At 40.3% G+C, this 121,896-nt stretch overlaps 1 protein-coding gene and 1 non-coding gene across 3 annotated transcripts; one reads left to right on the top strand and one right to left on the bottom strand.

Moving 5' to 3' along the window:
• Window positions 1-11,894: 11,894 nt before the first annotated feature.
• On the top strand, window positions 11,895-12,001 carry LOC129507421 (U6 spliceosomal RNA). Its single transcript, XR_008663992.1, has one exon. It is a non-coding gene; the product is annotated as a U6 spliceosomal RNA (small nuclear RNA).
• Window positions 12,002-16,889: 4,888 nt separating this feature from the next.
• ACP3 (acid phosphatase 3) lies at window positions 16,890-59,524 on the bottom strand. Of its 2 annotated transcripts, none has more exons than XM_055321536.1 (11): window positions 59,310-59,524; window positions 51,665-51,760; window positions 47,679-47,765; window positions 46,340-46,492; window positions 41,424-41,522; window positions 40,943-41,035; window positions 38,801-38,933; window positions 34,832-34,914; window positions 32,692-32,795; window positions 29,474-29,643; window positions 16,890-18,652 (listed from the first exon to the last, which is right to left on the bottom strand). In XM_055321536.1, exons 1-11 carry the CDS (start codon window positions 59,427-59,429, stop codon window positions 18,534-18,536), a joined length of 1,257 nt encoding a protein of 418 aa, XP_055177511.1. In that variant the 5' UTR covers window positions 59,430-59,524; the 3' UTR covers window positions 16,890-18,533. The 2 variants fall into 2 exon arrangements, with proteins under 2 accessions (XP_055177511.1, XP_055177512.1); XM_055321537.1 differs by lacking the exon at window positions 16,890-18,652 and adding an exon at window positions 27,760-28,603.
• Between the last annotated feature and the right edge of the window lie 62,372 nt (window positions 59,525-121,896).

The following is a 121,896-nucleotide window of genomic DNA, read 5'->3' as shown; positions in this document are numbered from 1 at the left end:
ATGAGTAGAAGTGATATTTTGAGATATTTATAACCCAATGTGCTATAAAAATATATGTGATTTCTGTTGGTAACAAAATCACGAGTGTTGCTGTAAGTACTGTAATTTGTGCTTATATTCAAAATGGACAAAAAATTCTAAAGTTTAGTAAGAGACTAGGGAAAATAAAAATATAGTTTTCTTCCTCTAAGTTCAAAGACCACATGAATTTTTTTAAACAAATAACATACATTTATTATCTAACGGTTTCTGCAGTTTAGGAATTTGAGAGTGGTTTAATTGGATAGTTCTGGCTTAGGTTCTCTCATGATACTGGAGTTGAGATGTAGGCTGGGGCTGCAGTCAACCAAAGGCTTGACAGCAACTGAGAACCCACCTCCCAAATGGCTCACTCAATGGCTGGTGAGTTGATGCTGGTTGTTGGAAGGAAGTCTCAGCTGCTTTCCATGTGGGCTCTCCAAAGGCCCCTGAATACCTTTACAACATGGTGGCTGGCTCCTCCAGACTGGGAAATCCAAGAGAGAGAAAAGTAGAAGCACCATGGTTTTTTATGACTTAGCCCTATAAGTCATACACTATTATTTCCCCCATATTCCATTTGTCATACAGACCAACCCTGATGAAATGTGTGAGAGAATGGGCATAAATACTAGGAGGTGAGGATCACTGGGGGCCATCTTAGAGGCTACTACAAGTTATAACCAGTATTTGCATCATATTTTGTGTTCAGCTTCCCCCCAACCCCCAGTTTATACATATTTCTATTAACAGAGCTTACACACTTCTTGTTTTTAGGAACTACATGTTATTCCAATGATATTAACTCTTTTTTGAGGTTTTATTTAATTTACTTTTTAAAAATTTATAACTAAAAAGTGTTTAAATTTAAATTTGATTAACATACAGTGTATTATTAGTTTCAGAGGTAGAGGCTAGTGATTCATCAGTCTTATGTAACACCCAGTGCTCATTACATCTTGTGCCATCCTTAATGCCCATTATCCAATTACCCCATCCCCCCAATCCCTTCCCCTCCAGCAATCCTCAATTTGTTTCCTATGATTAGAAGTCTTTTATGGTTTGTCTCTCTCTCTAATTTTGTCTTATTTTTCCCTCTTTTTCCCTATGATCCTCTATTATGTTTCTTAAATTCCACATATGGATGAGATTATATGGTAATTATCTTTCTCTGACAGACTTATATCATTTAGCATAATACCCTCTAGTACTATCCATGTCATTGCAAATGGCAAGATTTTATTTTTTTGATGGCTGAGTAGTATTCCATTGTATATATCTACCACATCTTCTTTATCCATTCATCTGTCAGTGGGCATCTGGGCTCTTTCCATGCTTTGGCTATTGTGGACACTGCTGCTATAAACATTGGGGTGCAGGTGCCCTTCAGATCACTACATTAGTTTCCTTGGGGTAAATACCCAGGAGTGCAATTGCTGGGTTATAAAATAGAGGGTAGCTCTATTTTCAACTTTTTGAGGAGCCTTCACGCTATTTTCCAGAGTGGCTGCACCAGCTTGCATTCCCACCAACAATGCAAGACGGTTCCCCTTTCTTGGCATCTCACCAATATCTGTCATCTCCTGATTTGTTAATTTTAGCCATTCTGACTGGTTGTGAGGTCGTATCTCAATGTGGTTTTGATTTCTATTTCCCTGATGCTGAATGAAGTTGAGCGTTTCTCATGTGCCTATTGGCCATTTGTAGTTTTTCTTTGGAGAACTATCTATGTCTTCTGGCCTTTTCTTGATTGGATTATTTGTCTTTTGGGTGTTGAGTTTGATAAGTTCTTTATAATAGGTTTTGGATACTAGCCCTCTATCTGATAAGACATTTGCAAATATCTTCTTCCACTCTGTCCGCTGTCTTTTGGAGACCTCCTGAATTTTATGCAGGGACTCTTATTTATGAATCTCTAACTTAGAGTAAAAGCTCTTTGAGGTTTGGCAGACTGTGTGCTCCTGAGATGGTGGCAGCAGTTTTCCTGCCCCTACATGCTCTTTCAGCATACGACATTGACACTCTCCCATCAAGAGGTTTCTCCACTCCCTTGAATCCTCTTGTGACAACTTTGACCAAGAGAATGTGTGAGAAGTGACGCTATAACCATCTGAGTACAGGCCTTAACTGATCTGTCAGCCTCTATTTTATTCCTCATAGAAGCAAGAAACCATGTAAAAAGTATAATTAACCTAGACCACCACGCTGTGAAAAACCTAACTGAGCCCTGTGAAGAGACAGTGGAGCATGAAATGGCAAGTGGAGAGAGGGTGAAGAAGCCTTCTTGGAAGTGGATCCTTTAGTCTTAGCCACCCTACTTGATGCCATGTTGATCAGAGGTGAGTTGCTCCTCTGAACTATTCCAAAATCCCTGACCTATAAAATTGTGGGCAAAATAAAATACCTGGGGATCCCTGGGTGGCGCAGCGGTTTGGCGCCTGCCTTTGGCCCAGGGTGCGATCCTGGAGACCCGGGATCGAATCCCGCATCGGGCTCCCGGTGCATGGAGCCTGCTTCTCCCTCTGCTTGTGTCTCTGCCTCTCTCTCTCTCTCTGTGACTATCATAAATAAATAAAAAAAAAATTAAAAACAAAATAAAATACCTGTTTCAAGCCACTGAAATTTGGGGAAATTTGTTAGAGAGTAACAGATAGAATGGAGGACCATGACCATGTTTCACATGTCTTTTGAATCCTTCACATTAATTAGCATATTGATATGCAGAAAAAAAGGGACTCAGGAATTATTATTGACATATGGAGGTTTGCATAGCATTTGGCTGTCATTAAAGAACTACAGGGAGTAATATCATGAAATCAAAGTATTTTGTCCAATAAATGCCCTATGATTCTTTTTTTTTTATTTAAAGATTTATTTATTTAGGGATGCCTGGGTTGCTCAGCAGTTGAGCATCAGCCTTCGGCTCAGGGCATAATACTGGAGTCCCGAGATTGAGTCCTGCATCAGGCTCCCTCTGCAGAGCCTGCTTCTCCCTCTGCACATGTCTTTGCCTCTCTCCGTGTCTCTAATGAATAAATAAATTTTAAAAATCTAAAAAATATATTTATTTATTTTAGAAGGAGTGAAGAGGGGGAGAGAGCATGCAAGCAAGTGCATGAGTTGGGGGAGGGGCAGAAGGAGAGAATCTTCAAATAATCTCCCCTCTGAGAAAGGAGCCCATCACGAGGCTCTGGGGCTCAATCTCAGAACCCACTCTTGGTTCTACTGGGTGGAAACCAAGACTCCAACGCTTAAGTGACTAGGCCACCCAGGTGACCCTGGCCTATGATTCCTAAGATAACCAGCCTGGTTTTCAAGATCTCAGATTAGCCCCAGGATGCTTCCCAAATGCTGACTCCTGGATTGGTTCCCAAAGATTTTCAGAGGTTACACTCTTTCCCTGGAGAGAGTATAAGAGGATTAGAGAAGATAATGGAAATGAAAGTTAAAATAGTGTAGTTGTGCTGGAAGCAATCTCTGTACATATGAACACTTGGACTGGGTCTGGAGACAGACTCAGAGGAGTGCTATTGCATCATGGTTGTGAGCACAGGCTCTGAAGTCAACCTGTCATAACTGAAATCTGGCTCCACCACAGGACCTGCTATGAGACTAGGGCATGTGACTTAATCTGTGCCTTAATTTACACATTTGTAAACTAGGAATAAAATAGTACCCCCCCATAGAAGTATAATGAGATTTAGATGAGTTTACATTTGAAACATTGTTTGGCACACATAGTTCCCACTGAAGTCCAAATGGATCTCTCTTTTTTTTTTCCCCAGAACTTCTTTTTTTTTTTTTCCTAAAGATTTATTTATTTGAGAGAGAGAGAGCAAGTGAGCACATGAGCCGGTGGGGAGAGGTAGAGGGAGAGAGAATCTCAAGCAGACTCCATGTTGAGCACAGAACCCAATGGGGGCTTGATCCCAGGACCCTGAGATCATGACCTGAGCCGAAATCAAGAGTTGGTGGCTTAGTTGACTGAGCCATCCAGGTGCTCCCAAATAGATCTCTCTTGAAATACTCTCAGTGACTTCTGAATTATTTAAGTGATTCTTAAAATATATATGTGCCACATGCACACATATATATAGATACATATGCATATGCATAGTGTGCATATCAACTTTGTATGATTATAGTAGTTTATATTTGGCTTAATGCATATAGAATGTTTATAGCTAGCATTTCTGGGTTCACACAAAGGATGGTATAATATTTTAAAAGAGGTTAATTAAAAGATACATTAGGCTGTAAATGCTATATCTAATGCCCAAATAGTGAAGATGAAGCTAAAATGCTTGAAGTTGGCATGCAGGAGTTGCAAATCCAACAGTTTACAATGGAAAGAGGAATACAGAAATGGAGTCACTTAGGGATGCCTGGATGGCTCAATGGGTTAAGCTTCTGACTCTTGATTTTGGCTCAGGTTATGATCTCAGGGTTGTGAGATTGAGCCCCAAGTTAGGCTCCGAGCTGAACGTGGTGGAGCCTACTTAAAATCTCTCTCCCTCTCCCTCTGCCCCTCCCCTTTCAAAAAAAAAAAAAGAAAGAAAGAAAAAAAGAAAAGAAAAAGGAAAAAAAATGGAGTCACTTATTCATAGTCACTCAACCAGCATCCAGTGCCAGCAATTCTTTGCATTAATTTATTTTATGTTTGACCACTCAAAAAATGGGCAACATATTTAGAATCTATATCTGCCTTCCAAAAGGATAATGTATGTTTAATGGGGCAAGCAGTAACATTTTCATTTCAGCATGTTTCCCTGAAAAGGATCACTAATTATGGTCTACAAAACACTGGTCTACAAAACTACTGTGTTAATTTGGTAAATGTAAATTCTCATTCGGTTGACTAACTTTATTGTCATGTGCTCTGGTTTTCTGGGATCTTTCTTTCTTTCTTTCTTTATTTATTTATTTATTTATTTATTTATTTCTTCTTTCTTTCTTTGTCAAGGTTTAACACTCCTTGAGAAGCTTATAATGGACTTTCAATACTAATCAGCTCTTCAGTTGTGATGATATGATTTGACACTTATTTTGCAGCACAAAAGTGAGGGGGAGATCTGACAACTCAGAGTTCTCAGCACTAATATTTTGTTAAGTAGAGCTAAGGGAGAGCTGAGTTATTAACAAATACCTGATTATCAACATATTAGATTGTTAACTTGAATATCTTAGCCCCAAAATGTCAATCATAAAATTGTGAAAATATCAAATTTTGTTTCCATATCCTGTTGCATCTACATAAAAACCACTTTAAGGTTATGTCTATGTAATTGTAGCAGGTCCCAGTTAATTAAGGAATTACATATTTTGTGAATAGAGAGCTACTTCCTAAATATTTCAGGGATTTTGAAATGGCCAGATAGGAATGTTATTATCCTAAATAAAGTTTAAAAATTAAAAAAAAAAATCACCTAATTTAATTTCATTAGGAGACATCAAGTTTGAAATTTTCAAAGTAAAACGACATTCTACTTGAAGGGGACTCACATATCATCTTAGTGGTCATTTTCTTTAGGCATTAACATCACATAAGTGAGACATTTTGGATAGCAACAACAACAACAAAATAAAATAAGAATGTGATGTGATTTTCTGAGAATCTTACCTGAGGACTTTTCCCCAAAGGAAGATAGTGTGGTTTAGCAGTTTAAAAGCACGCTGTCTAGAAGAAGACATCTTGGGCTCAGACGCCATCCTTGGCACATTCCAGCTTTGTGACTGTAGGCAGATTACTTAGCCTCAGTCTCCTCATCTGTAAAATGGCCATGATATTACTATTTGTATCTACCTCACAGGACTAGCACATAGTAAGTGCCATATGAGTCTTTGTTAAATGAATGTACGAAATTTCTTTGTTGAACACAGTAATGTTTCATCAATTGCTTTAGTGAAACTAGGGTGTTCTGAGTTTACAAATTCCTATCCATACAGGTACTTTTTGACATTTTAACAAGGAGTAACTTCTCAGGAATTTCATATATATATAATATATATATGTAAAATGTTTGATTATGAAAATAACAGCTTCTTAATGTCTTATGTTTGGAAACGTCATTGCATTAAAAACATTTTAAATGCTTTTCTCATCTCCATTTGTCTCTGTCACCCTTTAAAAAAACCAAGGAAGGTAATTTTGTACATGATAAATGATCTGAACTGAATGTCACCCTCAAGAAGCAAGGAAGATGATCTGTGTGGAAAGGAAAAAGAAATTAAAGTGACTGTTTTAGTAACTTCATAGCTACTCCATCCAGGATTTACATGCTACGAGAAAGAACCATTCATGATTTTCTGTTGACTTACTGGAGAGAGAATGCAAACGTGACCTGGAAAAGCTGCTTCATTGTCTGATCATTGGGATGACTACATCCTGCTTGAAATCACCTACTTACTGATGGGCCTTCATTCATCAACAGTCTGTTCAATTTTGGAGACATTGTCATATCTGTTTCATTGAGGTCATTGAAGCCTGGGCACAGAGGAGGTAATTTATTTCTATGAGAAAGAAGTTAACTTACAGTGAGACATTAAAGAAAGAAAGATATCTACCACTTATCCACCTATATTCAATATTAGTCTACTTGAAATTACTTTATCATTAACAAGATAACAAATTTTAAGAAAACCAATCATTTGTTTGGTTTTTGTTTGTTTGCAGCATCTACCTTTACAATGAATTGGTAATAACTTAAGCTGGCTTTGCTGTGGAATCTTTGTTCATGTTTTAATGACTTTTTTTAAAAAAGATTTTATTTATTTATTCATGAGAGAGAGAGAGCGAGAACGAGAGAGAGAGAGGCAGAGACATAGGCAGAGGGAGAAGCAGGCTCCATGTAGGGAGCCCGATGTGGGACTTGATCCTGGGACTCCAGGATCACACCATGAGCTGAAGGCAGACGCTTAACGGCTGAGCCACCAAGGTGTCCCTAATAACTTTTATTTTCTAAGCATTCTATAACAGTTGACCTTGTGCTAAAATCTAGGTGCTTTGATTTTTCCAGAGAATATTAAGAACATTATATTTTCTCAGAAATAAATCTCCACCCAAAGTAATATTTTTATTAAGATCTCAAGTTTCCTTATTCTTCCATCAAATGAAACTTTTCATCATTTTAATAATAGGTGTCACTTCAAGATGTGGTTTAAGAAGATTGGGGAAAAAACCCTGCTTTCAAGATTATATAGAGAACTAACGAAAAATGACATCTCATGGTTATGTCTTTGTACTTTATAAAACTCAAAATCATAATGCTTTCTTTTTTTTTTAATTTTTATTTATTTATGATAGTCACACAGTGAGAGAGAGAGAGGCAGAGACATAGGCAGAGGGAGAAGCAGGTTCCATGCACCGGGAGCCTGACGTGGGATTCGATCCCGGGTCTCCAGGATCGCGCCCTGGGCCAAAGGCAAGCGCCAAACCGCTGCGCCACCCAGGGATCCCAAAATCATAATGCTTTCAACTAAGAATGATAAATCCCTGTCTTTTCATTCAATATTTTATTTAACAAACACTTACATGGTGTTTACCATGTGCCAGGCATTGTTCCTTGCACTTTACAAGTATTAACCTGTTTATTCCTTTAACAATGCTCTAAGGTAGGTACTATAATTACTCCCATTTACAGATGAGGAAACTGAGGCATGGGAATGTTAAATAACCTGCCCAGGATCATATGGCTAGTAAGTGGCAGAGCACAGATTTGAATCCATGCTAATTTGGCTCCACTACCTTATTCTCTTTTGTTGCCCATGTTTAATAATAATATTGAATAAAATTCCTCTAGAGTCACTTCACTAAAAATATAACTTTTTTCCTTTTTAAATTTTATTATTATTATTATTATTTTTAGAGAGGGGTGGGGGCAAAGAGTGAGAGAAAAAATCTTAAGCAGGCTCCATACCTAGCACAGAACCCAATGCCGGCCTTGATATCATGACCCTGAGATCACAACCCCAGACAAAATCAAGACTTGGCTGCCCAACCAACTGAGCCACTCAGGCACCCCACCCCAAGAATAGTAACTCCTAACACAGAAGTACTTGCCAAAATGTTTATTTTTTAAAATTTTTTTAAAAGATTTTTTATTTATTTATTCAGAGAGAGAGAGAGAGAGAGAGGCAGAGACACAGGCAGAGGGAAAAGCAGGCTCCCTGCAGGGAGCCTGATGTGGGACTGGGTCCTGGGACTGCAGGATCACATCCTAGGTCAAAGGCAGATGCTCAACTGCGGAGCCATTCAGGCATCCCCAAAATTTTGGTTTAAAAGACCTGGCTCCTCTTCTATAAAATTTTAAAATAATTTGATTATAGGTAGATTAGACATAGATGTGAAAAGACACTGCCAACAAGAGGAAAAAAGGAAAAAAATATACTTTTAAAGGTTGAAGGAGAGACATACACATTTTATTTTCCCCTATCCATCTTATTGTCTGATTTACTTTGTACAACATAAATAGGGAAGATGTAAAAAAATGGAACAAGTAGTTTTAGTTGTGACACAACAACAGAGTTACATATTAAAGTTTGGCTTTAGGGGCACTTAGGTGGCTCAGTCGGTAAAATATCTGCTCTCAGTTTAGGTCATGAACTCAGGATCCAGGGATTGAGCCCCATGTTGGACTCTGGGCTCAGCAGAGAATCTGCTTCTTCCTCTGCCCCTCCTCCCTCATATTCTCTCTTGCTCTCAAATAAAGAAAGAAAAATCTTTTAAAAATAATTAAAAAAAATAAAGTTTGGCTTTAAATTTTCTTTGGTATGTTACTTGCTTACCTTTGGTAAGGTTTCAGTTTTTTTCAGGGAAGTTGTTTCATATATTTTATTGCACTGTAAGTTTATTTTTCTTATGTTTGGGCCTGGAAAATATGATCACTGTAACATACTTCGAATCATTTAGGAAAAAAATTAGTTATTTTTGGAACCACAAATTGTGAATGGCTGACTTTTTTTGAGGGGCTATCTCTGTTCTCAAAACCACAATTTTAATAGGCCTTTAGGTCTTTAGTTTTCTCTATTCTTCAAGTGAGACTTACTAAAACTGCATTTCAAAATGTGAGTTTGTTTCTGACTTCTTCTATGATTCTTTTATTGAAAATACATTTTAAAAAGATGACCCGAGCCAAAGGCAGATGCTTAGCTGCCTGAGCCACCCAGGTGCCCTGAAAATGCATTTTCAATGTCCACTTAATTAAGGCAAGTTTCAACCTCTGAGTTACTTTACAGACTCCTGATGAAGTAGATAAACCTGAGGTAGCAGATGAGCGTTCTGCTCAACCTGAGGGTTACTGCATACTTTAGAGTAGGATTTCTCAAAACAAGGTTAGGAACTGTCTACAGCAGAATCAGGTGTGCTACCTCTAAAAAAGGAGATTTCCAGGTTTCCTAAATCAGAATTTCTGAGATTGAGGATTGGGAATCTGCATCTTTAACCAGCATCCTTATAGATTTTTTAAAAAATATTTTTAAGTAAAAATATCAGCTACCCAGGTGCCCCAATTATAACTTTTATATGCACTAGGAAACCAAAAATTTCAATTGACTCACTTTAATGCAGTATTTGCTTTAATACAGTAAGTGGAACTGAACCCCAATATCTCTGAGATATGCCCTGTATATGAATTTGACTGGTTAAGACTTAGAATTAGGCAGATACCTTGTATCCCCCGCCCAACAGCTTGCTCCCATGAGTCCATACCTCTCCAGACACTTGACTTCTTCCAGGTCTGGCCCCTGCTACCTGGTGGCTCACACAGGCACTGTATGCACCTGGGCAGCCTGCCTTGGGAACCCCGAGCCCTCCTGGCCTGTGGAGTCCAACCAGTCCGGAAGCTCTGCCTGGCCTCTAAGGGTGGAGGGAGCACAGCAGCCCAAGTTCTTTCTGAGGAGACAATTTAGACTGCTCACAGGCAGTCCTCATTGGACTGGCTGCCTGAGAGGGTCCATACTAATGAATCAAGGCTCCCAGGTGTCTCTTAGTGAAGGTACCCTGGTAGCCCTCCAGGCCCCATACTGGCAAGGCAGTCCAGATTCCTCCAGTTTTAACTTCAGGGAGAATATGTGCATTTCTGTAGGTTAAGGCTGGAATTAGGAAGATGCCAGATACCTGAAACAGCCTTCTCTTTTGACCCAGCCTACCTCTACACCTGCCCCACTCCAGTTCAGTTACTCTGAACTGCCTGGTGTGCCCATGCGCAAACCACACCTTACCAGCTGGCTTTAGTCTGCAGGGGGCGCTTCAGGTCTGTTCCAGAATGAGCCTACCGGGAGGAGGGAGGCCAACTCACCCCCAAATCCTTCTGAATCTGCAGCTTTAAACTGGCAACAGTCAGCCCCAATTTGGACTAGCTGATTGATGGGGTATCGGCTTCTCCAGCCATCAAGGACATCCTGCACACCACCAACCTGGCAAGTTAGTCCAGATTTCTCCAGCTCTGCCTTTGGAAGAATATGCGCATTTGTGTAGGTTATGGCTTGGATTAGGCAAATGCTTGTACTCCCAAGAACTCCCTCCTGTGACCCTGCATACCCCTATAGATGCCCTGTTCCAGAGCCCTGTCTCCAAAGATGTGTGCAGCCCATGAATGAGGCACACATCTTGTCAGCCCCCAAGGTCAGCCAGGGCACTCCAGGCCTTTGGAGTTTTTAATCAGTCCTGAACCACCTGTACTACTCCCCTGGTGTGGAGGGAACTTACTCCCCAAAACTCTGAGGCAGCAGATTTAAGCTGGTGATGTCAGTCCCCATTTGGAATGGTTGCCTTTTGGAGTCCTGGGTTTACCAGCCATCAAAGCTCTCAGGCTTCTCATATTGGAGGATACCGTGGTGGCCCACCAGGCCACTTCTTGGCAAGGCAGTCCAGACCTTTACAGCTATCTTTAGGGGAATATGAATGTTTTGTGCAAAATTAACTGGAAGGATGAGAAAACCATATGGTTTAAAAACAGGCATATGGGGAACCTGGGTGACTCGGTTAAGCATCTGTCTTCCGCTCAGGTCATGATCCCTGGGTCCTGGGATGGAGCCACGCATTAGGCTTCCTGCCCAGTGGGGAGTCTGTTTCTTCCTCTCCCTCTGCCTCTCCCTCTGCTTGTGCTCTCTCTCTATTGCTGTTTCTCAAATAATAAATAATTAAAAAAATAAAACCAGACATGTACTGAAGGGCAAAATTTGATGACAGCACTATAAAGGAAGGACCAAGTCCTTGAGACATTATGAAGGAAAAATAATATAGGCTAGTAAAAACAGAAAAACCCAGTTAAAGAAATTATTTATCCATGAGCTTTATAAAGGCAGGGTCTATAAATAATTCAGTACTGTATTCCCTATGTCAAATAATGGCACAATGGTAATTAACCTTTCCTTGAGCTAAGATACCCTTTGAAAAATATGGGAGAAACTAGTGACCCTACTTCATTCTAAGAGCAGGCACTTAGCAAATGTTGGTGAGACTAAATTGTATACATAACATTATGTCTTTTTTCCTTTTTTCTTTACTGAATGGCTTGGCTAACTTTCTTAACTTTGATGGACACGCTTATAGACCCTTTTGCAAGAAAAACAAACTCAGGGTTTCCTGTTCAGGGAAAAAAAGACCCATTGCACTTAATTTCCTTTCCTCCCAATGTTTTCCTGCAGTAACACAAAAGATGTTAAAAATAAGAATGAGGGGCACCTGGGTGGCTCAGGTCTGCTCAAGTGTCTGCCTTTGGCTCAGATCACGTGACCTAGGATCCTAGGATTAAGCCCTGCTGATTAGGGAGCCCGCTTCTCCCTCTCCCTCTGCCTCTCCTCCTGCTTGTGCAGTCTCACTCTCTTTCTCTCTCAAATAAATAAATAAAATATTTCTTTAAAAAAGGAATGAAATCATGCTCGCTTCGGCAGCACATATACTAAAATTGGAACGATACAGAGAAGATTAGCATGGCCCCTGCACAAGGATGATACGTAAAAAAGGAATGAAATCATAACAGTGCTGCAGAGAGTGACAGTGGCAGGTCAGGTATTTTGAAAAATTCTTCAAAGATAAGCAGATAAGATTGAACTGATGAAGAAGTCAAAAACAGGGAAATTGTAGTCATACCCACAAGAGATGAATGTGGTTCTTTCTGAGGGAGCCACAGAGGAGGCTGGATCTTTGCTCATCACATAGAGCATTAGGGAACTGTGGAGGACTTGTCAGGATACCTACATAAAAAATGCATTCTCCATCAGCTGCACATCCTACTCCTTCCTCCATATATGGAGTGGCTGCCTCCCAGATAAAATCTTGGAGGAATGCTGTTTGTGGAAAGAGGGTGCTCATTTGGGAGGCCTCCTCGTGTGGCTGCTGTGCCCTGAGGGAGAAACAATAAATGTTGAGATAACTCAGGACTTATCACAGACATGGAGGGAAAACTTTTTAAAGTTAAGGTCATTCCACCCAGGAGATGTATACTCAGAAATAGTCACCCAGCCAAAAGTAAAGACTCTTTACTTATTTATTTTTTTGATATGTCTGTTGGCTGACATGCCACTTTCCTGCCCACAAACACTACTTGGGCGCCTGATGCTGTAACTATCATCCTTACACAGAAATTGAAACCAGGCTTTCTCATTAGAATGACAGCATTCACTTCTGACAATCATTACATTCCTGTCAGACTTTTACCGATACAAACTATAAACTCTGGGAAAAATATAAAATACAACTAATTACAGTATTTGGGAGCAATCAAAAGCAGGCAGATTCTGGGGGAGATTCAGCATTTGGAAAAAGGGAATAGCTGTTAGCTTTTTTTGTTATTGTTTGTTTGTTTGAACAACCTTTAACCTGAGTGTAGGCTAAAGTCTGTGCCATGCAAGGGCAGAGCATGGGGATAGATGGTTAAAATGCAGGAGAACAAAACAAAACATAGTCTTACCAGAGGACAGAGTTTGGGGGCATCCATAGCTCTTAAAAGTGAAAGGGAAATGCCCCCAAAGTGAAAGCCAGAAAGGAGTAATCCCAAGATATTTGTATAAACTCTCCCCAGACTCTATGGCTGACCCCCATAGCTTAACTAATCATATAGAGGGAAGACTCCAAGTAGCCTAATTTAGGTTAAAATAATTGAAGTGATATTTGAGCTGCTGTCCATTGTAGGGGAGACAGTCTGCAGTTTGATTTTAGCTAATTTAACTGACCGCGTAAGAAAAAAAAAATGTTTGTAGAGGAACATGATAGAATCCAGAGTCTCTACAACATATCTACAATGTCTGAGACACAATCCAAAGTTACTCTATATTCAACGAAACAGGAAAACATAACCCATACTTGGGGACAATCAATTAAGACTGACTCAGAGATGATGAAGACGTTGCAATTAGCAAACAAAATTAGAATTCTTTTATTAAGTTTAAAAAAATTTAGGTAGTTAACATACAGTGCAATATTGGTTTCTGGAGTAGAATTCAGTGATTCTGAATTCAACACCCAGGGCTCATCATAATACCTATCACCCATCTAGCCTATCCCCCTCCATCAACCCTGTTTGTTCTTAATTGTTAAGGGTCTCTTATCGCTTGTTTCCCTCTCTCCCTTTTCTCTTTGCCCCCTTCCCATATGTTTATCTATTTTCTTTCTTAAATCCCACATATGAGTGAGATCATATGGTTTGTCTTTCTCTGACTGACTTACTTCACTTAGCATAATACACTCTAACTCCATCTATGTTGTTACAAATGGCAAGATTTCATCCTTTTTGATGTCTAAGTAATATTCCAAGTGAAAGAGACTTTTAATGTAGTTATTCAAGAGGATATTTGTTGGGAAAACAGATATATATGACTAATAGGGAAATCAAGACCAGTCATCCCTACTAATCCACAGACTTCTTCACTTGTGGATTATGATTCATGAAAATCTGAGAAAAAGAGGATGAAAGAGAAAGTCCAAGGTTAATAAATTCAAACATCTGAGCCCAGAGAAAACAGAAATAATTTACGGAGCAGAAGAGAACTTGAAATAATTCCAAGTCAGATTCTTAAAGTTTCATCATAAAATAGGAAGTGGCCATTGTAAAAAAAAGGAAAAATCAATGAATAGGAAACTATTCCTAGAAGAAAAAAAAAAAGAATAATAGATGTGCTGAAGACTAAATTAGTGTTCTGGAAAATAAAATTTCCTAGAATGTAGAGAAATAAAATTAAAAGGTAGAAAAAATGTAATAAAAGTTGAAGGATAGACCCAGGAAATTCAAGTTCAAGAATACGGTTTTCTTTAGTCAAAGACATGTGTAAGCCACATATAATTAGAAAACAAATATCCACACCTACATACATCCTAGTGAAATTTCAGAACTTCATGGATAAAAAGAATATCTTAAAAAGATTTAGAAAAAAAAAAGAAAATAAAAATTTTTTTTTCAGAATAAAAGAACAATTACATTGGATGAGAATGATACCAATCAGACTTCTTATCAGCAGTCCTGTATGTTAAAAGACAACAAAATACTGCATTCACATTCTGGGGCAAAATGATTTTCAACCTGAAAATGTATACCTTGCTGATTGATAGGTAAATGGAGGTCAAAACATACATTGTTGGACATGTCAGAATCAGAAAGCTTAGTGTTCAAGTAGCCTTTAAAAAATTCCTTCAAGAAAATGAAAAAAATACTACAAGAAAGAAGACACCATGTCTTATAATTGTGTGTGAAATTTCAGAAAATCTAAGTGTAAGTATAGCTCATAAAATTCATGCTAGTCTCTAGAAGAACTAAAAGCAGATATTGTTGACAGGATTGCCCCTGATGAATGGAAGTGGGTAGAAAGGCCTTTTACCTTGTATTTTATACCCTTCTGTATTACCTGAATTTATTTTTGTTTTAAATACAATTATTTGTAACAAAGAATTTAATAAAAAATTCAGGGATGTTTGGGTGGCTCAGTCAGTTAAGAATCTGCCTTTGGCTCAGGTCATGATCCCAGGGTCCTGGGATGGAGCCCTGCATCAGCTTCCCTGCTTGGTGGGGAGCCTACTTCTCCCTTCCCCACTCCACTTGCTTGTGCTTTCTCTGTCAAATAAATAAATAAAATCTTTTTAAAAAATGTAATAAAAATTTAAAAGGCATCCATCCCCCAATCTAGCAGTACTTATATTCTAATTGTGTTGTTAGATTCCTTCTTTAGACATTTTAAAGAAGAACTAGTTCATTTAGTATAGTTTGGTTTTGGAAAAAGTCTAGGGTGCTGCTGTTAAGACATATCTGCAAATAAAACATTTCAGAAAAATCCTTGATCAATTCAGCACATACACAAAAACAGTAAGATACAGACATATAAGAAAGATGACTTTCATTTCTTCACTTGAAAGTGAACCTTACAAATTAAAAACAAAACAAAATGGGATCTCTGGGTGGCTCAACGGTTTAGCGCCTGCCTTCAGCCCAGGGCGTGATCCTGGAGTCATGGGATCGAGTCCCACATCAGGCTCCCTGTGTGGAGCCTGCTTCTGCTTCTCTCTCTCTCTGTGTGTCTCTCATGGATAAAATAAATTTAAAAAAATCTTAAAAAAAAAAAACCTTTAGAAATAAAACAAAACAACAAACCAAAACATTCTTTCTGCTTCAAGAAGTTTGTCATCTCGTTGTAATTGCCCATTATGGTAGCCGCCAGTCACATATGGTTGCTGGAATTTGACATGTAACTAGTCCAAATTGAGATGTGCTGTAGGGGTAAATACACATTAGATTTCAAGTATTTACTCTGAAAAACCCTGAAAAATATCTCATTAATAATGTTAAGAATATTAATTACATGTTGAAGTGACTTTTTTTAGTGTACTGGGTCAAAAAAATTTTATTAGAATTAATTTTATGTTTATTTTTACCTTTATATAATGTACTATTAGAATTTTTAAATCCCTTATGTGGTCCTCATTTGTGGCTTGCATTATGTTTCTATTAGACAGTCCTGAACTAAAGCACCAAAATGTAGTACACAACCATTAGTACTCAAATGAATTTTTTATAGCGTTTTGAAGGAGAAAACTATCATTTTGGCTTTCACTTATCAAAAAACTTCCCTGGCGATGAAGGAAGGATCAATGCTAGCAATACTAGAACGAAACAGAATGAGAATAGGAAGTTGGGAGAATAGGGAACATCACTGACTTCAAGGAGAAGAAATGCCTAATATAGAAGAGGTTTGTTGGGCCTCCCAGGTGGCTCAGCGGTTTAGCACCACCTTCGGCCCAGGGTGTGGTCCTGGAGACCCAGCATTGAGTCCCACGTAGGGCTCCCTTCATGGAGCCTGCTTCTCCCTCTGCCTGTGTCTCTGCCTCTGTGTCTCTCATGAATAAATAAATACAATCTTTAAAAAAAAAAAAGGTTTGTTAGTTGAATGACTTCCAAAAAATGTTTGCCTCCAAAGCTTGTACTCTACTATTACCGTAAGTTATTCTTTTTATATTCATATTCTCTTAATACTTTCTTTACACAATGCCATTCTAGTTGGGGATTCCCTATCTACAACTTTGTTAGAATTTTCTACATATGTACTGATCATATTTTTTGTTAGGGCATTTTCCTACATTGATGTGGTAATTACTACATTATTCTCATCCTGTTCAAAGACATCTACAGTGATTCAAATGTGGGGAATACATTTCAGAGCAGAAGTTATCTCAATCCAGCAGTTATCTTTCAAACAATATTTGTCTTCATGTCAACTGAGCTTCCCTGACCCACCTGAAAAGGTCACTTTTATCAGTAGAGATAATTTGCATATTTTTCTTTTGAAGTTGGATGATTAGCTTATTTCCTGAGGAATGTTACAGTGCATTTGTGTTCTCTGCTTTATCATTATAGATCACTTATCACTTGTGATTTTTCACTCTGTCATGAACTATGAAAAACAATTACAGTGTTTATTAACTGAGTAGCTCTGTGGAAGGTAAAAGAAACTACTAAGGTGGGAGTCAGAGCTTTCTTTACAATAATTAAGAAATGGTAGAAGGAAGAGAAATGGGGGATATTAAAAAAAAATCCAGAAACAATAGAAAGTAGCAGTCCTTTTAGCCATTGACAGTATTAAAAGATAATATTAGGGAAAGGTTGTGAAAGCTTTTACTTTTACATTCTATCAACTGTATAAGGGCTGTTGTTGGGGCCAAACACATTAATAATCACATTAGGGATGTGCAATTTAGCAGTTAGGCCAGCGATAAGCAAATAGTAGGTGTTCTATCAATGCTTGTTAAATAAGTGAGAAAATCCATGACTTATGGTTCTATTTCCTACTTCTATTTTCAAATCTCATCACTTATCAGCATAAGATGTTCTGGTCTCATTACTAATATGGCTGGCTACTTTAGGAAGATAGTAATTTGTCCTTTGTTCTTACTTGCTATAGATGTTTTTTTCCCTTTCCCAACTTGAGGATGAAACCAGATCTTGCATTTCTTTCCTTGCCTACGTGCCTTTTATGTTATGGGAGGCAGTAGCAGTTGCTAGGCAAGAGAACACAAGTCCCTTCTTTTTTTTTTTTTTTTTTTTTTGGTAATAGCCTTGGCTCGGTAAGAATTATGTAGAAAGTGGTAGAGGTAAGTGCTTGAAGTTTAACAAGAGAAAGCTGTGGAGTCCAAAGGGAGAGGAAGATTCCTGAGACTAAGAGATGGGTCATGAAGAGTTTCCATCAAAGTAAATCTCTTACTTTTAAAATGAAATAAAGAAACTGGAACTATAAAAATATCTAGGTCTGATGATGGTAGAGGTTAAAAAAAAACAAAAAACAAAAAACGAAACATGGCTGCATGGGTTCTCTAGTTATTCCCCATTATAGAAGTTGTGGGGAAAATGACCTGAGCTATAATTGCAGTGGTTGATATTACATTTTCTGAGAATGAAAGAAACTGTGTCAACACAGTTTCAACACAGTTCTGTATATGTATGTGTGTTAGCATACATACACATACAGAAATCTGTTAGCTACCAAACACTGTGTAGGACGTTCTTTTCAGGAATGTGTACGTGTTTGTATTACACCTACTTAAAGGCTAAAGAAATAATTTATTTATACCTTCTAATTAGGTCTTACTTCTTAACAATCATCCTACATGATACTACTTCTAGTTTAATTGTCCTCATTATCCAGTCTTCTTTAATCCATGTCTCTGTCACACACTGTAACCTTTTGCTCTTTGCAGGCAAAAGGCTGATTGGAGTTTGATTTCTTCTTTCTTTCTGAACATCCATGCCAGAGAATACAACTATCCTTTGTGAAAGAGCCTCTTTCGAGCCAAATGAGAAGCCTGCACTACAACGAGGAGTCAGGAGATCAGGAGACCTGACCAAGTAACCTGGGGTTCATTCATCAGTCCCTGGGTCACTGTAAGTTCAGACCCTGCTCCAGACAGGCTAAAAGAGAAGGGAGTGGATGGGGTGATGTCCACACGGTGAAAGCCTGTCTTTTGAATGAGGCATCACTGAGAGATACTGCATCACAGGAGGTCAGTCGGATGTGTCCACCCTCCTTCAGCCATCTGTTCAGATGTTCCGATAAGGGTCTCTCTGCCAGCAGGGCCCGTGGCGGAGGAGGGTAAACAGCAGCACCACAAGGACACCAGACACCAGGCAAAAGGCAACAGCAAGGACGACTCTTAGAACTGTGGAAAAATTGCAAGAGCATTAATGTAAAATTAATGGATTAGGAAAGTATAAAGATTGTAAAATTAATAGATGAGGAAAATAGGAAGATCATGCATCATCAGTGCCTTAATTGTAAACTTTCAGTGACATTTCTGAAGGAACCTTGAAATCAGCATAGTGTATTGATAAGATTACTAGACTAGAGTCAGGAGATGACCTAGGTTCTGGTTCTGGCATGACATTTGACCTTTGGGCCTCAGCTCCACTATAAAGGGAGAGTAACTGAAATCTTTCTTTCTTTTTAAAAAAGATTTATTTATTTAGGGGTGCCTGGGTGGCTCCGTTGATTGGGCACCTGCCTTTGGCTTGGGTCATGATCTCAGGGGTCCTGGGATCTGGCCCCCTGTTGGGCTACCTGCTCAGCAGGGAGTCTGCTTCTCCCTTTCCCTCTGCCTCTTCGCTCATGCTCTCTCTCTCAGATAAATGAATGAAATCTTAAAAAATCTTAAAATGAATGAAATCTTACTTATTTACTTGAGAGAGACAGACAAAGAGACTACAAGCAGGGGGAGGAGCAGAGGGAGAGGGAAAAGCAGATTCCTTACTGAGCAGGGAGCCTGACGCAGGGCTGGATCCCAGGAACCTGAGACCATGACCGGAGCCAAATTTAGATGCTTAAGCTACTGAGCCCCCAGGCACTCCACTTTTTTTTTTTTTTTGACTGAAGTATTTCTAAGGTCCTTTCCCAACATTAACTTCATGCATTTTTATACAATTAAAATGATCGATTGTTTATGGTCTCAAGGTCAAAGGAAAAACCATCATTAATTGGGTCTAAAAGAAATTGAATATCATCTTTTAGTTTCTGGATTTGATTTCTAGTAAATATCTTTTAGATAGGAAACTTTGAGCACATGTCAACAATGGTAAGCATTTTTAGGATAACTGTGTACTACTGCCAATCTGTACCTTTATTTGCACATATCCCTTTGATAGCTGACCAATCATGGGGAGATATATGGGGTTATTTTTTATGAGATGCTATTCATTATTTCATCTGGAGAGTTACACTACACACACACCCTAGTCCATGATACTGTATACATCATAAATATCATGTTGTACCATCTCTAAATGTATGTCTGATCTTCATTGTAAAAATAAAGAATTGCAAAAATAAATAAATAAAGAATTGCTTGTTGGCTTAGGCAGTGGGAGAGCAAACATATCTCTGATCCTGGCAGCTCTGTCTACAGAAGCCCTAGTGCTCCATGGAACACAAGTGAAAATCACTTATTTAACCTAAACTTATTGTTGTAGAGATGAAAAAAAAAGTAGAGAGATTAGATAATTTGGTTAAGGATAAGAAGATAATTAATTGTATTTGGACTGGAATATGTGAGCTTATCAGTCTCATGATTTTAAAAAACATCTGTTCACTAATGACTTCCAATTTGAAATCTTCCCCAAACTCAAGACTCATATATCCAAATACTTGACATATTTCCTTGGATACATTTCAATGGGCATTTCAATCTCAATAAGTCCAAAACTCAACTCCTAGTTCCCTTGTGCCCTCCCCTTCCCCAAACTATGTTCTAACTGCAGTCTTCCCCATTTCAGTTGATGGAAACTTTCTTCTTCTGGTGTCTCAGTCCCAAAGTCTTGGAATTTTCCTTGACTCCTCTCTTTCTCTCACATTCTGTTATCAATCTGTCAGGAAATCCTATTGGTTCTACCAAAAACTATATTCCAGAAACCAATGACTTCTCCTTTTCTCTACCATCACCTTGTTCTGAACCATGATCATTTTTTGCCAGAATTGCTAAAACATTCTCCTGACTTGTTCCCTAGCTGCTGTCCTCTCTCCTCTACAGTCTATTTTCAACACAGAAGCCAAATGACTTCAAGTCAAATCATGATACTCCTCTACGTAAAGTCTGCAATGAATGTTCATCTCATTCAGAATGAAAGCCAAAGTCCTAATGATAACAGTTTGTGAAGCTCTACAACATCTGGCCTGATTTACCTCTTAGATTTCCTCTCCTACCACCCTCCTTTACCCTCCTACCACCTTCACTTACTCTCTTTTGGCCACACAGGCCTTCCTGTTGTTCCTTAGACATGCCAGGCACACACCCATTTATTGCCTTTGCTATAGTTGCTACAGTCACCTAGATGCTCTTCTTATGAATCTCTGCTTTAGGTAACTCCATCACTTTTTTGCCCAAATCTCATCTTTTATCTATTTTATCTATTTATTAATTTATTTTGTGAGAAAGAGAGAGTGAGCAGAGGGAAGGGAAGAAGGAAAGAATCTGAAGAAGACTCCCCCTGAACATGGAGCCCAGTGCAGGGCTTGATCCTACAATCCTGAGATCATGACCTGAGCTGAAATCAGGAGTCAGACACTTAACCAAATGAGCCACCCACGGGCCCCTCAAATCTCATCTTCTCAGTGAGGGTTTTCTATTTAAAGGTGCAACCAATATGCCCTTTTCCCACACTCACCACCAGCTTGGCACTTGGGATCCTCACCTTCCAAAGTATTTATTATGTTTATTATTTATTATCCATCCCTCTCTCCCTCTAATAGAATGTAAGTTTCATGAGGGCAGAAATCTTTGTCTCTTTTGTTCATGAATGTATTCCGTACTTAGAATAGTACCTGGCACATAGCAGGTGCTCAATAAATATTTGTGGAAAGAATTAATAATCTAGAACTCACAGGTTCTCAATTTGTAGTTCAGTGCTTTTCTCATGATGTCAGAATGCCTCTTAGCATCATGAGAAGGTGATTATTAATAAAGTTAGATCCTGGTGGACAAGTGCCATTACCACTGTGAATGGAGTTAATATAAAGGTGGAGGGAACTGAACAGACTTGAGGAAGGAAGGAAAGAACTAAATGGAAATGAGGGAAGAAAGCAGAGACTAATGATTCTTTAAAATTAATGTTCATGGATGACTTTCTATATTTGGAAATTTATTTTCAATTATTTTTTATTGGCTATGTTGTCATAGTGGTCCCATGGAATATGCTTTCCCAATCTTTTTCCTTCCTTCATTCTTTCTTAGACATGCAGTGGGCATACACCATAAGCTAGGGTAGCTATTGGCCTAAGCCAGTGTTGGGTTCTGGGGTTCCATAATCCCTGCTTTTGGAATCATCAATATCTAGTGGGAGAACCAGATAGACAATTATGAGATCATGTGAGAAATAGTAAAATAAAAGTGTAGCAGACCTGCTATTGGAATGGAGAAAAAGTTGAGATTAGTACAAAGCTTTCTTTTTAGAAGAGAAAGAGGTTAGAAAGCCTTCTGAGAAAATGCTAAGATTTGAACTGGCCTTTGAAATAAATAAGACAGAATGAGTTGCACAAGAGTGTGTTTGGGAAATAATGAGAAGTTGCATGTGGCTGGAATATAGCTTCTGGTGAGTTGAGACCAGATAGGTAGGTTGGGGCCTAGGTCTTAGAAGGTCTGGTTTGTCATGGGACATGTGAAAATCAGCAGCAATTATGACACATGGAAGTGACATGGCCCAATTTGTGTTTAAAAAAAGAAAATAACTGCAGGGAAAGACAGGATGGTGGAGACACTATGGGCTTGGTAACTATAGAAATGTCTTTGACGAGATATGGAGGGCTCAGCACTGGAAGTGTCGTCCTGATAGTGTGGATGAGGGAATTCTAGTGTACTCCCGGAGGAGAATTGACAGGCTCTGGGATGCACTAAATGTGCTGGGAAAGCAGAAATGGAGAGTCACAGCCACCCATGGGTTCTAGTTTGGGTGAAGATGATTAGGCTATGAACTGAGATTGGAGGCATATTAAAAGGATGACTTTGGAGTGGAGGAGATAATAAATTTCATTTAAATTTAGGATTGAAATGGGTTCTTATCCTCATAGAAACAACACGGGGCAACTGCAAAACACAGGTCTAGAATTCTGTATGGATTGTGGGTGTAGGAGAGGGAGGCCTGTGTAAAATTGGTTCATGGTGAGGGTGGAGTGAGGGCACCAGAGACAATGCACTAGGACAGGATCATTTAGGGGGCTGGAGGAGGTGGGAGTCTGAGCATATAGAAAAGACTCAGGAGGGCACCTGGGTGGCTCAGTCAGTTAAGCTTCTGCCTTTGACTCGGTCATGATCTCAGGGTTGATTGAGTCCTGCATGGGGTTCCCTGCTGGGCAGGGAGTCTGTTTGTCCCTTTCCCTCTGCTCCTCCCCCTGCAGCTCACTCAGTCCCAAATGAATAGATACAATCTTAAAAAAAAAAAAAAAAAAAGACAAGACTCAGACTCAGGAGAGATTCTCTCTCTTAAGATTCTCTCTCTCCTTAATTTTTAAAATTAGACACTCCTTTGTAGTCTGAAGGATTTTGTGAGTTTGACAGAGTAAGATTCTAGCATCTGAGAAAAAGGAGTGATCAGTTTTATCTTACTGTGAAGAGACAGGGCTGGTAATGACTGACAAACCCTCTTCCATACAGGAACACGGGAAAACTGCTAAAGGCAGTGTGAATTAGCACTTTTTTAAAAAATATTTTATTTATTTATTCATGAGAGACGAAAGAGAGAGAGAGAGAGAGAGAGAGAGAGAGAGAGAGAGAAGCAGGCTCCATGCAGGGGATGTGGGACTAGATCCCAGGGTTGCAGAATCATGACCTGAGCCAAAGGCTCATGCTCAACCACTGAGCCACCCAATGCTCCTTAGCACAGTGTTTTCTGAAAACTATTTTGGCACTAAGTATTAAAAGCCTCTTCCTCTTGCTGTTACTCCCTCTTCTTCCTCTTTCCCTTTTGAGTAAGTCTGCCTTCCTACTCATCCTTGGATTACTGCAACCAGCCTCCCAGCCATCCTCCCTGCCCTCAGGCTCACTGCTCTCCAATCTGTTCTCCCCACGGAGGGCAGAGGGCTTTCTAAAATAAGAAGCCAGTCCCATCATATGTCCTCTGCCGAAAACCTTTTTTTTTTTTAAAGGTTTTATTTACTTGAGAGTAAGCGAGAGGAGCAGGAACAGGGGGAGGGGCAGAGGGAGAGGAAGAAGCAAACTCTACACTGAGCAAGGAGCCCAATGTGGGCTTGATCCCAGGACTCTGGGATCATGACTTGAGCCGATGACAGATGCTTAACCAACTGAACGACCCAGGGACCTCTATCTGCCTAAGACCTTTAATGTCCGGCACTACTCCTCTTGACCTGAAACACTTAATGCCAGCCTCCTCCGAGTCTTTGTGCTCTAACCAGGCATACTCCTTCTAATTCCTAAAATGCCCCATGCTGTCTCTAGCCTTTGGGTTTCTATATATTTTCTCTTTTGTTTGTAACATTTTCCTCTTTCTTCACCTCCAGTCACCCAGCTCATTCCTTCTCTCCTTCAGGCTTTAGTTTAAATATTACCCCCTTTGAAAAGCCTTCTCTAAAAAAACAAAACAAACAAGACAAAACAAAACAGAAAAGCCTTCTCTGACCCCTTAGATGTAAGCTAATTAATTGCCTTTCCCATATGTCCTTTATAATAGGATTCACCACACTTAGCTGTTAGGGCTTGTTTAATTCTTTATCTCCCTATCTTCCTTGCCTACCTCCTTACACCATTGCCAAGGGGTCCAGGTCACATGGGGACAATTTCCTTGTCTTACTGCTGTTTCCTCAGCAGATTTAACACCTCCTCCATAGGCACTATTGGGTACATAATAGGTACTCAAAAAATAGCTGTTCATTAAATATTCATATACTTTGACTCACTAATTTAATTTCTGGGAATCTGTCCCAGGGGGTAGTCAACAAACCAGTGTGTGATGGAAAGGGAAGATGATACAGTAGAAATATGGTGTTGGAGAATGTGAGGCTTGAATCCGGACTCTACCACTTAAGTCATGTTATTTTCTGAGCCTTGGTTTTCTTCTCTGTAAAATGGGGATACATGATATTGGCAAGAAAAGGAAGACAGGTTGCTGAATTAAGCATCAATGACTTTCAAAAGGGATATTTCCAAAGAGAGATGGAAGCAAGAACATCATTTTTTCAAATAGCTCAGGAGTGAAAGATGAAGAAATACAGAATTCAAATGATTAGTTCAAGAAAATTAGGATTGAAGAGAGTGAGAGCAGGCACTTAAAGCTGTTCTTTGATGAGTGATTTGGGCATGTTCATAGTAGAAGGGAGCCAGTGCAGAGGAAGAAAATGAAGCTAAGATTCATTGAGGTTCCAAGAGATGAGGAGTGGGAGCATATGCAGGAGGAAAGGAGTTGAAAGGAGTTAGGTTACTCAGGGAAGAATATGTTTTCCTGTGAGGAGGCGGGGGGCACAGGGAAGGCAGGTTAAGGCTACTAAGATATTCTGAGGTAGTAACAGGAGAACCTAAAATACTTTTTTTTAAAAAGATTTGTTTATATATTTATTCATGAGAGACACACACAGAGAGAGGCAGAGACACCGGCAGAGAGAGAAGCAGGTTCCATGCAGGGAACCTGATATGGGACTCGATCCCGGGACTGCAGGATCATGTCCTGGGCTGAAGGCAGGCGCCAAACCGCTGAGCCACCCAGGGTTCCCCTAAAAGACTTTTCAATGGAATATCTTGCTCCCCTAAGGACATCTCATAAGAATTAAAGAAGCCAAGATGGAATTACAAGTTTGGGGGAAATAACAAGGCTTTCCTGTAGAATATAAGAAAAGAGTCTAGTAAGGGTGAATACATTTATTTGCTAAGCAGTGTTGAAAGATCCAGCTGGGATTGGAACAGAAATTTCAACATTCATAATTTGAAATGATAACAATAGGCTTCTGTTCCACTTAGCTGACCAAAATGCAGAAACTATGGTTGTTTTAATTTAGGGTTGAGTATTGCTGTGGTGGGCAGGGTATGGGATGGGCCACTATTAGGATGTCAAAATTGCCTACATCGAGGACAGGAGTGGGAGTGAGGAGTGAGCTGGTGTATACCAAAGCAAATTCCCAATGTCATTAATGAATGATGACACATGTCCTGGGAAACTGATGATAGTGACAACAAGAATGAGAAACAGGTGCTGTAACTGGCCTTCTCTCTGAGGGAGGGAAGGTTCTAGAAGGGGTATCATTGAACAGAGGCACTACCCAGCAATGGGGGAACAAGAAAATGCCAAGATGACTATGCTGAAAACAGATCAAATAACACAGACATACTGGAATATACATATGTAAATGTAGTCTGTGACTGGGTCTTTATAGCACAGTCACATTTGAGGCTCATTCATTCATAGCTTCTCTCTCCTACTTATTGAATGATTGGGTTCTTTTTTTAAAATATTTTATTTAATTTATTCATGAGAGTCAGAAAGAGAGAGGCAGAGACATAGGCAGAGGGAGAAGCAGGCTCCCTGTGGGGAGCTCGATGTGAGACTCAAATCCCCAGGAGCCCAGGATCACAACCTGAGGAAGACAGATGCTCAACCACTGAGCCACCCAGGTGCCCCAAACATTTGGGTTCTAGGTTTCTGATATCTGGGGCTCACCATGAAGAAATTAGGCTAAGTACGAGGGATTGAACATTTATTTATTTATTTTTAAAGGTGTATTTATTTTGAGAGAGAGAGAGAGAGACAGACATTGATTTGTGGCATAGGCTGATTTCTGTGGTGAAAAGGCTCCTGCTTTGACATTATGACCAATTTCACACTATCAAAGTCAAATCTTTGAACTCAGAGTCAGGAAGGGATGTACATATTCCACTTTTGAGATTGGTATGGGCTGGATCCAGCACAACAATCCCTACATCTTCTTTTTATTAACATCTTTTGTAATCGTTTCACTCTATTTGAATATTGAATTGTTGATACTGGTGTCTTTCTTTTTTTCCCATAAGATTTTATTTATTTGAGAGAGTGAGTGAAGGAAGAGTGAGAGCACAAGTGGGGTAAGCGGCAAAGGAGAAGCAGACTTTCCGCTAAGCACGGAGCCTGACACGGGGCTCCAACTCCAGGCCTCTGGGATTATGACCTGAGCAGAAAGCAGACACTTTACCAACTAAGCCACTCGGGCACCCTGGTGCTGGTGTCTTGAGGAAAAGAATTTTTTTTTTTTGAGGAAAAGAATTTTATAAACACTCTACACTAGGTTTGATAAGAGGAGGTGATGAATTGGCTGTGGAGAAAAAAGGAGAGGATGGGATCAAAAGTAACCACCAGGTTACTGGGTATTGTTGCTAATCAAGATAGAGACAGTTCAGGGAGGAAAGGTAAATAATTTAAACATTCCTTGAGCAAATATTTATTGAGCACTAATCCATGTCAGGCACAAGTATTTCTGAGGACAGATATAAGAGAGAACACAAAAGATAAAAATCCTTGCTCTTGTGGAGATGATATTTCATCTTATTATAATTGGCCCCTTGAGGGAAACCTGCAGTAATCTCCTTGGACCCAAAATCTTCTGCTGAGTAACTCCCCTACCCTTTCCAGGTTCAAGACACAAAGACATTGATAAATAGCTTTCTAGAATCTTGTACTATACATTAGAAACTCCCATCCAAACCGATTTCAGAAGGTGCAGCTGTTACCTTCTATAGGGTAGCCCTTTCTGACATTCCTTACTGCCTCCCTCCCTCTGAATCCAGTTAACTCTTGTCCCACAGAAACCTTGAAGTCATAAGATATAACCCTTATTGGGACACCTGGGTGGCTCAGCGGTTGAGCGCCTGCCTTTGGCCCAGGGCATGATCCTTGAGTCCCGGGATCCAGTCCCACAACGGGATCCCTGCATGGAGCCTGCTTCTCTCTCTGCCTGTATCTCTGCCTTTCTCTCTATGTCTCTCATGAATAAATAAATAAATAAATAAATAAAATCTTTAAAAAAAAGATATGACCCTTGTTATTCTGTGTAATATGTATCTTTTTGCCTCCCCACTACACTGTACATTTCCCAAGGATGTTTTCTTGCAAGTTCCACCTTAATAGATGAAGCAGAGCCATCCATCAGCTTAGCCTTTTTCTGAAGCAGTCAGGTCCAAACTAAATACATTTTCAATGTAAAATATTCATCTAAGTCAGTCAAAATCATTCTTCTTTACACGAATATTTTTCCTCTGGTAACATTATAATAAAATTCCCAAACAAACAAAAAAAAGAGCCCCTAAAATCTGTCCTTCAGGAATTTTATTCTGATTAAACACGCACACTCTTCAAAATTCATCATAAAAGTAATGTTTTTGAACTCCCTACTAGTGACTTTATTCACTATTTTACATTTGGCTTACTGCTGGAAGAAAGTTACATGCATGGGGGAGGAAGAGTAATTAGATGGTAGCCCTGAGGACAAATAGTTACTTGGGAAAAAAAATAATACAAATAAATGTATGAATCACTGTCTCCTGTCGGTCACCCCATGACCCACTAGGAGAGGGAATGGCTTTGCTCTGGACTCTGGCATCCAGTAGAAACCATCTCTAGAAACCATTTCATCTTTATCTGTAATAGTAACGTAGCACGGTGTTCTCTAGATGTGTTGCATCTGCCACTCCTCAAATCTATAGGACTCTAAAGAGTGTCATTCGAACGTGATTTCTTCTTGTATAGGGAGTAGTTTCAGCAGGACATGTGATCTTGCTTAGGTTTTCTGAAGATCTCAGGATCAAAGCCTTACACAGTCCTTTTGTCCTCAGAGCAGCTATCACAGCCATACTTCCAACATGCTGGTAAGTTTTGATCTTGGAGGCATTTAGAACATTCTCACATTTCTAATTTTGTTCCAGTTTGATATGTGTCATCATACTTTCTCTCTTATCTCAACTCCAGATTCAACATCTCTTACCATCTTCAAGAGAAACCACTCATGCATCTCTGATGTGTTGTATGCCTAAATAAAATGACTTAATTGTTCTGATGTCTGCACTCCAAGAGCTGCCGTATATATATTATATACAGCAAAGTTTTCTGGTAAGTTTGCTTTTGGTTTCTTCAAAAGTAACATGGATTTTCCAGGGCTAAAGGATACAAAGAGGTATTTACTTTTCAGCTTTTCTACCCAATATGTATTAACATAAATATAAGAAGATAGTACCAGTTTCCCACTGTAGATGATTTCTCTTGATTGCTCCACTGTATGCATTTCTCTGCCTCTCCTTGCGAGAAGGCTGGAACTGATAGGCAAGCTGGTCCTTTGCCTATTTGCCTAGAATTAACTTCTTCCCTTCCTTGCTCTCACTCTAGATTGTAGATTTTGTTTAAAATCTCTTTCACCTTAGGGATGCCTGGGTAGCTCAGGGGTTGGGTGCCTGCCTTAGGCTCGGGTCATGATCCTGGGATCCGGGATTGAGTCCTGTGTCGGGCTCCCTGTAGGGAGCCTGCTTCTCCCTCTGCCTGTCTCTGCCTCTCTTTCTCAGTCTGTATCTCTCATGAATAAATAAATGAATCTTAAAAAAAAAAATCCCTTTCACTTCAGACACTAAAAGAACTACCTCATTTAATCCTACTCAAGTGATATCCAGGAGTTCTTAAAAAAAAAAAACAACCAAAAGTTTCTATGGGGTTAATCATAATAGCTCATGGCAGCCCCACAAACTTTGATCTAAGTCTTATCTCTGATTATATTTGACTTGAGGCCCTTTTCTATTAACACTGAAAAAAACTACCAAGTTAAGGTTTAGGCAGGTGGGGGAAGGGCCTCATGGAGAGATAGGAATTGACTGAAATCAGGGGTCCCTGAAACATACAATTATCATCCCAAACCCATTTCCCTCAAAGCTGGGGGTGATGGCCAAGTTATACTCTTAAAGCCACCATCTCCCTGGAGAGAGGGTATTGTGCCTTTTGCAGAGTTCTGCATGCACACTAATCCATAATATCCTTGGTACCTTGGTCATTGCTTGTGGTCATACACTCCGTGGACCAGTCTTGGGGGATCACAGGGGCAACCAGCTCAGCAAACTCTGTCAGAGGACAGCTGGGAGTGCAGCCTGGCAGTGTGAGAGGATATGGCTCGTGCTGTGTCTCATTCCGGTAATACATCTCTACGAAGTACTCCCTGGTGGAGGAAGGTAGAAGACAGAGCTGTTAGTTTTGTGTTGTGGAACTGCCATTGGATTTTTTTCCCGCCTGGCCTGTAACATGTCAGCTGTAGGACTAGGAGAAGAATTTACAGGAACGAGTAGATATTAGCTAAGTTAGGTGTGGGAATAGGGAGATTGGGGCAGGTGGGTCAGACCCAGAGGGTGGAAATGGGAGGGCTGGTTTGTTAGATAAACAGGGGCAAAAGAGGTGGGGACCAGGATGCTTATCCTGAAAGGGAGCGGAGAGGTGATGACTAGGGGAGTTGGGGGTGATATGATGAGCCTTTGAGTAAGAAGTGGGGGACAGACGGGGTGTTGGGTTTTCTTTCTCCTATTCTCTCTCCTTCAAGATTCTTGTTTGCTTCATTCTCTCTTTTCCTCTCAGGATTTCTTTTAGGCTTTCTTCTGAATGAAGGTATCTCTGCTCTTCTTATCCAGGCAATAAACATGGAACTGAGCAATATTAAACATATGTGCTTAAATATACATCAAGATTTTGTCAAGATTACACCTCAGAAAGAGGGTGTGGGTGTACACCTAAGTCCTTATACTCCCTCATATTTGATACTTTATTTGGAAAAACAAGGTGTATGCCAATGTTGTAAAACTAGCATGAGGGCCTTATGGAAGTCACTTGCCAAAGAGGCAGGAGAGAAACTCAGGTAGGATTTAGTGATCATTCTTGAGGTAGTAACCTCACAACTGCAACTGTTGGGTGTCATTAAAAACAAGCCTTTTAAAATATCACTTTTAAGGGCACTTGGGTGGTATAATTGGTTAAGCATCAGACTCTTGGTTTCATGATCTCAGGGTCATGGGAGGGAGCCCTGTATTGCGTTCTGTGCTAGGTGAGAAGTCTGCTTGAGATTCTCTCCCTTTCCCCCTGCCCCTCCTGCTCATGCTAGCTCTGTCTCTCTCTCTCTCTCTCTCTCTAAAGTAGATAAATAGGGATCCCTGGGTGGCGCGGCGGTTTGGCGCCTGCCTTTGGCCCAGGGCGCGATCCTGGAGACCCGGGATTGAATCCCACGTCGGGCTCCCGGTGCATGGAGCCTGCTTCTCCCTCTGCCTCTCTCTCTCTCTCTCTCTCTCTCTCTGTGTGTGTGTGACTATCATAAATAAATAAAAATTAAAAAAAAATAAAGTAGATAAATAAATCTTTAAAAAATCACTTTTAAAAGCCACATAAACAGTAGTAACTACTTATAGAGATACTCTCTTATAGAGAGTAACTGCAGATATTCACTTACAGAGATATATTTTTAGAAACTTCCTAATAGTATATGAATGACTACTTATACCCTGGGATGACTTACCCAGTGCTAGCAAATTTTATCTCAAGATGATATGGCAAAATTCATGATTCTCTTTCCATATAATAGAGTTATGGCTGAAAAGTGACTACTACATTTCCCAGACTCCCTTGCAGTAGGTAGGACCAAGTGACTACACTCATTCCTCGGAGATATTGTGGGTTTGGTTTCAGACTACCACAATAAAGCAAATATCACAATAAAGTGAATCACATGAATTATTTGGTTTCCCAGTGTGTATAAAAGTTATGTTTATACTATATTTTATTTTATTAAGTGTGCAATAGCATTATGTCTAAAAAATGTGTTTAACTTAATAAAAAATACTTTATTGGAAAAAATGCTAACCATCATCTGAGCCTTCAGCGAGTTGTAGTCTTTTTGCTGGTGGAGGGTCCTGCCTCGATGCTGATGGCTGCTGACTGCAGGGGGGGTGTTGCTGAAGTCTGGTGTGACTGTGGCAGTTTCCTAAACTAAGGCAACAATGAACTTTGCCACATTGATTGACTCTCCCTTTCACAAACGATTTCTCTATAGCATGTGATGCTCTTTGATAGCAATTTACCCACAGCAGAATTTCTTTCAAAATTAGAGTCAATCCTCTCAAACCCTGCCACTGCTTTATTAACTAAGTTTATGTGATAATCTAAATCCTTTGTCATCATTTCAACAGTCTTCCCAGCATCTTCACCAGGACTAGATTCTGTCTCAATAAACCACTTTCCTTACTCATCCATGAGAGGGAAGTCCTCATCCATTAGTTTTTTTTCTTCATCCATTAGTTTTGATGATGAGATCGCAGCAATTCAGGCCCATCTTCAGTCTCCACTTCTAATTCTAGCTGTCTTGCTATTTCTACTACATCAGTAATGAAGTCTTAAATCCCTCTAAGTCATCCATGTGGGCTTTGGAATCAACTTCTTCCAAACTTCTGTTAATGTTGACTTCATCCCCTGAATCATTAATGTCCTTAATGGCATTTAAAATGGTGAATCCTTTCAATTTACATGGCTCAAATCCATCAGAGAGGAAATCACTAGTGTATCTGTGACAGTTAAAGCCTTACTATAGGTCCTAAAAAGATGGAACCCTGGGTCCCCAAATCCCACCATGGGTGAGTCACCTCCTAATGACTAGGGATGTCTCTCTCTTTTTTTTTTTAGGGGGGAGGGAGAGGAAGAGAGAGAATCTTAAGCAGGCTCCATGCCCAGTGCTGAGCTTGACTCGGGGCTTGATGTCATAACCCTGAGATCATGACCTGAGCCAAAATCAAAAGTTGGATGTTTAACAGACTGAGCCACCCAGGCACCATGAGGGAGGGTCATCTCTTTTGGAGTATTAGATGAGTGAGAAAGAAATGTCCATTGGGATCAGCCTCTGAGAATCTGAGGCTCATTTGTACAGTAGCCAAATTATCCCTATTAGTTAATATATTTGGAAAACAGTTTTAGGAGACTCCAAATTGGCTCTAATGGTGAAGACACAAGGCGCACACAGAGAGTTTGGATAAAATTGTTTCATGAAATTCGAAAGTGGAGAAAAGCAATATTTTTAACTTAGTGAATTATTTTACATAGTATATGATTTTAAATTTACGTACCTGACTGAAAATTGATTATTTTAAGAAAATATTTAAGCTAATAATAACAATAACAATAGCAAAGCCTGGGGTCCAGTGGTTTTAATTGTGAAAAGCACCTTGTTGGTACTTACCCCTTTTCAAGATATAATTCCATTATATGGCAGGAAGCATAGGGAGGAAGGATTCCATTATAAACATCTAGTGCCATCTGTAGGCCACTCACGGTAGTGTCATGCTGCGGGGATTTGAAACAAAGTATTTTTGATCTTTACCAGTGATTCCGATGTACATTCCATAGCTAGTAGTATTAAGCACTTATAGAGAACCATGATGGTTTCTGATTCACTTAAATTGGCCATACCCCCATGGTGGAAAGGGGAAGAATTAATTTTGATTGAGCATCTGTTGTGTGCTAGGCGGTAAGCTTTTTAAAAAATATATCATTATTTCTAATAAAAAGAAAAACAGACCTAGATAAATTAAGTAACTTGCTTACTGTCATATAACCCCAAAATGGAAGGAAATAAATTTGAGTCTAATGTTCTGGTTTTGTACTATGCTTTTCTCTAGTGGAACATCTCTGTTTTAGTTTATTTCATTGATTTTTGTTAAATTTTAAAAGATTTTGGAAAATATTAATGCTAGATTATATTTCTTCTCCAGATTAGGATAATCTGTGACTTTAAAGCTGAGAAAAAATATACAAGGTTGTAAATGTTAGAGATGATAAAATGTAAGGAAATAGAGTGCATAGCTCAAAAATAATTGTTAATTGTTTATCCCAGAGTGGCTGGAAGGCATAGGGGACTTGTTTTCCATCCCAGTTTTGCTACTAATTAACTACATAATCTTTGATAGTCCTCACCTTTTATATCTACAAAATGGGCATAACATTGGTTGCCTAAAGTATATGGCATATTTAAAAAGGGCTTAGGGGCACCTGGGTGGCTCAGTTGTTGAGCGCCTGCCTTCAGCTCAGGGCATGATCCCGGGGTCCTAGGATCAAGTCCCACATCAGGCTCCCCATTGGGAGACTGCTTCTCCCTCTGCCTATGTCTCTGCCACTCTGTGTCTCTCATGAATAAATAAATAAGATCTTGAAAAAAATTAAAAAATAAAAAGGGCCTAGAACTGATTTACTGGCGAAAGAAATACAGTTACAGATTTATGACTTGCCAGAAATCTCGCAGGTTAGAACTGGAAACCAGATGAGAAATTAAAGAAACTAGCAGAACGGATCGGCTTCAGAAAGCCCCTCTCCAGGAAGCACTACACTCTGTTCAGTCCACGAGCTCTTTGTCTTCTTACACCGTTTAGAACCCCGGATGATACACAAACTTCCCTGTATCTGCAGTCACCTCTTCCAACTTCCTGCAGAATGAAAACATGGCTTTCTCCAGCAAAACCACATCTGAGAAATCCTCTGTCATCGAGAAGTGGGCGGGAAGCTGAATTACCATACTATGTGTCCTGGTTCCCTGTCACTGCAGATTCCCTAGACAGCCATTTCAGTGCTCAGTGCACCCCTTGAATCTCCACCCTCCGCCCCCCCCCCCACTATCTCCTGAACAGTGTCTCTTAAGGTTCCTGCTCCTAAGACTAAAGTTTTCTCCGAGACTTCTCTTTTTCTTTCTGCATCCAATGTAGCTCTAGCTTCACATTGCACCCCCCCCTCTTCTATTTCCTTTGCCTCCCGGAGATTTCTATCTGGATGCTCCCTGGCATTTCAAACCCACTCGTCTAAAGGGCTACATTCCCTTGGCCCAAAGGTGCCTCTGTTAATGGCTCCACCCCCCTTCCAGTCCTGGAGGCTTGAAAAATGGCCTTCACTTGTGGTTTTACTTCCACATCGTTACTCTCTGTCTGCATCCCATTCATCACCACATCCCGTTCATGCTCTGCTTTTAGTTTGGAACAGAAGTGATGCATCTTTCCTCCGTGCCACCAAAGTACTTGCTTGCACTGCATTTCTATCTTGCTTTGAATGGTGTTTATGTCTTCTAGTCAGTCCTAGATTGTAAAGTCCTCAAGGGCCAGAATTATGTATTGAAAATTTAAACTTAAAATAAAAAAATAAAATTTAAAAATGCCAACCATGTAGATGGTCATATATACACATAATATACACAGGAGATCTGAAGGATCAATATCTAAAATGCCTACCATCTACTGGGCAATAGGGAAATGATGATGAAGAAAATGAGGCTCCATCCTTAAAGAGAGGCTCCATCCTTAAACAAACCGACGTTGAACAGAGGTGATAATACTTACTGCAGAGTACATGATAAGTTTTCTGTGGTTTGATGGCTGAGTTGCAATCTTCATGTGATTAAGGATCTCACTGACCAGGACACCTTAAAAAAGATAGACCAACAAGAGAGCTGAACCAAACATGGGCTTACACTTTTCAGTAATTCCTACTTTGCGATTCTCCCTGCCATCATTCTCAAGACTTAAGAGACGAAAAGCAGTAACTTCAGTTGAGCATCTACTGTGTGCTTTACATGATTTTACTGAATCTTGACTTCTATCCCGTTTATAGTGAGAAAGCTGTGGCCCAGCGACACACGGACTCAAGTGCAGGCCAGGCAAGGAAAGTTGGATCGGCACACTCAGGGCCCTACTATCCCCAGGTTTTGTTAAAGCTTGAGATAGGAGGTTGAAGGACTTGGAAGGAATCACCAATGGCATTTTTTCAGACAGTCGTTAGCTAGTGCTCTTCTCCGGGGCAGCCCTGAAATGACAGCCTGGCCTGTACTCCTTCACCCCTCTTGCTTCTGCTCTCTGGTAGTCAAACCTGTGGGAGAAAGCAGCTTTCTGGATGTCTGTGCAGGTCATGGACTGTTTTCTGTGGACTGTTTCTCTAGGCTACCCTGGTATCACTATTATGGGGCAGCCAGCATCTTTCATCTGAGGGTTCCACTTGTCTTCAGTAGAGGAGAGCTCCTGCCCTTCATCTTTGTTGTTCCTGAGGTGGTGAAGGACAGGTACACAACTCAGAGTCTCCATCCTCTTGGCAGACACTGAAGGCTGAGAGGTATCTTGGGGTGCCAGGTGCTGTCTTAGAACATGTGGCCCCAGGGACTTCCACAACCATCACCTGAAGTCTTCTTATATTTCTGGTGCTTGCTTGCTTGCTTGCTTGCTTCCTTCCTCCCTCCCTCTTTCCCTCCCTCCTTCCCTCCATCCATTTTTATTTTAAAGATTTATTTGTTTGAGAGAGGGGGGGAGAGAGAGAAAGAGAGAGAGCACACAGGAGGGAGGAGCAGAGGGAATGAGAGAAAGAGAATCTGAAACAGATTCTGTTCTGAGTGGGGAGCCTGATCCTGGGCTTGATCTCACGACCTGGAGATGACAACCTGAACAGAAACCAAGAGTCGGAAGCTCAACTGACTGAGCCACCCAGTTGCCCCGGTGGTTTCTTTACCACACATGTACTCTCCCAGCTTCAGAATGACGTGTTTGTTTTTGTAAAGAGCAGGGCATGGACGTTAATAGACTATCATTCTAGACTCTGTGGTCTACTCGGCAAACACCACACTGAGCAGCTACCATGGGCCAGATACTGTGGGAGGTGAATCAGACTCCTGCCCTCAAAAAGCTCATAAAACAGTTCAAAGAGACTGTTTATTCATCTGTATACCAAGAGGCACAATAAAGGGTTGATTGTGAAGGGAGGTGTTCTGTGCTTCCTGCAGATGCTGGGACTCCCTTGACTAGGAATGGAAGAAGCTAGCTGCACATCTCCAACAGGTCTAGACCACGGTGCTTCAGAGAAGGTTGCTTTCTCAGGGTCCTTTAGGGGCAACATCATTACCTATCAGCAACTTGGCCTTCAATAGTTGCCTCTGCAGCAGCCTTCGGTATTGATAATGGGATATGACATCAGCTCTTGGTTCTCCGGTGATTGTCCATTTTTCCCCAGAAGAAAACTAGCACTAACTACCACAGTTACCCCCCAGGCTCTGGCATGCCTATAATTATGTTTTATGGGAGGCCAAACTGAGGTTAGAGACATTCAATGACTTGTCCAAGATTCCACAACATGTACACAGAGGGGCTGAGCTTCTCTGAACCTAGCATGTCTTAATAATTAGACTACACTGAAGCATAGGCTAGCTTCTAAGTTCTCTGTGACATCGTTTATTAACTGCATACACTAGACAAAATATCACTGACTACAAGATATAAACTTCCCTTCCCACACTCTTGAGCTATAGCAGGGGCTGGCATACTTCTGTAAAGGGCCAGACAGTGGCTTTGTCAACCATATGGTCTGCCATAACTGTTCACTCTCGGGTGGAAGCCCAAAAGCAGCCATAGCACTACCTACCTAAATGAGTGTGGGCTGAGTTTCAATAACATTTTATTTATAAAAAATAGGCAGCAGGCTGGTTTGGTTTGCAGGCTGCAGCTTACACCAACCTGTGGTGTACAGCAAGAAGAGGTTTACAGTAATACCGATATGACCAGCCATATATCATAAATTCCTAAATGGACCTTAGGAATTTTTGTGGTGTGTGTGTGTGTTTGTGTGTGTGTGTGTATGCATAGAAGGAGGTGGGTGGAGGCATGCATAGCACCAAATTGTGTCATCCCTAAAACTAACCGATGAAACAAAAGTTTTGGCAGAGATGGGAAGATGCCAGTCCAAGTCCTGATGTTCCTGTGTGCCTCCGTGTCACTCAGACAATACATGTTTTCTTTGCAGGATTGTGTTTAGCTGCTTCATCACCCAACAAGCATGTAGTTGACAAATCTCTTTGCCTAGCCAGATCCAAACAATAGGCTGGACTTGGGTTTTGGCAGGAATCACTCAGGAAACAATTTCCTGGTCAATCAATACTCTGGACTTCTCCAGAAAATGGGACAGGTGCATTCACACAAATACCAGCCTTTAGAGTCTGACACCAAAACAACACCTTAGGGAAGAGCTCTTAACAGGCAATCTAGTTTAATGCACTGATCAAATGGGGAAACCGGACTAGGAGGGGAAGTGACTTCTCTGAAATTCAATGTTTAATAGTCAAAGGAAAACAAGAAGAGCAAATGTGAACCAAATGTGAGGAAAACCCCCAGTTTTTCTTCCCATACAGACACCTGCATCTATTATTAGACTATTCTCAACCTCTGCCTGGCTTTCCCTGCCCATTTCTTCACCATTTCTTGCATCTAGAGACGGGCTTCTGAACTTTGATGTTTCATGAGGTACCTGGGGCTTTCATTAAGATGCAGATTCTGATTCAGCTGGTCTGGCTGAGATGGGGTCTGAGATTCTGCATTTCTAACCAGAGACTTGGTGATGTTGCTGCTGCTACTGCTCCCATGGACTGCATTTTGAGTAGTGAGGGGTGAATTTCTCAGCCCATCATGGGGGGACCTCCACTAAGAGCCCTGTCTCCACCATTTCATGTGGCTTGGGATTGAGTCATACCTTGGTTCCTGGTAGTTGAGGAGTATGATGTGGTGTATGTGTAGCCAACGAGGCCCAACTTCTACCCTCCGCCCCTTCTTGTTTAACACATCAGATGGGGCTGCTGCCTGGGCCATGTCCTGAGTGAACATTTGCCCAGCCTGGTCCAACAGCCAAGATGTCTTTGCCTCTATGTATCCTCCCGGGGGCTCTGCTGAACTTGTCCTGACCCCACAGTGAGTAGGGTCTGGAAATGGTTGGAGTCCTGATGTGATTGCTCTGGTTTTCTCAAACTTTCTAGAGTATTTGACTTAGAACATCTCCTGTGGCTTAGAATTTCTTCACTGTTCTGTCAATCTGACATAATGGACTTCATCTTACTCTCCATCCTTACTTTAAATGTCTATATTAATAATACCTAGACCTGATGCCCCCTTTGGTGTCTTGGCCCACCCCAACTACTCTCAGAAGCATCAGCATCTATTGCTGTCCTGCCTGGTCCTCATTTCTTTTTTCCTTTTTTTTTAATTTTTTTTAAAATATTTTCTTTATTTATTCATGAGAGAAACAGAGAGAGAGAGAGAGAGACAGAGACAGGCAGAGGGAGAAGCAGGCTCCACGCAGGGAGCCCGACGTGGGACTCGATCCCAGGTCTCCAGGATCACATCCTGGGCTGAAGGCGGCGCTAAACCGCTGAGCCACCCGGGCTGCCCCTCATTTCTTTTTTCCACCTACTTATCCTGATTCTAAGAGCTGGGCAGCCTTTTGCCTGGGTCTACTTTCAACCACAAATCCAGTGCATTCTTTTTACTTTTTTATATACTCACCCCCTTGCAGTCTAGATTTCTCTTTCTGCTTGTGAATTCCATAGATGGACAGGATGGACAATTCTGATAATTCTTTCAACTTAGTCATGGTGTCCTCTGTGGCCCAGGAGGGTAAAGTGAAATTGTGAACACTCTGTAGCAAAGAAAAAGGAAAGCAAATGTGTATTTTCATTTGTTGACTTTTCGTCCTCTTTCTCTCACAGGATCTACTGGGTCTAGCCTTTCTTGTCCAGCCATTTCTCTCTAGGAAAACTTGACTTTGTGATAAGGAGTGGTATTGATTTTTCAGAAGGGAAACTCACAGAGACTGATTTGCCCCTTCCTACCAAGTCCATAGCTTTTGGCTTCAGTGTGGGTCCAAAGGGGGATTCCTATTTTGCAGGAAGGGTGAGGTAGGGCAAGAATGTACCTCATTCCTTTATGAGAGATTTAGAAATCTATTAACCTGTAGGGAGGGTGACACTGACAGGGTTAGATGATGTTTCTGCCAAAGATGAATGAGTGCCCTGAGAGGACAGCTGGGAGAGGCAATATATTTCTGGAGCTTTCAGTACCAGACCCCCCAACTCCCAGTATCTTCCAGTGTACTGACTCCTGGGGAAAGTGCACTGTACACACAGTAGGCTCTTGGTGAATTTTGTTAAATGGATGAATAAGCTGTACAGCAGGGCAGGTATAGACTTTGTGCCAATATTTATTACTTGCTATGGACAACTGATTAAGAATCCCCCAGATTTGGGACACCTGAGTGCCTCAGCAGTTGAGTGTCTTGCCTTTGGCTCAGGTCATGATCCAGAGTCCTGGGATCCAGTCCTGCATCGGGCTCCCTAGGAGGAGCCTGCTTTGCCCTCTGCCTATGTCTCTGCATCTCTCATGAATAAATAAATAAAATCTTAAGAAAAAAAAAAAGAATCCTCAGATTCGAAGACAGAATTGAGAGAGAGAGAGAGTTCTTTAAACAGCTCAAAGTGGAGTGCCTAGGGAGACAATACATAGGAGAGAAGTGAAAAGGAAACCTGCACCATGGCCATATCATGGAACAGCTCAGATCAATCTGTAGTAAGGAAGAAAAAAAAAATCAAGATCTGAAGCAAAATGTGAGCTCTTATTTCTACTGGAGAATCTTTTTTTTTTTTTTTAAAGATTTGTTTATTTGAGAGAGAGAGTGTGTGCACATGCTAGAACATGAGTGCAGGGGAGGAGCAGTAAGAGGGAGAGAGAGAGAATCCCAAGCGGGTTCCAGGCCCAGGGCAGAGTCCAACCTAGGGCTTGACCTCATGACCCTGAGCTCAAACCAAGCCTCAGATGCTGAACTGACTGAGCCAGCCAGGCAGCTCTGAAGAGTCTTTTATAAGGCTAGCTAGTCTTCCTTGAAACAGATGCAAATGATAGAGTGAAAATATCAGGAAGGTCATGTGAAGGTCAATGAACTCTGTCATGGAAGGGGGTAAATTGTGTCATTTGTTACTAAGTTACTATGACCCTTAGACCCTCATGATGAGCTCAAGATTAGAGGTGGTTAGAAGTCTTATGGGTAGTGAGAATTTGGCCTTTGGATTCAGTGAACCTGGTAGGGAAAACAGGATTGTAGAGCACTCTTTTTGGCCAGTAGATGGTATATAGTGAGTGAAATACTTTGTAGCCTTGAAAACCTCAATGGTAGGTAATTGATCGAGCTACAGAGGTTATTTCATATGTGTGTATGGCAAAGAAGAGATGCCCAATAAACCAATTTCAACACCCTGGCTTGAGGTTGGCTTGCTTATTTCTATATCCAGAAATCAGGTACTGTTTGTTTGTTTGTTTGTTTGGTCTGTCTATATAACAACATTTCTCTTTTCAGTAAAATCCATGACAGGAGCCCAGCATTCCTGACTGACTGAGAAATAAGTAAATGGCAAGCCACAGAAAAAAAGCAATTTTGCCTGCAATTTGCTAAAGGGTGAAAACATAAATAATGGAGAAAAAAAAGTCAGAATTTTCAAGTTAATATAAAGAAGTCTTGAATTATGTTTCAATGTCAGAGGAAGCATAATTAATATATCTGCCAAAAAAGTAAAAGAAAATGTATTCATCTGTTTCAAAATTGGCATAAATGATAAAAATCAATTGCAAGTTAATCTTTGATATTTTTTCTCTTACCTCACAAAATAAAGGGTCATAGACTTTAGTCCACATTCCAAAAAGGTCCTGGGTATGGTATCCTGTAAATGTTGGCAAGGTTTCTATAAAATCCTGAAACATACACAGAGAGAACATTGCTACATTACAATCTCTCAATTTATTTATCCTTTAATAAGAGTTAATGGTCCTAGCCCCTTAGCCTCATTAAGGCAGAATTGTTTCAGATTTGCATTTATTCTGACCCAGCCATGCACTTTTGTCTGGTTCCTTCTGGCACACAGGTATAGGATTAGAAAGGGACTGGCTTCTCTACTGGCTTGTGGCCCCACACAGGGAAGGGGATCAGAAAGTGATGACTGACTCTCATTAAATGTTTTAACCCATTGCTATCACCAGCCACTGGCAGACACATTTCTCCCACACTTTTAAGAAGCTGGAACTTCATCCTTTGTCTTGGCTCTCACACTCCTGTACACCACTAAATGACACGATTATTAACCTTGTAAGGATGCAATCTCTTCTGGAATTCCTCTGATTTGAGAGTCTCCTCCGTAAGTTCTTTAAAACGGGGGCAGTCCCGGAAAGGCAGGTACAGTAACTGAGGACAAAAGAAAAATCATAAATTCTTTATTAGTCAGAAGAACTTTGCTAAAGAAGCTGCAGCCATATTTTAAACCACATTAGATGCAAAGTGACCTGAGTAAAAGATACACATGTGTTTTGAGCTGAACGGAAACTCTAAAATTGAGGGAAAAGAGATAAATGGCCTGTATGTAGGTCTTAGATAGTAGGATATGCACCCAGAACTGAAAAGGTTTTTTCCTTTCACTAACTTGCCTAAATAGGACTGTGTTGTTGGTAAATATTCACACTGCATGGCTTTCCATGTTGATATAACTATTATCTCGCTTTCTACTGGACCTCTTACATTTCTAGCATGAGATACACATTTGTGTGCAAATGCATCCCACCCACCCCCCTCCAACATACACGTGAGTAAATGCATCCCACCCCCCAACATACACGTGAGTAAATGCATCCCACCCACCCCCAACATACACGTGAGTAAATGCATCCCACCCACCCGCCTCCAACATAACGTGAGTATACAGAAATGAATGAGAGGTTCTGGAAAGAATCTTAAGAGATGGATTAACCATTCATTGACTTAAGTTGGGGTCAAAATAAGCACATATACTAAATATATAGAAAAATGTATTTTAAAACCCATTATAAGGACAAAGGGATGAGTTTAAACTTGACAATCCTCTGTAATCTTAACTATAATCTGTAGGTTGGTGACTCCTCAGCTTATTTTGTTGCTCTTACTTTTCATTTGCGTCTTGTCTTGTATTTCCAGCCCTTGGTAGGTATCACTACTTGGCTGTTTCTCTTCTTCCTCAAGTTTCACATGTACAAAACTGAAATCGGCTTCATTTTTAACCACTTTACCTCCGTAATCTGTCTACTTTGGCCAAAGGTAAAATTTATCATCCTGTTTCATAGACTAATCAGCCTTGCTTATTTACGTTCAAAAAAATCCAAAATTCAAAATAGACTCTTCGTCTTCATATTCATGGTTCCCTTCCAGTCTAAACCATCATAACCTGTGTTCAACTGATGTAAGAGCCACTTACTTGGTCAGTAGGCATCCACTCTTTCCATCTTTACAATTCATTCTCTGTATCATCACAGCTACCCTAATCCTTTTCCTTTTATTTTTATTTTTTTCCTTTTATTTTTAGAAACACAAATCTCTCTAAAGCCTTCATCAGATCATGCCATTCTGTAGTTTATAATCTTCACTTGGAATAAAATCCAAACTCAGTAAACCCTAGAGATCCCTGCCCACCTGTCTTACTACTGTTCCCTCACTTTTCTGCACCAACACTGGGGCCTCCTTGTTGTCCCCTGACCTCACAGGCTTAGGGGCTCTGCAGACTGTTTCTTGCCTGAGACCTTGCCCCCAGGGACCCCTGCCAGGCTCTTCTAGCCACTCTGCTCCAGCCATGAGCACACTGCCTTGCTTTATTTCCTTTGAGGAACTCATCGCCATTGGAGATTATTACTATTTTTTTTTTACTTCTTTATTGTCTATTTCCTATAAAATATCAACATGAGGGCAGCCAGGATCTTGTCTGTCTTGTCCATTGCTGTGTTGTCAATGCCTAGAACAAAGCCTGGCATATTAGCAGCTGCTCAGAAACCTTTTTAAAAATAGGTTGCTTCCCGATTCTGTGTCATTTGCCTTATTCTAATTTCAGACCTCCATTTCCTCACTCCTGAATTGCTTTCAGCAGTTATTCTCTGAGGTTCTTGTATCCTCTTCTTCCAAACCATGGTCAGACAGATGCTTCACAGCACCACTCATCACACGTGCACAGTACTGAAGAATGAATATGCACAGGTTTCTTTGATGTCTGCGGCTCGACATCTCAATTGCCCTATGTGGCTTTCCAATTTTTCCACAGAAGAGATGGCACTACGGAGGGAAAGGCCCAGGACTATTCATTTAACGGTCTAGGTTTTAGTGAATTACTCGACCTTCCTAGATTTTAGTTTCCTCATCCCACATGAGGCTGAAAAGAAGTGGGATAATCACCTCAATACCTGACCAACATTTTGCCATTCACAAAAATCTCTTCCATTTCTTAACTGGGTTTTCACAAATTGTCATGAAGTAGTTAAGTAGGGAACTGCTGTTCCCATGTCACAGAAAAGAACACTAATGTAGGGAGGTGACTTGAGGTCAAGTGTCTGAAACGGTAGTTGGCTCTCCAATCTGGATTTACCTGGCTTTAAATTCCTCTTACAACACCGCCTCTCCACCTCAAGATTCCTCCTGGCTATTAACTTGGGAGTCTCCTGTCTGTGCCCAACATAGTCAGTCAGACATTTTCATTGCTCCTAAATAAGAACTCTGAACACAGAAGGGCAAGCCCTCTGTATATTCACCCACTGCCATGTTTTTGGGCCACCTTCTTCTCCCTTTCGTCTCTTTCTCTGGGGCCTGTGTCAAGCTCTCACTCTCTCTGTGAAGACTCAAATGGCTACCCTATGGGAACACCACAGTCATCCTCTTGTCCATTCCTCTAGCAAGAGTACCTGGTCTTGCATCATGGCCCACCACTTTGTATCGTGGTTTACACAGGTCATACATGCAAATCTATTTTCATCAAATGGATGATAAATTAGGGAAGAAACTTAGCCTCATATTTCTCTATGGCACTTAGCACAGCCCTGGGAATAACTTTGTATTGATAAATTCTTTCTTCTTTCTCCCTCACTCCTGTTTCTCTTTTTCTCTTTTTAAAGATTTTATTTATTTATTTGACAGAGAGAGAGAAAGCCAGAAGCAGGGGGAGTGACAGGTAGAGGGAGAAGCAGGTTCCCTGATGAGCAAGGAGCCCAACGTGGGGCTTGATCTTAGGACCCTGAAATCCCAACCTAAGCCAAAGGCAGATTAACAAACTGAGCCCCTCAGGCTCCCCTCCCTTTTCCTTTTCTAATAGCCCCTATAGTCTCTTTACTACATAAATTAAATACTATCTTTCAGGACTAAGGGTTAAACATCTACCTTGGTCTACATTGGCTAAATTTGGTGCTGCTGTACAGTATCTATCTAAAGCAGAAAAGGTTGTGGCAAAAGTGATTTTTTTTTCTTTTTGGAAGAAAATATTCAGAAACTCCTAAGAATACTGATCATCATAATACTTCTCCCTTGATTCTGGGAAAGAAAGAGGTATGAATCTATCTTGCTTTTTCCGGAAACATCAGAAAAAGTGGTTGGAGTAGACTTACCTAGAGTGAGGTCGATGGGGTCAGGCTGTTTCTACAAAGTATTTGGGAAAGATTCTAAGGTCATCAAATGCAACAGTTAAGTCAAATATCTAAGTGTACTGGCAGGGAAAAGAGGATAGAAGCCTACCCCAGGGCACCCTGGGCAATGGTGTGGGTGCAGAAGTCATGCTAAGCCTCAGCTACAGAGATGACCCAGTCATACTTACAATGGGACTGTAGGGGAGTCATGACCAGTGAATCCATGATCAGTGCAGAGCCCAAAGCGGGGCTCGATCTCACAACCCTGAGATCATGACCTGAACCAAAATCAAAAGTCTGACGCCCAACTGACTGAGCCACCCAGGCGCCGCTCCTTTATATAGTCTTAAATTCCATGCCTGGGAGATTAGTTAGATTTATTTAATACCATTTAAAACCAAAAGCAATTCCTCTGAAAATGTTAAAGAGCTTTTGGTACATCCTACCCAGTGCAAATAAATTTGAGAATTTCTCTCAACTAGCCTCTTTTAGGAACTTGGTTATAGTACTGGTTCTCACACCTGGCTATCCACTAGAATCATCTAGGGAGATTATTTTAAAAGTACTGACGCCTGCATCCCAACCTCAGAGATTCTGATTTGTTATAGAGAGTGTCCTAGGTGCCAGGATTTGAAACATTTTTTTCAGTTAACTCTAATATAATAACTTTGAGAACTATTAGTTTACAGGGAAGGAAATTGCTCTGGAATGAGATAAGTCTGGTTCTGGTCTCAGTAATAATGCTTACCAGCTTTGTGGCACTGGGCCTATTTTGTTTATCTCTCTGAGTACATATTTCTCTGGCTATAAAAGGAGAACATAATGTTGTCCATTCAAGGTTGTTATGAAAGGTAAGTATGATGACATATATCAAAGTGCTGGTCACTGACTATGTACTCAAATCTTTCTTTTATCCCCTATCTCAGAATGGGGGTTTTCATGTGAGGAGGAGTATTTTGTAGATAGAAAGATCTTAGGATATTCTAGAGGGAGGAGAACCCTATGTGGGGCACCAAAAGCCTAGGAATTGAAGGTAGAACAAGGGGAACTGTGTGTGAGTGTGTGTGTGTGTGTGTGTGTGCGTGCGTGCATACACATGCATGTACATGTGAAAGTGGAGGGGGCAAATCGCCATTAAAAAAAAGATTATTTATTTATTTGAGAGAGAGAGAGAAAGCAAGCATGTGGTGGAGAGGGGCAGAGGCACAGGGAGGGAGAAACTCAAGCTGACTTGGCACTGAGCGTGGAGTGTAGAGCTGACTTGGGGCGCAATCCCATGACTGGGAGATCATGACCTGAGCCCAAACCAAGATTTGGCCACTTAATCAACTGCACCACCCAGATGCCCTCATATTGCCATTTGCTGAAAGGGTGGCAAAACAATGTGGATTATAAAGGTCCACACTGAAATTCTGTTCCTGCTCTCTCTTGCCTGGGGCTTTCTATGTCCTACTTTGTCCTTCATATGTTTATTTAGAAAAGGATTAAGATTGCACAGACCAAACAGTGTCCAGACTTCCAAACCCACAAGTACTGGGCAACCTGCCTTCCTCCTCCTAGGCCAATGGGATGTGCAGGTTTTTCCATAATACTTACCCGATCTTCAGAAAGAGAGAGTGTGTGCACTGGGATGGGCTGCCAGGGTAGGCTGGGATTCCAGATGCTGATACCCTCTGGAGGAAACAGGCCTGCAAGGTTTGTCATAGCACTCATCAACGTCCGATCGACATCCGTGCTTTGAATATAAACCTAGAGTAGGAAATAGATGGGTCCTGTTTTTTTTATCCAGTCTGAAACTCTGCGCCTTTTGATGGGGTCATTAAGCCCATTCACGTTCAGAGTTACTTGAACTTCTTCTTAAAGGGGAGTTTTAAGAGTCCCCCTTAAAATTTCTTGCAGAGCTGGTTTGGAGGTCACATATTCTTTCAGTTCCTGCCTGTCTTGGAAGCTCTTTATCTCTCCTTCCATTTTGAATGAGAGCCTTGCTGGATAAAGTATTCTTGGTTGCATGTTCTTCTCATTTAGGACCCTGAATATATCCTGCCAGCCCTTTCTGGCCTGCCACGTCTCTGTGGAGAGGTCTGCTGTTACCCTAATATTCCTCCCCATGAAAGTCAGGGACTTCTTGTCTCTGGAGGGGGAGGAGGGTGGGGGGTGGGGGTGAATGGGTGACGGGCACTGAGGGGTACACTTGACGGGATGAGCACTGGGTGTTATTCTGTATGTTGGTAAATTGAACACCAATAAAAATTAATTTATAAAAAAAAAAAATAAAAAAAAAAAATAAACCTAGAGTAGGAAAATCAAAGGAGATTCTTACTGCTTGGAACTGTGGGTTTATCCCTGGGGAATGAAGAGCACATCTGAGAAAGGCCAGGACCCTCACACCAAAACATTAGCAGACATCTGGTAGCAAGCATCATGATATCTACTATAGAAGAAAGTATTATGAGAATGCCACCCTGGTATGTCAATAGTTGAATTGACAAAGAGACCATTCAAGTGGTGGCTACTTGCTAAGCCAAAGTATTTGCCATAGGTGTCCATAACATTTTCAACTTAGTATTCATAAATTTTTTAGGAACAGAGTATTCATATAAAGAGGAGTACATTTGGGGTGCCTGGGTGGCTCAGTCAGTTACATGTCTGCCTTTAGCTCAGATCGTGATCGCAGAGTCCTGGGATCCAGCAAGTCAGGCTCTCTGCTCAGCAGTGAGCCTGCTTCTTCCTCCCCCTGTGCCCCTCCCCTCTGCTTGTACTCTTTCTCTCTCTCATAAATAAATAAAATCTTAAAAAAAAAAGAGGAGTACATTTGTAAATAAGATCTCTGACTTGTGTAAGTCCCTTGGGAAATAGGCAAAGCACTTTTACAAATGCAACATCATGCTAAATTCTTTCAAGGACAAAGGTTCCCATTCTTGGCTCTCCAACTTGCCTGTTCACGTTTGTAGGACTCATTCAAAAATTTCCCATATCTTTTCTTTATATACTGTCCAAGTTCATAATGCTGCTCCATGCCCAGCTACAAGGAACAAATAAAAGCAAAAATCAGTGAAAGTAAATTCTGTGCACCTCATGTATGATCTTATCTCTCCTTACTGAATGCATAGAGCAAACCATGGTGTACTTTAATAGTTCCACAATAACAACATAATTGTAAATGCAAACAAGAAAAAAGGGTTGTAACCTTTAACCATGACTCCTTGAGAAAACTTATACACCTTCATTAGCACCTAACATAGAGCACAGTTAATAACTAGTGATTGATCTAATTTAAGTAGATGGTTCTCTAGTGTGGAACATTACTCGCTCATCTTTATTGGTGGTACGTTCAGGAGAGCTGGTTTACCACTTGGTGGAGAGTTGGTGAAGAAACTCAACCATCTAATAAGAGGTTGGACTTGGTGAATCTGAAGATCACTTTCACCTTTTAATCACTTTCGGAGTGTGATAATTTTTATCTGCACAGTTAATTTATGCCTGGTTCATGAAAAACGAGAGCCTGTTACCCAGAGTGTGGTCTGGGGATCAGCAGTATTAGCATTACTTGGAAGTATGTAAGAAATCGAATTCTTGGGACCCATCTTGATCTACGAAGCCAGAACCTTTGGGGAGTGGAGCTCAGGAACCTCTTTTTAACAAGCTTACTAAGATTCTGATTGGATAGTAATCATTGAGGAATGTTGCTTTAATTCAGTGATCCTCAAGCATCAGAAGAAAAATTATCGTGGCTCAGCAGTTTAGTGCAGCCTTCGGCCCGGGGCCTGATCCTGGAGACCCAGGATCGAGTCCCTCATCAGGCTCCCTGCGTGGAGCCTGCTTCTCCCTCTGCCTGTGTCTCTGCCTCTCTCTCTGCGTCTCTCATGAATAAATAAATAAATAAATCTTTAAAAAAATATTAAAAAAAAAGAAAAATAAAAATTATCTAAGGGTGCTTGTTGAAAGGCAGATGCCTCAGCATTTCCCTCAGAGATTTCCTGCTTGTTAGACCCCAGAGTGGCCCTGGTATATGCATTTTAATAAGTGTGTTGTGTGATTCAGATCCATGTAGTAGACTGTCATGCTTGAGAAACACTGCATTCAAGTCTGTCTTTAATCCAAAATTTTACTAGAGCTTCAGGAGTCAGAGAGGATGTGGTCACTAAAGCTTCTGCTTGGTCCCACTCATTCATTTGCTTGTATTCCTGGCTCCCATGATCATCACCACCCTTCTAGGATGGGGAAGGAGGTAGGAAAAGAGTAATGTGTACTTTGAGTCTTGCTAGTTTCCTGGATGACATGGGTAGTTAAAGAAGTAGGTACTTTGGACCTAATTTGTTGTACTAACTTACAGCTGAATTTTGACGAAAGAATCATCTTCTATAGAGCAGTGGTTTTCAAATGTCAGCATGCACAGAATCACCTGGAGGATTTGTTAAACCAAAGGTTCCCAGAATTGAAGCCCAGAGTTTCTGGTTCAGTGGGGGAGGGCCAGAGAACTTACATTTCTGACAAATTTCAAGTAATGGTGATGTTGCTCATCTAGGGATCACACTTTGAGAACTACTGACCTAGAAAGCTATCACCCTTTCATTATATAGATTGGAAGTACCAGGCCAAGGGCTGGAATTTGAGCTCTAGAACCTTGCTACTTCCAGGAGTGGCCAGTACCAGCACCACTGGTGTCACCTTGGAGTTTGTTAGAAATGAAGACTCTTAGGCCCATGTCAGACCTGCTGAATTAGAATCTGCATTTTTTTCTTTATTCCTCAAGTTTTATTGATATATAATTGACATACATCACTGTATAAGTTTAAGGTATACAGCATGCAATTTGGTTTACATATATTGTGAAATGATAAGTTATGAATTTAGTTAGCATCTGTCCTTTCATAGAGATACAAAAAAAGAGAAAGCAAAAAAAAAAAAAACAACAAATTGTTTTTCCTTGTGATGAGAACTCTTGAGATTTATTCTCACAGCAACTTTCATATGTATCATAGAGCTCTTTTATCCATAGTCATTATGCTGTACATTAAATCCCTAGCACTTATTTACCTTGTAACTGGAAGTTTGTACCTTTTGACTGCCTTTTCCCCAATCTTCTTCTCCCTACCCCCTGCCTTGGTAACCACAAATCTGATCCCTTTTCCTATGAGTTTGGTTAAAAAAATTTGTTTTTGATTCCACATATAATTGAGATCATACAGTATTTGTCTTTCTCTGTCTGACTTATATTACTTAGCATAATGTCCTTAAGGTTTACCCACGTTTTCACAAACAGCAGGATTTTATACATTTTTTATGGCTATAATATTTCATTATATGTCAATACCACAACTTCTTTATTCATTCTTTTGTTGATGGGCACTTAGGTTGTTTCCATAGCTTGGCTATTGTAAGTAATGCTGCAATGAACAAGGGGTTGCAGATATCCTTTGAACTAATGTTTTCATTTCCTTTGAATATTAGAACCTGCATTTTAACAAGGTCTCCAAATGGTACATTTGTATTTGGAAGCTTGAAAAATACTGCTCTAGGAAAATTTGATGGCTAGTCAAAAGACTCCCAGAAGGAAAATCCAGATACCTACAGTCTGAAAGAATCTTAAAGTCTTCCTGGAAAAGCAGAACATGAGAACAGGAGTCTCCATGTAGCCACAGGTATTAAGAAGTAGCCCTGAGTTTTTATTATCATTCCCTCTTTTAAGGAGCCAGAAGCTGAGTAGGTTATGCTGAGAGGAGCTCTGATCAGGGGGTCAAAAGATGCTGACCTCAAATAGCCTCTGTGGGATTTCTCCTCTATGAAACATTGTGGTCGAGTTAGAGAAGTGGTTCTCAGACTTGGCTGCACATTCAGAGTCAACTGATCAGCTAAGGAATTTCTGAAAATCCCAATGTCTGGGCCACACTCTATATGAATTAAGTAAGAACCTTCCTATTTTTTTAAATTTAAATTCAATTAGCCAACATATAATACATCATGAGTTTCAGATGTAGTTTTTAATAATTCATCAGTTACATATAACACTTATGCTCATCACATCATGTGCCCTCCCAGACATCAATATTTTTTAAAGCTCTCCATATAATTTCCATGTTTAGCTCAGACTGAGACCTATTGGTTTAAATGTTTGGTTAAATGTTTAGAGATAGTCAACTCTAAACATTCTACAACATTTTCTTAATGTAATTAAACAGTGCTTTGGTCGGGACAGAAGCCATACACATGGCCTTGTGGCTCCAAATAGAAGAACCATCTACTTGTAAGCAAGGGAAGGGAGTGGGACACTGCAACAGTGATTACAGATGCCTTTGTATTTCCCCTACCCAACCCTTCTCCTTTTGTGCTTTTTAGGAAGTAGGGCTCCCTATGTTTAAGACCACTTAAAAGAAGGTTCAATCCTAGTGTATTCCGCTGATAAAAAAAATCAAATTTGGTATCAGCACTTCCAGAGGAATCCTGTTTTCCTAACCCTGCTGATCCAGTTTATTGATTATAAGGTGGTTTTCTACTTCCTCAGGTGGAAGCAGAGAAACTCAAGAGCTAGTTTCCAAGGACCACTTGGCTCTCTTCAGCATCTTTAAGCTCATGTATTCGTCTATTGCCATGTGCAGCTCTTATGCTTTAATAAAGCCAAATAGGGCAAAAAAAGATCAAAATGGGCAATTTTATACAATTTTCCTACCATTACTAGTCATGAGGGGTGACTTGGTTATGATCAGAAATTACTGAAGTTAACCATTAGTGCTTCGCCTGCCACAATCAAAGCACACTTTAGACAAAAAAAAACAAAAAAAACAAAAAAAAAAAACAAAAAACAAAAACAAAACTCACCCAAATCTGAGTAACTAAAGTAGTTCTATGGTTTCAATGTATTACAAACTCCACATAGTTTCCCATAAGACTCATCAGCAACATTTAGCTGAAAATCCAACCAACCTGAGTGAGTTGGCCAAATCCTTGTGGCCATGAAGCTTCCTTAATGGGATCATTTGGGAAGGTCTCAATGGGACTTCGATCTCCATGCCTAAACACCTGAAAAGAGATTGAGACAGTAATGTTACAAAGTTCACGTTGGTTTGCCTCAGTTCATCCTAATAGATTTTCTTCCGAACTGCTGGTTCTCAACCTTGGAATGTGGCCAGGGCATCAGGATTTTAAAGACCTCCTCAGGTAAATCTCAGGTTAAAAACTACTGTTTTGGGATCCCTGAGTGGCTCAGCAGGTTTGGCGCCTGCCTTCGGCCTGGGGCATGATCCTGGAGTCCCAGGATCGGGTCCCATGTCGGGCTCCTTGCATGGAGCCTGATTCTCCCTCTGCCTATGTCTCTGCCTCTCTTTCTCTCTGTGTCTCTCATGAATAAATAAATAAAATAAAAATCTTAAAAGAAAAAAACACTGTTTTAAGCTGACTAACACTCTGTTTCAGGTAGTGTAAGTAATGGTCAGTTATCAGAAAGCAGGTGAGCCACACATGGAGACTGGTTTGTATATTGGGGCAAGAAGGAGCACAAAGCTTAGCAAGATTATTTTATTGCAGATAGACTCTGATGAGAAGTATTCTTCCTTAATGAATGGTGTAAAATTTCTTACATATGACAAAAATAATGACTCTTAAATGCCACATACAATTTATGACCATCCTGAGCCAATGATTTATTAATTTTTAGGAAATGAGGGATAAAGACTTATGGTTAGGAAGATCAGAAAAGCTAATTCTTAATACTTTAAGAACATATTTCTGGATTAGTATGCATGTCATGCTATTTTGATTGGACATTTTCCTCTTTGGGGAGAGTAGTCTGGACTTTCAAAACCTTGGTGTTTTGTAACTCCAGTATGCTTTCTGAATAAAATACCAAGCCAAATACATAGTTCTTTTATAAGCAAAAGATAAGACATGGAAAACATTCAAGAAATCCAAGATGAAGTATATGCTGATGCCAGCAAACATTTTTTTAAAAGACTTTATTTATGTATTCATGAGAGACAGAGAGAGAGAGAGAGATAGGCAGAGGGAGAAGCAGGCTCCATGCAGGAAGCCCAACATGGGACTCAGTCCTGGGACTCTGGGATCACGCCCTGAGCCAAAGGCAGACGCTCAACGGCTGAGCTACCCAGGTGTCCCTGGCAGTAAACATTTTTAATACAGAGGAGGGCTGCATAACATCTTGCATTATGAGATTTCCTGCACCTGTCATTTACATTACCCAGCTAAGATGCTCCAGGAGACACAAAATATGGAACAGACTTAAATTTTAGGCTGTAAATCCCATCTATCAGATAGGATTCCAAGAAAGTTAGGGAGACTTATAGGACCTGGGTTGTATCCCTAGTGTCTAAAGAAAACTTATTTTTTGAATCCCTAAACTGATGATAAATTAAAATCTCAGGCTACAGCAAACAGAGAGAACATGGTATAGTGGATCTTAAGAAATCATTTTGGTTAGGTAAGAAACTATTGTTGTGAATGGTCCCTTCATGGTTTGGAAGAAAGGCTGCATAGTCTCAGAAATTATCAAGGCTCATCATTAGTGCTCTTTCTTTCTTTTTTAAAAAAAGATTTTATTTATTTGAGAGAGAGAGAGCGAGAGCTAACATGAATTGGGTGGGGGAAGAGCAGAGGGAGAGGGAGAAGCAGGCTCCCCACTGAGCAGGGAAACTGGGATCATGACCTGAGCCAAAGGCAGATGCTTAACCAACTGAGCCACCCAGGAGCCCCTCATTAGTTCTCTTTCTATAATCTAAACATACTTTAGACTTTTAAGATCCCAGGTAATTGTGAAAAATGCTTTCTTAGATCTAAGTAACTAAAATTATCGTGTGGTTTCAGTGAATTATAAATCCTACCATGTTTAGTTTCCAGGGTTTCTCAATCTTGGCACGATTGACATTTTGGGCCGGATTATTCCTTGTGAGGGGCTGTCCTGTTCACTATAAAATGTTTAGCAGCGTGCCTGGCCTTTACACACCAGATGCTAGTAGCAATCCCTAATTGTGACAACCAAAAAGTTCTCCAGACACTGCCAAATGTGCCCTAGGGGCCAAAATCATCTCTCTCTCTCTCTCTCTCTCTCTCTTTTTTGTATATATTTTTTAATTGGAGTTCGATGTGCCAACATATAGCATAACACCCAGTACTCATCCCATCAAGTGCCCCCCTCAGTGCCCATCACCCAGTCACTCCAACCCCCCACCTACCACCCCTTCCACCACCCCTTGTTTTGATTCCCAGAGTTAGGAGTCTCTCCTGCTCTGTCACCCTCACTGATATTTCTGAGTGAGAACTGAGTTAGCCAAAGGGAAGTCAGATGAAAGATACTGTAGTAAAATAATTTACAACGCTTCCTACCAGTCTGTGACCACAATAAGGTTTTTTGAATGCTTGCTGTGTCCTAGAAACTGTTTTAAGTGCTTGTCATAATTTAATCCATTCATCAGTTTTACAAAGGATTTACGATTATTATCTTCATTTCACAAACAAGTAAATCAGCCCTAGTTAAGTGTCCTCCTCAAGGTCACATAGGGTGTACATGGTACAGCGAAGATCCAAACACAGACTATGTGCCTCCAATGCCAGCCTTCTTAACCTGTGTAAGAGGCTCATCTCTCTGCTAAAGCACACACCTCAACATCCTATCACTGGGTGATCTGGGATCTGGGGTTTCTTAATAAACTCTAGTCTTTTCCTCTAAGATTGGAAGCTCTGTGTGTTGGGGTAGTGGTGGTGGTGGTGGTGGTGGTGGTGGTGGTGGTGTTACACTAAAGGAAAATAAAACCTTGATGTAAGAAACAATTCCAAATACTATTTAAAAAATAAAATTGTGATTATGCATCTAAATGACAGTATGGCCTGTGCAGAAAAAGAAGTGCAGTCTTCTTAAAGGAGAGCTTTTTAAATAGCAGAGCCCTGGACCATAATCATAGACTTGAACAGGCTTTCTTAGTCTGTCCCTACAGGTCAGGAATAATTGTACTCCCCTAAATTTCAATAGATTTTAAGGGTTTTTGAGGTAGTGGTTCAAACATGCTGTGGGCTCTTCAGAAGGAGTGTCCCACAGAGACAATTAATAAACCACCTGCCCCCTATCCCCAGACCCCCACCTCCCACCAGAGTCTGGAAATCCATACATATTAATTTTGTACAAAACCATGTGCACACGCACATATCAGTGAGTGCCCTCAAGTGCACGAATGGCCTTCTTGAGCTCCTAGAGTTTAGGCTGGAGCCTCTGGACTGTGCCTAGGTGCTCCTGTAAGTCTATTTTAAGGCAAACTTCTTAACTGCTGCTCTGCCAAATTTGTAACCTCTGTTCTCAGTCCAGCATATGCTATGAAATCCTTTAGAAACCTAAAAATATAGGGTCACCAGTAGGACTATTTTGCAGTACCAGTGGTAATTGCAATAGGAAGACATCCAGGAGAACAACCCTTTATGTCTGTGCAACCTCCCATGGTTTTGTACAATCTACACACCTACACCCTCCCCCATCCCCCCTTCCATTCTCACAACTCCCTGAGACTAGGCTGGCCCTATCCTGAACAAAGAAGGAGACAGGTTTAAAGAGATTGAATGAGCCATCCAGATCTTACTTTTTGTGAATGCTACCCACTGTTTTCCTCACCACATCACATTTACTTCAACCTTTTAGATCATAGGTAACTTTTTAAAAAAAGAACCATGATTTGGTACCCCTATGAATGATCCTTCTCCATCGAGTAAGCAGATTTGGCATGTTATAGCATCCTACCTGTTCTGGCCCTGCCCACCTTGATGTTATTACCTTACACGCTTGCTAAACATGCTTAGCCACAGAGCCCCTGCTCTTCCACACAGTCATTGTTCCAGCCTCAGGGCAAGGATGTTCTAGTTGCCTGGAACTTCCACTTCTAATCCTGGTGGTCACTAAACTCAGGTCCCTCCTGAAAAAGGCAACCAAGAGAGGTCTCCCTTGACCTCCCATACTCACCATGCTTATTATTTTCTCTCTAAAAAGTTAAAAATAATGATTCTCTAAGAGTTTTCTAGGGGACACTGGAAAAAGAAGGAGGTGGATTCTTTGGTCAAAGTCTAGGAAATACAGTTTACTACTAAATCCTTTCTTTTAAAGCCATAGCATATATCAGAATATTAAAGACTAGGAAGCCCTGCCCTTTAGAGACCTGAAATACAGTTTAACCCTCATTCTGTTCCCAAGACTGATTTGCCTATTGAAACCTGGTTTTTTACCAAGCAACTCCTGTTAATAACTCATCATACTAGCATTCTGTGGGACACACTCTGAAAAACCTGTTTTAAAAGATTGTGTGATAACTCTGTTTATGAGAGAGAACAAGAACAGGACAGTTTTCTGCTCTTTCTGCCAAGAACAGCTTTTCAGAATTGGGGAAGATTTATTTTTCTTGTATCATAGAGAAACAGTGTGGAAACTAGCTGCTGATCACAAGTTAAGTCTGTACACCCAACCTCCACGGGGAGATCTCAGATCCATGTGCTGGCTTAAATGCACATGGTGGGAATGGAATATGTACCATGATTAGGGGTGTAGCCTTTTTGATCGTACAGCCTGGATTCAAATCCTGACTACTCCATGATTACTGTGTAACCATGGACAAGTTGCTTAACCTCTTTGAATCTCACTTTCTTTATCTATAAAATAGAGGTAGTAAGGTTTTTATAACTTTATAGCTTTATAGAACAGTTGCCAGATGTAGCAAACCAAACCACAGGATGCCCAAATATTGCATGAAACATCCTTTATGCTAAAAAATTATTTGCTGTTTATCTGAAATTCACATTTATCTAGGTATCCTGTGTTTTCCTAGCAGCCTTACTTTACAGGGTTGTTTGAGGGTAACGTGACCTATTCCATATTGAACTCTCAGAACAGTGCCTGGCATATAATAAGCATTGAGTATTGATCATTTATTGTTATGAATGTTACCACTTTAATCAGAGGCACCTTTTATTTCAGTTCTAATAATTTTCTAAGGATTTGCCTGAGTATGTGATTTAACCATTTATAGTCAAATATTCTCTATAATTGATAAAAAGAAGAAAGTAGCATCTTATCGCTTAAGTCCTTAGATAGATACTGTTTTATAAGGGCCAGGAAATTGTATTAAAATGCCCTTCCTCTACCACTGATGGACGAAAACCTTGGTAGGAAAAAATCGTTAACATTATTAGCCTTGTGTGATAATTGTTAATTTTTTTTAGCTCCAAGAGGGTTATCTTTGTAAGGTTTTTCTTAGGGAAGAAATAATGTGTTGTCCCTGAACACATGTTAACTAAGAGTGAAAGAGGAGAAAGGAAGCCCGCAAGTTTAGTAGTCAAGGGAAATGAGCCTGCACTGTAGTAAAACAGGGAGAAAACCAATCACATGCAGTTAACTTAAAATTCACTGTAATATCTCAAAGAGGATTACGTCTCAACTTGTTATAGAATTACAGTGTTAACAGTGCAACTTCTGCAGAGTCCACACATTTGCTTCATATACGTGTTGGCAAGGAATCCATGCCATGAATATATGTCAAAGTCCAAAAAAAAAAAAAAATAAAAGTCCAACTTCCATGGATTTCTTTCCAGAACGTACAGGACATAATTCACTTTTTTTCCCCCCAGCACTGAAGTCTGACAGCTTGGTAAATCATTTGTAAATAAATTTATGATATGTTTCTCTTGATTCTCTGTCTCTCATTTGTTGACTCATGACCTAGTAAAGATTTACTGGACTAATAATCATAATTTGCATAATCATATGGTTATAAATTTTTTCCTTAGAAGGGAAAGAAAGGAGTTCTGAATACTGAGGAAATATATATATATATATTAATATAAAAATAAAATACTGAAGCTGAGGAAATAGGAACTTCATGTTTTTTAAGTAAAAGATGACCTCCCTGCAAATTATAGAAATAAATTTTGAGTGTTCTTAAGTAAGAAAATTTACTTATTTATCAGCATATTTTCACTCTATAAAAAAAAAAGTGAGGAAGAGAAAGAGATTGAGAGAGCGGGTGTGAAAGACAAAGAGAGGGGCAGAGGTAAGGGAGCCGGTGAGTGAAACAGAATAAGAGAAGTAGGGATACAGAGAAAATCACAGACGGGGCACCTGGGTGTCTCAGTGGTTGAGCGTCTGTTTTGGCTCAGGTGCTGATCCCGGGGTCCTGGGATCAAGTCCTGAGGTCCTGGGATCAGGTCCCTAATCAGGTTCTCCACAAGGAGCCTGCTTCGTCCTCTGCCTATGTCTCTGCCTCTTTCTTTCTGCATCTCTCACGAATAAATAAATCTTTAAAAACAAAAACAAACAAATCACAGAGAAATCCAGAGGCCCAGAAGGATTCATTTCAGGACTTATAGGTAAATTGCTAAATCCCCTTTGATGTAGTTTTGGAATGTGGGTGAGGCCCGGAGCCTACGACCAAGAAAGAATTCTTGAGACATCTTGGGTGCAAAGTGGTGGTTTTATTAAAGCACGGGGACAGGACCTGTGGGCAGAAAGAGCTGCTGCACCAGGGCTGTCAGGGGTGGCTGATTATACACGTGGGAATTGGGGGTAGGGGAAAAGGAGGTTTTCCAAAGAACTTTCATATGCTAAAGAGGACCTAGGAGATACCGGAGGCCTTGCAAGGTTGTTTTTCTCCTCCAGTAAGGCATTAGCATTAAGACAGTAGGGAGCTTCCTTCTGGAAGTTAGGTTATTGATAAGCATGCTTTTATTCTTCTAAATCACTAAGACATTTTGTAAAGAGAGGGAGACTCCTGTCTTGCTGGACTGTGATCTCTGTTAGTTAACCATTTGTTTTTCCTCCCCTGGGCTTTAGGGCAGCCAGGAGTGCCTGAGGAATGTCCTACATATCCCACCTGGGGGTGTCTCGGGTCATCAGCTTGCTTGGTCTTCAAGCCTTCTGCTCCCTCATCACCTTCACTTTGCAAACCCCCCTCCTACCTATGTTTAAGCCAATGCCTAGGGTACATTTTCTTTCCTTAACCGCACGCATCAGCCACCCCTCCTTTCCCATAACTCGCCACCCCTACACAGGGTGGAGAAAAACATTATTTTAATTGTCAACCAGATCTACGCATCAGGAAGTCCCCCTCGAAAAATCCAATTTAGTTTCACTTTTATGCTTCAGAGACTGTTTACAAACACAGTTTCCAAGTTCCCGATAAATAAAGGGGGAAGAAGCCCACTTAATGCAGAAAATGACTGGTTTTTGGTTTGAGAACAATCATTAAACCGATGGCAGCCCGGTTAGCTCCCGGTGCTGAGCCTGCCAGCTGGGCTCCCCCCACCAGGTCGTGGGGCTGCCAGAAGGGACATGCATTCAAGGCAGCTCTAAAGTAAGTGAATAAATACCTAATACGGGCAAAGACACAGATAACCAAAGCAAACCCTTTTTGTCAGGACACGTTAAGCGTTTGGCGGAACTTGCAAAACTTGATTATTCACTTTCTGAGTTTGGTCTCCCGGCAGACCTACAGCAGACCTACCGGAGGGGCTAAGTGAACCCTGACACTTGGTTGTCACACCCCGCAGCTAACAGCTGTAAGGGGGGAAACGATGAGACACATCGACTCACCAGCGTCACAAACTTCAGCTCTTTAGCGACCGCGCCTCGGTGGAGCGACAAGGAGAGCAGAAGCAGGAGGCCGAGGCGCAGGCGGGCGGCCCCGGCCTGGGGGAGCAGGGCTGCGCTCATGCTGGGGCGCCCGCGCTCCGGCGCCGGTCTGCAGGGGCTGTTCCCAGAGCGAAAGCCATCGGAGGGGAAGCTATTTAACGAAGGGATTGAAAGGGAAGGAGTCTCTGGGAGGAGCCAGACTCAGAAATAGTGAGATCACCAGGTAGTCTGGGGCGGGGTTTGACAAGCGTCTGGTCCCATAATTTGGGGGCTGTGAGAGCTCACAGTCTTCTGGATTTAAGGTAGAGAACTCTGAGGCCCAGGGAAGGGAAAGCTCTTGCTCAAGATCACGGAGCATGGTTAGGAGACTTGTTTTTTCTTTTCTTTTCTTTTCTTTTCTTTTCTTTTCTTTTCTTTTCTTTTCTTTTCTTTTCTTTTCTTTTCTTTCTCTTTTCTTTTTTCTTTTCTTTTCTTTTCTTTTCTTTCTTTTTTCTCTTTTCTTTTTTTCTTTTCTTTTCTTCCCTTTTCTCTTTTTCTTTCTTTTTTTTTTTTAGTTTACCATTCTCTTTTCTTTAGATAGGGTGCAATCCAGTGTTTGCTTTGTGGCTGTCACTTGGGAAGGGATCTACCTGCACTTTGGAAACTTTAGGCTAGTGGTTCCTAATCTTTTAAGAATCCAGAATGATAGGCACAGCAATATGGAAGGAACTGCAGGTACTGGTTTACTTTGGAGCTATTCCCCAGGTCAGAGTTGGCTCCCTTTTGTAAAATTCTCATGTAGCCTAGAGAGTTAGTTATTTATTTATTTATTTATTTATTTATTTATTTATTTATTTATATTTATTTAGAGAAGTGTTTTTGAATTGAAGAAAAGTAAGACAAATTTTATTTTGAAGAATTTTAGCGACACCTTAAGATATTTGGGGTTCATCTGTGGCATCTCAAAATTAGGATTAGAACCTGACACAATTTATTTTAGTTTAGTTTTAGTTTTTTATTTTTTAATTTTTTTTTCCGATGCAAACACATGAGGGTTTATTTACAAGCTCGAGCTTGGTTCCAAGTATACCCCACACAGCGGAGCAGGGACTTGGACCCCGAGGTGGATTTGAAACCCTCCGGATGGGGTCTTGGGGGTTTCTCGGATCCCGGACGAGCCCCCAAATGTTGTGCCCAAGATTATGTATCCAAGAAACCACCAAGGAGCTGACACCGATGCAAACACACAAGGGTTTATTTACAAGCTGGAGCTTGGGTCCAAGTATACCCGACACAGTGGAGCAGGGACTTGGACCACTTTTAGTTTTTTAAAGATTTTATTTATTTATTTATTCATGAGAGACCCAGAGAGGGAGAGAGGCAGAGACACAAGCAGGCTCTATGCAGGGAGCCCGATGTGGGACTCAATCCTGGGACTCCAGGATCACACCCTGGGCCAAAGGCAAGCGCTCAATGGCTGAGCCACTCAGGCGTCCCAACCTGACACAATTTAAAAACAATGACAACAACAACAAAGTAACCTATAACTTTATATTGTCAGTCACCATCTTGGGGCATGAGCCCTACATTCTGCATCCTGGATGAGTCACACTCTTGCCTCTCTAGGCATGATCTCATCAGGGATGCTACAAAAGAGGATATAATCTGGACTGAGGGAATTCCGCTTTCCATTTTTCCCAACCCGTCAGCTCCACCGTAGGCTAAAATAGGATTTCGGTGCAGACCTGCCTGTCATGCTGCTTCCATCCTATCAGCAGGGGAGAACACTGATTTTTCCCAGAAGCTGTTCTCTGGTACATTGCACTTAATGTGGCAAGAGGGTTTTATTGTCATGTGACCATAGGATGCCTTAGAATGCGGTGTGTGGGGCAGCAGCTTCTTTTGGTATGGGAAAATGTGTGTGAAGAAGGAATGAATGTGTGGTTAGGGTTAGACATCTAAGAGGACTTGTGACCCTTTCTTTGCTATCACATTCGTCACCTGCCAGTCCCCATTTTCAGTGGGTGACATTTTGAGGAGATGGGTTCAGGGAAAAGGGAATGAAGATTGAGAGACTGTCCGGGACAGATTTGAAATTGCCATGCTGATAATATGGGTTGTATGCACCAGGCAACCTGACAAAGGAAGCTCCAGCACCTGTTTACCTTTCACTTGGTTTTGAACCACATGCCTTAAATTATGCCAGATACATGATTCTGTTCAATGTTTTTTCAAGGACCAGCCTGGCTTCTTGTTCTCTTGTCTTCTTATCTACCTTTGGATAGATGCCTGGCACTATTCTGGCTATTGCCTTAGTGCTTCCTGGTAATGACTCTGGTTTTCTAACCCACCTATGCCATGTTTTGTTAGTTTGACTAGACCCCTCTTATGATCCAGATCCTACTTTCTTTGCATCACCTCCTCTGGGCTCTTTTAAGCCCTCCAAGTAGGAACAGCAGCAGCAGCAGCAGCAACAACAACAACAACAACAACTTCTTAGAGAGAGAGCCAGAAAAAAGCTGATGAAATTGAATACATCTCAATTTAAACTGATTCAAGTTGAAATAAGTAGATGGTTTACACTTCTATTCTCCATCCTAGTCACCACCACCCTAACTTCTACTTTGATTATCAAGTTATAAGGGGAGGAGAGGATCACAAGCATAGATCCAAACACCATGAAGTTGCATCAGAAAGAACCTCAACTCAGATAAAATTCACTTAAAAATCTTCTTTGATCTCCTGAAACCTGAACTCATGAGGCCTTTGCAAATATTTAAAGAGCCATTTGGAATAAACATATAGATATGGTAGCATTAAAGGTAAGACTTGAAAAGATACTGGGATGTCTTTATTGATATCCCAGTGGGGGGTGCCAATAATTTTAGTGTTGATGATTAGCAGAACTTACTGTCTGAATCAGTTTTGTTTCTTCATATGGCAAGTGTTAAACCTTGATCTAACCAACACAGCACAATGATAGGAAGTCCCATAAGTGGAGCAGGTTGGGTTCATTGGAAAGCAAACTCCCAGATGGAGATTTGCATGCAGGAAATTTAGTTAGGAATGTTCTCAGGATCAACAGCAGAAGGGGGAAGAGAAATAAGCAGGGTTGGGAAGAGGGAGAAGGCCTCAGCTGACCCTGCTAGGAGTGCTGAAGCTGGTATAGTCTTTGAACTGGGGTAAGGGAGCTGGATCAGTCATCAGCCAGTCACTGGATGCAGGCTGCTCCCAGCGGGAAGTGTGACCATGGGTAAGGTGGCCTTCTTCTGCATGACAATTCTGAAAAGAATTGGCAGCTGAGTAATGTCAGACAACAAAGTCCCAAGAGCTGGGGGGAATTAATCCTTCAGCTCATGAAGGGAGATTTGGGTGGTAAAACACAGAATCCATGACAATGAATAATTATTCATAGGAAAAGAATTCATAATCCTTGCTAGATCAAGGGCTGTAAAAGCACTAAGTGTGCCTCTGATGGCAAGAATCTGGGTTGGAGTTAAGATCCATCAATTGATACACTGGTTGCTCACCAAGTAGAAAGGCTGTGTTTAAACTCCCCAATTTACTACACCTTCATAATTGTATTACTTAAATCTCAGTGACTTATGGACTATTAGGCACTAAATAGTATCGATTGATCAACAGTCTGTGTAAGGGCAAATTGTCACATCAGAATTTGGTTACAATGTTAGCTGCTCTGAGGCAAAATTATTTAGAATAAAAATTTTTCTTCCCTCCCTCCTCAACTGATCATTTTGTGTTTTGTGTCTGTATGTATGTCTATTTGCCCTTAGCATGTTTATTTTATTTTGAAAAATTTGGTAAACATCCAATGTCAAAGTCATTGATGGTACGGGCATGTGGGTCAGCGGGGGGGTGGGGGGTGTGTGGGAGGTGGTGGTGGGGTGGTAATAAGACCAGTGACAATGCCCTGCCAAACTTCATGGGAGGCAAAGGAAAATCAGTAATACTGATCCTGTCTTTATTTTAAACTTTGACATCTTTTTAAATGATAGATTGTTTTACGTTGATTTTTGTTTTTCAAAATGCTGTATTAAAATATTTTCGATCGATTTTAGGAAGTTTTGGCATCCCCTTATATTATGAGACAAAAGTGAATGCCTCACTCTCTTCACCGTAGTTTCCAGGAATGACTTGAAGAGTTGGAACATGGGAGAGAACAACTTCTTTTTTTCTTCTGAGATGAAATAATCTGATTTCCTCTGGTTCTGTCTCCAAGGAAATGAAGGCTTGGGAGGGGATAAAGACATCAAAAATGGAAAGATAGGGAACATTTTCATCTGTTAGGCTGAACCAAGGTGACCTTTAGCTACTCCTCGGACTGTAGTTACCTGCATAGAGCTGTCCTCCCTCATACTCCTTCGCTCCTGTGGTAACGCTGCTTTCCTCACAATCAGAACTCCCCTGAGAGAAGAGGTGACAGTGACTCATAACTGAGCAGGAGCTCTGAAGAACAGGGATGTGGGCTGAAATTTTCACCCAGGAATGAGTCTCAGTTGTTCAAGCACTGGCAGGAGAGACAGTTGTGTCGTGGTCCACCTTGGGAGTCAGTCTGAGGCTCTGGTTATTGGGATAACCAGGTAGCTATTGTCCTACAACTGTTTCACCTCTAATACAGCCGGCCAGATTGACCTGATTGACCATTGTACTGGTTCTACTGTATAAATACAGTATGGAAGGGAAAGAACTCACCACTTAAAAAAATATTATCCTGTCTCATTTTGTGTAATGTTGTGTTGAAGAAATGTGTACATTTTAATGGTGTTTTTTCTGGGTGATGTGATTGTTAGTGGTTTTACATTCTTTTTCTGCTTTTCTCTACTTTCCAAATTTCTCACAATGGGTAGACATTTTTATTAAAATTAGAAAAGAAGTTTCAAAATGTCTAATATGAACTGTATGCTATTTCTCAATTGATTATCAAGTATCCTCAGAGTTATGGAAGGTGGGTCTGAAAGGTCATTGAATTTATGGCACAGTTCACCTGACTATTCTTATTATAGGGCCAGTTCCTAAGCTGGCAAAGAGAGAAAAACTTCTTTCTCCTGTCCCAATTTCTATCCCTGACCCCCCTCCTCTATCTTTTGATGTATTAAAAAGATTCACAACTTCCTATAGTATTGTGAAAATCCTAGGATAATGCAATACCCATTTAGAAAGTCCTCAGTTTGTCCCTAGGAATTCTCTGAATCACATCATATCAGTGGCCCACTAAAAATCCTCTACTGGCTTTTTAATTCCACTACACTTGGAATAAAATCTCAAATCTCTCCATGACATACAAGGCCCTGCTTGATCTGGAGCCTGCTATCTCTTCAACTTCGGTCTTCTCATTTTTCCCTTGCTCACTCCCATCTGGCCATGTCAACCCCATTGACCCAACCCAGCAAACCATGAAAGGCTCCACTCCATACACCTTGCATTTTTTAGCACCCTTTCTATGGTACACCCTTCCCTCAGGTGAGCTGATGCTCTCACTTTATTTTTTTTTTTTTAAGATTTTATTTATTCATGAGAGACACAGAGAGAGACTCAGAGACACAGGCAGAGGGAGAAGCAGGCTCCATGCAGGGAGCCCGATGTGGGACTTGATCCCGGGACTCCAAGATCACGTCCTGGGCTGAAGGCAGGCACCCAACTGCTAAGTCACCTAGACATCCCTCTCACTTTATTCTTTATATAGGCCTTCCTTGACCACCCCAGTTCAACTAGCAGCTTCCCAGCAGCCTCTGTCACACTATCCTGCTTTATTTCTGTTATGGCTCTTTTCATACCTGATATGATGCTACATATTAATTTATTTGTTCATTTATTGTCTGTCTCCTCCATTAGAATGTAAACTCCATGAGAGTAGAGGAGTTTACTCCTGGTCCTCATGGGATAGAACAATACCTGGCACATAGTAGGGGTTTAGTGAATATTTGTTGAATGAGTGAATAAATCCTTACCAATAAATTCCTTTATCTAAAGAAAATCTCCCATCACGTTTCAAAACTTTCTTATAATATTTCTAAACTGATTTTTCTATTTATTCCATTATCAGAAGGATTTTTCTTTGGATAAATAAAGTCATGTCAATCTTTACCTCTTGATTCTAAGACTTTCAAAGCTTTGTGATTTTTTTAAGTCCTCTTCTCCAGGATTTGACTGCTGACTTGAGGCTCTCTGCTAACTTCTGTCAAGTGGAATGTATTTTGGTGGAAACAGTTAAATGAAGAATATGGTATTTTTCAATTCCATATTTGATGTAAAAAATTAACATAACTTCTTCATTTTATGTGATGTTTGTGTTTTATTTTAATAAAAATAATATTTTTAATTACATATCACCTTAAAAAGTTAAAAATAGACTTACTCAATGACCCAGGAATTGCACTACTGGGTATTTACACAAAAAATACAAAAACACTAATTAAAAGGGATATATGCACTCCTATGTTCATTGCAGCATTATTTACAATAGTTAAACTATGGAAGCAACCCAAGTGTCCATCAATAGATGAATGGATAAAGAAAATGTGGTATGTATACACAATGGAATATTATTCAGCCATAAAAAGAATAAAATCTTGCCATTTGCAATGACGTGGATGAACTTAGAGAGTATAATGCTAAGTGATATAAATCAGTCAAAGAAAGACAAATACAATGTGATTTCACTCATATGTTGAATTTAAGAAGCAAAACAAATGAACAAAGAAAAAAAGAGAGAGAGACAAACCAAGAAACAGATTCTTAACTACAGAGAACAAACTGATGGTTACCAGGAGGGAGGCAGGTGGGAGGATGAGTAAATAAAAAATAAATAACTTATCATGGGGCACATGATGATATGCTCTCTCTCTCTTTCTTTCTTTCTCTCTCTCTCTCAAACACACACACACAAATCCATGCCCCAGGATAAATATACCTTCTCTTTGGAAGTGTGGCATTAATCATTCTTAAAGGAGTATTAATCCAAGGAAACATGAGGACCCTTGAAGGGAAGGTTTTGTGGCAAGCAGTAAGATGGTCCCTATTATATCATAGTGAGAGTAGGCTTCCTAAAACATTCTAAATATATCCACTTTACCTCATTTCATCTTTCTTCACTTCTCAATAAATTTATTAGGCTACATATGTCCAAATAAAATTGAGTAACCTGGAGTTCATACGCTTTACTTGACACTGGACATTAGAAATAATGTTGAATACAGAAATATTACCCTCAGAATGAGAAAAATTAAATATAATTATAACATAATTTTGGATACCATGTATAGGAAACAAAAATATTTTTATATTCCAAATTTTGAATGACACAGTAAATTCTTAAAGGAAATTACTGCAGTAATGTATAGATAGTAGTGGATTGGCCCAGGTTATAAGGCTACATGGTTGTTCCAATCCTAAGAGTCTTAGAATTCAAAAGAAAGCCACAAGAGTCTCCATTCATGCACCCCTTCTTTTTATTATCAAAAAGCTTAACAGAAGATTAGGGTTCTTGTAGCTGAAGGATTTTAAAGTTAATGCTGCTTACTGGCATTATAGAAAAGTAGTATAAAGAGTCACAAAATATATCCCAGCATAACAGTTGCTCAAAAGTTCGAATTGTCCCTATGAAAAAAAGTGCCTTAGCTTAGAGAAGTCCTATCACAAATATGTTTTATTGATGTGTTTAATATCATGTTATGGCTTTGCAAAATTCTGTCTTTTAATCTACAAAATGATGGTTCACATCAAATGGTTGCCAATTCCACTACTTCTCAAAGATCTCATTGAGACATAGTTGCTATGTTCCATCCTAAATCATCATTCTTTTTGTCAAATCCATAGTACCCAATCCAGGACAGAGTATTTTTTTTTCTGAATCCGTTTGTTCAAGTGAAGATTTACCGTAAGGCAGTGGTACTCAAAGTGTGGGTTGGGGACTCAAACCCTTCAAAGGATCACTGAAATCCTTCCAGAAGATTTCTGAGATCTATTCTGAGGGTCCATGGAATCAAACCTATTTTTATAACAATGCTAAAATATTTTCTTTTTCATTCTCTCTCTCTCATGGGTCTCACTAGAACTCTATGCGACATGTAATGACATCATTGCTCTGATGGCATAGTGAAAGTCTATGCGACATGTAATGACATCATTGCTCTGATGGCAAGTTGAATTTGTGCTTGTGTATTCTTGTGCTTTAAAATATCCTCAGTTTTAATTTTGAATACAGTAAATATCAATATCTACAAACCACACAAACTAAAGCTGTTAAGCACCTTCAATTATTTTTAAGAGTATAAAGGGGTCCTGAGACCGAGTGTTTGAGAATTGTTGCTACTGGTAGGCTAATGATTCAAAAAATTTGTTGAGTTATGAACAGGCCCTGGGAAGACCAAGTTTGGGCAACCCCACCCTCAGGGAGCATACTATCCTGTGGGGGAGGACAAACAATTGTAATATGATGAAGCCAAGGAAACATGCACACTATGTTATGGTTGCTAAGAAGAGGAGCATTGACTTAAGCAATTATTAACCTAGTATTTAGGTCAGTAAAAAAGATATGAAGGAATCAGAGAGCACAATGCATTCTGGGGAACTGCAAGTTGTTGGATTGGGATACTATGAGGGTAAAAAAAATCTTCTTAAAACTTATATCTTTAGCTACTTTAGTATATATGGTGGTTATTGCTGGACTATATTCAAAATATACCATTGAATGGTATGTTGTAAATGTTTAACAACTGGATCTGAAAAAAACATCTGATCTGTAGTATTTGCCAGTTTTCATGGTGTAAATATTCCCACCATGGCTAATTTCAAGCTACCAACATGTTGCCACTGAATATGCAGCTAGGAAGAGATAAGTACACCATTGTATAGTATTTCCATCATAGTACACTTACCATGAGTATAAATAACCTTAAGTTTATTAACCTCGTTGGATAATAATACAATGTAGTAAAATAATTTGGAAGTAATGAATTTTTTACTTTTTTTAACTTTGTTTTTTGAAAAGTCTGCTCTTTAACAAACTTCATTTTTTTATTTATTTGTTTGTTATTTGAGAGCACTAGGGGGAAAGATCAAGCATGAGGTGGGGGCAGAGGGAGAGGGGGAAGCAGACTCCCCCCTGAACAGGGAGCCTGATGCAGAATTCAATCCCAGGACTCTGGGATCGACCTGAGCCAAAGGCAGATGCTTAACCGACTGAGCCACCCAGCTATCCCATTAACTTTGTTTTTAATATAAATTATTTAATTTTAAGTTTATATAGTTTAATTATGGCTGTGTTTAGCAACCAGCTTATAAAATTTCTGAAAATTCACCACTTGGTTCTCACAAGCTAGTATAAGCAGACTCCAGTACACCACTGGATCCACCATCACATTAATACTATATTGTTAAGCATGGTGTCACTACAATTTCCTCATTTTGGAGGGGGAGGAAACGGGGCATTCTGACTGAGAGACAGGTGGGAGATCATAAAGCTCCAGTTATGGGTGTAGTTATGGGAAAACGTGGGTGGCAGACAGGGTGGGTCAGGGAAATTGCACAAGAGCTCAAACAGAAGAGTAAAGAATGGTAATTATAAAGTCAAGGTCAGAGAGTGAACACTAGATGTTGAAAATAGAAATGCCCCCTGAGAGTAGAAAGAGAGGAAGAGAGGGTATTAACATTTATGGAGTGTCTACTGTATGCTGTGAACTCTGTCAGTCACAGGGCACATCTTATCTCATCAAATGCCCATAACATACTTGAAAGGCAGATAGCTAAAGAGTACAGTGTAAGAATGTGAACTCAAGTCTATCCAACTTCAAAAACCCTACTCTTTGCATTTCATCAAGGAAGGATATAGAAAATTTACAGAATAGTGGACTAGGGATAACTGGAAGCAGAAAGTAAGCAGGCAGATACTGAGGCCAGGGAGTGATCAGTGTGAAATCAAGACCACAAGGTGCTGGACCTGGAAAGGTTATGGTCGGGCCAGCTTCCTAAGGGGAGTGAGTGTCTGTGGTCTCTAAAACACAGAACATTCTTGTGGTGAAAGAAAATTCTTCTCTTCCTTTCCAAGAAATGCCAAGATCTCCGTGCACACACCACCAGCAGTGTGAGAATCAGTGTGATAGTAAAAGGAATGTGTTATAGGCAAAATGCAAGAATCCAGAGTTAAAAACATCTGAATCATGGCTATCCATACACAGCCCCAGGAAGGGGGGAGGAGGAAAAGATCCCAAAGGGATGGAGCTCAGCTCTGCTTTATTTCTACCCCTCCTGCTATTGATGGTCTTCTGTACTTTGTCTCTTTGTCCTTCCAGCAACAGAGGATCTCAGCTGCCTGCCAAACACAGGCAGGTTGTTGTCTATAACTATAAAGCGTGGATTCCCTAGGAACCTTTCATCCTTCCATCCTGCCTGTGTCTCATGCTTTCTTCTGTATATCGGCCCTCAGATAGTATAAGGGCGGTTGGCCTTGTCCTGCACTTGGCTAATATGTTGGTCAGGTCCTCCAGGAAGCAGATGCCAAGATAGAGTTAGAAGCACAAGCTCTTTATTGAGGATAATGCCTAGTAGAAGGAAAGGGAGAAGAGTAGGCAGGGAAGGACTTCAGACAGTGATAGAGGTCCAATACTTGGGACAAGGAGTGATGGATGGAAGGATAGGGAGAAAGAGCCTCAGACTGTGGCTCAGACTGCAAACACTTCGGACTGCAAAATGGGGACTCCAGTGCAATAGAGGAATCCAGAGTTGGGCCAAAATTCAGTATCCCATCATGCATCAGTCATTGTCCAGGAGCTGCATGGAAGGATGTGGCCTCAGCTCACATGCTATAGTGGATCCCAAAAGTAGTGCAACTGAGGCTGCTAGCTAATGCCGCTCCTTGGAATTTCTGGCAAGTTTGTTCTTGATGGCAGATTTGAGCATCACACCCCCATGTAGGCTCTACATGGGGTAAAATTTGTTACTGCTGCTTTTCCAGATGATGATAATGAAGGGCCATTCTCATTGGCTTGGTGTTGATTAGAGGGTACCTGACTCCTGACCAGGGCTGACATTGGAGCTTCCTTTGGGAATAAACTCAGAGCCCTCTCTGAAGCTTGCAACCCACCTTTGTACTCAAGATTCTTTTGGCAGCAGGTGACAGATTTGTTCATCTTAGGCAAAAAAGAGAATTTTTGCCTCCTGTAACTGAACAAAGGGAAGAGTAAAGATCAAATGGGGACTTGTAACAAAAATGTCCAAATTTTTGTTGGGTTACCTGAGTGATTCAGTTGGTTGAGCTTCCAACTCTTGGTTTTGGTTCAGGTCATTATCTCCTGGTTGTAAGATCAAGGTCTATTTTGGGTCCCATGCTCAGTGTGGAGTCTACTCAAGATTATCTCTCCCTCTGCCTCTCTGCCCCTCACATGCATTTGCTCTAAGATAGATAGATAGATGATAATAGATAGATAGATAGACAGATAGATAGATAGATGATAGATAGATATAGATAGATAGATAGATAGATAGATAGATATAGAAAAATATTTTTTAAAAATGTCACTGGTGTTCATCTAATTCATTCTTCTTTTTGCCTCTCTTCATGTGTCTTCAATTTCTCAAACCATACATCCAATTGAAACTAGAACCAAGACTGTTCATAGCTTCATCCAAGAAGAAAGGATTCTTGCCAACTCCAGTTTTATTTTTTAAAAGATTTTATGTATTTATTCATGAGAAACACACACACACACACAGAGACACAGGCAGAGGGAGAAGCAGGCTGGATGCAGGGAGCCTGATATGGGACTCAGTCCTGGGACTCCAGGATCACACCCTGAGCCGAAGGCAGATGTTTAATGCTGAGCCACCCAGGCATCCCCCCAACTCCAGTTCAAACCTCCTGGGGAAAACTCTAGTTGGCTTGATTTTGGCTACATGCCCATCACTCCACTCCACATTCAATCAAACAAATATTTACGGAGTATCTACAATGTTCTAGGTCCTTGGAATGCTGGAGTGAACAAAACAAAAACAGTGAATAGATGAGTTCCTGCTTTAATGAAACTTTTATTTTAGCAGGAGAGACAGATAAGCAAATAAATGAATTACAGGATGATTTCTGATAGTGATAATTACTGTAAGTACAGTAAGATGAGGTGATATGACAGTAAACAATCCTGTGGGAGGAGGGGAGGTGACTTAAGATGGGTGACCAGGATTTAAATAAAATATAAAAAAAATATGGGTGACCAGGGAGGGTTTCCCTGAGGTGACATTTGAGGTGAGACCTTAATGAAATGAAGGTGTGAACTACAACAGCCTCTGCAGCAGAGTGGACTGGGCATAGTGAATGGCATGTGAAGGCAGAGATGGCCTGAGACAGGAATGAGGTTGTGGTATCAGAGGGAAGAAAAGATGGCCAGTGTAGCTGAAGATTAGTGAACATGGGGAAGAGCTGGAGGGAACAAGATCAGAGAGGTGAGAAATTGCCAAATCACACAGGGTCTTGCTTGCTGTGGTGAAAAGTTTGGACTCATTCTGAATGCAATGGGAAGGCAAATGTGGAATTTAATCAAGGGAGTGATATGTGTTAAAAATCACTGTGGCTGCTTGTCAAGAATGGACTACAGAGGAGCAAAAGGGAGAGCAAACAGAAGAGCCTGGAGGCCATGACACTGGTCCTGGAGACAGATGGGTTGGATCAGGGTAGGTAGACATAAGAGAGACAGAAAGAAGTGGATGGATGAATAAATACATATTTGGAAGGAAGGGCTGACCAGTCTTGGATATGAGATGTGAGGGGTGAGGGAATCAAGAAGCATGTCTAGGCCTTGGGTTTGAGAAATTGGGTGAATGGTTTTATTCATACTTAGGTCACATATCAGGATGCTCTGGGCCATGAGTTTCTGAAGAACCATCTCAGTTTTCATATAACAAGTAATACAGAGGTAGAATATTCCATGGTTACCTAACTTAGAGACTCAAGGACATCATCAAGAGCCTGTGCTATTTCACTTTTTTTTTCTTTTTTTTAGATTAGCTCCATTCATGGTCTCAACGTGGCTGTCACTGTTGTAGGTATAGCTGCTTTCCCATAATGTAGCTATAATACTATAGCATGCAGGTGGAAACAGCCAGGTGCAGAAAAAGGATGGGTATTTCATTCATAATAGCCCACTTCATCAATGAAAAAAACCTTATGTTTTATTGACTAAAATCACATTAACAACACCACACCTAGACCAATCACTGGTAGGGGGTAGGATCATTATGATTGACATAGACCACCCACAAGTTATGCCTTGGTGTTGGGAAGAGCACCTGACTCTCTGATACCTGAGCAAGATTTGTATTCCTTTGCAAGAAAAAAAAATGTGGATGGATGCTATAAGTAAGTAAAAAAAAGTGTTAGGTACAGATTTGTGGACATGGAGAAGAACAGGAAGTTACAGTTGAGAGAGAAATAGTTCAAAATTTTTAAAATTTTATTTTATTTTGAAAGAGAGCGTGAGACAGAGATAGAGAGAAAGAGAATCCCAAGTGTGGAGCCTGACTTGAGGCTCAATCTCATCACCCTGAGATCATGACCTGAGTCAAAATCAAGAGTTGGACCTTTAGCTGACTGAGCCACGAGGTGCCCCAAGAGAGACACAGTTTTAACTTACTTATTTAATACAAATTTAGTAAGCTCTTATGGCCCTGGCTCTCAGCCTTAACCTCACATTGAAATCACTTGGGAATTAAAAAATACCTGTGTCTGGGTGTCACTTCCAGAAAGTCTAAATTAACTGATTTGTGGTGTAGAAGTCTGGCCATCTGAACTTTTAAAAGCTTCCCCAGGAGATTCTGATGTGCTAGAATATTTGAGAACCACTGATTTACTATACTGAGTGTTCTGTTTAAAATGCTTTGTGGATGTTAATTTGTTTAATTCCCTTAACACCCAATGAGATAGTTACCATTGTTAAACACCATTTTACAGGTGAGGGAATTAAGGCACAGAGAGACTAAGTTACTTGCTGAAGGTCACACAACTAATAAATGACAAGGCAAGATTCAAACCCTAGATGTCTGGGTGCAGACACACTTAGCCACCGTATCACATGAAGGAAATAAGCAACAATTCTGTTGTAGAAATGTATGAAATGTCTATTAAAAATCCAAGTAGAGATATTGAATACCTGTTGAATACATGAGTCTGGAGATTTGTAGAGAGATTGGGGCTCTTGACATAAATCTGGTTATCTTGGACATGGTCATGGGGTATAAAACCACAGTCATATATAAAATCACCTACAGAGAATGTGTCAAAAGAGAAAAGGAAAAGTGAATCTATATATAGAGCAAGTTGATTTGCAGCTGCCTAGAGTGGGTGTGGGAACCAGAATTAGCTATAAATGAGCAAGAGAGATCTTACTGGGGCAAGGAAAATGTTCTAAAACTGGATTGTGGGGATGATTGCTCAACTCTGTAAATTAACTAGAAATCATTGAATGGTACACTTAAAATGGATGAATTTTATGGTATGTAATTATACCTCAATAATGTTGTTAGGAAAAGAACAGAGTCCTGCAGCACAGCAATATTAAGAGTGGAAACAGAGGAGGAGACCAGAAAGGTGTGATGAATACTTGGAAGGGAACAGGGAGTGTAGTCACAGACAGTAGGCAGAGAGAGAGAATTTCACAGAAGTAGTGGTTGACTGTTTCGAAAGCCCTGAGTGTTTGCAGAAGAAAGATGAGGACAGAAGCAGTGACCACTGGATTTGGCAAGATGAAGTCATGTTGACTTTGATAAGGAGCAGGAACAGTGGAGTGGGGGTGATGGGAGTGCAGTTAGAACCCACTGAGAAGGGAATGAGAGGTGAGGATATGGAAGCAACAATCATCAATGGCTCTAGAAAAAATTAGCTGTGAAAAGGAAAGGAAAGTGGGAGAAAGAGGGCAAAGTTGAGGAAGAAGATGGGGGTTTTCTATCTTTATTTCTGTGTTTGTGAGTGTTTAAGTATTGAGTTTGCATGAAGATATAGTAAAGAGTATAGAGGAGGGTCCTTGATTAGGATGGAATGGGATCTAGAACACAGTAGAAAGGTTACACAGGAAATGGACAATTCATCATTTTAATAGGAGGGGGCTCAGTTGTATTGAGGGCTTTTAAAATTTTTATTTATTTATTTATTTATTTATTTATTTATTTGAGAGAGAGAGAGAGAGAGAGAGAGAGAGAGAAGGGGGCACATGAGAGGAGGGGCAAAGGGAGAGAGAAAGTGGGGGGGAATCTTAAGCAGACTCCACGCTGAGCATAGAGCCTGACCTGGGGCTCAATCTCATTGACTCCAAGATCATGACCTGAGCTGAAATCAAGGGTCAAATGCTCAACCAACTGAATCACCCAGGTTCCCCTTCTGAGGGCTTTTATATTCTCAGCAAAAAATAAACAGCATCCCCTAGGGAAATGGAAGCAAGTAAGGTGGAAATTGGAAGATTTTAGGAGCAATGAGTTGGGAACCACATGCCCTGGAAAGTGGGGAAATGAACATGCAATAAAATACAGGGCCATTACCAGGCAGTGCCAGGAGCCCATGTGAAGTCTTTGCTCTAGTATCTCAACATTTCTTTGTTTCCATTGTTATATCTGTTTATCTTTTATCGAGCACAACATCATTAAGAATACCTTTCTTTTTTTTTAACCTCTTATTTCTCTTTTCTAATTGTAATAGCATTTAAAATATATTTTTAAAAAGATTTATTTATTTATTTATTCATGAGAGACAGAAAGAGAGAGAGGCAGAGATATAGGCAGAGGAAGAAGCAGGCTCCATGCAGGGAGCCGGATGTGGGACTCGATCCTGGAACTCCAGGCGCTCAACCACTGAGCCACCCAGGCGTCCCTAAAATGTAATTTTATTATCATTTTTAAGAAGATGTATTTATTTGAGAAAGAGAAAGACAGAGAGAGCACACATGAGCATAGGGGAGGGTCAGAGACAGAGGGAGAGAAAGAATCTCAAGTGGTCTCCCCACTGAGCGTGGAGCTAGACGCAGCGCTCAATCTCACAACCATGAGATCATGACCTGAGCCGAAGCCAAGAATTGGACGCTTAACTACTGAGCCACCCAGGGGCCCCTTAAAATGTAATTTCAAATCATAGTTGTGCTTTTGGGGGCATTTTTAGCTCATTTCTGACTTTAAAGGGAATACTAATGTTTCACCATTAAACAGGAAGCTGGGCTTTTAATTTACACACACACACACATAGATATGAACACACATTCCCCACCCCAAATTTGTAGAATTAAAAACCTGCCTCTATTCCTGCTTTATTAAGAGTTTCCAAAAATTGAGAAATGAATATTGAATAGGTAGTGGATATTTTACAAATTCCTTTTTAAGATCCATGGAAAGAATTACCTATCTTTGCTCCTTTGATCTTTTAATATGCTGAATTTTAATTTTAAATTTCCGCAGTCAATCCCTTTTGATCATGGTGCATTTTTCTTTTAATGCACAACTAAGTTCCATTTCAATGATTTTATTTTGATTTTTAAATAATATTCATAAAATATTGGTCTGTAGTTGTTTGAGTTAGCATTTTCAGGTTTTGGTGTCAAAGTTATACTGGCTTTGTAAATACTGTTGAGATGCCCTCTTTTTCTCGTAGGCTTTGGAACTATTTTAATACCATTGGAAATCTTTGCTTCTTGTAAGTTTGACAGAAGGTGATTGAGGTTCCTTGTGAAATTGTCTGGATTTAGTAGATTTTAAAGGGTAGTTATTTGACAATTTTGTGTTTGTGGTATTTGGTCTCCTTTTTTTCCCAACTCTTTTGCTGTGTTAATTATTTATATTAATATATCACTAGTATTTATAGATGTTTGATAATTTATATTAAAAGAATCCATTTCATCCAGTGTTCTCACCATATTTTTAAATTCCCTTTATATTTATGTGTGTGTGTACATTTTTTCCCACTGCCTAACTTGTACACTTCCAACTTAAAAATTGTATTAGCCAGTGAGCTATTTTATTGTTATTGTTTCAAGACTCAATTCTTGGGTTATTAGCTCTGTCTTTTTTCTTTTCTTTTTAATTTGTTGCTTTCTGCTTTTGCTTTTCTTTCATGTTGTTTCATTTGACCAAAGTGGGAGTTTCAACATTTTCTTTGCTGACAGAACACTTTGTTCATTTTTATTACTTTCCAAAGGTAAGCTAAAGTCTCCTACTGTAATTGTGTTTCCGCTCACTTCTCATTGCATTATTTGGAAGTGTTGCCTTATGGATTTATATGCTATGATATTTGCTGTATAACAGTTTATGATCATTAGATCTTCATTGTGGACTGTACATTATTTTGATTCAGGGGCCATCTTCATGTATTTTTTTCTCTACCCAAGTGGCAAACTTTCTCCAATTATACATGGCTGGGCCTTCCCTTCATATCACAATATATATTCTCAACTTCTTGCCATTTTGAGCCTGTCTAGCAAAACAACCTGTATATCATAATAAATAGGCACATGAATCCACAATTTCTATATCCTATCCATAGCTTCAATTATAGTGTTAGGATTCTGGATATCTCTAGATTCTTTCTTAGCATCAAGAAAAATGTAGAATGTGGGGAATGTATTCCCTATAAAACTAACCAACCCATCAAACATACAGAGTTTGTTACTTGGGCAACAGAAGGATCTGGGGACCAGAAGGCTGCTAAGGCCCTAGAGTTGTTCTAAAATAATCACCCAGGGATGCTGAAATAAAATGCAGAATCCTGGATTCTGCTCCCAGAGTTCCTGAATCTCCAAATTTGGAGGGTTGGGTGGGGGCCAGAAGCTGCAATTTCAAATAAGTACCCCAAGTGATGTTGCTGAGCATGGTATGTCAATCCCCTTTAAAAAATATTGACTCAGGGAAGGAGTCTGAACAAAAAATAAACACAGAAACCCCGGAGAAGCATAAAAAATTCTTTGCTATAGCCTATTTGTCCACTTTGTGAATATAGGCCTCCTGAGAGGACATGAGCTAAATACTCCAGGATCCTTTTCCCATGGATCCCACAGCCTCACCAGACCTCACTTCATGGAGTTGGGAGGAGAACAATGCTATTGCTAATGCTATTGCTAATCAGCCTTGGATCCCAGATCTCTTGCCCCCCCCCCCCCCCCCCCCCCCCCGTGAATGTTTAGCATTCTTCTTCTTTTCTCAGTTCACCTCTGAGATAACACTTACCTGCCCCTGAATCTTGCCATTGAAGTCTATTTCTAATGCCAAGGAAGGAAACACAATGTCTTCCAGACAGTCTGCACTGATCCATGATCTCCTCAGGAATGAAGTACTGTAGGTAACATGTATTAACTACTTTTAGGAAACTCGAGGTTATATTGACTATTTTAACATAACAAACCAGGGTTTTGCAGACATTTTCCTTTTTTTCCCCCAGAGCTCAGTTTACCAGGCTGACAAGAATTGCTGTCTTTTCTTCTCTCCCTCTTCCCCTTCTTGCCCCTAATATTAGTTTTCTAGGCCTGCTGTGACAAAGTACCACAGGTGACATGGCTTAAACAACAGAAATTATTGTCTCACAGTTCTGAAGCTTGCAAGTCCAAGATTAAGGTTACTTAATTAAGGTTGGTTCCTTCTGGAGCTATGAGGGAGAATCTCTTCTATGCTTCTTCCCTAGCTTCTGGTGGTTTCCTGGTAATTTTTGGTGTCTCTTGGTTTGTAGATGCATCATCCCAATCTCTGCCTTAATCTTCCCATCGCATTCTCCCTGTGTATGTGTGTGTGTATGTGTCTGTCTATAAGTCTAAATTTCCCCTTTTTATAAGTCATATTCATGAGGGGTACCCTAATGACTTCATTGTAACTTGATCATTTATAAAGATCCTATTTGCAAATAAGGTCACATTTACAGGTACTGGGTATTAGGACAGCAACATGTTTTGGGGAGACACAACACAATCCATAATCCCCCTCCTCCTTCTCTTTCTGGCAGGACAACTATTGCTTCTGTTATTACTACTAGCTCTGCTTTATATCTCTTTTCTTTTCCTGTGACTATTTGATTTTGTTTTTTTTACTTCTATGTTAACACTTCTTCCCTAGCATGGTTGATCAGCCAGCCAATTATTTACTATTATTTACTTGCTAAATATTATTAGAACAGTAAAATCTATTCATTATGAATTTATGAGAACAATAAACTAAAAAGAAGAAAATAAAAGTTATCCATAGTATCATCAACAAGTGGATGAGAGAAAATAGTATTATAAATTCACAGTATTTTACAGAATATAAAACACTTGGTTTGGGATGGATCCTAGTTTCAAAACTTAGGAATATATATCTTACAATCCATAAAATATATATATATATGCACATACATGTATATATTGCTGGAATCACAGAATTCCATGAAAATCTCTCAAATTCCAAAAGGTTTGCACTTTTTTTTTTTATAATTTGACATATCAAAAATAGCATTTCAATATTTTGTTAGGTAGTCCTTCAGTTATTGACAAGGATAAAGTTTTATTTTAAATTTGTTTTTTTAGGGATCCCTGGGTGGCGCAGCGGTTTGGCGCCTGCCTTTGGCTCAGGGCACGATCCTGGAGACCCGGGATCGAATCCCATATCGGGTTCCCGGTGCATGGAGCCTGCTTCTCCCTCTGCCTATGTCTCTGCCTCTCTCTCTCTTTCTCTGTGACTATCATAAATAAATAAAAATTAAAAAAAATAAATAAATAAATTTGTTTTTTTAGCCACTTAAATTTCTTTTTAGTGAATTTTTTTGTTAATATTGTTTACTGTTTTAAATAGGGTTTAAACATTTTTTTGTCTTGATCTCCCAAATATTAAGTCTTTATTTATTGCAAATACTTTGCCTGGTTTGCTATTTGTTTAAATTTTGTTGATGATATTTTTGACATGCTGAGGTATTAAGTCCTTACATAGTTACATATATTTTTTTTCTTTCAGCTTTTTTTTAAAATTTTTATTTACTTATGATAGTCACAGAGAGAGAGAGAGAGAGAGAGAGAGGCAGAGACACAGGCAGAGGGAGAAGCAGGCTCCATGCACCTGGAGCCCGATGTGGGATTCGATCCCGGGTCTCCAGGATCGCGCCCTGGGCCAAAGGCAGGCGCCAAACCGCTGCGCCACCCAGGGATCCCTCTTTCAGCTTTTTAAATCTTGGAAAATGATTAGCTGGTTATCTCCCAGAGCTCCAACAAGGCTCATTGGAAGGAGGCCAACCTCAGATAATTGAACAAAAACACTTTCTAAGGGCAGTGGGTCGCATTTTCCTAAAGCTTTCCCATGTCAGACCCTGTGCCAAAGGCTCTCCACCATCCTTATGACACCCCGCAATGTGTTGGTTTGCAACCTGGGCAATTTCCCTGAATCTGAAACTGGTCCCTGCACAAGGAGGGCAGGGAGAGATGAGGAGGGGCAGGCCATTCCAGATCCATAGGTGGCAGGTTTAACAAACCAGGAAACTTACACCTGAGTTTTGTCTCGTGCACGCAAGACAAGTAGATTTCTGCAGGGGTCACCAGGATCTTCAAAGTTTACATGGAGGCCTTACTGGGTTCAGTCATGGTTACATCCAGGTGGTCATAACAACACATTCCTCTCTCAAGGCTTCCTGCTTGGACAAGGCCCCCACTGTGGGGATGTGGGCAGAGTCTGTAGGTTCCAAGGACAGGGGAGGGGGTAAGAAGCCTGCATTCCCCGAGGGCCAGCTGATGGGTCACCCAGCATTCACCGCCCTTCAATGACCTCCTCCGACAGAAAGGTTAGCTGTTACCGCCTATACTCAGGTAAAGTTTGGAGGTTAACAGATTTTCTCAGGATGCAGAATATTAAGGGCCAGAGTGACATCCTGGATTTTCTGAACTGTTCTTTATTTCCGCTAAAAGGTATGTTTGAGCCAGACGATTAGAGTTTAAATGGCAAGTTTTAAAAGTATTATCTTGGTATTTAAATTAGCAAAAACCAATTTTGTTTTCTAGCATGCATTTATTTCACACATATTTACTGGAATCTGAATTTTCAGTACTGTGGTTGGTAGATGCTGGTGTTGCAGAGATAAAAAGCATGTTCACTTTTAGGAAGTACTTGAGAGTGAGGCAAGGGAAATCAGATGAACTAATGATTACCTAATGCGGGGTGGGCTCGCAGGGCTCAAGAAAGAGGAATTGGCTGTGTGTGTGAGTGACATTCTTTCCTTATTCTCTGAAAATCCAGGTGACGCTCAAGCAAACCTACCCCAGAACTTGGAGTTACCTTCTAATATAATGTGCTGCCAAAGTGAGCACTGAGTTACCTTCTTTGCACTGTCCGGGCCACTTGCTTCTTATCTTCACCTAACTAGTGTTTTCTCTTTATATCATCTGTTCTCAATAGGAAGGCACCTTTCTGAGCAATAAATCTGCTGTGTGTCTTTGGACAGGAACAGAACAGGTTTGGAGTAGAGGATGATTTTCATATTCTCAGATGGATTTTTTAAAAAAAGATTTCATTTATTAGAAAGAGAGTGCAGGGATCCCTGGGTGGCGCAGCGGTTTGGCGCCTGCCTTTGGCCCAGGGCGCGATCCTGGAGACCCAGGATCGAATCCCACGTTGGGCTCCCGGTGCATGGAGCCTGCTTCTCCCTCTGCCTGTGTCTCTGCCTCTCTCTCTCTCTCTGTGACTATCATAAATAAAATAAAAATTAAAAAAAAAAAAAAAAAAGAAAGAGAGTGCAGTGGGGAGGCGCAAAGGGCAAGAGAGAAGCAGGGCAGGGCAGAGCTTGATCCCAGGGCACTGGGATCCGGACCTGAGTGGAAGGCAAATGCCCAACCCACTGAACCACCCAGGTGCAACCCCAGGATGGATCTTCATAAGGTCAACCTGTGTAGGGCCCAATGGTCCAGTTAAAAGAGAAGGCTGCCTCTTTTAGAACATGTTTGCTCCCTGTCCTTCTACTTTAGTTACATACACATTTCCTGCTGAGGCTCTAGGGAGGATCTGGCAAATTTACTTCCTGAGAATTATAATGTTTTGTTTTTTTGCAACATTATACAGTCTTCTGAGTGTCCTCTTATCACCACAGACTTGGAAGTGGTCTTAAAGGCCCATTAATCTAATTACTTGTGTCTCTATGGGCAAGTTCCTTAAGCTCATGAAATCTCAGTTTCCTCACCTATAAAATGGAATGATAATAACAGTGCTCACAGAATTCCAGGGGGCCTGACTCAATAAATAATATAAATAATATGTATTATTATCCTAGACAAGTGATCTTTTGACATTCAGTTAACAAAAAATTTATTGAGCACTTGCTATGTGACCAGACCAGTTTTAAGTGCTAGTGATACAAAAGTTGAATCATGGTAATAACAACATAACAAAACAGAGACAGACCCTTTCCTTCTTAGAGCCTGCATGACAGTAGAAGAAACAGATTATACTCAAACACAAATCTATGATATAATTTCAGATAGCAAAAAGTTCTGTGAAAGAAAATCAAGCAGGATGAAGGGAAAAAAACAAGAGAATGCTATCAGATAATAAAGAAATTAGGGAAATCTGTTTGAACAGAGACCTGAATAAAGTAAGAGAGTAAGGGCAGCCCATGTGGCTCAGTGGTTTAGCACCACCTTCAGCACAGGGCCTGATCCTGGAGACCCGGGATAGAGTCCCACATTGGGCTTCCTGCATGGAGCCTACTTCTTCCTCTGCCTGTGTCTTTGCCTCTCTCTCTCTCTCTCTCTCTCTCTCTCTCTCTGTGTGTGTATCTCATGAATAAAGAACTAAAATCTTAAAAAAAAAAAAAGTAAGAGAGTGAAACATGGTTTTCTGAGAAAGAGCATAGATCATGAGCAGTTGTGGAGGGAAGATGATCCAGAGAAGAGAGGAAAATATTTGATTTTTTTCCATTTTATGTTTCCCATTGAACTTCATTTCTTTGAGTGCAATTATGGATTTAGACTGGACCTCATGGGAGCTTGTTTTGTATGGGTTATGCTTGTGGATGAGCTGATTAGGTTGAGGGACCCTAAAAAAGTGGAAACTTGATCTCTACCCTCCTGTGTTGAGAGTAGCTGTCATTTACCTCAGCAAGTTCTACAGAGTTTGGGAGCCCAGTATTTGAATCTGGGTAATAAATCAGTTGAACTGTGTGGTACTGACAAAGATCTCCATTTTATTTGGCAAGAAGTTGCCAAGATTAAACCACATCTTAGAGGTGCTAAAAATGTACCGTGTAAAAGTGACCTTTCACAGTATGTAATGATATATTTCAGGCAGAATTTTTTTCTCTTTCTTTTTTAACATAGGTCTTTCTGGTTTTAAAATCTAAAGGAAATGTTAAGTACCTACATTCAAGGCTCTTTATATCTGTGTCTTGTTTAATCCTCCTAATAATCCCGGTAAGTATATCCTCATTTTTCAAATGAGGAAAGGAGGTTAAGTAATGTGTCCAAGATCACACAGATAGCAAGCAGTAGAACCAGCATTCGAAATCCAGGTCACTGTGATTCTAATGCCTATGGGTTTCCGTTTACACAGTATTGCTTCCCTCGGGCAGGGAATCTCCACCAGATTAGCCAGTAAGACAATTTCTTCTGAATGTTAAATAACTTCTCCCAAAGAAGTTTCTTCAAATCTTCATATTATATTGTGAATTGAAAGATGGATTTTGAATTAGGAGTGCTTGATAGGCAGCTGGTTTATAAATTGATTTTGAGGGAAGTTCATGACATTGAAGAGAGGTGCCAATCCAATTAATAATTCTCACACAAGAGGGAAGTCCTCTTTTGAAAGATAGAGATTTACCCTGTTTGACAAAAGCTCTCTCATGCTTGTTTTCCATCCCTCCCCCCCAACTCTGCATCCCTTGCACTTGAATGAGGAGCCACAGAGAAGATCCCATTGATGATGTTACTCCTTAGGAGGAATTACCATAGTTGAGCTTCATGATTGGAAGAATCTGGATTTGAGCATGCAGATTAAATACAAATATGTTTCAGTCCTCTTCCATAATTGTTCATTTGATTCTTAGAATCCTTTCAATGAATGGAGTCACTTCTGTATAGCGGCTTAAACAAGAAACCTTGCTGTTACCCTGGATTTCTTCACCTCCTAAATCCTTGTATATTAAATAGTTGACAAATCCTACCAAGTATTATATTATGTCTTAAATCCAGAATCTCACTCTAGTGTAGTTAAATCTGGGGTTTGGACCCCAGCTAGCCACTTACTACTAGCAAGTTACTGACCTTCTCTGTGTTTCCATTTCATCTTTAAAGAATACTCTATTAGTTTCTTATGGCTTCTGTAACAAATTACAGAAGCTTTTGTTCTGGCAACTTAAAACAACACAAATTTATTAACAGTTATTACAGTTCAAGAGGTTAGAAGTCTGAAATAGGTCTTACCTGGCTAAAATCAAAGTTCTGCCTGGAACTACCAGGAACAGGAACTGCAATCTTCTTGCTTTCCCATTCTTTGAGGGTGTCTGCATTTCTTGGTTTGTGGCCCTGTCACTAAAGAGAGAAGCCATTTATGGACCAATAAGTCATACAGTAAGCAGGAGAATTCCCCACCAGAGCTAGTGCAAGGTCTCTGTGATGACAATGCACCTGAATCTTTGCTGAGGCAAGGACCCAAGTATAAATTCTAATCTGAGACAACATGGCCAGTTGTGCTGGGATGAAACGGCATGAGACTCCAAAATGTGGGTCAGCTCATCTCAAACAATGAGGGAAGAAAAGAAATCTGGAGTCTCAGAGTCCCAGTGGCTAAGGACGTTTACCACATTCTTTGTGATGAGAAATTGGAAGTCAATACCAGACCTCTCTCAGTAGCTCTATTGTTCTTGCTACTGGAGCTGTGGAGTAAACTGTATGTACTTTTCATGCCAGTTTGAGTTCAGGGATTCTTTTTTTTTAAAGATTTTATTTATTTATTCATGAGAGACACAGGGAGAGAGGCAAAGACATAGGCAGAGGGAGAAGCTGGCTCCTCACAGGGAGCCCAATGTGGAACTCGATCCCTGGACAGAAATCATACCCTGAGCCAAAGGCAGACGCTCAACTGCTGAGCCACCCAGATGTCCCAAGAACCAGATTATCTTTAAAAAATATATTGAATTCTAAAACACATCTAGTTCCATGAATTTTAGAGGAGGAATGTAAACTTGTTATAATTACTAACACTTTTATTATGCTTACTATATGCCTCGCGTTGTTCTAAGCTCTCAAACCTTTCTAATATCTATGAGATAAATAGTAGTAGTATTCCCATCTAACAGATAAGGAAAATGAGACACAGAGGAGCTGCTAACTCCTTGCCCAAAGTTACACAGCTAGTGCATGGTGAGAGTGGATGGTAGGAAAGGTAGGCAGTCTGCACCCATGCTTTTACCACCATACTGTACTGTATCTCTTTTTTTTTAAATAATAAATTTATTTTTTATTGGTGTTCAATTTACCAACATACAGAATAACACCCAGTGCTCATCCCGTCAAGTGCCCCCCCCCCAGTGCCCGTCACCCATTGACCCCCACCCCCCGCCCTCCTCCCTTTCCACCACCCCTAGTTCGTTTCCCAGAGTTAGGAGTCTTCATGTTCTGTCTCCCTTTCTGATATTTCCCACACATTTCTTCTCCCTTCCCTTATATTCCCTTTCACTATTATTTATATTCCCCAAATGAATGAGAACATACAATGTTTGTCCTTCTCCGATTGACTTACTTCACTCAGCTCAGGGATTCTTAACAAATTGTTTGCTGTTGTCTTCAAGCCCTGAATTGAACAATATCTACAAGTGTTATCAATAGCTATTTAGTTGACTTGGGTGAAGCCAGGTAACAGGTGATTCTCCCAAGGAGTTATATTGCCACCACCTGCTGTGTCTCATGGCCTTTGTACACATCTCTATCACAACAGAGTCACTTATTTATCTTCTCTTCCCTCCAGATCAACTGAGACCTACTCTAGGTAGAGACTGTCTGTACCTGATTCTCCTTTAAGCTCCTCCAGACTCTCAAGAGCCACCACCACGCAGGGTATGCACCTGGTACATGTCTGCACGCATCCTCTCTAGGGAGGCAGACAGGCCTCAACAGTTCTTGGAACACCTTGGGGAAGGGACAGTTGACTTGCTGTGGACAAATGCCTGGCCTTAACTGTTTAGCTGTATAAACAGACTGTGATTGTCTCTGGTTGGTGGCCACTATCTCTGTGCAGGACAGCACACTCTGTGGATCAGTCGGCTTGGTTAGGAGAAAGGTAATGTTCTTATTTGCTGAATAGATCATAGTTATGGCTTCTCTGTGACCTAGTTGCCAACTGCTTTGTATAAACTAATGATATTGTTTCCGGGGAAAAAGAAAAAGAAAAAGAAAAAAACTAATATTGTAACGCAGTGGCTCTTAATATTTATCACCATTATTATTATTGAGAAATCATTTGAATTTTTTTTGCCAGAAGGCCTTCATCGGAAAGGCCTTTACTGACAAAAAGTAAACATAAAAATCTGCCATTAGAAAGGGTTTCAAAAAAAAAAAAGAAAGGGTTTCAGTTTAGTCATTTTGAAGACCTGTTCATCACAACTGAAGATTGAATTAAGGGTATACATTTCTTCCCTCTCTCCCTTCCTTCCTCTTCTTCAAATATTTATTGAACACTTATGTTTTGAGGGGCCTGTTTTAGGTATGGGAGATACAAAGCAAAGGAGCCAGCCGGAGCCTCTACTCCTCAAGTGCTTTCTCTCGAGGGCTTTTCATTTGCAAAAAGAGAAAAGAAATTCGTAAAACTTGGAGTTTAGAATTTGTAAAAATGAATTGAGAGTAAGAGTTGGTAGCTGGTGATTAGTTTTGTGCCAGTTGAAATAGATAGCACTTAGAAGGGTAAAAGTTCTCATCTGAGAGTAAAATTCATTATCTAACTGTCACAAATCCAGCTGTATCAATTTATCCTTAGTACGTTGATATTGTATGAAATGAATATAAGATGTGGCTGGCCCCTGGCCTTGGGAACTTCATCACTAAAGTGATACCTTTTATGAGAACCTTAAGTTCTTTGTCAATGTGGTGAAAAGATAGCATTATTATGTATAAATAAACTGGAGGAAACAATGTTCCAAGAGTTTGAGTAACTTAGATTAGACCAGTAATTCTCAAAGTCTGATTCCCAAACCAGCTGCATTATTGTCACTTGAGAACTTGGTTAAAAAGGCAAATTTGGGGATGCTTGGGTGGCTCAGTGGTTGAGTGTCCGCCTTTGGCTCAGGGCATGATCTAGGGGTCCTGGGATCAAGTCCCGCATCAGGCTCCCCATGGGGAGCCTGTTTTTCTCTCTGCCTATGTCTCTGCCTCTCTCTGTTTGTCTCTCATGAATAAATAAATAAAATATTTTTTAAGAAGGGCAAATTTGTAGGCCCTAATCCAGGGCTACTGAGTCTGAAACTCTGAGGGTGGAGTAGGTCAGCAATCTATGCTTTAGCAGACTGTGTGATTTCGATGCATGCTCAGGTGTAATTAAGAACCACCGCTCCAGCCAGACCTTTAAATTCACAGTGTGGACCAGGGACCAGTAGCATCAGCATCTCCTGGGAGCTTGTTAGAAATGTGCAGTGTTGGGTCCCACTTCAGACCTGCTGAATCAGTATTTGCACTTTCACAAGATTCTTGAGTAATTTGTACATACCTCATATTTGTGAAGCACTGCTCAAGACCAGGCTGGATACTGAAGGGCACTGAGCCAGGCCAGATGAGATCTCCTCCTATTCAGTCATCGTATCCCTGAAGCACACCTGCAGGCTGCTCCACTCCCCTTCCCTCTGCACTGGTGTGATGCTATTATGAACTTGTGTTTTGCAAGCCTGGACAGCACCAAGGTTTCTTGCAGAGCAGGCTCGGTTCCTGTCCACGAAGATGGAGGGTGGTGCCTCTTGAAGCATAATCAGTTTGTCAGTAACCAATAGATTGCTATTAAAATTGTTTGTCAGGAGATTTCCTCTTTCTTAAGATAATTAAGATAACAATTAAGTTTTTTGTCTGAGGCAAGGAGTAATACAATTTCCGATGTGAGTCAAGCAGACTGACAAAATAATGAGTAATGGGAAAAATTGGGGATTTCTTAGCCTGTTATTACATTGACATTAGGAAGGGCCAACAGAACCAATCTGATTAAAAATTCCATGTAATTTTATAATAGATCAGTAATTAGCTGTTGTTTCCATACCACCCCTGGCTACCCAGCTCTTTCTCTGGGATCTCTCTAGAGTTTCCCATGACTCAGCACCCAGGAACACTCAAAGTATCCTTTCCTGGCACACCAGGACCCCCCCTTCCCCCTGCCAGGGCCTTCAATAATGTGTTTTGCATCTTTTCTGATTTGTTGGTGCTCCTACTTGTTAAATACAGGTGCTCCTCACTATCTGTAGATTCTGCGTTTGTGAATATGCTTTCTAACTTAAATCCATTTGTAATTCCAGGTCAATACAGTGCTTTTGTGGTCATTTGTGGACATGTGCAAAGTAGTGAAATAGTTAACTTGCTCTATTGGCACGTTCCCAGCTGATGGTGAACAAAGTGATGTTCTGGCTTCTTTTGGCTCTTCTACTGCAAACTGTCCTTTCCGAGGTCTATTTAGTGGCACAGTTTTCACATTTTTGTGCTGTCTGTTGGTGACTCCAGTGTTTCAGATGGTCCCCCAGCGTCGTGTGGAAGTGCTGTTTGGCCTTTGTGGGCACAGAAGGCTGTGAGGGGCTTTCAGAGAAAGCATGCATTAGGTAAGCTTCATTCAGACATGAGGTCTAGTGCTATTGGCCATGAGTTTAGTGTTATTGAATAAACAATGTATATTATGTAAGGGGTCTTTAAACAGAAACACACATAAAACAAGGTTACATATCTACCAAGTGATGAAGGTCTTGTGATCACAGGCTTTTGGGAACCTAACCCTGTATTTTCCCTAGAAGCCATGGTTAGGTATATTCACTAACTCAGCATTTGTGGTGAATGTACACAACACAACCACTGTGAAAAATGACGATAGACCATATTTGAAATATCACCTCATAGTGAAATGTCACTAAACTATAAACATTTAGTTTATAAGTTTTTCTTAAAAGATTTTATTTATTTATTCATGAGAGGCAGAGAGAGAGAGAGAGAGAGAGATTGAGAGAGAGAGAGGCAGAGACCACAAGCAGAGGGAGAAGCAGGCTCCATGCAGGGAGCCCCACATGGGACTCGATTTGGGGTCTCCAGGATCACGCCCTGGGCTGAAAGCGGTGCTAAACCACTGAGCCACCCGGGCTGCCCTAGTTTATAAATGTTTTAATCTAATTCTTTACTCTTGATAGCTTTGCTAAAAATGTAAAGAGTGCCATCACCCTACCTTCTAATCGGACTGCCAGTTTCAAAGTACTTGATGGGTGGGAATGGAAGATGGAATAGTGACATGTTGCAAATATATATTTTCTGAAAAGGAAGTACATAAAGGAGTTCAGAACAAGCCTTCTCAAAATGTGCTATTTTGGCATGTAGACTATTTTGAGCTGAAGGCAATGGAAACCCGTTTTGTTCAGGAGAAATTTTGCCCCTCATTTAACTAAAAGAATCTAAATTGATTAGCTTTCCCAGAATAAGAATTAATATCAGAGGTACATTTTATCTGAGTGATCCATCTGTATGGCAGGGCAAACATCTGATTACCAAACATCTGCTCTTTTCACCGTCCCGTGAATTGCCATCCTCCCCTCTGCGGCCCCAGGCCCCTATCCCATTCCTTGGCTCAGGATTGCATATCAGCCTTATTTTACTTTACTGCCTTTGAAGCCTTCATGCACATGCAGTTCTCAAATGTACAAAATTTGATTGTTTCCTGTTCATCTGTTCCAGTGTCACTTTAATTCTTCGACCAGCCAGAAGAACTTTGAAAGGTAGAGGAACATTTGTCCCCACTCTGCAGCATGTGTTGGTCTTCATCCATGTATTCCCAACACAGCACTTACTGAATGTTTCCTGTATGTGGTCAATTGAATGTGAGTCTTAAAGGGGGAAATCCTAGGAGCTAGGTGAGGGAACTATGAGGAGGGATGGGGGGTCTACTTAGACCTCTGGCTTGCAAAATTCATGATGCCGTTAGCTACAGAGTGGATGTGAGAGGTCAGAGGTAGACAATGGGCAGGAGAACACTGTCCTTACCCTTAAGAGCACAAAGCCATGAGAAAGGCAGACATGAAAAGCAAATAAATCCCACTGAGTAATCACAGCTATATCCCAACTGTTGTAGGAGAAGCTGTGGGAAACTAGAGGAGGAAATGGCTGATCTTTTTAGGTTTCCTGGAGGAGACACTTGAGGTGATTTTGAAGTGGGAAGAAGAGTTCTTTGGGCAAGCAAGAGGGTGGGACTCACTGGGCTAGGCGTAGGGAGAATTCTAGGCAAAAGGAATAGGGGGTCTCTGGTGGCTCAGTGGTTTAGCACCCGCCTTCAGCCCAGGGCGTGATCCTGGATATCTGGGATCGAGTCCCACGTCGGGCTCCCTGCATGGAGCCTGCTTCTCTCTCTGTGTGTCTCTCATGAATAAATGAATAAAATCTTAAAAAAAAAAAAGACAAAAGGAGAAGAATTAGCAGAGGCATATATGTTTGTGTGTGTGTGTGTATGTGTGTGTATGTAGGAATTTGGGGATACAGAAGAGACCAAATGTTGGGGATGGGAGAGAGGAATGGTGAGTGGACCCTGTTATCAGGGAGTTGGACCCCAGAGTGCAGGCCATAGGAGAGCAGTAGAGGATTTGAGTTTAGGAAAAATCACTTTGGCAGCAGTGGGCAAGTTGGATGGGAACGGGATGATTCACACCCAGCTCAAACTGCTTCTCCAGAAAAACTGCTGTTCCCTGGTGGCCTCCACAGGGATTCCTATCCTTGGTCTATTTCCCTAAATTTAATCTTTTCAGATATGAATGGGCACACAAATCAGTAGGCCTGAGTGTGGTCCAAGTTTCTACAGTTCTAAAAAGCTCCCCAGGAATGCTGTTTACCTTAAAAATAGCCAGTTGTTTTCCTCAGCAAAAGGAGTTTATTTAGGAATAACAGAGGACTTGCAATTTGGGACAAACTATGGCATACCACAGCCAAGTCTGAAGAGACAAAGGGAAGGTCATCTTTTAGTAGATAATTGGAGGAAATTGGGGAGGATGGCTTTGAAGAAAAGTTCATAGGAGAACAAGAGTTCGAGGTTGTGGAGGTTGGCTACAAGCAGTGTTTAGTGCATTGTTGCTGGGTAGGAAGAGAGCTTCCTTCTTTCCTTCCAGAATGTTCTTTCTTCTTCCTGCTGCTTATGCAGGCAACAATGAGTGGTACCTGCATGGCTGCTCCCTCCTCAGGGCTCCCAGTCTCCATTAAAAAATTTTTTTTGTTTTTAAAATTTGAGTATAGTGGACACACAATGTGACATTAGTTTCAGGTGTACAGCATAGTGATTCAGCTCTATATATTATGGTGTGCTCACCACAAGTGTAGCTACTACCTGTCACCATACAATGCTATTTCAATATCATTGACTGTATTCCTTATGCTGTGCCTTTTATTCCTGTGACTCATTCATTCCATAACTGGAAAACTGGATCTCCCAATCCCCTTCACCCGTTTTGCCCATCCCTCTACCCCTCTGGCAACCATCCGTTTGTTCTCTGTATTAACAGCTAAAACCCCCCCCCCCACTTTTTAAAAGATTTTATATATTTATTCCTGAGAGATACAGAAAGAGGCAGAGACATAGGCAGAGGGAGAAGCAGGCTCCCTGTGCGGAGCCCGATGTGGGACTTGATCCCAGAACCCGGGATCACACCCTGAGCCAAAGACAAATGCTCAACCACTCAGGTGCCCCAGCTAACTCCATTTTAAATAAGATTTCCTTATTCTTTACGCAATGCCAAAGCTATTGGTCCATAGCCACATTTTAAAGAGAAAGGCTTCAACTTGCATGCACACTGGAATAGCCTAGGTTTTTGGTTTTCTGTTTTGCTTTGTTTTTTCTTGTTTCGTTTTTTAAAAACTGGTATCTAGTGCCACTCATGAGACTCATTTAATAGTTATAGAGTGTGGTCTGGACAATGAGAATTTAAAAAGTGGCCCAGGTGAAAGACCAGGTTTTACTGTTTATTTTGTTTTAAAATTTTCACTAGAGGATGCTGGGATCTGGAACCACCAGCCATGCAACGTACAAGGTGGGACGTGAGTGGAGAGTTAGTGTCCTGGGAGGGAAGGAGTAGTTGTTTTGGCTGGAGGCCTGAGTGGGCTGAGATGGAATGGGATTTCCCTGCTCATTGTGCTTCAGGGTGTGCGGTCCCTGGTAGTAGGTGGCTATCCTAGGGAATCTCTAATCATTGACTGGTAGTGGTGGTTTTACCTGTTAACCAAATTATTATGGAAGAACAAGGAGGGAATCTGTTTTCTCTTCTTGGGTCTTCCCCTTAACTCTTCTTTCTTTGACTTTGTAGGGAAGGAAAAATTCTTCCTCTATCTTTCAAGGTCTTCCAGCTGGACTAAGAATTAAATTTATATGAGACAGATTAACAGGAGAAAAAAAACCCCAAAGCTTTATTATATGTGCATGGAGGCCTAAGCATGAAATTGGGACCTAAAGAAATGACCAAGGCAGGTGGTTTTTATACTTTCTAGACAAAGAGACAATAAACTTGTGAGGAATTGACAGGATAAAGAAAATAGATGTTTGGAAGTTTCAATTAGTTAAGAATTCTAAGTGGGGCAGCCCCGGTGGCTCAGCGGTTTAGCGCTGCGTTGAGCCCAGGGCCTGATCCTGGAGACCCGGGATCGAGTCCCATGTCAGGCTCCCTGCGTGGAGCCTGCTTCTCCCTCTGCCTGTGTCTGCCTCTCTCTCTCTCTCTCTCTCTCTCTCTCTCTTTCTCTCATGAATAAATAAATAAAATCTTTAAAAACAAACAAACAAACAAACAAAAAAGAATTCTAGGTGGAATTGGGCTGAGGTATGTAGATTAGAAAAAAAGTAACAAGTTTTGTTTCTATAGCTTTCTTGGCTTTAAAGATCCCTGGTCATAAGGATGTCTTCTTACTTAGTGCTGGGAGAGTACTTTCATCTGGGAGGCTTATTTCCTGCTTTCAGGGAGACAGAGGAATGTTTGAGTGTCCTTGCCTGGCTGTTTCTTACACAACTTTTATTTAAAATAATCAATATGCAAAAGTGACACATTCTGGGGTGGCCTGCCCTTGGCTCCTACACCTCTAAGTCTTGTGATATGATATTGGCTTTAAATTTCCTCCTTGAGAGTTGTGCCAGCCACCTTCTCCCACGCTCTATTTATATTGCAACAAGCCTTGTTATTTCATACATGCTATTTCTTTCCCATGCTTTACGATGCTAGCTGGAACTGCCAGTACAATGTTGCATAGAAGTGGTAAAAGAGTTTGCTGGCCTTGAGTTGTTTGTGATAAAAAAAATGATTTTAATATGTTATCATGTTTGCTTTTATTTCTGGAGGGGAGGGAGCTGCTCTTTATTAGGTTAATGAAATTTCTTCTATTCCTGATGCTAGGAAATTTTTTTTAAAAGATTTTATTTATTTATTTGACAGAGAGCACAAACTGGTGGGGCGGCAGACAGGGGTAGGGTGAAGCAGGCTCCAGCTGCCGTACCGGGAGCCTGATGTGGGACTCAGTCTTAGGACCCTGGGATCATGACCTGAGCCGAAGGCAGACACTTAACAGACTGAGCCACCCAGGCGCCCTAGGAAATTTTTTTTAGATGATGAATATTATTGATGTTCATCAAAAGTTCTTTTTCATCTGTTGAGGTGATGACACACTTTTCTCATTAAGTTTCTTAAGGTGGAGAATCACCTTAATATTAAAGGATTTTCTAATCCTTGCATTTTGGGTAAAATCCTTTTTCTTTACATTATCTTTCTTTATGTTATCTTTTTTAAATTAAAGTAGAGTTGACATACAATGTTGGTATTAGTTTCAGGTATACAATGTAGTGATTCAATAAGTCAATATGTTACTTAGTACTCACCATGGTAACTGTTGTTATTTATTTTTTACACATTATTGGATTTGCTTTGCTAGCAGTTTGTTTACCATTTTTGCTTCTGTATTGATGAATGGGATTGTCCTGCTATTTTTCTTATTCATACTTTATCAGTTTGGACATCGAGGCTATGCTAAACTCATAAAATGATTCTCTGTTTACCTATTCCCTGATAGTTTGTACAAGATTGGAATTATTCATGTCATAAATGTTTGACAGAGCTTGATGGTTAAATTATTGGAGACTGAGGTTTTCATTTTTGGTAGATTTTGAATTAATAACTTAATTCTGTACTGGTTGCAGTGTTCACTGGTTTCTAGAGTGTACATACTATCCTATTATGGCTAATAACTAGGTATCAACAGTTAATAATTGGCTCACAAAATTCCTTAATACTTAGTATTTGGCTCCTGGATTCTAGTGTGAGATGGCTTCAGGATATTTTTTTGAGAGAGAGAGAGAGTGTGTGTGTGTGCACAGGCACATGCATGAGCTGGTGGGGGGTGTAGAGGGAGAGGGAGAGAGAGAATCTTAAGCCCTCCACGTTATGGCTTTTCATTCTTAATTTTATCTTTGAATTTTTTTCCCTTGATCAATCATGCTAATGGTTTGTCTACTTTTTTTGTCAGTCCTTTCTGTTGTATGTTTTATATTGTATTAATTTCTATTTATTTTTTCTTCCATTTTCTTTCTTTGGCTTTTTCTATTACTTTTTTCCTTAACTTCTTAAGTTAGATGCCCTGTCAATCAGGATCCTGACAGGATCCACAAAAGAGATGCATACTCAAAGAAAGGATTAACTGAAGGTAGTTTAATGAGGAGAGTATTGATGCACATGTGGCAGGGTTAAGGAAACCAACAAAAGAGGAAGCATCCCAAATTCACAGCAATAGGAAGCCAGTATTTTACTCTAGTCTGAGGTTGTAAGGGAATGTGCAGTGCCTTCAGCCTGCCCCCACTCCCAGCAATGGAGCCTCTGCCAACTCCATGGCTCAGTAAGGTGGGAGTAGAGAATAAATTTCTCTATTTGTCTTCCTACCCTCTGATGTCTGCCACCGTCATCCATTGGGTAAACCCAACTAGAAGCCAGCTGAAAGGCCCCTGGGGTAATATGGTCCTTGGAGGTGACACTCTTAGGGGCATAGAATAAAAGAAGGGCAACTGATCAAGGGGTGTCACAAAGCAATCACCAGAGAGACTTCAGTCATTTATTTAGTCCCTCCCCACCCTTGCTAAATTTGTATATTTAAGGCTATATATTTTCCTCTAAGTACTATATTTTAAAGATTTATTTATTCATTCATTCGTTCATTCATTCATGAGACAGGCAGAGACATAGGCAGAGGGAGAAGCAGACTCTCTGTGGGAAACCCGATTGGGGACTCTATCTCAGGACCCTGGGATCATGCCCTGAGTGGAAGGCAGACACCCAACCACCCAGGTGTCCCTTTTTCCTTTTTTGTTTAGATTTATTTATATATTCATGAGTGGTACAGAGAATTAGGCAGAGGGAGATGCATCAGGCTCCCTGTGGGGAGCTGCATCTAATAAATTGTAGAGTGAGATTATTGTTCACTTCTAAATATTTTGTAGATTCTGTTAAGATTTTTTCTTTAATTTGTGAATTGTTTAGGTGTATATACTTATTTCCAAACAGAGTGTTTTTGTGGTTTTCATTTTGGTATTGAATTTTAATGTAATCACATTGATCTGAGACTAGTATGCTTGAAACTAATTCTTGAAAATTTCTTGGGGCATGTTTTCTGGTCTAGTACATAATGTTCTTTGTGTGTTTGGAAAGCTTGCGTATTTAGAAGCATCCAGTAGCAGTAGTCTATATATGTCTATTTGTCTCCATTAGATCGAGTGTCCTTATTGTTTATTCAGATTTTATGTTCTTAGTGATGTTTGTCTTCTTAATCTCTCAAACACTGAGAGAAATGTATTAAAATCTGTCATTATGATGGGTGATTTTTTTTCCATTTCTCTTTTACTTTCAGTTTGGTTAATATAATAAAAAAATGTTTTATTAGAAAGACAGACTTTGGAGTCATTTCTTTTTTTTAATATTTTATTTATTTATTCATGAGAGACAGAGAGAGAGAGAGAGAGAAAGAGAGAGAGAGAGAGAGAGAGAGAGAGAGAGAGAGGCAGAGACAGGCAGAGAGAGAAGCAGGCTCCATCTAGGGAGCCTGATGTGGGACTCGATCCCAGGACTCCAGGATCACGCCCTGGGCTGAAGGCAGCGCTAAAACACTGCACCACCCGGGCTGCCCTGGAGTCATTTCTTCCTGGAGAACTCTTTATAAAATGTGCTGACCTTTGTCTATGCTATTCTATTATTATTTTTTGTATAAAAATCAATTTTGCACATGTTGCTCCCTCCAGGGGGCACACTCTTCTCATATCCTTGTACTTCTGGATTCTTGCTAATGCTTTAAATTGCAGCTCATCTCAAGAAAACTTTCCTGACACCACAGACTAGGTCAGGCTCCTGTCTATGTGGATTATTTAGCATCTTTGTTGTCTCTTTCTAGTGATTTTCATAGTTTGTAATTTTACATTTTTAAGTGATTATTTTATTTCATATCTGAGGCCCTGAATAAGCTGTAAGATCTATAATGGCAGGGAAGCGTTTGCAATTGTTTACCATTGTCTCTAGAACCAAAATAGTCTTGGAAAATAATAAGTTCTCAATAAGTATTTGATGAATAAATAACTAAATGAAGTGAAAGCTGCCTGTAAAGGCAGTGTATTTATTTATTACAGCTGCCATAACAATGCACCACAAATTGGGTAGCTAAGCAACAGAAATCAACTGTTTCATAGTTCTGGAGATTAGAAGTCCAAAATCAAGGTATTGGCAATGTGGGTTCCTTCTGAGAGCTGTGAGGGAAGGAGGGATCTGTTTCAGGCCTCTTTTCTTGGCTTGTGGATGGCCCTCTTCTCCTTTTGCCTCTTCCTATTATCTGTCCTATGCAGACCTCTATGTCCCAATTTTCTCTTTTTACAAGGACACCAGTCATATTGGATTAGGTCCCACCCTAATAATCTCATTTCAACTTGGTTACCTCTGTAAAGACCCTATTTCCAAATAAGGTCACATTCTGAGGTACCAGAGATTAGGTTTTAGCACATGAATTTTGAAGGGATACAATTCAACCTGTAATTAACACATGCTTATAGGCTACTTCTTTTACTGCCCACTGGAGGTTGAAGCTAAGTGTGACAGCAAATTCCTGATGTCATGTGTGCAAATGGGGGGATATATTTTAAGGGAACAGAAGTGGGGGAGGCACCCAACCAAGAAGTGGTAGATCTAGAACACAAACTCTTTAACTTATAAGAGGTTTGCTTTTTCTTTATATTTAGATGTTTAGTCTTGCTTTTGGGGGTAACGTAACACTTTGAACACATGGGATTTAAAAAATGATATACTAGTTTAGGGTAGTTATCCCTAGTTTCTTAATTGGTGGATAAAAGATTTTATGGCAAAACATGGTATACTTTAGGAAATACTTTAGACACCCATCACCTTCTTAGTAGGAAATACTTTAGACACCCATCACCTTCTTAGAGTGTTCCAAAGGCACAGTGACATATTAAAGGCTCTGAAAAATTTTGTGGTAATGTGACCTGGTTAATTTTATTGATTCATTAATTTTATTGATATTATTTCTTGGATTTATTTTTACCAAGGAGTACCCTCATTTTTATGTAATAATTTACCAATATGCTGTATTTTTTGATCAGATAGGTTTGGGAAATGCTGGCCTGGAGTTGCTTCTGTGGATGAGAGAGAGGTGCTACCCCTGGTGACTTTCTTTTTGTCTTTTTCCCCCCCATATAATGGGGCAGTTACCTCTCTTCCTCTTCCTGTTTCTATTTCATCAGTGCCAAGGTCTGTCACATTTAGGTTTTCTAAATGACGAAGGCTTCCGCTGAGGTTAATTGTTTTGGTTGCTGTTAAAAAGGGGGTAGACAGTTGTATTTCATTGGTGACATTTGTTGACAAGGAGCTTTACAGGAGATTTGGAAAAAAAAAAAAAAAAAACTTCCTTCATTCCACTGCTCTTAGAAACTCTGTAAGCCAAACATAAGATCTTTTCTGGGTCTCTAAGTGCCCCAGCAATGATGTGAGCAGCAGTCATGCATCTGTGGCAAGCTTTTCTTAGTGAAGATCCCAGTTTTAAGGGCATCTACTGTGTAAGTATCACTCCTTAGTAGAAGGTTGGTTTTAAACAACCAATGAGAGAATGAGATCAGGTTCTTGTTAATTCCCTTACAGCTAATTGCACAGGTTTTTGTGAGAACTGGGAGCAGGCTTATTCTAAAGCATCTGCTCCTTCCCACATCCTCCCACTTAAGAATGAAGAGGAAATTTGCTGGGGAAAACCCCGAGTCCGGCAGCTCCAGCCTCCTTGGAGAGGGACAGGTCAACATTTAGATGAGTATATTTAGGGAGCAAGTGAATCACTGCATTTTCACATCCTTACTCATCACCATCAGTGACAGACCAGCAACCCCTGGACAGGACTGCCTGAGATTATGTATGGAATAACAAGAAGGCTGAGGGAAGAACGTGAATTCCCTGACCTTCAGCCTGGGGGCTCAGTTTCCCTTTGTTTTATGTCCAGAAGTACAGTTCTGACTAGAACATCCCTCCAAGGTGATGAGCCTGGTCCAAAGGATGCTGGGAAGGCCAGGATCCAAGGAGCCAGTTGAAGTTTAGGGAGGCTCTGGGGTGAATTTGATCCAGGAACCAAAACTGTGAACAACTTGAATGAGCAGCCCAAAGGGTTCTCTTAGGAAATGTTTTCTACAGTCCTTTTGGCTTTTATGTAATTCTAGGGTCCTTCAGCTTAGAAATGAAGTAATAAGAGTAGTAACAACTGCTATAGGTTGATTGCTTATTGTGTGTCAAGTACTCTTGCTAAGTGCTTTATATGCACTGTCTTTTAATCTGTAAAATCACCCTATGTTGGGGGTTCTGTAACTAATTTCATTTTGTAGATGTCAAAGCAGAGGATCAGGAAGGTAAAGCCTGCCCAATGTCAAACATAGCTGAGACTTACACCCAGATCTGACACCTGAGTTCCTGCTCTAAACCACCTAGCTTCCTGCAGTATATGCCTAACTTTGTGAATAGAAATGCACTTTCCCATGCATCTCCCTCCATCTCTGCTATGATTGTGTGAGATGGGATGAACAGGTACAAGTACATCCCTGTTGCAGAAGAGGAAACTGAGGCGCAGAGAGGTTGAGTGATTTGTCCTAGTGATAAGTGGTGGGAGCCACGTAGTTTCCAAGTCTGGTTTCTTCCCACTACCATGCTGTTTTCCAGCCCTGCTTCTTCTCTAAGCCTGAACGTATGGTTAGGGCTTGAGTTGAAACCCAAGTAGTTACAGAAAGTACACCATAAAGCTCTTAGGATGGAAAGTTATGGGATCCCTGGGTGGCGCAGTGGTTTGGCGCCTGCCTTTGGCCCAGGGCGCGATCCTGGAGACTCGGGATCGAATCCCACATCAGGCTCCCGGTGCATGGAGCCTGCTTCTCCCTCTGCCTGTGTCTCTGCCTCTCTCTCTCTCTCTCTCTCTCTGTGACTATCATAAAAAAAAAAAGTGCATTCTATTTTAAAAAAAAAGGATGGAAAGTTATTTCTATTTTTAAAATTTAATTGAAAATTTTTTTTTGAGAGAGAGAGAGCTCGAGCAGATGGAGTGGGGGGGGGCATAGGGAGAGGAAGAGAGAGAATCTTAAGCAGACAGCACTGGATGTGGAGGCAAGCCTCCAGCTCACAACCCTGAGGTCATGACCTAAGCTGAAATCAAGAGTTGGTTGCTTGACTGACTGAGCTACCCAGGACTCCCCTATTGTTTTATTTGTTGTTTAAAAACAACAAATAAAATTTATAGTTTTGGTTTGAAATACAACTGTTCTACTGACTGGCTTCCTAATGCTTCTAATCATTAAATAACAAGCAAACTTGATGTAATAAATCTTTAAGAAAAGTCTAAATAGCCTACGCAAAACCCATCTTTTTTCACTTCATGGTCACTTGAGGGGCCAGAGAGCGAATATAAGTGTAGAGGTGAGAGAAGCAAGCGGGGAGGGCAGCATTCTGGGAAGAAGAGAAAGCAAAGAGCTAAGAGCCAGTGAAACGGAGCAGTAGTCTGAACGGCCTCATCTGAAAAAAATTTCTTTGTGGATTAAACTTTAGTGGCTTAAAAGACACAGACAAAAATAAAAATCCAGACAGAATGCAAAATGATAAAGCTGCTCATTGTACCTTTACCTCTTGTTGATATATAGGAAAACACAGATGAAGTGATAACGATGTCTGAGAATTCGTTCAAAATAATCTAGTGGGTAGGGAAGTGGATGGAGTAGGTAAACAAGATTGGCCACTTGTTGATAATTGTTAATATTGGGTGACAGGTACATGGGGGGTTATTATAATACCGTCTGTATATGTGTTGGAAAAATTTCATAGTAAAAGTTTTTTATTTTTTAAAAGAAACATTCATTATAGCCAACTGGTGCCATCTATGGGTCATTCATGGAAATTGGCCTTTAAGGGAGGAAAACCTACTAGGCTAAAAGCACGTCGCAGAATAGCTAAGAAGTCAAAGATCCGGCTATTTCAGTTACTTGGAAGGACTAAACAGTAGGCAGCTGATGGGCCCCTCTATTGCTTTAGGAGTCAGACACTTGGGAATAATATGAAATACAGACTTTCTATGTTTTTTTGTGTTGAATTCAGAGGCCCCAAAGTTAACATAAGATTTGGTCAGCTGCTAGTATTCACTAAATGCTAATTAATACAGGTGTGATTCCCTGAACAAACAAAACAATGTTTGCAGAAATGGAATGGGTCATGTTGCAAAATTCGTGGGGTCTGGGTCCCAAGGTGTAGATGAGTCAGTCAGACCCGCTAAAATAGCTCAACAGTTATGATTTCTTCATCTGTAGAAACAAATAGCATACATGCACTTTTTCTTTTCCTCTTTTTCTGGAGAGACCTTAGCAAATTAACAAATAGCTTGGGGGGTCAGGTAAATTCTAGTATGAATAACTTTTGACACCAGAAGTCTGTAAAAATAGTTTTCTGGAATTGAGTGGCTCGGGGTTTGGACTTTTGTTGTATCCTTCCCTCTTACTGGGTTGACACTTTTACCCAAATATAGCCAACTTGCAGGTGAAGCACCATTTGACTCAGGAAAATGATGGTGAGATGAGCATTTCAGTTTCTATGTCCCCCCACCTCTCTTCCTATTCTAGTTGGCTCCTCAGAAACACCCTCTCACATTGTATTTATCTTGGTTTGCTAGAATTGCCAGAACAAATACTGTAGCCTGGGTGGCTTAAACAGAAATTTATTCCTTAGAACTCTGGAGGCTAGAAGTCCAAGATCAAGGTGTCTGTGGGATTCATTTCTTTGGGGTCTTCTCTCCTTAGCTTGCTGACGGCCCCCCTCTTACTGTGCCCCCACACATTTCTCCATGTGTACATATCTTCCTCTTTTTATAAGGACAAAAGCTTTATTGGATTGGGGCCCATTCCAATGACCTCATTTAACCTTAATTATCTCTTTAAACCTTAATTATCACTGCATCTCCATGTACACCTGAAACTAATATAACACTGTATATTAATTATAGCTTCAATTAAAAAAAGAAAAAGATCCTGTCTCCACACAGTAACACTCTGAGGAAGTGGAGTTGGGATTTCAACACATGAATGGGGGGAGGGATACAATGAAGCCCATATCAGTGTTATTATTAATACTAGTTAATTTTTTTGCTAGCGATTAAGCCAAGACTTGGAGAATTTCCATATCCCCTCAAGATCTCATAATTCAGAAGAAGCACAGTCTGTACTTGAAGCTCGATTATTTGCACATTCTTCTCTCTCCCACACTGTGTGCTAGTTTCTCTTTGTGCTAGCAAACACTTTTCCTTTCTGTGACCTCCTCTTGATGAGCTGGACATCATCTTCTCAGCTTACCTGATCTTTTTTGTCTCTGAGAAGGAAAACTTTTGTTGTTATTGTTTTTTTAATTTGGTATTTAATGAAGGGGTTTTTTTTTTGGTTTATAATTTTTAAATTCAGTTGTATTTATTTCAGTAATAACTGCAGGTTTTTAACCACTCACCTCCCCAGGTAGTTCGACATGGGATAACACAAATAATAAAGTTAGGGGAATAGTCAGTCCTTGTCCTGATTTCCCTAGTCTGTGGTGCCATTGCCTTTCTTAGCTGGGTCTTGAGGAGCCCTGAGCCTTCTTGTTTTCTCCTTTTAACCTAAACATAGATTGTCAAATAATCTTTGTCTCCCTTCAAATGCTTTCCCTATCGCTCTATCTTCCTCTGACCTATTTCTCCAGGAAGATGTCTGGAATCAGTCCCTTAATAAAGTTTGAAGGCCCACTTTGAGCAGACCAGCCATGGTGAATCAGCAGGTGATTCAAAAGTCTGCTGACTTCTAAGTGGTAATTTACATCTTAGTTTTTACCTATTTGTTGTCTTCTTGGTATAGGAATATTTTTCATACCCGTCAATAATATTAATAATGAAACTTTCTGTTCAAGATGGCTGGCCAAGGTTGCCTGTTTACTTGGCCTCCCTTCCCAAATCTGATTAGAATGAATGAAGAAATATAAAAAATTGAGCACAAAACTAACTTATATTTCTCCTTTCCTACCCATTCATTTAATTTTTACAACAAATCTGAGAGGTAGGTAGCAATACTAGCATTTTCCACAAGGAAGCTAAGTCTCAGAGAAGTCAACTAGCTTGCCAAAGGCAAAACAACATATCAGCTGGGGAGCTGGCACCTCACATGGAGCCCAGAATTGCCTCATTTAGAGCTCTGGTCGGTCTAGGTTATTTGGTTTAGCAAGTCTAACCATCTGATCCAGCAGCATTGACTTCTAATTACTTAAGAATTGCTTATATGGAGAAACCACTTTACATCTAATTTCAAATCTGAAGGTCTGTTTTTATTTGCATTAGGTCTCAATTTACAACGTGGGCTGCATCTGACTTCACCATCCATCCCTCCAGATGATCAGCATTTTCTGTGGTGCTTGGATGAAGCTAAGGCTCATTAAGCTGCCTATTTTGGTGGTTCTGTATTCCATTTAGTTTTATAACAGTATCTATATTTTCACTTGGGGCCTGAAATAATAATCCAATTTGATATATAATTTAAGATCAACCTTTTCATCTATTGGTGTTTAGTTGAAAGCAGTGCCAACTGTCCAGTTTCTAAAAGTGATAAGCAAAAACAGGTGAAGCAGGTGTCTATGGCGATTTTGCCTTTGTCCCTGAATCCAAAAAGGTGTGAGAACCATGGTTTCAGATCATTTTAAATAAAAATGAAAGATTTGAGAGCAGTTATATGAAGAAGAAATGCATCCAATCCATGGCCTTACTGATGTCATTAAACATGTGTTTAAATGACCAAAAGCTATTCAGGAGAAAAATGAGCATGAATCCCTATCTTGGCCTCAGAAAGCCACTTATAACTAAACAGCAAATATAAGAGTAGATTTTATGAATCAAACTAAACCAAGTCAAATAAACAAAAAAACAGTACCTAAGTCAAAGAATTTAAGACCTATCAGATAAAGTGGTACTCTGCAAGATGTACCCAATAATTGAAGGATTTGTATATGCTAACATTTAAAATAATGATTTTTCTTAGTTGCTGTAAGCTTTTTGTGGAAAGCTTCTTATTTGCTTAAATTCATTACACAATTAGAGAAATAAAACTGATTTTACCATATGAAATAATTACTGCTATTTTTTAAAAATTTTATTTATTTGAGAGAAAGCAAGCAAGTGTGGGAGTGGGGCAGAGGGAGAGGGAAAGATTCTCAAGCCAACTGTGCTGAGCAAAGAGCTCATCAGGGCTCGATCTCATGACCCTGAGATTATGATCCAAGCCTAAGCCAAGAGTTTGACACTCAACCGACTGAGCCACCCAGGCACCCCAATCACTGCTATTTTTTAATTGCATTCTCCACCATTCTCTTTCTTTGTCTCTGACTGTATAGGCATACACATATTTACACACATATACCATGTGTACCACATGAACACACACACACACAATGTAGCTAGTGGCTACTATACATAGGAACACACATACACACCATACACACCAGTGTATATTCCAGATTATATTACATATGCTGTTTTATAAGCTCTTTTTTCCTTTAACATATAATGAATTTATTTCCATGGCAACGAATGGATGTATATATTAAAAAGTGCTTTTTTTTAAAAAAAAAAGATTTTATTTATTTATTCATGAGAGACAGAGAGAGAGAGAGAGAGAGAGAGAGAAAGAGGCAGAGGGAGAAGCAGGCTTCATGCGTAGAGCCCGATGTGGGACTTGATCCTGGGTCCCCAGGACCATGCCCTGGGCTGAAGGCGGCGCTAAACCACTGAGCCACCCAGGCTGCCCCCAAAAATGCTTTATTCTCAAGACCAATTCACAAGTACCCTGGGCCTCACTTCAAGCTTATTTATGTTGGCAGGACCTCCTTCTTTCTAGTGGATGAATAATATTCTGTTGTGTATGTATACCACACCTTCTTTACTCCCTCATTTTGGCTATTGTGAATAATGCTACAGTGAACACAAGAATGCATTTCTATAAGACAGTGATTTCATTGGCTTAGGATTACCCAAAAGTAGGGTCATATGGCAATTCTATTTTTAAATTTTTTTTGAGGAATCTCTATATGGTTTTCCATAGTGGTTGCACCAATGTATACGATCAGTGTATACTGGCTTCATTTTTTCCACATTGTCACCAACACTTGTTATCACTTGTCTCTTTGATTGTTACTCTTCTAACCGGTCTAAGGTGATACTTCACTGTGGTTTCCATTTGCATTTCCCTGATGATTAATGATGTTGAACACCTTTCCAGGTATTTATTGTTCATCTCCATGTCTTCTTTGGGAAAATGTTTATTCGTTTCCTCTGTTCATTTTAAAAACAGATTAATTATTTTTTATTATTCAGTTATATGAATTTAAAAATATATCTTGGATATTAACCCTTTATGTGATATATGGTTTGCAAATATTTTCTCTCAATCCTCTGGTTGCCTTTTCATTTTGTTGATGGTTTCTTTGCTATGCAGATGCTTGAGGTAGCTTGAGGTAGTCCTGCTTGTTGTTTGCTATTGCTTGTCAGCACTTTTTTTTTTTTTTTTAAATTTTTGTATATTTATTCATGGGAGACACAGAGAGGCAGAGACACAGGCAGAGGGAGAAGCAGGCTCCCTCCAGGGAGCCCGATGCAGATGGAGAACTTTGTTGTGCTCAAGATTGCGAATCCGAGAAACCACCAAGGAGATGACACTGATGCAAGGTGCATGAGGGTTTATTTACAAGCTCTAGCTTGGGTCCAAGTATACTCCATACAGCGGAGCAGGGGCTTGGACCCCGAGACTAAGAAGCACAGCAGTGTTATAGGGGCCAGTGGCCAATGAGATTGTAACATACGCAGAAAGTTGCACGGTCATGTTGGTCCACACGCAGGTGGCCAATTGAATCACGATTCACCCTATAGTGACCATTTGAACTAGCCTATTATTCTGGTTAGAATTGGCACGCAGGTTTGGTGGGCAAAAACCATTCCTTGGCTGGTTAAAGGTCAGAGGTCCCGCATTCTTTTTTTTTTTTTTAATTTTCTTTCTTTTTTTTTTTTAAATTATGATAGAGAGAGAGAGAGAGAGAGAGAGAGAGCAGAGACACAGGCAGAGGGAGAAGCAGGCTCCATGCACCGGGAGCCCGACGTGGGATTCGATCCCGGGTCTCCAGGATCGCGCCCTGGGCCAAAGACAGGCGCTAAACCGCTGCGCCACCCAGGGATCCCAGGTCCCACATTCCTAAGTGTGCTGGTTTCTGATAAGGGTGTGCTTAATAGCTAAACTAGGGTGAGGGAGTGCCTTAAACAATAGGCAGGTCGTGTGGGGGGTTTTACATGAGATGGCGGGTGTAGTACAGAATGGAGTTAGTCCTGCTCTGCTTGTCCAGGGGTAAGGAATTTTTGTTAGATTTCCTGGGTCCCACATTACCCCCTTTTTCAGAGGATCCTTTGCAGGACCCAATCATGGGTCCTGGGCCCCTGTTGACAAAGGCAATGGTCTTAATTTTTCTTGGCCTCCACAAACTTGATCTCAGGACCCTGGGATCATGCCCTGAACTGAAGGCAGATGCTCAACCACTGAGCCACCCAGGCATCCCTGTTGCTTGTGTAGTTGATGTCATACCCAAAAAGTCATTGCGATGACTAGTGTCAAGGAAATTTTTCCCCATGTACAACTTGTATTTTAATACTCAATGACATGCCTTCCTTGCCACTTTTTTAAAATAAGCTTTTGTTTATTTAATTGAGAGAGAGAGAGAGAGGGAGAGAGAGAGAGAGGGAGAGAGAGAGAGAGAGAGAGAGAGAACACAAAAAGGGGAAAAGGGAGAGGGAAAAGGAGAAGGAGAGAGAGAAGCAGACTCTGCTGAGCAGGGAGCCCCACGTGAGGCTCTGTACCAGGACCCAGAATTCATGACTGGAGCCCAAAGGCAGAGGCTTAACTGGCACCCTCTTTCCCCGCCACTTTTGACTCATTTTCAGCACAATTGTTTGCAAACCTTTTGTTACCCATCATGTGTCAAAAATATTCACTGGAATGTGATATGAGGGCAAGAAGAAATGCAATGACAGAAGATAGTACTGTAACAGGGACAATGGTGGGAGCAGTTCCCTCTGGGTGCTGGACAGTAAGTGGGGGCATTGTCTGTATAGAGTTTAAAAATAGTAATAAAACTAAAAGTTGGTCTGCCTATTATAATTACCATGCATCATCCATTCTAAGCAATGTCAGTGATACAATACTTCTCTGTGCTTCAGCTGACAACTGTCACTCACTGCCCCCTTAGAACACCACTGCTCAGCAAACACTGGATTGCCAGCCTTTTTCTATGGTGAAGGAAGCAGTTTGATGCATTTGTGCCTTCTGGATGAGAGCATTAAAATAGCATATAGCAGACCTGTGCTATCCAATAAGGTAGCCACAGTGACGTGTGAATATTTATATTTAAATCAATGAAAAATAATATTAAATATTCATTTCCTTAGTTCGACTCACCGGCCACATTTCAAGAGTTCATCAGCAGTTCCATATACCTGGTGGCTACTGTATTGAACAGCATAGACATAGAGTATTTCCATCATTAGAAAAAGCTCTAGTAGACAGTGTTGCTCTAGAACTCTACCAACTGTCTGGCCATATGAAAATATCTATTAACTGTACACTACTTATATATAACATTATTACATATATAATACTATTTATTTAATGCCACTTATATGTATTATATATTATACTATTATTAAATATACTATTAATAAACAGTATTGAATGTATTGCATATATTAATATTTCTGAAATGAACAGGGGTATAGCAAATCACCATTTTACGGAACAGCATTAAATGAGATGTGTCTCTACCCATAAAAATTTGAGAGTAGTTCAGGTCCATATAAATATCACTAAATGCCTACTGTGTGGTGCTAGAACTGTATTAATTACTGGGTATAGCAAGGTTATTAATCAGATTCCTGCCTAGGAGATCATTACCTAGTACGGGAAACATACAGATAAACAAATATTATGTTGCAGAATGATATGTGTAATAATTCAAATATGCTTAAATTATAGAGTCAGCACAAAGGAAGGCTTAATAAACTATCTCTAGGGAGGGAGCTAGTATTTGAAATAAGTGAGGGAAAGGGCAATATGTTAATTTAATTGGAGAGATGAAGATCTAGGATGACTTATTCACGAGGATCAATTCAGTCCATGCCATTGTAAAAAGGAATAAACAAAATGGTTTCTGGTCTTCAGGAAAAATTGTGAGCTGTGTCTCTAAGTACCTCAAGCATTGCTATTGCTAAATTGGAAGATAAGTGTGGTTGGTGAGGTTAGGAATGGCAATGGAGTTAATGTCACAGAATCTGTGTGTTTTGGGGGAAGCCAGTGTTTAGAGAAGACGTAAGTTTGTTAAGAAAATGGTAACATGATTATTGATTTAAGACATGAAATAGTGAAGAGATGTTGAATGAATTGGGGATAATGGCATGCTAAGGTAGAAAAGTGGGGAAGAAACATGTTATAAAGGGCAAAGCATCTTAGGAAAAACCAAAGGGATGTCTTTGATCCAGTGTTGAATTCTATCTAGAATAAAGCTAAGCTTTTTGCCATAATTATGGCAGCATAATTACACAGCAAAGGAACTAGAGCTCTGGAGGGGGTGTAGTTTTGTTAAACTCCTAACTGCTTTCTAAGTATGTTGGTGCTTATAAAATACTTGTGGGATAAATATAAACTGCGCTTATTGTGGTGGATCTCAAAATTCAGTGAGTATGAGAGTCTCCTAAGGAGTCGTTAGAAATAAAGACCCCCTCACCACCTCGCCCTGGTGGGTTTGGGAGGAGGCCAAGAATTTTTATTTTTAACAAGTATTCTGGATATTTCCGATGGTGGTCCTGTTGACTGTGGTTTAAGAAATACTAGTTTATCAGAACAATCAGATAGTCAGGAAACTGGAAGATTTCCTGATCCTGTCCCTTTCAAAAGAAGAAAAAGAACACGCAAAATGATTATTGTGAATTTTGATTTCCATATCCAGAGAAATTTGCATTTAAAGCAAATTGCAGATGGATTCCAGAAATTAGTCATTACATGTGGAAATGGGCTGACCTCACAAAGAATGCTAAGAGGGAAATAATCGCTTGCACTTTAAGATTTATTTAATTTGCAGTGCACATTTATTAACAATAATTTGTTTAGTTCTATAATTGGGCTCAAGCAAGGGTAGGGCTCGTCTAGCCAACAGCTCTGGGCAAAATGCTAAGCAGAGACTGAATGGAAATCAAGGGCTTTGTTGTAGCCAGTATGCTGCCTCCCCACCGGTTCTCAAAGACTTTCCAAGTTCCCCTGAGGAATGTTTCCCATTTGAGATTAAGAAGGCAGCTCAATGTCCTCCTAGTTTACCACTGTTGATTTTCTCTGAACTTCCTTTCTGGACAAAATGAAGGGTTCTGCATTGGGAATCTTCATGGTAGAGCAGCTCCTCTAGACAAGAGAAGGGTGCGCGGTGACTAGTATGGTTTAATGTTCTGCATCCTTGGGGATAAAATTGCCTAGAGGGCACCTGGGCTTCTTGGAACAGAACAGGGACAAAGGTGAGGAGAATGTAGTAAGGTGTTTTGAACCTCTGTGGCTTCTTTATGTTTGATCTTGTACATCCCTTGTAACTCCATTTACTGTAGTTATTGTCTTTTTTTTTTTTTTTTTTTTAGTTATTAAGTCCTTAAATGAACTGTGTTTATTCCTTATTGGGTGGATGACAAATTCAAGTGTCACCTGGGGCGACAGGAAGTCTTGGAGAGTGTTCTAAGAAGACAAAATTCCAGAAGAGGAATTGAGAGGAATTGAGAATAGAATAGGCTGGTCTCCCATCAGCCTGCTGAAAGAATGTGGATGGGCCAATGAAGATAAAGGGATAAGCTCCGGAGAGGCCTTTTGTAAGTGCTGAAAATCTCATTAAGTCTCACTGTTATTCCTTTAGGTAGAGTTCCATCTTCTTCATTTGCCTGGGACTGATATGTGTGAGGCTCTCTTTTCTGGACAGGAGGTAACTACATAGTCAGCCCAGGAAACTGAAGTCATGTACTAAGTGGGTCTCTTTGGCACCATGCTTAGGACAAGAGTATGAAAGGTTTTCTATATCTGGGGTGATGATAGATTGGAGGATTTGGGTGGCAACAGATTAGGGAAGTTAACCCTCCTGTGACCCAGGCTAGGGTTGGCTGGAGGCTGAGGACAGACTAGGACAATCTGGCACTTCAGTGCTGATTAGAAGGAAGGGCAGTGGATGATGGAGGTGGAGGGGCAGATATGATGAGAGAGTGTGAAGACTCTGGTTTGGGATACTTGTTCTCAAAGGGTCACCTTTGAGACACTTTCTCCTCCAACTTCCAGAGCTCCAAATAAACCATCTGACTCATATTGTGAAAACCCACCACACAATGGCATGATCCACAGCAGTAACAGGCCACTGGCCCTGCAGGACCACTGCTGATGCAATTTATAGTCTTGGGGTTTCCAGTTTGAGGAGACAATAACTGTAGAACAGGACAAAAAGTCTTGATGGGTGCTACTTAGACCCCCATAGAAACTCTCTCATTATCTAAGTCATTGGTTCTCAAAGTGTAAGCCATCGACCATCAGTATTAACAACATCTGGGAAATGGTTAGACATGCAAATTTTTGAGCCCTTGCCTCTGATCTCTGTCTCAGACACTCAGGATCTTATCTCTAAGCCCTAAAGTACTCAACTCTTAGCCAATCTGAAAAACACATCTTTCCCCCTACACTCCTTAGCTTTAATTGGGTTACTGTTTCAGAATTTTGGGGTATTTTAGGAATTTTGGGGGCATGTTTCAGCCCTCTCACTTGAAGCACACAAAGGAATAGCTAGTAAACTGAACAAACTCAATGCTTTTCTTTCTTCACCAATTGCCAGAGCTCTTAGTATATGAAATAAAAATAGAGAATTTTATTAGCAAAGAAAATCTGTAGCAAATTGGAAAGCTATAGATATGACATTAAGATCAAGGTTTTGCAAAATGTATATTCTTATGAAATGTACAGGCATCTTTATAAAATTCATGGAAAGGGAAGAAGAAAATAGGGTGGAGAGGTGTAGGCTCCAGAGTCAGCACCATCTGCTGCTCAGCATGTGCACATTTCTGGCAGGAGCCTTCATTTCTCACCCTTAATAATGGTGGTTCTCACCCTGAACATAGTGACTCTTCCAGCAGGTCTGTTTCTGACTTCCTGGTGCACCATCATCTTATGCTGTCTCACTCACTTGCCCTATTTACTCCCTCTCCCTCCATTACTCTCTTTTTTCTTTTGATAGGATTTCTGGTACACTCCCATCTATTCTAGACCCAGGTAGAACACACCCTGGCCCTTCCTACCTATACTGGCTCTCTGATGGCATATTTCCTCCCATTACCTTAATAGTGGTCTTGATGGGAGAAAGCTCTGTTCACATACCACCCATGTACTTTCCTTTAGCTTAAGACTCAATTCTACTAAATACCTCTCAGATAGGGTTGCTAGATTACCAAATGAAAATACAGGAAGTCCAGTTAAATTTGAATTTTAGATAAACAATGAATAGTTTGTTCTTTTTTTTTAGTATAAGTATGTCCTATGCAATACTTGCAACACCCTTAAGCTGAAAAATTTCTTTGTTGTCTGTGTGAAATTAAAATATAACTAGATGTCTTGAGTTTGATCTGGTAAGCTTATTTGCAGGCAACAGGGATTCCCACTTTAGTTGCCTAACGCAGGAAAGGCACTTTCTTTTAGAAGAGAAAATAATTATCCATAAAAATAAGGACAGGCTATTTGTACAAAGCTATGCAGTGTAATAAAATAGCTACTAGTCACATATTGCTATTGAGGACTGGAAATGATGATAGTTTCAACTGTGTATATACATACCTGATTTTGAAGGCTAAGTATGAAAAAAGAATATAAAATTTTTATATTCTCAATAATTTTTAACATATTGATTACTTTTAAAATGATAATAATTTAACATTAGGTTAAAAATGTATTTTGAAAATTAATTTCACCTGTTTATTTTTACTTTTAAATGTGGCTACTAGAAAATCAAAAATGGGGGGCGGGACAAGATGGGAGAGGAGAAGGGCCCCCAGTCACCTGTCCCCAGCAATTTACCTAGATAGCTTTCAAATCATCCTGAAAACCTACAAATTTGACCTGAGATTTAAAGAGAGAACAGCTGGAATGCTACAGAGAGAAGAGTTTGTACTTCTAGAAAATTAAAAATTATATGTGTGCCCATTTACATTTCCAGCAGTGGTGCACGAGGGTTTGCTTTTCTCCACATCCTCACCAACACTTGGAGGGAATCTAAAATGGTGCAACCACTGTAGAAAGTGGTATGGAGTTTCCTCAAAAAAATTAAAAATAGAAATACCATATGACCCAGGATTTTCACTACTGGGTATTTAACCAAAGAAAATGAAAACTCTAATTTGAAAAGATATATGCCCCTCTATATTTATTGTAGCATTATTTACAATAACCATGATATGGAAGCAACCCAAGCAGCCATCCGTAGATGGATGGATAAAGAAGATGTGGTATATATAGACAGTGGAATGTTACTCAGCCATAAAAAAGAGTGAAATTTTGCCAATTTGCAACAACATAGATGGAGCGAGAGGGTATTATGCTAAGTGAAACAAGTCAAAGAAAGACAAATATAATTTCATTTCCATGTGAAATCTAAAAAATAAAACATAACGAGCACACCAAAAAAGCAAAAACAGACTCATAAGTTTAGAGAAGAAAATGGTGATTGGCAGAGGAGAAGGGGTGGAGGGGCTGGGCGAAATAGTGAAGGGGATTAAGAGGTACAAATTTTCAGTTACAAAACAAATAAGTCATGGGGATGAAAAGTACAGTACAGAATGTAGTCAGTAACATTGTGATAATGTATGGTGATAGGTGATAACTACACTTGCTGAGATAAGCACGGAGTGATGTATAGAATTGTTGAGCCACTATGTTGTATACCTGAAACTAATATAACATTATATGTCAACTATACTTCAATAATAAAAAAATATGTAGCTCACATTTGAGGGGTGCATTACATTTCCAATGGGCAGTGTTGGCCTGGAGCAGAAGCCAAGTCAGGGAGACCTAATGGCTATGAGGCCCTGAGGCAGTTACCAGCCTGCCTAGAAGGAGTTAGAGTCTCCTCATTGCAAGCGTGTTGCAGCACACGTTGTTGGGGGTGTATGGAATCCTTGAATGCAGTATGCATTCACAAAGTTTTCATTGTTTTTTATTTCCTATTCTGATGACAGCTTGGTGAGTTTTGAATGATTGGGGAAAATAGAGTTAGGGCTGACGTTTGCTGTTCTGCGCATTTGGCAGTTGAGTTATGACATTAGATTGAGACGTGCTGGAGACAGGAGGGGGTCCTGAAGGAGGGGGCGAGCTGGGAAAGATCCTGGCTCCTGGAAGCTGGGCCAAGTTGTTCTTTTTCACTTCTTTTTCTTTCTTTGGTTTTATGATTGCAAACTGGTGGTGGCAGGACAGTTCTGACTATATTTGTTAGAAGCAGATGTCCATGTTAATTTAGGATTTTAGAGATTGAAAACCATTGAGTGGCACTATGAAATATGGAAGAGGCAAATGAAAATTTTGTCAGCCAAACCTCTTCAAGTCTCCTGACTTCTGAAAACTGTTTACAGAACTGGTTTCTGAAATTGGGACATCTTTTTATAACTGAAATATTTTAGGATTTCAAAGTTTAGATATAGGACTCAAATTCGCCCTGATCTGCCACTCCCTTTCTCCCTCGGTTTACCAACCTTCTTCTGAAGTTCCTGGAAAGTAAAGAAACGTTAGTGAAAGCAAAGCAAATAAAACGTTAGACCTTATGGAAGCCAAGGGCTTGGTTGGTCTCTGGTAAAATAACCTGATTTTTACCAAGTTCCACTTAAAATCTGTATGCCAACCATGTCAAACTGAAGAATCAGTTCTTGGCTGCGGGATCTGCCATCTGTCAATTTCCATTTTTTGTTCCTAATCTTCACCACCCACGGCCTGGCTTGCTGCATTGCCCTCCACAGATGCCTTGTCACCTGGTTCTAGAATACGACATGCAAGATCTCAGGCCAGTGAAGAACAGTTGCTGCCATATGTCTTATCAGTTGGCGATCTAGTGAATCTGGTGGTTATTTCACCGAATCCTGTGGCCCTCTCCCCTGCAGCAGGTCTTCTTGTTGGCATTACTGTCATTATTTGGGGACGACTGTAGTACGTGTGTAACACATGGCTTTTCAGTAAGAGGAAAGCTGATGGCATTGGCTGGCAGAATGAGGCAGGGAACAGAGACACAGGGGCTGTGTGCCAGATGCCATTCTGGGAGAAGGAGAACGTCTCACTTCCTTGAAGCCTTGAGATCTCAGACCCAAAGGAGACTGGGACTGAGCCTGTAGGAGGAAGGGTAGGTGCTGCGCAGGAGATTTGACTGCGTGGGAAAGTATTGCCACTGGCTGTACTCTCTCCCTCACGGGGAATCCTAGCTTGCCTAGACAGGGGTCTGAGGATTGGGACCTGGCTTGGAGCTCTGCCAAGTGAAGCTGGAGATTTGCCAGAAACTCATCATCCACTGGTCACCGATCCTTGTCCTAGACCAATGGGAAACTGGAGATGTAAGGCAACATTCTAGATGGAGGTGCCAGGACAGATAAGAACAAATAAAAAATTCAGGCATGTCGGGCTTCACTGCCAGACCATATCACCAAATTCAACTATTAGACTTTGATTTCATTTTTCTTATTTACTGTCTAGTCATAATCATGTTACTCACTATTACGTTTGTACTATCTTGGGTTTCATCCATAAGACAGTGACCCTGCAAATCAGAGCAGATGAGAGAAGGAGGGTCTGGATCTTAGCCTCATACATTGTGATGGTGGTGGGGGATAGTCAGTGAGGTAGAGAAGAAATAGGACCCCAGGGCATTGCAGTCTTCAGTCCTGGTTAAGGCCTAGAGTGGTAGACTGTCCCAACAGCTATACCAATGAGAGGGAACGTGGGCAGGGAGTTCCACTTATGTATTGCTACGTGATAAACCATCCCAAAACCAATGTGCAAAACAATAGCTATTTATTATACTTACGAATTCTGTGTGTCAGGAATATAGAAAGGGCACGATGGAGATGGTTTATCTCTGCTTTGCATTATCTGGGGCCTCAGCTGGGAAGACTTGAAGGCTGGGGATGACTTGCCAGCTGGGACTAGAATGATCTAAAGACCTGTTCACTGTAGCTGGGGCTGTTGGCCTGAATACCCTCATGTGATCTTTCCATGTGGCAGCATTGGCTTCTTCCCAGCCTAGTAGCTGGGATCCAAGAGCTAGAATCCCCCAAAATAGGTGGAAGCCACATGTTCTTTTCTGACCTACTCTCAGAAGTCCTGCAATATTACTTCTGCCATGATTTGTGGGTTGTAGAAGTTCTGAGCACCTGGTTAGAATCAAGTGGAGGGGACTACTTTTCAAGGGGAGAAGTGATGAAGAATACTGGGGTCATGTTTTAAAATATGTTTTAAAACACAATCTGTCCTCTGACCACAACTGTTTACATTCTTCCCACATGCAAAATACATTCATTCCTCCCAAGTTTCTACAAAAGTCTCGTCCCATTATGAAATCAAGCTCAGCTCAAGGTGCAAGTGCAAATGAGGCTCCTTGGATGTGGCTCCTCAAATCCTTCTCCTTGGGTATCATCCTTCTCAATCTGAAGACCTGTGAACTGAAGAGATTGATCATGTGTCCCACTATTGTGGGACAAGCACAGGATAACCACAGTAGACACTCCAGTTTAAAAAGAGGGAAAACAGGAGGCACACAACCGTTCTAGAATCTAGCAAGGGGTATGACTAATTCCCTGTTAGGGCTCAGTGCTACTGTCATGATTTTCCATGCATCTTGACTCTGCCTTCTGGGCTTTTAGTTTTTCCCTCTGAGTTACCTTTCCTTATCCACAAGAAATGGACTCACAGGCAATGCCAGGAGGTTTGGGAAGGGAGGCAGCCAAGTACCTGGGCCATCCGTCCATAGAGGGCAGAGCTCTGGCCCCTGGGTTTGGTTCTGGAGCAGGGGCCTGTCCATCACTGGGCAGAGACTGGTGATAAAGTGAGGTACGCAGCTCTCCATCCTTGGGGTGGGGAGGACTAGACAGACATTCGTGTCTGGTGTCCTTCACACAAAGTGGGCACCTGGCTCTAGATATACGTTAGCTGGGGTAGCATGGAGGACCCAGGTAGATGAGGAAGTTGTCCTAAAAGACAAAGACTAAAGCTATTTCAATCCATGTGAAGTTGATAAAGTCAGAAAAACTTTATGCTTGTTTTTTTCCCCCAAGCCAAATTCACTTCCCAGAAGTCAATCGAGGCCCCTTGAGAACTGTATGCTTCCCAGCAACCTTATATAATGCATTAACTTGCTGTTCCCAGGGGACATAAACAAGGAGTTTTAACCTATAGTAGTTTTCCTTCAGAGCTACTGGAATATTTTAATGATTTCCTTACAGTTTATATCACACTCTTCCAAATAGGATTGAGGCAGTATGCATTTAAAAAACAAGACTATTGGGATCCCTGGGTGGCGCAGCGGTTTGGCGCCTGCAGCCTAGGGTGGAATCCTGGAGACCCTGGATTGAGTCCCACGTCAGGCTCTCTGCATGGTGCGTGTTTCTCCCTCTGCCTGTGTCTCTGCCTCTCTCTCTCTGTGTGTCTCTATGAATAAATAAATAATCTTTAAAAAAAATAAAAAACAAGACTATCAAAATAAAACAAAAACTTGGGGCACCCGGGTGGCTCAGTTTGTTAAGTGTCTGGCTTCTGCTCAGGTCATGATCAACCCCCTTATCAGGCTTCCCACTCCCCGCCCTCTGCTCATGCTCTCTTGCTCAGGCGCCTGTGCGCACACTCTCTGTCTCATAAATAAATAAATAAATAGATAAATAAATAAATATCTTAAAAAAAATAAAACCACATGAATAAGTATGCTAAAAACCATGTGAACAAATATACTAAAAACTAGAATTAATTTAGTTACAGTAATTGAATGTTAAATTTACTCTGAGTTTCATTCTGAAATATGCTTTTATACAGCTGTGTCTATGGCTTGACATATCTTTGAAAGTGTACAAAAATCCATATATTTGCTTCTGGAAATATTTACTTCCAGCTCCTTTAAAGATGAAGCTTCTCTTAGTGTATATGGAGTGTTCCTTAGAAGATGTATTTTGAATGGAATGTTTGAACTTGGAGGGGTCTTGAGAGATCAATTCCAGTTCTTTATCTCGGCAGATAAAGGTAGGAGGATTCCAAGAGATTCAGGGACTTGCCCCAAGGTCTGATTGAACGGAGCTGGGGGGTTGATAGCTAGCCCTTGTTCTTTTCCATACCATAAAGGAGAGATTCTTAGATCTATAGTTTTCAGTTGCTGCTAGATAAAGCTTAATGAGAAATGAAAAAAAAAAAACCTGTATCTTTGTGGCAAGAAATTATGATTTGATATATTTCAGATATAAAGTGACTCTAAACAGACATGAACCAACAGATAAGGGTAAGGTATGACTAGGAAGAGAGATCTCAAGGTAGGCCAGAAACAATTCTGGGTGCTGCTTACAGTGAGGCTCCAGAGAAAAATGACAAATTGAAGTCTGGGAGCCATTATCCTTCTCTTCAGCCATCGTATGGGAGAATGTCGTTATAGAGAACGATTTGGTCAGACCAAAGAATTTCAGCCTCTACATGTCGTTTGCTGACTTATTTCCTCCAGTAATTAGTTGGGATTGAATCAGAACAATATACATAATGTAAAGGATTTGTTATAGAGGTGAGGCTTTATGCAGTTGTGGGAGCTAATTGAGCAGTATGCATAAGTCTGGTACCTGGGTCTGGTACCTACCTGAGGTCAATGAGGCCAGCAGTCTGAGAGGGAAGACGGACATGAAGTGGGGGAGAAAAAGGACAAACTGGAACCCTCATCAGTCTCTCAATGCCTCCAACCCTCCAACTTCAATGACGTGGGTGAGTTGCTGGCAAGTTTCACTCCAGTGCTGCTCCAGAACATGGCCCAGGATTCAGAGAAGCTAAGGAGGTCCAGCAGGAAGTGGACAGAACTATGGGCCTGGGACTGCCCAAAATCAACAAAGTAGGCCCAGAAATCAGTGCATATGAGTGAATGCCACAATGGCAGCTGCCCTACCTCCTCCTATCTCAGCGTAAACACTTCCCTCCACCTCCATATCTCTTGCACACTTTCTTGTGGGTGCAGACTCAGCCCAGAACCATGCAGAGGAAGGAATTCTGGGAGATGTAGTTTCAGCTTAGCTCAGTTGATTTTATTCAAGCCACCACATCTATGAATTAAATTATTCTCCTTATCCTCCCAATAACCGTATATCCAGTGTGCTAGCCAAACAATTGGCAGGTTGGCTAATTTTTATTCTATTTAATTAAACACTTTTTTATTGAAGTATAGGTGACACACAATGTTACATTAGTTTTAGGTGTACAACATAGTGACTCGACGATTCTATGTGTTCTGCTATGCTCACCACAAGTGTAACTGCCATCTGTCACCATACAACACTATTAACCATATCATGGACTATATTCCCTATGCTATGGCTTTGATCCCCATGACTTATTCATTCTGATCACTGAAAACCCGTGTCTCCTTTCCCCTTCACCCATTTTGCCCATCCTTTTACCCTGAACCTTTTGGCAAGTACCAGTTTGGTCTCTTATTAATGAGTCTGTTCCTGCTTCTTTTGTTTGTTCAGTTGCCTTATTTTTTAGTTTCCACATATAAGCGAAATCATATAATATTTGTCTTTTTCTGTCTGATTTATTTCACTAAAAATAATACTCTCTAGGTTCATCCATGTTGTCACAAGTGGCAAGATCTCATTCTTTTTTATGTCTGAGTAATATTTCATTACATATATATCACATCTTCTTTATCCACTGATCTATTGATGGACGCTTAGGTTGCTTCCATATCTTGGCTATTGTAAATAATGCTGGAGTAAACATACGGATGCATTTATCTTTTTGGAGTAGTGTTTTTGTTTGCTGTGTATAAATGCCCAGTAGTGGAATTATTATTATTATTATTTTAATATTTAAATATTTATTTTAGAGAGAGAGAGAAAGAGAAGAGTGGGTGGAGGGGAAGAGGGAGAGAACCTTCAAGCTGACTCCTTGCTGAGCGTGGAGCCTGATGTGGGCCTGGATCCCACCACTCATGAGCTCATGACCTGAGCCATAACCAAGAGTCAAACCATTAACCAACTGAGAGATACCCAGGCACCACCAGTAATGGAATTATTGATAGTATGGCATTTCTATTTTTAGTATTTTGAGGAACCTCCATATTGTTTTCACAGTGGCTGTACTAGTTTGCATTCCCATCAACAGTGCATGAGGGTTCTTTTTTCTCTACACTCACCAACACTTGTTATTTCTTATCTTTTTGATTCTAGCCATTCTGACATATGTGAAGTTAATATCTCATTGTAGTTTTGATTTGTATTTCCCTGATGATGAGTGATGTTGAGCATCTTTTCATGTGTCTGTTGGCCATCTGGATGTCTTCTTTGGAGAAATGTCTATTCAGGACTTCCACACATTTTTAAATCAGATTATTTGTTTTTTTTTTTTTTGGTGTTGACTTGTGTATGTATACACATATATGTGTGTGTGTGTGTGTGTGTATATATATGAGATATTATATATATATACACACATATATATGAGATATTAACTCCTTATTGGATATATCACTTACAAATATCTTTTCATCTTAGTAGATTGCCCCTTTGTATTTTTTGATAGTTTCTTTCGCTGTGCAAAAAACTATTTTGATGTAATCCTAATATTTTATTTTGCTTTTGTTTCCCTTGCCTAAGGGGACATATCTAGAAAAATATTTCTAAGGCTGATGTCAAAGAGATTATTGCCAGGTTGGCTACTTTTGGAAGATTTTTAGGAAAACTTGAGGGGAAATATATGCCAGCAAAGACAATATTTCATGAAACAAATAAGCAAAGGCATTCATAGAAGGACACAGGACTGTGGTTGTCACACAGTAACTTGTAAGGAACAAACTTTCCCATAAATGAGGCATATCTGTACTGGAAATTTTAACTTCTGCACTGAAACACTGCAATCTGAGTGGCTTGAATGGACCTTGTAAAAGGATGATTGTTTCATTTGCAGAATAAATTGAACCCTAGGAGATTGAATCTAGATTATTTTGTGAGAGAGAAAGAAAGAAGGGAAGAGAAGAAGGGAGAAGGAGATGGCGAATTTGTGAGTTTTATTTTTATTTTATTTTTTTTTGTTTTTGTTTTTTTTTAATTTGTGAGTTTTAAAGTAAAAACCAGAACTTACTGTGACCTCAGAGCTATAGCAGAGCACATGGTTTTCTCTTGAAGGCTCTGGAGATGTGAACTGCAAAGCAATTACTAAAAATATCATTTGGCCAATCTTCCCCATGACAATTCATGTGGGTGCCTTTTGACTGGGACATGCCCCTTCCCCCCACAAATTTAGTAAAATTAACATGCTCCAGCCCCCAACTTTCTTTAATCTAGTTGAAGGCATAACAACAACTTGGATGACATCCCTAGATTGGGTATGGACAGAGCAGAAAACCTGGGCACAGGACAGGTGGATTTGCAGGTTTGATTGTGGGGCAAAATCCAGAGGCTACTGGATAGTATAGAAAGTATAGAAAATTAGCCTCATTTTGCTTTTTTTGTTAAGTGGGTAATGAAAAGGGGCTAAAATAAATGATGCAGTGACAATCTGGGGAATAAAGAATGTCAGGCAGTTGTAGGCCCTGCCGGAGCAGACAAAGGCATTTGGGTTTGCTATTGAGTTACAGGAAGAATTTGTCTTGGTCTGTGAATCAGGCAAAATCTATTCACTAAGCTGGAGGTTATAGAGTAGCTTCTCATCAAGTGATATAAGATCTTAGTATGCCTGCCATTTCTACAGTAGGGCATGTGTTTGGTTTTTTGAGGTGGCTTGTGTCATTACTCAAGTTCTTTGTAATATTAGGACGTGGGTTTCCTTTTCTTTTTTTTTGAAATAACACATAACATTAAATTTACCATTTTAATCATTCTTTTTTTTCTCTAATCATTCTTAAGGGTCAGTTCATTGGTGTTATATTAAGTTCACATTGTGTGCAATGATCTCTAAAACTTCTTTATCTGGTGAACCTGAAACTCTATATCCATTAAACATTAATTCCTTTCTTCCTTCAGCCCTTGACAACTATGTTTTTCTTTCTTTCCCTAAACTACTTCACTCAGGTATGATTGACATAAAAAAGGTATACATGTATCATGTATACAACAACTGGATGAGTTTGGAAATAAGTACAGACTCAAAACTATCACCACATTCAAGGTTATAAACATTCATCACTTCACCTTTAAAAGTTTCCTCTCACCCTCTTTATTTCTAAATTTATATCTATCTATTTATCTACCTACCTATTTTTAATAGATTTTTTCTTCTGCGGTAAAATCACTTAGCATAAGATCTACTGTCTCAAATTTTTAAGTATATAATATAGTATTTTTGGATCAAGGTTGTACTTTAGATCTCTAGAACTTACTCATCTGGCTTACCTGAAAGTTTGTATCTTCTCACTGGCATTTCCCCCATTTCCCCCTCCACTCAGATCCTGGTAACCACTATTCTATGTACTCTCTAGGTCTATGAGTTTGGCTATTGTACATTCCTCATGAAAGTGGGATTGGGAATTGTTTGTCATTATGTGTCTGGCTTATTTCATGTAGCATAAATTCCTCTAGGCTGATACATCTTGTCACAAATGGTAGAATTTCATTTTTCAAGTCTGAATAATATTCATTGTATATTTATACCATATTTCTTTTATCTAGTCATCTGTTGATGGACATTTGGGTTGCTTCCACCTCTTGGTTACTGTGAATAATGCTGTAGTGAACATGGGTGTGCAAATTATCTCTTCAGTATTCTTCTTTGAATTCTTTTGGAATATATACCAAAAGTAGTATTGCTTAATCATATGGTAATTCTATTTTTAATTTTTTGAGGAACCACCATTCTGCTTCCCATAATGACTACACCATTTTACATTCCCACCAACAGTGTATGAGGGCTCCAATTTCTCTTCCACCTCACTAATACTTGTTATTCTCTGTTCTTTTGATAGTGGCCATCCTAAGGGATGTAAAGTGTATCTCATTGTGGTTTTGATTTGCATTTCTCTTATGATTGTGATGCTGAGCATCTTTTCCTATAGGATAGCTATTTATAAGAAAAATGTCTTATGTGGAAAAAAATGAGGAAAAATCAGGGTAGTAAGGTTGATGGTAAATCTTATGCCCATAGAAACATATTCCCTTTCTTTTGAATAACTTTTTTTCTGCCATTTTTTGGGCTATACTTGTACTTTTGACCCAGTCTTCCTACTGGAAGCTAAATTTAGAATTTGTCAGTCATACATTGTTGGGATGGGAAAAGATTAGGGAGCTCTTCTAATGACAATATCTCCATTTTATAGTAAAAAAAACCAAACAAACAAAAAAAAAACAAACCCTGAGAATGAAAAAGTGAAACAAGAATTCAACTAAAAAGGAATATAAGGGGGAAAATCCTCAATATAAGGGGGCCTTCTGATTATTGAAACTTAAATTTTAATTCATTCTAGTTATGAAATAGTCCTATAGGATCTGAAAATAGTAGGAAGACCCAGTTTCCCAAACTCTGTAGTTGAGCATATTTTGAATAATTGCCACAGTTT

Source organism: Nyctereutes procyonoides, unplaced genomic scaffold (genome assembly GCF_905146905.1).
Source record: "Nyctereutes procyonoides isolate TBG_1078 unplaced genomic scaffold, NYPRO_anot_genome, whole genome shotgun sequence".
NCBI classification, from domain to species: domain Eukaryota; kingdom Metazoa; phylum Chordata; class Mammalia; order Carnivora; family Canidae; genus Nyctereutes; species Nyctereutes procyonoides.
Note: the sequence above shows the minus strand (reverse complement) of the source record. Positions and strands in the feature narration are given on the sequence as shown.

Excerpts from the sequence above, each read along its gene's own strand:
- ACP3 (XM_055321536.1), bottom strand. The coding sequence starts at position 59,429 with ATGAGCGCAGCCCTGCTCCCCCAGGCCGGGGCCGCCCGCCTGCGCCTC. Across the intron at positions 38,934-40,942 it reads ATGACCCTTTATTTTGTGAG|AGTGTTCACAATTTCACTTT; the intron begins GTAAGAGAAAAA and ends TCTTTGCTACAG. Across the intron at positions 32,796-34,831 it reads AACTTATCATGTACTCTGCA|CATGACACTACCGTGAGTGG; the intron begins GTAAGTATTATC and ends AAATCCCCGCAG.